This window comes from Petromyzon marinus, chromosome 70 (genome assembly GCF_048934315.1).
Source record: "Petromyzon marinus isolate PM22_M1 ecotype Great Lakes invasive population chromosome 70, UKy_Petmar_22M1.pri1.0, whole genome shotgun sequence".
NCBI classification, from domain to species: Eukaryota; Metazoa; Chordata; class Hyperoartia; order Petromyzontiformes; family Petromyzontidae; genus Petromyzon; species Petromyzon marinus.
In genome coordinates, this window is record NC_133736.1 from 2661898 (window position 1) to 2806076 (window position 144179).

The following is a 144179-nucleotide window of genomic DNA, read 5'->3' on the forward strand; positions in this document are numbered from 1 at the left end:
TAATGACAGGGGAGTCAGCTGTGAGTGCGAAGAGACTGGTGGCCACGAGAGGTAATGACAGGGGAGTCAGTTGTGTGAAGGGACTGGTGGCTACAGGAGGTAATGACAGGGGAGTCAGCTGTGAGTGTGAGGGGACTGGTGGCTACGGGAGGTAATGACAGGGGAGTCAGTTGTGAGTGCGAAGGGACTGGTGGCCACGGGAGGTAATGACAGGGGAGTCAGTTGTGAGTGTGAAGGAACTGGTGGCCACGTGAGGCAATGACAGGGGAGTCAGTTGTGAGTGTGAAGGGACTGGTGGCTACAGGAGGTAATGACAGGGGAGTCAGCTGTGGGTGCGAAGAGACTGGTGGCCACGGGAGGTAATGACAGGGGAGTCAGTTGTGTGAAGGGACTGGTGGCTACAGGAGGTAATGACAGAGGTATCAGTTGTGAGTGCGAAAGGACTGGTGGCTACGGGAGGTAATGACAGGGGTATCAGTTGTGAGTGTGAAGGGACTGGTGGCTACAGGAGATGACAGGGGTATCAGTTGTGAGTGTGAAGGGACTGGTGGCCATGGGAGGTAATGACAGGGGTATCAGTTGCGAGTGTGAAGGGACTGGTGGCTACGGGAGGTATTGACAGGGGAGTCAGTTGTGAGTGTGAAGGGACTGGTGGCCACGGGAGGTAATGACAGGGGTATCAGTTGCGAGTGCGAAGGGACTGGTGGCTACGAGAGGTAATGACAGGGGAGTCAGCTGTGAGTGTGAAGGAACTGCTGGCCACGTGAGGTAATGACAGGAGTATCAGTTGCGAGTGCGAAGGGACTGGTGGCTACGGGAGGTAATGACAGGGGTATCAGTTGTGAGTTTCGAAGGGACTGGTGGCTACGGGAGGTATTGACAGGGGTATTAGTTGCTAGTGCGAAGGGACTGGTGGCCATGGGAGGAAATAACAGGGGTATCAGTTGTGAGTGCGAAGGGACTGGTGGCTATGGGAGGTAATGGACAGGAGTATCACCCGAGTGCAACGGGACTGGTGGCTCTGGGAATGATCGAGAAGGGGGGGGGGGGCGTGGCATCGTGTTGGTATATAAAAGGGAGATGCGCGGGAAACTCGGGGCTGTTGCAGTGGGCTCCTACGCCTGATGTCAAGCGAAGGCGTCTTCAATAAAGTGCCATCTCAAAAGAGGTGTCAAGTCGTCATTACACATCGATCAACCGTGTTTCTACTCACATTACGTGTTTGTCGTCGGTATCCTTACGTATTAATATCCATTGTTTAAATGGAATGTTGCAAGGTACGATTGGGTGAAAAAGGGTCCCTTTCGATGCCATCCGAACGGATTCATCCTTCAACCGCGTACATTCCCTACACTCACTTGCCGACCAAAAATCACTGGACGACCGGTTTTCGTGGAACCAATTTTAACCGCCGTCGTCAAAGAGGGCTTCTCGTGGACTTCCCCGATGGGTCGTGCACTCCACCGCCGATCGGTCAGTCGGCGCTGCACAAGTGCCGGGTACCGGCTCTGCGCTCACGCCAAAGGAGACGCGGTACGTTCGTTTAACAAGCAAAATAAACAGGCGTGGGTGGGGGGGAAAGGACTTGCAGACGGTGACCAAGATGACGAAGACGACGAAGACGACAAAGAAGGCGACGCTATTATTATTTTTTTTTACGAATCCAAAAACAAAACCTGTTTTTTTTATTATTATTTTAGTTTCTACCACACTGGGGTGACATCTCCCCGGCCAAGGGGTGAGGGAGGGAGAGTTTGCAGACAGAGAGACATGAGAGCCAGAGAGACAGAGAAGACAGAGAGAGACAGAGAGAGACAGAGCCAGAGAGAGAGAGACCGACGTCCGCGCTCATCGCGAGAAATTAAACGGGTGGGGAAGTTCGCGAAGCCCCCACCCCCCCCCACCCCCCCCACCATGGCGCTGTGGGGCATTCGCACTCAAGACAGCCGCCCGCCCACCCACCCACCTAACCCCCCCCCTCCCCACCTCCCACCTCCCACCTCCCCGCGCCCCCTTGGGAGTTAGCCACATTTTACCCCACCACTACCGTCACAAACATCGTCGCCGCCGACACGTTTTGACCGGACGTTCGATTCGTCTCGGACACATTGCCTGCTGTAGGGTGGGGACAGGGGGGGTAGCTGGGGGAGTGAGGAGGAGGGGGGGGGGGGGAAGTGAGGGGGAGGGAGGGAGGGAGGGAGGGCGGATGGAGTGGGAAGGGGATGGAAGGAGAGAGAGGGGGTGGATGAGGAGTGAGGGGGGAAATGTTGTACATGGGGGTGGAGGTAGGGAGGTAGGGAGGGAGGGAGGGGGGATATTTTCTTAACAAATCTTGTCCGGCGTTGTGCACGCTTCGCACCGCAGCCAATTCACACGAAAATAAGACTCTGTACAATATAAAAAAAAACAAGTCAGCCCATGGATCGACATCATTATCGTGACGGCGGCTGTGCTAACAGCGGTGGTGGCGCTGGTGGTGTTTCGTGGTGACGATGGTGACGGTGATGGCGGTGGTGGCGGCGACGGCGACGTTGACAGCAGTGGTGGCCGTGGTGATGGTGGCGGTGATCGGCTGATCAGAGGCCACAGAGATGCAACACTGTGGACAGCCATGACCGATGGACCCATGACAACGACGATTGTGATCAGTGAAGCCGGGCGGAGCGGTGGGGGGAGACGGGGTGTAGTGTGTACGTGCACGTGTGTGTGTGTGTGCGTGTGTGTGTGTGTGCGTGTACGCAAGTATACCAAGCGCGTGTACTCACGCCCCGAGTACCAGGAGAAACCTGGTGTGGGAGGTGGTTTTCATTTCAACGGTGTTTGTGTGTTTTTTTTTAGTTTATATAAAAATAGCGTGAACCAGGGCCTGCGATGTACGGGGGTTCAACATCGGGAGCTGGCTTTTATAATCCTTGGCGGGGGGGGTGGGGGTGGGTGGGGGTGGTCCGGGATGAGATGCTCACGTGATTACCGTTCATGACAGAGTGGGTGGTTGTCAACACTGGCGCGGGTGTGTGGGTGTGCGCGTGTGTGCATGGGTGTGTGTGTGTGCGTGGGTGTGTGCGTGGGTGTGTGAGTGTGCGCGTGTGCATGGGTGTGTGCGTGGGTGTGTGCGTGGGTGTGTGCGTGGGTGTGTGAGTGTGCGCGTGTGCATAGGTGTGTGCGTGGGTGTGTGCATGGGTGTGTGTGTGTGCGTGGGTGTGTGCGTGGGTGTGTGAGTGTGCGCGTGTGCATGGGTGTGTGCGTGGGTGTGTGCGTGGGTGTGTGAGTGTGCGCGTGTGCATAGGTGTGTGCGTGGGTGTGTGCATGGGTGTGTGTGTGTGCGTGGGTGTGTGCGTGGGTGTGTGAGTGTGCGCGTGTGCATAGGTGTGTGCGTGGGTGTGTGCATGGGTGTGTGTGTGTGCGTGGGTGTGTGCGTGGGTGTGTGCGTGTGCGCGCGTTTGGGTGTGTTAAGGCACGTTAAGGGCTTAACGTGCACATAGCCGGGCGTGTGCTGTGCCGGCCTTCATAGGTGTTACGCGCTAACAGCACTTGCCCCAACAGTCTGAGTGTGTAGGTGAGTACGTGGTGTGTGAGTATGTAGTGAGTGTGTGTTGGTGGTGAGCGAGTGAGTGTGTGCGAGTGTGTTAGTGAGTACGTGGCGAGCGAGTGTGTGAGTACGTGGTGAGCGAGTGTGGTAGTGTGTGTGCGTGGTGAGCGAGCGTGTTAGTGTGTGCGAGTGGTGAGCGAGTGTGTTAGTGTGTGTGTGTGAGTGGTGAGCGAGTGTGTTAGTGTGTGTGTGGTGAGCGAGTGTGTTAGTGTGTGTGAGTGGTGAGTGAATGAGTGTGTGTGCGAGTTTGTTAGTGAGTACGTGGCGAGCGAGTGTGTTCGTGTGAGTGGTGAGCGAGTGTGGTAGTGTGTGTGAGTGGTGAGCGAGTGTGTTAGTGTGTGTGAGTGGTGAGCGAGTGTGGTAGTGTGTGTGAGTGGTGAGCGAGTGTGTTAGTGTGTGTGAGTGGTGAGCGAGTGTGATAGTGTGTGTGAGTGGTGAGCGAGTGTGTTAGTGTGTGTGTGAGTGGTGAGCGAGTGTGTGAGTGTGTTAGTGAGTACGTGGTGAGCGAGTGTGTTCGTGTGAGTGGTGAGCGAGTGTGGTAGTGTGTGTGTGTGAGTGGTGAGCAAGTGTGGTAGTGTGTGTGTGAGTGGTGAGCGAGTGTGTTAGTGTGTGTGAGTGGTGAGCGAGTGTGTTAGTGTGTGTGTGTGTTGAGTGAATGAGTGTGTGTGCGAGTTTGCTAGTGAGTACGTGGTGAGCGAGTGTGTTAGTGTGTGTGAGTGGTGAGCGAGTGTGTTAGTGTGTGTTTGAGTGGTGAGCGAGTGAGTGTGTTTGTTAGTGAGTACGTGGTGAGCGAGTGTGTTAGTGTGAGTGGTGAGCGAGTGTGTTAGTGTGTGTGTGTGAGTGGTGAGCGAGCGAGTGTGTGAGTGTGTTAGTGAGTACGTGGTGAGCGAGTGTGTTAGTGTGTGTGTGTGGTGAGCGAGTGTGTTAGTGTGTGTGTGTGAGTGGTGAGCGAGCGAGTGCGTGAGTGTGTTAGTGAGTACGTGGTGAGTACGTGACGAGCGTGTTAGTGTGTGTGAGTGGTGAGCGAGTGTGGTAGTGTGTGTTTGAGTGGTGAGCGAGTGAGTGTGTGAGTGTGTGAGTGTGTTAGTGAGTACGTGGTGAGTACGTGACGAGCGTGTTAGTGCGTGTGTGAGTGGTGAGCGAGTGTGTTAGTGTGTGTGAGTGGTGAGCGAGTGTGTTAGTGTGTGTGTGTGAGTGTGTTAGTGAGTACGTGGTGAGTACGTGACGAGCGTGTTAGTGCGTGTGTGAGTGGTGAGCGAGTGTGTTAGTGTGTGTTTGAGTGGTGAGCGAGTGAGTGTGTGAGTGTGTGAGTGTGTTAGTGAGTACGTGGTGAGTACGTGACGAGCGTGTTAGTGTGTGTGAGTGGTGAGCGAGTGTGTTAGTGTGTGTGTGAGTGGTGAGCGAGTGTGTGAGTGTGTGTGTGTGAGTGGTGAGCGAGTGAGTGTGTGAGTGTGTTAGTGAGTACGTGGTGAGGACGTGACGAGCGTGTTAGTGCGTGTGTGAGTGGTGAGCGAGTGTGTTAGTGTGTGTTTGAGTGGTGAGCGAGTGAGTGTGTTAGTGAGTACGTGGTGAGCGAGTGTGTTAGTGTGAGTGGTGAGCGAGTGTGTTAGTGTGTGTGTGAGTGGTGAGCGAGTGTAGTAGTGTGTGTGTGTGTGAGTGGTGAGCGAGCGAGTTAGTGTGTGTTTGAGTGGTGAGCGAGCGAGTGTGTGAGTGTGTTAGTGAGTACGTGGTGAGTACGTGACGAGCGTGTTAGTGCTTGCTCTTTTTCGACTTCTTGTGCGAGCGAGGTGGTGAACGCGCCGCTGGTGAGCGGCGCGACTTCCTCCCAGATGACGTCGGAGACCTAGAGCGTGAACGCGACCTGGCGACACGCAAGCACGACACGTTAACATAACACACACGACACGTTAACATAACACACACGTTAACATAACACACACGCTAACATAACACACACGGCACGCTAACATAACACACACGACACGCTAACATAACACACACGACATGCTAACACACACGACACGTTAACATAACACACACGACACGTTAACATAACATACACGACACGTTAACATAACATACACGACACGTTAACACACACGTTAACATAACACACACGACACATTAACACACACGTTAACATAACACACACGACACGTTAACATAACACACACGACACGTTAACACACACGTTAACATAACACACACGACACGTTAACACACACGTTAACATAACACACACGACACGTTAACATAACACACACGACACGTTAACACACACGACACGTTAACATAACACACACGACACGCTAACATAACACACACGACACGTTAACATAACACACACGGCACGCTAACATAACACACACGACACGTTAACATAACACACACGACACGCTAACATAACACACACGGCATGCTAACATAACACACACGGCATGCTAACATAACACACACAACACGTTAACATAACACACACGACACGTTAACATAACACACACGACATGCTAACATAACACACACGACACGTTAACATAACACACACGACACGCTAACATAACACACACGACACGCACACACGGTGAGTGGGTGGGTGATTGAGTGGGTGGATGGTTGGGTGTGCGGTTGAGTGGGTGGGTGGGCGAGCGGGCGGGCGAGTGGGTGGGCGGGTGAGTGGGTGTGTGTCTCTGTGTGTGTCTCTGTGTGCGTCTCTGTGTGCGTCTCTGCGTGCGTCTCTGCGTGTGTCTCTGCGTGTGTCTGTGCGTGTGTCTCTGTGTGTGTCTCTGTGTGTGTGTCTCTGTGTGTGTGTCTCTGTGTGTGTGTCTCTGTGTGTGTCTGTGTGTCTGTGTGTGTGTCTCTGTGTGTGTGTCTCTGTGTGTGTCTCTGCGTGTGTCTGTGTGTGTCTCTGTGTGTCTCTGTGTGTGTCTCTGTGTGTCTCTGTGTGTGTGTCTGTGTGTGTCTGTGTGTGTCTGTGTGTGTGCGTCTCTGCTCTCACCGCTTGGACCGCTTGACGCTGGGCGAGACTCTCCGCGTGGGTGAGCGAGTGCGCTAAGACTTGTGTGTCTCTGTGTGTCTCTGTGTGTGTGTGTTTCTGTGTGTCTGTGTGTGTCTGTGTGTGTGTGTCTCTGTGTGTGTGTCTCTGCTCTCACCGCTTGGACCGCTTGACGCTGGGCGAGTCTCTCCGCGTGGGTGAGCGAGTGCACTAAGACTTGTGTGTCTCTGTGTGTGTGTCTCTGTGTGTGTGTCTCTGTGTGTGTGTCTCTGTGTGTGTGTCTCTGTGTGTCTGTGTGTGTGTCTCTGTGTGTGTGTCTCTCTGTGTGTGTGTCTCTGTGTGTGTGTCTCTGTGTGTGTGTCTCTGTGTGTGTGTCTCTGTGTGTGTGTCTCTGTGTGTGTGTCTCTGTGTGTGTGTCTCTGTGTGTGTGTCTCTGTGTGTGTGTCTCTGTGTGTGTGTCTGTGGGCGAGGTTTAGGACTGTGACTCATGCAACTGCAATGGCTGCTTTGGGTACGCGGTCCAGACCTCCCCAGACACCCTGGCTGACAGAGGAGTTGTTCAGGATGGTTGAGAAAAAGCGACAGGCCCACTGTCATCGGCTACAGAATCCCACGTCAGAGAATGAGGAGGCTTACCGCAGCCTTCGCTCGGAGGTTCGGAGAGCCGTGAGGCGCTGCAAGGATGGGTGGTGGTCGCGGGTTGCTGAGGAGATGGAGTCTGCCTCAGTGGCCCGTGATCACAAATCTCTATTTAACTCCATCAAAAAAGTAACCTGCAGCGCCACACCTATTACCATCATTAGGGGAAAAAACGGTGATCCAATTTCCGACCCCCAGGAACAGGTTCGCAGATTTGCTGAGCATTTCTGTGAGGTCCTGGGGGAGGGAAAATCCCTCAGACAGGAAAACATCGTGGCACAAAGTGAGGATGACCCTGCTGAGGCTGCGGTGCCTCAAATATTGGATGAAGTCACCCCCTGTGAGTGGCTGGCTGAGGTGCCATCTGCTGAGGAAGTATTGAAGGCGATCCGGAGTCTGAGACCAGGAAAGGCAGCGGGCAGAGATGATCTCCCAAGCGAAATGCTGAGGGAGGGTGGCGTTTGTGCACAGACTGCCCTATATGACATCATAACAACAGTCTGGACCACTGGACGGGTTCCGCAGGATTGGAAGGATGCCCTGGTGGTCCCCCTTTTTAAGAAGGGGGACCGCACAGACTTTAACAACTACAGGGGCATCTCACTCCTCAGTGTGCCGGGAAAGGTCCTGGCAAGGATTATTCAGCATCGCCTTGCCAGGCACACTGAGGAGAGGCTTGCGGAGCCCCAATGCGGTTTCAGGAAAGGGCGGTCCTGCACAGATGCCATATTTTCTGTCCGTCTGCTACAGCAGAGGTGTAGGGAATTCCAACAAGACCTACATCTCTGCTTTATTGACCTGGTCAAGGCCTATGATACCATCAGTAGGCCTGGGCTCTGGGTCGTTCTTCGTGCTTTTGGAGTACCTGACCCTCTGCTCATGATCATTAAGGACCTTCATGATGGTGAGCGGGCCCGGGTAAAACTACGTGGGCGGGAGTCAGAGCCATTCCCTGTACACCTTGGGGTGCGACAGGGATGTCCTCTGGCTCCCACATTATTTAACATCTATTTTGACCACGTAGTTCGTGAAGCCTTCAATAGCTGTACCGGGGGAATCTCCATATGGTACAGATATAATGGGAGGCCAATCGATGCCCGGGTGCGGTCAAGGGATGGCTCCCTATTGCTCAACCACGTTATGTATGCTGATGATTTGGTAATAGCTGCTCAGTCAGAGGAGGAGTTGGAGACGCTGCTGCTGAGACTAGAGCGTGCCACTAAGAGGTGGGGCCTTACCATCAGCCCCACCAAAACTAAGCACCTGCCTGGGTATTTTGTACCATCGGACACTCCACCCCCACAACTCCCAATCGGTGATGGGGCAGTTGTGGAGAGAGTGGAGAGTTTCCCATACCTGGGCAGTGTGCTTATGACTGGCTCCAGTTTAACAGCAGAGGTCTCACTCCGAATCAGTCGAGCGGCAATATCTTTTCATCGGTTGCGTAACGCTGTGTGGAAGCTACCTGGTCTGTCGCTCCGCACTAAGCTTCAGGTCTTCTCGGCCACGGTCATTCCCTCCCTTCTCTACGCTTGCGAAACGTGGACCCCCCTAATGGAACATCTTCGCCGGTTAGAAACATTTAGGCTGGCCTGCCTACGATCCATCCTGGGTTTAACCAGACTGGATTGTGTGAGGAGCTCACAAATCCTTGAAAGATCTGGGCAGGGTCCCATCGGTGAGCTCCTCCGGCAGGCAAGGCTGCGATGGCTGGGTCATGTAGCCCGCATGCCCAGCCACCGCATGCCAAAACAGCTTTTGTTTGGCCGGATTGAGGGGGCTAAGCGGGCGCGGCACGGGCTAGAGAAGAGATGGAGTGATGTGGTACAGGAGGACGTGGAGGTGAGTGGACTTGCCGATGACTGGTACCAGCGGTGTCAAGATCGGCCTCTGTGGAGGAGGCTCGTGAAGGATGCTACTGGGCAGTTGGAGGCAGTCGCCCTCCAACAACAACGGAGGGCGGAGGAGCGACGCTCACAACAGCGAGCGGAGCGCCGGGTGGCTAAAGCACAGCAGGTTGGCACAGTAGGGGGCACAGGTGGTGCATCAGCCAGTCATCTCAGTCAGTCGACCCGTGGCACCTGGGTCTGCCCCGTGACCTCCTGCCAGCGGGCGTTCGACACTTCACGTGGCCTCAGGGTGCACATAGCCTGGCACAAGCGTCGTGGTGACGTCACCGCAACTTAGTGGCGAATGGCGGTTGTTGTTGTTGTCTCTGTGTGTGTGTGTTTCTGTGTGTCTGTGTGTGTCTGTGTGTGTGTGTATCTCTGTGTGTGTCTCTGCTCTCACCGCTTGGACCGCTTGACGCTGGGCGAGTCTCTCCGCGTGGGTGAGGGAGTGCGCTAAGACTTGTGTGTCTCTGTGTGTGTGTCTCTGTGTGTGTGTCTCTGTGTGTGTCTCTGTGTGTCTCTGTGTGTCTCTGTGTGTGTGCGTCTCTGCTCTCACCGCTTGGACCGCTTGACGCTGGGCGAGTCTCTCCGCGTGGGTGAGCGAGTGCGCTCAGACTTGTGTGTCTCTGTGTGTCTCTGTGTGTGTGTCTCTGCGTGTGTGTCTCTGCGTGTGTGTCTCTGTGTGTGTGTCTCTGTGTGTGTGTTTCTGTGTGTCTGTGTGTGTCTGTGTGTGTGTGTCTCTGTGTGTGTGTCTGTGTGTGTCTCTGTGTGTCTCTGTGTGTGTCTCTGCTCTCACCGCTTGGACCGCTTGACGCTGGGCGAGTCTCTCCGCGTGGGTGAGCGAGTGCGCTAAGACTTGTGTGTCTCTGTGTGTCTCTGTGTGTGTGTCTCTGTGTGTGTGTGTTTCTGTGTGTCTGTGTGTGTGTCTGTGTGTGTGTCTCTGTGTGTGTGTCTCTCTGTGTGTGTGTCTCTGTGTGTGTGTCTCTGTGTGTGTGTCTCTGTGTGTGTGTCTCTGTGTGTGTGTCTCTGTGTGTGTGTCTCTGTGTGTGTGTCTCTGTGTGTGTGTCTCTGTGTGTGTGTCTCTGTATGTGTGTCTCTGTGTGTGTGTGTTTCTGTGTGTCTGTGTGTGTGTGTCTCTGCGTGTGTATCTCTGTGTGTGTCTCTGCTCTCACCGCTTGGGCCGCTTGACGCTGGGCGAGTCTCTCCGCGTGGGTGAGCGAGTGCGCTAAGACTTGTGTGTCTCTGTGTGTGTGTCTCTGTGTGTGTGTCTCTGTGTGTGTGTCTCTGTGTGTGTGTCTCTGTGTGTGTCTCTGTGTGTGTGTGTCTCTGTGTGTGTGTGTGTCTGTGTGTGTCTCTGCTCTCACCGCTTGGACCGCTTGACGCTGGGCGAGTCTCTCCGCGTGGGTGAGCGAGTGCGCTCAGACTTGTGTGTCTCTGTGTGTCTCTGTGAGTGTCTCTGTGTGTGTGTGTCTCTGTGTGTGTGTCTCTGTGTGTGTGTGTGTCTGTGTGTGTCTCTGCTCTCACCGCTTGGACCGCTTGACGCTGGGCGAGTCTCTCCGCGTGGGTGAGCGAGTCCGCTCAGACTTGTGTGTCTCTGTGTGTCTCTGTGTGTCTGTGTGTGTGTGTGTGTTTCTGTGTGTCTGTGTGTGTCTGTGTGTGTGTGTCTCTGTGTGTGTGTGTGTCTGTGTGTGTCTCTGCTCTCACCGCTTGGACCGCTTGACGCTGGGCGAGTCTCTCCGCGTGGGTGAGCGAGTGCGCTAAGACTTGTGTGTCTCTGTGTGTGTGTCTCTGTGTGTGTGTCTCTGTGTGTGTGTCTGTGTGTGTGTCTGTGTGTGTGTCTCTGTGTGTGTGTCTCTGTGTGTGTGTCTCTGTGTGTGTCTCTGTGTGTGTCTCTGTGTGTGTGTCTCTGTGTGTGTGTGTCTCTGTGTGTGTGTGTCTCTGTGTGTGTCTCTGCTCTCACCGCTTGGACCGCTTGACGCTGGGCGAGTCTCTCCGCGTGGGTGAGCGAGTGCGCTCAGACTTGTGTGTCTCTGTGTGTGTGTCTCTGTGTGTGTGTCTGTGTGTGTGTGTCTGTGTGTGTCTCTGCGTGTGTGTCTCTGCGTGTGTCTCTGCTCTCACCGCTTGGACCGCTTGACGCTGGGCGAGTCTCTCCGCGTGGGTGAGCGAGTGCGCTCAGACTTGTGTGTCTCTGTGTGTGTGTCTCTGTGTGTGTGTCTCTGTGTGTGTGTCTCTGTGTGTGTGTCTCTGTGTGTGTCTCTCTGCGTGTGTCTCTGTGTGCGTCTCTGCTCTCACCGCTTGGACCGCTTGACGCTGGGCGAGTCTCTCCGCGTGGGTGAGCGAGTGCGCTCAGACTTGTGTGTCTCTGTGTGTCTCTGTGTGTGTGTCTCTGTGTGTGTGTGTTTCTGTGTGTCTCTGTGTGTGTGTCTCTGTGTGTGTCTCTGTGTGTGTGTCTCTGTGTGTGTGTGTTTCTGTGTGTCTGTGTGTGTCTGTGTGTGTGTGTGTCTCTGTGTGTCTCTGTGTGTGTGTGTCTCTGTGTGTGTTTCTGTGTGTCTGTGTGTCTCTGTGTGTGTGTCTCTGCGTGTGTGTCTCTGTGTGTGTTTCTGTGTGTGTGTCTCTGTGTGTGTCTCTGCTCTCACCGCTTGGACCGCTTGACGCTGGGCGAGTCTCTCCGCGTGGGTGAGCGAGTGCGCTCAGACTTGTGTGTCTCTGTGTGTCTCTGTGTGTGTGTCTCTGCGTGTGTGTATCTGTGTGTGTGTCTCTGTGTGTGTGTCTCTGTGTGTGTGTGTCTCTGTGTGTGTGTTTCTGTGTGTGTGTCTCTGCTCTCACCGCTTGGACCGCTTGACGCTGGGCGAGTCTCTCCGCGTGGGTGAGCGAGTGCGCTCAGACTTGTGTGTCTCTGTGTGTGTGTCTCTGTGTGTGTGTCTCTGTGTGTCTCTGTGTGTGTGTCTGTGTGTCTCTGTGTGTGTGTCTCTGTGTGTGTGTGTTTCTGTGTGTCTCTGTGTGTGTGTCTCTGTGTGTGTCTCTGTGTGTGTGTCTCTGTGTGTGTGTGTTTCTGTGTGTGTCTGTGTGTGTGTGTGTCTCTGTGTGTCTCTGTGTGTGTGTGTGTCTGTGTGTGTCTGTGTGTGTGCGTCTCTGCTCTCACCGCTTGGACCGCTTGACGCTGGGCGAGTCTCTCCGCGTGGGTGAGCGAGTGCGCTCAGACTTGTGTGTCTCTGTGTGTGTGTCTGTGTGTGTGTGTTTCTGTGTGTCTGTGTGTGTCTCTGTGTGTCTCTGTGTGTGTGTGTCTCTGTGTGTGTGTCTGTGTGTGTGTGTGTCTCTGTGTGTGTCTCTGTGTGTGTCTCTGTGTGTCTCTGTGTGTGTGTGTCTCTGCTCTCACCGCTTGGACCGCTTGACGCTGGGCGAGTCTCTCCGCGTGGGTGAGCGAGTGCGCTCAGACTTGTCGGACCGGTGGGAGCGCTCCGAGCGTGGGGACGGGGACCTGGGGAGGGGGGGGGGGAGAAGGGGGGGGGGGCAGTGGCCACGTTCGCGTCTCAGCAGGAAGTTCATAACCCACCTCTGCTCCTCTACCACTACCCCCTACCCATACCACTACCACTACCCATAGCACTACCACTACCCCCTACCACTACCCATACCACTACCACTACCCACACCACTACCACTACCCACACCACTACCACTACCCATACCACTACCACTACCCCCTACCACTACCCCTACCATAACCACCATCCCTACCACTACCCCCATCACCACCACCACAACCACTACCCCGATCACCAGCCCTATCGCTCACCACTGCCCCTATAGCCACCACCGCCACACCCCTACCAATACACGCCATTCGCCGCTAAGTGACGGTGCGCTTTGAGGCTCTCACGTGAAGTGTCGAAAGCTCGCTGACAGGAGGTCTTGTGACAGACCCAGCAGGTGCCATGGGTTGACTGACTGAGATGACCGGTAGATGCACCATCAGCTGTACCCCCCTCCCTACTGTGCCAACTTGCTGCGTTTTAGTCGTCTGGCGCTCCGCTCGTTGTTGTGAGCATCGCTCCCTCCGCCCTTCGTTGTTGCTGGAGGGTGACTGCCTCCAACTGCCCAGTAGCAGCGTCCTTCACGAGCCTCCTCCATATCACTACCCCTACCACTACCCCTATCACCACCACCACTACCCCTATCAGCACCCCTAACCCTACCACTACCTCTATCACCACCACTACCTCTATCAGCACCCCTAACCCTACCACTACCCCTATCAGCACCACCACCCCTAACCCTACCACTATCACCACCACCACTACCCCTATCAGCACCCCTAACCCTACCACTACCCCTATCAGCACTACCACCCTTAAACCTACCACTACCCCTATCAGCACCACCACTACCCCTATCAGCACCACCACCCCTAACCCTACCACTACCCCTATCACCACCACCACTACCCCTATCTGCACCACCACCCCTAACCTTACCACTACCCCTATCACCACCACCACCACCCCTATCAGCACCATCACTACCCCTATCAGCACCACCACCCCTAACCCTACCACTACCTCTAGCACCACTACCACTACCCCTATCAGCACCGCTAACCCTACCACTACCCCTATCACCACCACCACTACCCCTATCAGCACCACCCCCCCTAACCCTACCACTACCCCTATCACCAGCACCACAACCCCTATCAGCACCACCACCCTTAACCCTACCACTACCCCTATCACCACCACCACTACCCCTATCAGCACCACCACTACCCCTATCAGCACCACCACCCCTAACCCTACCACTACCTCTATCACCACCACCACTACCCCTATCAGCACCACCACCCCTAACCCTACCCCTATCACCACCACCACTACCCCTATCAGCACCACCACCCCTAACCCTACCACTACCCCTATCACCACCACCACTACCCCTATCAGCACCACCACTACCCCTATCAGCACCACCACCCCTAACCCTACCACTACCTCTATCACCACCACCACTACCCCTATCAGCACCACCACCCCTAACCCTACCCCTATCACCACCACCACTACCCCTATCAGCACCACCACCCCTAACCCTACCACTACCCCTATCACCACCACCACTACCCCTATCAGCACCATCACTACCCCTATCAGCACCACCACCCCTAACCCTACCACTACCTCTATCACCACCATCACTACCCCTATCAGCACCCCTAACCCTACCACTACCCCTATCAGCACTACCACCCTTAACCCTACCACTACCCCTATCAGCACCACCACTACCCCTATCAGCACCACCACCCCTAACCCTACCCCTATCAGCACCACCACTACCCCTATCAGCACCACCACCCCTAACCCTACCATTACCCCTATCACCACCACCACTACCCCTATCAGCACCACCACCCCTAACCCTACCACTACCCCTATCACCACCACCACTACCCCTATCAGCACCACCACCCTTAACCCTACAACTACCCCTATCACCACCACCACTACCCCTATCAGCACCACTACTACCCCTATCAGCACCACCACCCCTAACCCTACCACTACCTCTATCACCACCACCACTACCCCTATCAGCACCACCACCCCTAACCCTACCACTACCCCTATCACCACCACCACTACCCCTATCAGCACCACAACCCCTAACCCTACCACTACCCCTATCACCACCACCACTACCCCTATCAGCACCACCACCCCTAACCCTACCACTACCCCTATCACCACCACCACTACCCCTATCAGCACCACCACCCTTAACCCTACAACTACCCCTATCACCACCACCACTACCCCTATCAGCACCACTACTACCCCTATCAGCACCACCACCCCTAACCCTACCACTACCTCTATCACCACCACCACAACCCCTATCAGCACCACCACCCTTAACCCTACCATTACCCCTATCACCACCACCACTATCCCTATCAGCACCACCACCCTTAACCCTACCACTACCCCTATCACCACCACCACTACCCCTATCAGCACCATCACTACCCCTATCAGCACCACCACCCCTAACCCTACCACTACCTCTATCACCACCATCACTACCCCTATCAGCACCACCACCCCTAACCCTACCACTACCTCTATCACCACCACCACTACCCCTATCAGCACCACCACCCCTAACCCTACCACTACCTCTATCACCACCATCACTACCCCTATCAGCACCACCACCCCTAACCCTACCACTACCCCTATCACCACCACCACTACCCCTATCACCACCACCACTACCCCTATCAGCACCACCACCCTTAACCCTACAACTACCCCTATCACCACCACCACTACCCCTATCAGCACCACCACTACCCCTATCAGCACCACCACCCCTAACCCTACCACTACCCCTATCACCACCACCACTACCCCTATCAGCACCACCACCCCTAACCCTACCCCTATCACCACCACCACTACCCCTATCAGCACCACCACCCCTAACCCTACCACTACCCCTATCACCACCACCACTACTCCTATCAGCACCACCACCGCTAACCCTACCACTACCCCTATCACCACCACCACTACCCCTATCAGCACCATCACTACCCCTATCAGCACCACCACCCCTAACCCTACCACTACCTCTATCACCACCATCACTACCCCTATCAGCACCCCTAACCCTACCACTACCCCTATCAGCACTACCACCCTTAACCCTACCACTACCCCTATCAGCACCACCACTACCCCTATCAGCACCACCACCCCTAACCCTACCCCTATCAGCACCACCACTACCCCTATCAGCACCACCACCCCTAACCCTACCACTACCCCTATCACCACCACCACTACCCCTATCAGCACCACCACCCCTAACCCTACCACTACCCCTATCACCACCACCACTACCCCTATCAGCACCACCACCCTTAACCCTACAACTACCCCTATCACCACCACCACCACTACCCCTATCAGCACCACTACTACCCCTATCAGCACCACCACCCCTAACCCTACCACTACCTCTATCACCACCACCACTACCCCTATCAGCACCACCACCCCTAACCCTACCCCTATCACCACCACCACTACCCCTATCAGCACCACCACCCCTAACCCTACCACTACCCCTATCACCACCACCACTACCCCTATCAGCACCACCACCCCTAACCCTACCACTACCCCTATCACCACCACCACTACCCCTATCAGCACCACCACCCTTAACCCTACAACTACCCCTATCACCACCACCACTACCCCTATCAGCACCACTACTACCCCTATCAGCACCACCACCCCTAACCCTACCACTACCTCTATCACCACCACCACTACCCCTATCAGCACCACCACCCTTAACCCTACCACTACCCCTATCACCACCACCACTACCCCTATCAGCACCACCACCCTTAACCCTACCACTACCCCTATCACCACCACCACTACCCCTATCAGCACCACCACCGCTAACCCTACCACTACCCCTATCACCACCACCACTACCCCTATCAGCACCACCACCCTTAACCCTACAACTACCCCTATCACCACCACCACTACCCCTATCAGCACCACTACTACCCCTATCAGCACCACCACCCCTAACCCTACCACTACCTCTATCACCACCACCACTACCCCTATCAGCACCACCACCCCTAACCCTACCCCTATCACCACCAACACTACCCCTATCAGCACCACCACCCCTAACCCTACCACTACCCCTATCACCACCACCACTACCCCTATCAGCACCACCACCCCTAACCCTACCCCTATCACCACCACCACTACCCCTATCAGCACCACCACCCCTAACCCTACCACTACCCCTATCACCACCACCACTACCCCTATCAGCACCACCACCCCTAACCCTACCACTACCCCTATCACCACCACCACTACCCCTATCAGCACCACCACCCTTAACCCTACAACTACCCCTATCACCACCACCACTACCCCTATCAGCACCACTACTACCCCTATCAGCACCACCACCCCTAACCCTACCACTACCTCTATCACCACCACCACTACCCCTATCAGCACCACCACCCTTAACCCTACCACTACCCCTATCACCACCACCACTACCCCTATCAGCACCACCACCCTTAACCCTACCACTACCCCTATCACCACCACCACTACCCCTATCAGCACCATCGCTACCCCTATCAGCACCACCACCCCTAACCCTACCACTACCTCTATCACCACCATCACTACCCCTATCAGCACCACCACCCCTAACCCTACCACTACCTCTATCACCACCACCACTACCCCTATCAGCACCACCACCCCTAACCCTACCACTACCTCTATCACCACCATCACTACCCCTATCAGCACCACCACCCCTAACCCTACCACTACCCCTATCACCACCACCACTACCCCTATCACCACCACCACTACCCCTATCAGCACCACCACCCTTAACCCTACAACTACCCCTATCACCACCACCACTACCCCTATCAGCACCACCACTACCCCTATCAGCACCACCACCCCTAACCCTACCACTACCCCTATCACCACCACCACTACCCCTATCAGCACCACCACCCCTAACCCTACCCCTATCACCACCACCACTACCCCTATCAGCACCACCACCCCTAACCCTACCACTACCCCTATCACCACCACCACTACCCCTATCAGCACCACCACCCCTAACCCTACCCCTATCACCACCACCACTACCCCTATCAGCACCACCACCCCTAACCCTACCACTACCCCTATCACCACCACCACTACCCCTATCAGCACCACCACCGCTAACCCTACCACTACCCCTATCACCACCACCACTACCCCTATCAGCACCACCACCACCCTTAACCGTACAACTACCCCTATCACCACCACCACTACCCCTATCAGCACCACTACTACCCCTATCAGCACCACCACCCCTAACCCTACCACTACCTCTATCACCACCACCACTACCCCTATCAGCACCACCACCCCTAACCCTACCCCTATCACCACCAACACGACCCCTATCAGCACCACCACCCCTAACCCTACCACTACCCCTATCACCACCACCACTACCCCTATCAGCACCACCACTCCTAACCCTACCACTACCCCTATCACCACCACCACTACCCCTATCAGCACCACCACCCTTAACCCTACCACTACCCCTATCACCACCACCACTACCCCTATCACCACCACCACCCTTAACCCTACCACTACCCCCATCACCACTACCCCTATCAGCACCACCACCCTAACCCTACCACTACCCCTATCACCACCACCACTACCCCTATCAGCACCACCACCCCTAACCCTACCACTACCCCTATCACCACCACCACTACCCCTATCAGCACCACCACTCCTAACCCTACCACTACCCCTATCACCACCACCACTACCCCTATCAGTACCACCACCCTTAACCCTACCACTACCCCTATCACCACCACCACTACCCCTATCACCACCACCACCCTTAACCCTACCACTACCCCTATCACCACTACCCCTATCAGCACCACCACCCCTAACCCTACCACTACCCCTATCACCACCACCACCACTACCCCTATCAGCACCACCACCCCTAACCCTACCCCTATCACCACCACCACTACGCCTATCAGCAACACCACCCCTAACCCTACCACTACCCCTATCACCACCACCACTACCCCTATCAGCACCACCACCCTTAACCCTACAACTACCCCTATCACCACCACCACTACCCCTATCACCACCACCACTACCCCTATCAGCACCACCACCCCTAACCCTACCACTACCCCTATCACCACCACCACTACCCCTATCAGCACCACCACCCCTAACGCTACCACTACCTCTATCACCACCACCACTACCCCTATCAGCACCACCACCCCTAACCCTATCACTACCCTATCACCACCACCACTACCCCTATCAGCACCACCACCCTTAACCCTACCACTACCCCTATCAGCACCACCACCCTTTACCCTACCACTACCCCTATCACCACCACCACTACCCCTATCAGCACCACCACCCTTAACCCTACCACTACCCCTATCACCACCACCACTACCCCTATCAGCACCACCACCCCTAACCCTACCACTACCCCTATCACCACCACCACTACCCCTATCAGCACCACCACTACCCCTATCAGCACCACCACCCTTAAGCCTACCACTACCCTATCACCACCACCACCACCACTACCCCTATCAGCACCACCACCCCTAACCCTACCACTACCCCTATCAGCACCACCACCACAACCTCCACCACCTCCACCACCACCACCTCCACCACCACCACCACCACCTCCACCACCACGACCCCCTACCACTAACTCCCACAATGCACCGCTCACCTGCGCGTGGCCTTCTTGCGTGACGACGACGACGACGACGACGAGACTCCGGCGGCGTCCCGCGACGACGACGCCGACGACGAGACTCCGGCGGGGGCGGGGGGGGCGGGGGGGGAGCGGGACGACGAGGTGGCGGCGGCGTCGTCGTCGCCACGTCGCGACCGCTGCGAGCGTGCCGGGGACGAGCGGTGCCTCGACGACGACACCGCCGCCACCGCCGCCACCGTCGCCGCGGACGACGACGACGACGACGAGGTGGCGGACGGAGCGGGAGGGGGGTGAGGAGGTGGGGTGGTGGACGAGGAGGGGGGGGAGTCGCGCTGCGGCCGCGGCTGGCGCCGCTGCTGCTGCTGCTGCTGCTGCTGGCGCGAGGGGCAGGGGCTGGGGCTGGGGCTGGGGCTGGGGTAGCGCTCCTCAGAGCCCGAGCGGCTGCTGCTGCTGCGCTTCCTGTGGCGTGTGGGGGGTGGGAGGTGGGTGAGTGGGTGGGTGGGTGGGTGAGTGAGTGGATGAGTGGGTGAGTTGGTGGGTGAGTGAGCGGGTGAGTGGGTGGGTGAGTGAGTGGGTGAGTGAGTGGGTGAGTGAGTGGGTGAGTGAGTGGGTGAGTGGGTGGGTGGGTGAGTGAGTGAGTGAATGGGTGAGTGGGTGGGTGGGTGAGTGGGTGGGTGAGTGAGTGGGTGAGTGAGTGAGTGAGTGAATGGGTGATTGGGTAGGTAAGTGAGTGGGTGAATTGGTGGGTGAGTGGGTGAGTGAGTGGGTGAGTGAGTGAGTGAATGGGTGAGTGGGTGGGTAAGTGAGTGGGTGAATTGGTGGGTGAGTGAGTGGGTGAGTGAGTGAGTGGGTGAGTGAGTGAGTAGGTGAGTGGGTGAGTGAGTGGGTGAGTGAGTGAGTTGGTGGGTGAGTTGGTGGGTGAGTGAGTGAGTGAATGGGTGAGTGGGTGGGTAAGTGAGTGGGTGAATTGGTGGGTGAGTGAGTGAGTGGGTGAGTGAGTGGGTGAGTGAGTGGGTGAGTGAGTGAGTGGGTGAGTGAGTGAGTGGGTGAGTGAGTGGGTGGGTGAGTGAGTGGGTGAGTGAGTGGGTGAGTGAGTGGGTGATTGAGTGAGTGGATGGTTGAGTTGGTGGGTGAGTGAGTGGGTGGGTGCGTGAGTGGTTGAGTGGGTGGGTGGTTGGGTGAGTGGGTGGGTGAGCGAGCGTCGGGAGGTTGGTAGTGAGTGGTGTGGTGAGTGGTGTGGTGAGTGGTATGGTGAGTGGTATGGTGAGTGGTGTGGTGAGTGGTGTGGTGAGTGGTGTAGTGAGTGGTGTGGTGAGTGGTGTGGTGAGTGGTGTGGTGAGTGGTGTAGCGAGTGGTGTGGTGAGTGGTGTGGTGAGTGGTGTAGTGAGTGGTGTGGTGAGTGGTGTGGTGAGTGGTGTGGTGAGTGGTGTGGTGAGTGGTGTGGTGAGTGGTGTGGTGAGTGGTGTAGTGAGTGGTGTAGAGAGTGTTGTAGCGAGTGGTGTAGCTAGTGGTGTAGCGAGTGTTGCGGTGAGTGTTGTAGCGAGTGGTGTGGTGAGTGGTGTGGTGAGTGGTGTGGTGAGTGGTGTAGTGAGTAGTGTAGCGAGTGGCGTGGCGAGTGGTGTGGTGAGTGGTGTAGCGAGTGGTGTGGTGAGTGGTGTGGTGAGTGGTGTGGTGAGTGGTGTAGCGAGTGGTGTGGTGAGTGGTGTGGTGAGTGGTGTGGTGAGTGGTGTAGCGAGTGGTGTGGTGAGTGGTGTGGTGAGTGGTGTGGTGAGTGGTGTAGTGAGTAGTGTAGCGAGTGGTGTGGCGAGTGGTGTAGCGAGTGGTGTAGCGAGTGGTGTAGTGAGTGTTGCGGTGAGTGTTGCGGCGAGCGGTGTAGCGAGTGTTGCGGCGAGTGTTGTGGTGACTGTTGTGGCGAGTGTTGTGGCGAGGGGTGTGGCGAGCGTTGTGGTGACTGTTGTGGCGAGTGTTGTGGCGAGAGTTGTGGCGAGCGTTGTGGCGAGCGGTGTAGTTGAGTGTTGTGGCGAGTGTTGTGGCGGGTGGTGTAGCGAGTGTTCTGGCGAGTGTTGCGGCGAGCGTTGTGGCGAGCGGTGTAGTTGAGTGTTGTGGCGAGTGTTGTGGCGGGTGGTGTAGCGAGTGTTGTGGCGAGTGTTGTGGCGAGCGTTGTAGCGAGCGTTGTGGCGAGCGTTCTGGCGAGTGTTGTAGTGAGTGGTGTAACGAGTGTTGTGGCAAGTATTGTGGCGAGTGTTGCGGCGAGTGTTGTGGCGAGTGTTGTGGCGAGCGTTCTGGCGAGTGTCGCGGCGAGTGTTGTGGCGAGCGTTGTGGTGAGTGTTGTAGTGAGTGGTGTAGCGAGTGTTGTGGCGAGACTTGTAGCGAGTGTTGTGGCGAGTGTTGTGGCGAGTGGTGTAGCGAGTGTTGTGGCGAGTGTTGTAGTAAGTGGTGTAGCGAGTGTTGTGGCGAGTGTTGTGGCGAGTGGTGTAGCGAGTGTTGTGGCGAGTGTTGTAGTAAGTGGTGTAGCGAGTGTTGTGGTGAGTGTTGTAGTGAGTGGTGTAGCGAGTGTTGTGGCGAGTGTTGTAGTAAGTGGTGTAGCGAGTGTTGTGGCGAGTGTTGTAGTAAGTGGTGTAGCGAGTGTTGTGGTGAGTGTTGTAGTAAGTGGTGTAGCGAGTGTTGTGGCGAGTGTTGTAGTGAGTGGTGTAGCGAGTGTTGTGGTGAGTGTGTAGTGAGTGGTGTAGCGAGTGTTGTGGTGAGTGTTGTAGTGAGTGGTGTAGCGAGTGTTGTGGCGAGTGTTGTAGTGAGTGTTGTAGTGAGTGGTGTAGCGAGTGTTCTGGCGAGCGTCGCGACGAGTGTTGTGGCGAGCGTTGTGGCGAGCGTTGTGGCGAGTGTGTGGCGAGACTTGTAGCGAGCGTTCTGGCGAGTGGTGTAGCGAGTGTTGTAGTAAGTGGTGTAGCGAGTGTTGTGGCGAGTGTTGTGGCGAGTGGTGTAGCGAGTGTTGTGGCGAGTGTTGTAGTGAGTGGTGTAGCGAGTGTTGTGGCGAGTGTTGTAGTAAGTGGTGTAGCGAGTGTTGTGGCGAGTGTTGTAGTAAGTGGTGTAGCGAGTGTTGTGGTGAGTGTTGTAGTAAGTGGTGTAGCGAGCGTTCTGGCGAGTGGTGTAGCGAGTGTCGCGACGAGTGGATGGGCCACCGGGAGCCAGCGCCGTGGCCAAGCCCTCCGGCCTCACCGCTCGCGACGTGACGCCGACGACGACGACGACGCCGACGGCGTTGCAGGCGCCGAGGTGGCGCCTGCTGCTGCTGCTGCTGCTGCTGCTGCGCCGCCTGGCTGCTGCTGCTGCTGCTGCGGCGTGGGCGACGAGGAGCCACGACCACCCTCCCGGCGCCCCTTCCGCTTCTCCTCCTTGTCGCGATCCTTCTTGTCACGCTCCTTCTTCTCCTTCTCCTTCTCCTGGGGGGGGGGGGGGTGAGGGGGGGGGGGGGGGTGGGTGAGGGGCGGGTGAGAGGGGGGTGAGGGGGGTGAGGGTGGGGTGAGAGGGAGGTGAGGGTGGGGTGAGAGGGGGGTGAGGGTGGGGTGAGGGGGGTGAGGGTGGGGTGAGAACCGCGCTCACAGTTCGTCCGTTGGGAGCGCCACCGCCGCCACCCCTGCCGCTAATGCTACCCCCCCCTTCCCCTATCGCTGTCGCTACCCCTACCACTACCCCTACCACTACCCCTACCACTACCCCTACCGCTACCCCTACCGCTACCCCTACCACCACCCCTTCCCCTACCACTGTCGCTACCGCTACCCCTACCACTACCCCTTCCCCTACCACTGTCGCTACCCCTACCACTACCCCTACCACCCCCCCTTCCCCTATCGCTGTCGCTACCCCTACCGCTGTCGCTACCCCTACCACTACCGCTACCCCTATCTCCACCCCTACCACTACCCCTACTGCTACCACTACCGCCACCGCTACCCAGACCACTATCGCTACCCCTTCCCCTACCACTGTCGCTACCCCTACCACGACCACTACCCTTACCGCCATCGCTTCCCCTAGCACTTATCTCTACCCCTACGAAAAGAAGTTCAACACACACACACACACAGCACGGTTGGCTACGTACGGTGCGAAAGAAGTTCAACATATGACACCATCCCATGGCCGTACCCTTGCGAGCAGCTTGCTCCGATAGTGCTCCACCTGCTCGCGGATGCTCTGGCCGGCCTTCTTGTGGCGCTTGCCGCACTCCAGCTCATCCTGAAACTTCATCACCTTCAGCTGCGCACACACACACACACACAAAGATAAAGATCCCTCCCGAGTGTAGCCTCAACAGACTGTTGGGCAAGTGCTGTTAGCGAGCACCTATGAAGGCCGGCATGGCGGGGGGTGGGTGGCCAGCACCACCCAGCAACCCAGAAACTCAGCAACCAAACAACTCAACAACCCAGCAACTCAGCAACCCAACAACTCAACAACTCAGCAACCTAACAATTCCAACAACCCAGCAACTCAGCAACCAAACAACCCAGCAACCCAACAACTCAGCAACCCAACAACTCAACAACTCAGCAACCCAACAATTCAACAACCCAGCAACTCAGCAACCAAACAACCCAGCAACCCAACAACTCAGCAACCCAACAACTCGACAACTCAGCAACCCAACAATTCAACAACCCAGCAACTCAGCAACCAAACAACCCAGCAACCAACAACTCAGCAACCCAACAACTCAACAACTCAGCAACCCAACAACTCAACAACTCAGCAACCAAACAACCCAGCAACCCAACAACTCAGCAACCCAACAACTCAACAACTCAGCAACCCAACCAACTCAACAACCCAGCAACTCAGCAACCCAACAACTCAACAACCCAGCAACTCAGCAATCCAACAACTCAACAACTCAGCAACCCAACAACTCAACAACTCAACAACCCAACAACTAAACAACACAACAACAACCCAGCAACTCAGCAACTCAGCACCCCAACAATTCAACAACCCAGCAACCAAACAACCCAGCAACCCAACAACTCAACAACTCAACAACCCAGCAACTCAGCGACCCAACAACCCTACAACTCAACAACCCAGCAACTCAGCACCCTAACAATTCAACAACCCAGCAACCAAACCACCCAGCAACCCATAAACTCAGCAACCCAACAACTCAACAACCCAGCAACTCAGCAGCCCAACAACCCAGCAACCCAACAATTCAACAACCCAGCAACCAAACAACCCAGCAACCCAACAATCTAACAACCCAGCAACTCAGCAGCCCAGCAACCCAACAACTCAACAACTCAGCGACCCAACAACCCAGCAAACTCAACAACCCAGCAACTTAACAAACAACAACAACCACCACCACCAATCATCGACGGGCTCGCACCTCAATCTCCCTCAGCTTGGCCCTCTTCTCCTCCGACACCTCCAGGGACTTGAGCAGGGACTTTTGAGCGGCCTCATCGCTCACCGACGAACCGGAGCCGACTGCGCCGCCCTGCCCCGGCTTGCCCGCGTCACCGCCGGCGCCAGAGGCACCCGCGGGACCTCCGCTGGGACTGCCGGCGGAGGAGGAGGAGGAGGCGACGGCCGTGGCGGTGAAGCCCAGCGGCAACTTGCCCGCAGCGCCAACCGTGCCGCCGCTGGCATCGTCCGAGTCGTCGTCCCTCTTGCCCGACGGAGGGGGGGAGCGGCCTGTCGGGGGGGGGGGGGGGGGGGGGGCAGGGGGGGGAGGGGCAGCAGGGGAGGGGGGGGGGGAGGAGCGGTGGCGCAGCGGTTAGCGCAGTGCTGTGCTAACCAAACCCGGTGGAGGTGGACGTGGTGGTGGTGGTGGACGTGGTGTTGGTGGACGTGGTGGTGGACGTGGTGGTGGTGGACGTGGTGGTGGACGTGGAGGTGGTGTTGGTGGACGTGGAGGTGGTGGTGATGGACGTGGTGGTGGAGTGGTGATGGACGTGGTGGACGTGGTGGTGGTGGACGTGGAGGTGGTGGTGGTGAACGTGGTGATGGACGTGGTGGTGGAGTGGTGATGGACGTGGTGGACGTGGTGGTGGACGTGGTGGACATGGTGGTGGTGGACGTGGTGGTGGTGGACGTGGTGGTGGTGGACGTGGTGGTGGACGTGGTGATGGACGTGGTGGTGGTGATGGAGTGGTGATGGACGTGGTGGACGTGGTGGTGGACGTGGTGGTGGTGGAAGGTGGTGGACGTGGTGGTGGTGGTGGATGTGGTGGTGGTGGTGGACGTGGTGGTCGTGGACGTGGTGATGGACGTGGTGGTGGTGATGGAGTGGTGATGGACGTGGTGGACGTGGTGGACGTGGTGGACATGGAAGGTGGTGGACGTGGAAGGTGGTGGACGTGGTGGTGGTGGAAGGTGGTGGACGTGGTGGTGGTGGACGTGGTGATGGACGTGGTGGTGGTGATGGAGTGGTGATGGACGTGGTGGTGGTGGACGTGGTGGACGTGGAAGGTGGTGGACGTGGTTGTGGTGGACGTGGTTGTGGTGGTGGTGATGGAGTGGTGATGGACGTGGTGGACGTGGTGGACGTGGTGGTGGTGGACGTGGTGGTGGAAGGTGGTGGACGTGGTGGTGGACGTGGTGGTGGACGTGGTGATGGACATGGTGGTGGTGATGGAGTGGTGATGGACGTGGTGGACGTGGTGGTGGTGGACGTGGTTGTGGTGGACGTGGTTGTGGTGGACGTGGTGGTGGTGATGGAGTGGTGATGGACGTGGTGGACGTGGTGGACGTGGTGGTGGACGTGGAAGGTGGTGGACGTGGTGGTGGTGGATGTGGTGGTGGACGTGGTGATGGACGTGGTGGTGGTGATGGAGTGGTGATGGACGTGGTGGACGTGGTGGACGTGGTGGACATGGTGGTGGTGGACGTGGTGGACGTGGAAGGTGGTGGACGTAGAAGGTGGTGGACGTGGAGGATCTTACGGGTGTTGTCCGTGTCCAGGTCGTCCACGCGCTCCCACTTGGACGACGCGATGGGCAGCATCGCCTTCTTGGGGAGAGCATCGTCCACTACAGCAACGACGACAACAATAACAACGACAACAACGACAACGACAATCAGCAGCAGCGCTCACCTGGTGAGCGGAGGGTGAGCGAGTGGGCAATCGAGCGAGTGGGTGCGTTAGCGTGTGGGCGAGTGAGTGGGTGAGTAGGTGGGTGCGCTAATGATTGTGTGGGTGAGTGTGTGGGTGAGTGAGCGGGTGCGTGAGTGGGCGAGCGGGCGAGTGCGTAAATGCGTGGATGGGCGAGTGGGTGTCTGAGTACGCGAGTGAGTGAGTGAGTGGGTGAGTGAGTGGGTGCGTTAATGAGTGTGTGGGCGAGTGAGTGGGTGCGTTAATGAGTGTGTGGGCGAGTGAGCGGGTGCGTTAATGAGTGTGTGGGCGAGTGAGTGGGTGAGTGAGTAGGTGGGTGCGTTAATGATTGTGTGGGTGAGTGTGTGGGTGAGTGAGCGGGTGAGTGAGTGAGTGAATGAGTGGGTGAGCATGTGGGTGAGTGGGCATGTGGATGAGTGGGCGCGCGAGTGAGTGTTGTTGCAGTGAGTGTTGTAGCAGTGAGCTAGTTAGTATAGTAGTATTAGTGAGTGAGTGCCGTACGGGGCAGCCTATCAATGTCCTAGTGACTGTAGTAGTGAACTAGTTAGTGTAGTAGTGCGCTAGTTAGTATAGTAGTTAGTGTAGTAGTGAGTGTAGGAGTGTAGTAGTGAGTGTAGTAGTGAGTGAGCGAGCATCGTACGGGGCAGCACGTCCATGTTGTAGCGAGTGTGGAAGTGAGCTAGTTAGTGTAGTAGTAGCTAGTTAGTGAAGTAGTGAGCTAATTAGTGTAATAGTTAGTGTAGTAGTAGCTAGTGTAGGAGTTAGTGTAGTAGTAGCTAGTGTAGTAGTGAGCTAGTTAGTGTAGTAGTAGCTAGTGTAGTAGTTAGTGTAGTAGTAGCTAGTGTAGTAGTGTGCTAGTTAGTGTAGTAGTCAGTGTAGTAGTAGCTAGTGTAGTTAGTGTAGAAGTAGCTAGTGTAGTAGTTAGTGTAGAAGTAGCTAGTGTAGTAGTTAGTGTAGTAGTAGCTAGTTAGTGAAGTAGTGAGCTAATTAGTGTAATAGTTAGTGTAGTAGTAGCTAGTGTAGTAGCTAGTGTAGTAGTTAGTGTAGTAGTGAGCTAGTTAGTGTAGTAGTAGCTAGTTAGTGAAGTAGTGAGCTAATTAGTGTAATAGTTAGTGTAGTAGTAGCTAGTGTAGGAGTTAGTGTAGTAGTAGCTATTGTAGTAGTGAGCTAGTTAGTGTAGTAGTACCTAGTGTAAGTAGTTAGTGTAGTAGTAGCTAGTGTAGTAGTGAGTTAGTTAGTGTAGTAGTAGCTAGTGTAGTAGTTAGTGCAGTAGTAGCTAGTTAGTGAAGTAGTGAGCTAATTAGTGTAATATTTAGTGTAGTAGTAGCTAGTGCAGTAGTGAGCTAGTTAGTGAAGTAGTGAGCTAATTAGTGTAAAAGTTAGTGTAGTAGTAGCTAGTGTAGGAGTTAGTGTAGTAGTAGCTAGTGTAGTAGTTAGTGTAGTAGTAGCTAGTGCAGTAGTGAGCTAGTTAGTGAAGTAGTGAGCTAATTAGTGTAAAAGTTAGTGTAGTAGTAGCTAGTGTAGGAGTTAGTGTAGTAGTAGCTAGTGTATTAGTTAGTGTAGAAGTAGCTAGTGCAGTAGTTAGTGTAGTAGTAGCTAGTGTAGTAGTAGCTAGTTAGTGAAGTAGTGAGCTAATTAGTGTAATAGTTAGTGTAGTAGTAGCTAGTGTAGGAGTTAGTGTAGTAGTAGCTAGTGTAGCAGTTAGTGTAGTAGTAGCTAGTGTAGTAGTGAGCTAGTTAGTGTAGTAGTAGCTAGTGTAGTAGTTAGTGTAGAAGTAGTTAGTGTAGAAGTAGCTAGTGCAGTAGTAGCTAGTGTAGTAGTTAGTGTAGTAGTAGCTGGTGTAGTAGTAGCTAGTGTAGTAGTTAGTGTAGTAGTAGCTAGTGCAGTAGTAGCTAGTGTAGTAGTAGGTAGTTAGTGAAGTAGTGAGCTAATTAGTGTAAAATTTAGTGTAGTAGTAGCTAGTGTAGGAGTTAGTGTAGTAGTAGCTAGTGTAGTAGTTAGTATAGTAGTAGCTAGTGTAGTAGTGAGCTAGTTAATGTAGTATTAGCTAGTGTAGTAGTTAGTGTAGAAGTAGCTAGTGTAGTAGTTAATGTAGTAGTAGCTAGTGTAGTAGTAGCTAGTTAGTGAAGTAGTGAGCTAATTAGTGTAATAGTGTAGTAGTAGCTAGTGTAGGAGTTAGTGTAGTAGTAGCTAGTGCAGTAGTAGCTAGTGTAGTAGTGAGCTAGTTAGTGTAGTAGTAGCTAGTGCAGTAGTGAGCTAGTTAGTGAAGTAGTGAGCTAATAAGTGTAAAAGTTAGTGTAGTAGTAGTGTAGGAGTTAGTGTAGTAGTAGCTAGTGTAGTAGTGTAGTAGTAGCTAGTGTAGTAGTGAGCTAGTTAGTGTAGTAGTAGCTAGTGTAGTAGTTAGTGTATAAGTAGCTAGTGTAGTATTAGCTAGTGCAGTAATGAGCTAGTTCGTGTAGTTAGTGTAGTAGTGAGTGGGTAGTGAGCTATTTAGTGTAGTAGTTAGTGTAGTAGTGAGCTATTTCGTGAGTGTAGTAGTGAGTGGGTAGTGAGCTATTTAGTGTAGTAGTGTGGTAGTGAGTGTGGTAGTTAGTGTGGTAGTGAGTGTGGTAGTGAGCGTGGTAGTGAGTGTGGTAGTTAGTGTGGTAGTGAGTGTGGTTGTGAGCGTGGTAGCTAGTGTGGTAGTGAGTGTGGTATTTAGTGTGGTAGTGAGCGTGGTAGTGAGTGTGGTAGTTAGTGTTGTAGTTAGTGTGGTAGTGAGTGTGGTACTGAGCGTGGTAGTGAGCGTGGTAGTGAGCGTGGTAGTGAGTGTGGTAGTGAGTGTGATAGTGAGCGTGGCAGTGAGCGTGGTAGTGAGTGTGGTAGTGAGTGTGGTAGTGAGCGTGGTAGTTAGTGTGGTAGTTAGTGTGGTAGTGAGTGTGGTAGTGAGCGTGGTAGTGAGCGTGGTAGTGAGCGTGGTAGTGAGCTAGCTAGTGTGGTAGTGAGTGTGGTAGTGAGCGTGGTAGTGAGCGTGTTAGTTAGTGTGGTAGTGAGTGTGGTAGTGAGCGTGGTAGTGAGCGTGGTAGAGAGCTAGCTAGTGTGGTAGTGAGTGTGGTAGTGAGCGTGTTAGTTAGTGTGGTAGTTAGTGTGGTAGTTAGTGTGGTAGTGAGCGTGGTAGTGAGTGTGGTAGTTAGTGTGGTAGTTAGTGTGGTAGTGAGCGTGTTAGTTAGTGTGTTAGTTAGTGTGGTAGTTAGCGTGGTAGTTAGCGTGGTAGTGAGCGTGTTAGTTAGTGTGTTAGTTAGCGTGGTAGTTAGTGTGGTAGTGAGCTAGCTAGTGTGGTAGTGAGTGTGGTAGTGAGCGTGTTAGTTAGTGTGTTAGTTAGTGTGTTAGTTAGTGTGGTAGTTAGCGTGGTAGTGAGTGTGGTAGTGAGCGTGGTAGTTAGCGTGTTAGTTAGTGTGTTAGTTAGTGTGGTAGTTAGTGTGGTAGTGAGTGTGGTAGTTAGTGTAGTAGTTAGCGTGGTAGTTAGTGTGGTAGTGAGTGTGGTAGTTAGCGTGGTAGTTAGCGTGGTAGTTAGCGTGGTAGTTAGTGTGGTAGTGAGTGTAGTAGTTAGCGTGGTAGTTAGTGTGGTAGTGAGTGTGGTAGTTAGTGTGGTAGTTAGCGTGGTAGTTAGTGTGGTAGTGAGTGTAGTAGTTAGTGTGGTAGTGAGCGTGGTAGTGAGCTAGCTAGTGTGGTAGTGAGTGTGGTAGTTAGTGTGGTAGTTAGCGTGGTAGTTAGCGTGGTAGTTAGTGTGGTAGTTAGTGTGGTAGTTAGCGTGGTAGTTAGTGTGGTAGTTAGTGTGGTAGTTAGTGTGGTAGTTAGCGTGGTAGTTAGCGTGGTAGTTAGTGTGTTAGTTAGCGTGGTAGTTAGCGTGGTAGTTAGTGTGTTAGTTAGTGTGTTAGTTAGTGTGGTAGTGAGCGTGTTAGTTAGCGTGGTAGTGAGTGTGGTAGTGAGTGTGGTAGTTAGTGTGTTAGTTAGCGTGGTAGTTAGCGTGGTAGTGAGAGTAGTAGTTAGTGTGTTAGTTAGTGTGTTAGTTAGCGTGGTAGTTAGCGTGTTAGTTAGTGTGGTAGTGAGCGTGGTAGTTAGCGTGGTAGCGAGCGTGGTAGTTAGCGTGGTAGTTAGTGTGGTAGTTAGCGTGGTAGTTAGCGTGGTAGTTAGCGTGGTAGTGAGCGTGGTAGCGAGCGTGTTAGTTAGCGTGGTAGTGAGCGTGGTAGTTAGTGTGGTAGTTAGTGTGTTAGTTAGTGTGTTAGTTAGTGTAGTAGTTAGCGTGGTAGTTAGTGTGGTAGTTAGCGTGGTAGTGAGAGTAGTAGTTAGTGTGGTAGTTAGTGTGGTAGTTAGTGTAGTAGTGAGCGTGTTAGTTAGTGTAGTAGTTAGTGTGTTAGTTAGTGTGGTAGTTAGCGTGGTAGTGAGCGTGGTAGTGAGTGTAGTAGTTAGTGTTGTAGTTAGTGTAGTAGTTAGTGTGTTAGTTAGTGTGTTAGTTAGTGTGTTAGTGAGCGTGTTAGTTAGTGTGTTAGTTAGTGTAGTAGTGAGCATGTTAGTTAGTGTAGTAGTTAGTGTGTTAGTTAGTGTGGTAGTTAGCGTGGTAGTGAGCGTGGTAGTGAGTGTAGTAGTTAGTGTTGTAGTTAGTGTAGTAGTTAGTGTGTTAGTTAGCGTGGTAGCGAGCGTGGTAGCGAGTGTGTTAGTTAGTGTGTTAGTTAGTGTAGTAGTTAGTGTGTTAGTTAGTGTGTTAGTGAGCGTGGTAGTTAGCGTGGTAGTTAGCGTGTTAGTTAGCGTGGTAGTTAGCGTGGTAGTTAGCGTGGTAGTTAGTGTGTTAGTTAGTGTGTTAGTTAGTGTAGTAGTTAGTGTGTTAGTTAGTGTGTTAGTTAGTGTGTTAGTGTGTTAGTTAGTGTGTTAGTTAGCGTGGTAGTGAGCGTGGTAGTTAGCGTGTTAGTTAGTGTGTTAGTTAGTGTGTTAGTTAGTGTGTTAGTTAGTGTGTTAGTTAGCGTGTTAGTTAGCGTGGTAGTTAGCGTGGTAGTTAGCGTGGTAGTTAGTGTGTTAGTTAGTGTGTTAGTTAGTGTAGTAGTTAGTGTGTTAGTGAGTGTGGTAGTGAGCGTGGTAGCGAGCGTGTTAGTTAGTGTGTTAGTTAGTGTGTTAGTTAGTGTGGTAGTTAGTGTGTTAGTTAGCGTGGTAGTGAGCGTGGTAGCGAGCGAGCGCCGTACAGGGCAGCCCATCGATGTCATCCCCGGCCTGCATGGGCAGCCCGTCGAGGTCGTCCAGGGGGGCCCCGTCCAGCGGCCCGGCGCCCCCCGCCCGGGGGGGCGGCCCCTCCCCTCCTCCTCCACCCCCCTCCCCCTCCTCCCCCTCCTCCTCCTCCTCCAGGGGCGCCCCGTCCACGTCGTCGTCGTCCAGGGGCGCCCCGTCCACCTCCTCCGCCCCCGCCCCCGCCCCCGCCGCCATCGTCGTCATCGTCGTCATCGTCACCCCCAGGCTCATCAGCAGTGAGGCGGCCACCGTGGCGGCGGCGGCGGCGGCGCCGCCACCGGCGCCGCCCAGCAGGGGCAGCGCGCCCAGGGGGATGGCCCCGGCGGCGGCGGCGGCGGGGGGCGGGTCGCCATCGTCCTCCATGGCCTGGGGGGGGGGGGAGGGGGAGTGGGGGGGGAGAGGTGGGCGGGGGGAGTGGGCGAGGGGAAGGGGGGGGAGGGAGAGGTGGACAGGGGGAGTGGGCGAGGGGAAGGGGGGTAGAGGAGAGGGGAGTGGAGTGGGGGGGGGAGGGGGGGGAGAGAAAGGAGTGGAAAGGGGGGGGAGGGGGAGAGGAGTGGAGGGAGGGGAGGAGTGGGGAGAGTAGTGGGGAGTTGGGGGATAGGGGGAGGGGAGGAGTGGGGAGAGTAGTGGGGAGTTGGGGGATAGGGGGAGGGGAGGAGTGGGGAGAGTAGTGGGGAGTTGGGGGATAGGGGGAGGGGAGGAGTGGGGAGAGTAGTGGGGAGTTGGGGGATAGGGGGAGGGGAGGAGTGGGGAGAGTAGTGGGGAGTTGGGGGATAGGGGGAGGGGAGGAGTGGGGAGAGTAGTGGGGAGTTGGGGGATAGGGGGAGGGGAGGAGTGGGGAGAGTAGTGGGGAGTTGGGGGATAGGGGGAGGGGAGGAGTGGGGAGAGTAGTGGGGAGTTGGGGGATAGGGGGAGGGGAGGAGTGGGGAGAGCAGTGGGGAGTTGGGGGATAGGGGGAGGGGAGGAGTGGGGAGAGTAGTGGGGAGTTGGGGGATAGGGGGAGGGGAGGAGTGGGGAGGGGAGTTGGGAGGAGGTGAGGAGGGGGGGGGGTGGTGTCTGTGAGTCTGCACGGCTCAATAAGAGGTTTGCGTCCGACCCCACGGGGGGACTTATTTTGGTCATGAATGAATGAATGAATGCAGGAATGAACTGACGAACGACTGACCTAATAAGGGCGTGCGCGTGGAACGTGCGTGTGTGCGTGGAACGTGCGTGTGTGCGTGGAACGTGCGTGTGTGCGTGGAACGTGCGTGTGTGCGTGGAACGTGCGTGTGTGCAATGCGTGTGTGCGTGCGTGTGTGCGTGGAACGTGCGTGTGTGTGTGGAACGTGCGTGTGTGCGTGGAACGTGCGTGTGTGCGTGGAACGTGCGTGTGTGCAATGCGTGTGTGCGTGCGTGTGTGCGTGGAACGTGCGTGTGTGTGTGGAACGTGCGTGTGTGCGTGTGTGCGTGGAACGTGCGTGTGTGCGTGGAACGTGGGTGTGTGTGTGGAACGTGCGTGTGTGCGTGTGTGCGTGGAACGTGCGTGGAACGTGCGTGTGTGCGTGGAACGTGCGTGGAACGTGCGTGTGTGCGTGGAACGTGCGTGTGTGCGTGGAACGTGCGTGTGTGCGTGGAACGTGCGTGTGTGCGTGGAACGTGCGTGTGTGCGTGGAACGTGCGTGTGTGCGTGGAACGTGCGTGTGTGCGTGGAACGTGCGTGTGTGCGTGGAACGTGCGTGTGTGCGTGGAACGTGCGTGTGTGCGTGGAACGTGCGTGTGTGTGTGCAATGTGCGCGTGCGTGCGTGTGTGCGTGGAACGTGCGTGTGTGTGTGGAACGTGCGTGTGTGCGTGTGTGCGTGGAACGTGCGTGTGTGCGTGGAACGTGGGTGTGTGTGTGGAACGTGCGTGTGTGCGTGTGTGCGTGGAACGTGCGTGGAACGTGCGTGTGTGCGTGGAACGTGCGTGGAACGTGCGTGGAACGTGCGTGTGTGCGTGGAACGTGGGTGTGTGTGTGGTACGTGCGTGTGTGCGTGTGTGCGTGGAACGTGCGTGGAACGTGCGTGGAACGTGCGTGGAACGTGCGTGTGTGCGTGGAACGTGCGTGTGTGCGTGGAACGTGCGTGTGTGCGTGGAACGTGCGTGTGTGCGTGGAACGTGCGTGGAACGTGCGTGTGTGCGTGGAACGTGCGTGGAACGTGCGTGTGTGCGTGGAACGTGCGTGTGTGCGTGGAACGTGCGTGGAACGTGCGTGGAACGTGCGTGGAACGTGCGTGTGTGCGTGGAACGTGCGTGTGTGCGTGGAACGTGCGTGCGAGCGTAGTACCACGGAGACTTCCTTGCCGTCGTCGTTGATCCGCACGAGTCCCAGGAAGACGTTCTGGAGCTTGATGAGGAACGAGTCCGGGTACACGGCCCAGTCCTCCCACGCGCGGAAACACGACATCACCTTTTGCTGCACGCACGGCACGCAAACACACCACGACACGCACACCACACACAAAGAGGCAGCAGCAGGAGCAGTAGTAGTAGCGCAGTAACAGAAGTAGCAGCAGGAGTAGTAGTAGAAGCAGCAGTAGTATCAGCAGCAGTAGTATCAGCAGCAGTAGTAGCAGCAGAAGTAGTAGCAGCAGAAGTAGCAGTAGTGGTATTAGTAGCGGCAGTAGTAGAAGTATCAGCAGCAGTAGTAGTAGTATCAGCAGCAGTAGTAGCAGCAGTAGTAGTAGTATCAGCAGCAGTAGTAGTAGTATCAGCAGCAGTAGTATCAGCAGCAGTAGTAGTATCAGCACCAGTAGTAGTATCATCAGCAGTAGTAGTAGCAGCAGTAGTATCAGCAGTAGTAGTAGTATCAGCAGCAGTAGTAGTAGTATCAGCAGAAGTAGTAGTAGTATCAGCAGCAGTAGTAGTAGTATCAGCAGCAGTAGTAGTATCAGCAGCAGTAGTAGTAGTATCAGCAGCAGTAGTAGCAGCAGTAGTAGTAGTATCAGCAGCAGTAGTAGTAGTATCAGCAGCAGTAGTAGTAGTATCAGCAGTATCAGCAGTAGCAGCAGTGAACGTGGGAAGCGTTGAGGGAGGCAGGGACAATAGGGTGGGAGAGAGATGTCGTAGAGTTTTAGTTTTCCCCCTCGTTCCGTGTTCATCGCCACTGGGGGAGACAAAGGCGGCCGGGCACGGTGCTGGCCACCCACAACCCACCCCCACCCCCCCTCCCCGTGTACCACCGTGCCGGCCTTCACAGGCGCTGCGACTCACAGCGCTTGCACCTGACAAGTCTGTTGAGGCTACGTAGCCACACACAGACACACACAGACGCACACACGCGCACACACGCGAACACACACACACACACACACCGCCACACCCCAGGCAGGACGACAGGTCAGCGAGAGACTCCGCACCTTGAATTGCTCGGCCTGCAGGCGCCCTTGGATGGACTTGTAGACCTCGTGGATGTCGGCGAAGATCTGCGGCAGCTTGGCCTCGAAGCTGGCGGAGGGGACAAGTGCCGAGAGCGTGCGATGGTGAACGGCGGTGGCGATGGTGGTGGTGTGACGGTGGCGGTGATGGTTGTGGTGGTGGCGGTGGTGGTGGTGGTGGCGGCGACGGCAGTGGTGGTGGCGGTGATGGTTGTGGTGATGGCGGTGGTGAAGGCGGTGGTGATGGCGGTGATGGTGGTCGTGGTCATCGCGGTGATGACGGTGGTGGCAGTGGCGATGGAGCCAGTGGTGGCGGTGGCGACGTGAGCTAAGCTGACATACGCAACGTACGTACGTATGTACGTGAACTTACCCAATTTTTATTTTACCAGGTAAGGCCTCCACTGAGCTAAAGACCCGTCGAGAACCATACTCAGAGACCCATAGACCCACAGAGACCCATACGCAAAGAGACCCACAGACCCGGAAACTCGTATAGGACCAGAGACCCACAGGGTCCCAACAAACTTTCAACGGTTTCGACTTTATACTTCATACTCTTCGGTTTTATTCGGTAAAGTCACGTGACTATACCGAATAAAACCAGAGAGTATGAATCCTTGCAGTCACGAAAGCTTCAAATCCAGGTTTCGACTTTACCAGGTAAGGCATCAACCGAAGCTGCTGTGTTAGTCGTTCACTTTCCAGAAGCGATTCTGGCCGTCACAAATGACAGCTGCTCAACAAATTGGCAGCTCATCATCGTCATCATCATCACAAGGCCGTAGCCATGGAGTCAACAGTGGGAGGGACCAAATCTTCCAGGGGGTCTGGGGTTCCTCCCCCCCCCACCCCTCCCCAGAAAAAAAAATGTAAATTTAAAAACGAATGTCCTGCCTATAACATAAAAAAAAAATTTCACTAACACATAGGATGGACTTTTGATTAATTTTTTTTACAATAACGTCTAATAGTGTTATTGTATTACATCGCTCTGTTTTTTTTTTATTTTTCTTGTTTCATTGTATGCAATGGCAGATGATGAGGGATTCATAGAGTAGAACCATAACCACAATCATATAAACAGAAATCTATTTTATAGCAATATATTGGGGGGGGACATTTTGAGCATATTTGAATATTGGGGGGGGGGGTTGTGTCCACCCCCCCAATATATATTTTATAATTACGGCCTTGCCTCATCGTCATCATCACGTGGAAAGTTATAGCAGCGGCCAACTAATCTGCATCACGTGACGTCTATTCTAAATGCGGAGGGGGTAAAAAACAGACTGGAGGACCCCCGGAGAAAAGTCCACGTGATCACGGCGAGAGGTAAGGAGAGAGAGAGACGCAGCTTTCAAATATACAGCAGGATCGTGATCGATCCTAAGACCTCCTGTGTACCAGAAGAGGTCATTAACATATCCTAGCCACCGTGTGTGCTGAACTTCTTTCACACCGTACGTAGCCAACCGTGCTGTGTGTATGTGTTGAACTTCTATCACACCGTACGTAGCCAGCCGTGCTGTGTGTTGAACTTCTATCACATCGTACGTAGCCAACCGTGGTGTGTGTTGAACTTCTTTTGCACCGTACGTAGCCAACCGTGGTGTGTGTTGAACTTCTTTCACACCGTACGTAGCCAACCATGCTATGTGTGTATGTTGAACTTCTTTTGCACCGTACGTAGCCAACCGTGATGTGTGTTGAACTTCTTTCACACCGTACGTAGCCAACCATGCTGTGTGTGTGTTGAACTTCTTTTTCACCGTACGTAGCCAACCGTGCTGTGTGTGTGTTGAACTTATTTCACACCATAAGTAGACAACCGTGATATGTGTGTGTGTGTTGAACTTATTTCACACCATACGTAGACAACCGTGATATGTGTGTGTGTGTTGAACTTATTTCACACCATACGTAGACAACCGTGCTATGTGTGTGTGTTGAACTTCTATCGCACCGTACGTAGCCAATCGTGCTATGTGTGTGTGTGTGTTGAACTTATTTCACACCATAAGTAGACAACCGTGATATGTGTGTGTGTGTTGAACTTATTTCACACCATACGTAGACAACCGTGATATGTGTGTGTGTGTTGAACTTATTTCACACCATACGTAGACAACCGTGCTATGTGTGTGTGTTGAACTTCTATCGCACCGTACGTAGCCAATCGTGCTATGTGTGTGTGTGTGTGTTGAACTTATTTCACACCATAAGTAGACAACCGTGATATGTGTGTGTGTGTTGAACTTATTTCACACCGTACGTAGACAACCGTGATATGTGTGTGTGTGTTGAACTTATTTCACACCATACGTAGACAACCGTGCTATGTGTGTGTGTTGAACTTCTATCGCACCGTACGTAGCCAATCGTGCTATGTGTGTGTGTGTGTTGAACTTCTATCCCACCGTGCGTAGCCAACCGTGCTGTGTGTGTGTGTGTTAAACTTCTTTCACACCGTACGTAGCCAACCGTGCTGTGTGTGTGTTGAACTTCTTTCCCACCGTGCGTAGCCAACCGTGCTATGTGTGTGTGTGTGTTGAACTTCTATCACACCGTACGTAGCCAACCGTGCTGTGTGTGTGTTGAACTTCTTTCCCACCGTGCGTAGCCAACCGTGCTATGTGTGTGTGTGTTAAACTTCTTTCCCACCGTGCGTAGCCAACCGTGCTGTGTGTGTGTGTTGAACTTCTTTCCCACCGTGCGTAGCCAACCGTGCTATGTGTGTGTGTGTTAAACTTCTTTCCCACCGTGCGTAGCCAACCGTGCTGTGTGTTGAACTTCTATCACACCGTACGTAGCCAACCGTGCTGTGTGTGTGTGTTGAACTTCTTTCACACCGTACATAGCCAACCGTGCTGTGTGTGTGTGTTAAACTTCTTTCCCACCGTGCGTAGCCAACCGTGCTGTGTGTGTGTGTGTTGAACTTCTTTCCCACCGTACGTAGCCAACCGTGCTGTGTGTGTGTACTCACTATTTCCTGTAGTAGGAGGCGTTGGCGACCTTCGCGCACGAGTTGTGCAGGATGTCCGACACGACATAGAGACGGGCGATCTGGGGGAATGACAAGATCGCCAGTCTTGTTTTCGTAACAGCAGCAGGAAAGAGGAGAAATACGATGGGAGCCGTGAGGCTCCTTCGTCACAAATGTCCGGCCGGGGGGCACGGGGTAAGAACGTCACAACGGCAAAAAAAAAGATAAAGATAAAGATCCCCCTCGTAGCCTTTAGCAGACTGTAGGGGCAAGTGCTGTTATAGCTAGCACCTACTAAGGCCGCAACGGGACACGAGAGGGGGGTGTGGGGTGGCCAGCACCACGCCCGACCGCCTTTGTCTCCCCAGTGGCGATGTTTACTACACAGCGCACCAGGGTACTCATGTGAGGCCGAGTCGACCCAGGGGAGGCCCGGGACCGGTTGGGATAATCGTCACCGGTGTTGGGCCGTGAGCGAGAACCGAACCCGGGTCGCCGGGTTCGTAGCGCTAACCGCTGCCCCACCGTTCGCAACAGCAAACACGATAGGCGTGCAAAGTACAATAAGGTAAAAGACTCTTTGGTTGTCTCGGTAAAGTCACGTAGAAATAAAATAAATAAATAAATAGATGCGAAGTTTCGATTGCAACACAAGCAGCCGTCGTCAGGAAAGAACTAAAAACACAGACACGGAGACACGCAGACAGACACACAAGCAGAGAGAGACAACACTCTGTGTGGCTATGTTGTGTGGCTGTGTTGTGTCTCTGTGTTGTTTTTAGGTAGGGAGGCAGGGAGGGAGGGAGGGCAGGGAGGGGTGGGAGGGAGGGGTGGGTAGGAGGGAGAGAGGCAGGGAGGGAGGCAGGGGGGGGGTGGGAGGGAGGGAGGGAGGGAGGCAGGGAGGGGTGGGAGGGAGGCAGGGAGGGGTGGGCAGGAGGGAGGGAGGCAGGGAGGGGTGGGTAGGAGGGAGGGAGTGGAGGCAGGGAGGGGTGGGCAGGGAGGGGTGGGAGGAAGGCAGGGAGGGGTGGGTAGGATGGAGGGAGTGGAGGTAGGGAGGGAGGCAGGGAGGGGTGGGGGAGGGAGGCAGGGAGGGGTGGGGGAGGGAGGGAGTTAGTGCAGGCAGGGAGGGGTGGGAGGGAGGCAGGGAGGGGTGGGCAGGAGGGAGGGAGTGGAGGCAGGGAGGTGTGGGCAGGGAGGGGTAGGAGGGAGGGAGTGGAGGCAGGGAGGGAGTGGAGGTAGGGAGGGGTGGGCAGGGAGGGGTGGCAGGGAGGGGTAGGAGGGAGGGAGTGGAGGTAGGGAGGGAGTGGAGGCAGGGAGGGGTGGGCAGGGAGTGGAGGCAGGCAGGCGTGGGCAGGAGGGAGGGAGTGGGCGACACGCCGGCACCTTCTTCGGCAGCGGCGTCTGCAGGATGGAGAGCGACTCGGCGATGCACTCCACCACCTCCTCGGCCGCCTCAGCGTGCTGCAGGCAGAAGGCCATGGCGTCGCCGATCTCCGACTTGCGCGGCGTCAGCCCCCTCAGCACGTTCTCCAGCTTGTCCCGCTCGCTGCGCGGGGGAAAACAAAGACAAAGGTCCCCCGCGTAGCCTGCCAACACCCTGCTGCTGCTGCTGCTGCTGGGGGGGGCCAAGTGCTGTTGGCGGGGCAGCGCCTATGGAGGCTACCGGCACGCGGTGGCGCGCGACGGGGGGTGGGGTGGCCCAGCAACCACGCCCGGCCGCCTTTGTCTCTCCCCCAGCGGCGATGTTTTACCACACCCGGACCCCGCCAACTCGTTTGAGGCCGAGTCGACCTGGGGGAGGCCCCGGGAGCCGGTTTCAATCGTCACTGCCGGCGGTGGCAGTGGAGCAGTAGACACTCGGGCCGCCGGGGTTCGTAGTGCGGCGCACGCTAACCGCTACACTTGAGGCACTTGGCGCGGTGACGTCACCACGGCGCTTGTGCCAGGCTAGGTGCACACTTTAAGGCCACGTGAAGTATCCGAACGCCCGCCGCAGTGCAGCAGTGTAGTGTGGGTGGAGTGGGGCGTGGCCACGGTGCAGTGCAGTAGTGGTGTTGTGAAGCATGGTGCAGTGCAGTGGTCTTGTGCAGCAGTGTATTGCAGTAGTGCAGTGCAGTAGTGCAGTGCGGTGTAGCATGGTTCAGTGTGGTGTGGTAGTGTAGTGTGGTAGTGTAGTGTGGTAGTGCAGTGTGGTAGTGTAGTGTGGTGCCGTGTAGTGTGGTAGTGTAGTGTGATAGTGTAGTGTGGTAGTGTGGTAGTGTAGTGTGATAGTGTAGTGTGGTGCAGTGGTGTGGTGCCGTGTAGTGTGGTAGTGTAGTGTGATAGTGTAGTGTGGTGCAGCGTGGTGCAGTGTAGTGTGGTAGTGAAGTGTAGTGTGGTAGTGTAGTGTGGTAGTGTAGTGTGGTGTAGTGTGGTGTGATAGTGTAGTGTGGTAGTGTAGTGTGGTGTAGTGTGGTGTGATAGTGTAGTGTGGTAGTGTAGTGTGGTGTAGTGTAGTGTGGTGTAGTGTGGTGTGATAGTGTAGTGTGGTAGTGTAGTGTGGTGTAGTGTGGTGTGATAGTGTAGTGTGGTAGTGTAGTGTGGTGTAGTGTAGTGCAGTGTAGCGTGGTGCAGTGTAGTGTGATAGTGTAGTGTGGTAGTGTAATGTGGTAGTGTAGTGTTGTGCAGTGGTGTGGTGCCGTGTAGTGTGGTAGTGTAGTGTGGTGTAGTGTAGTGTGGTAGTGTAGTGTGGTAGTGTAGTGTGGTGTAGTGTGGTGTGATAGTGTAGTGTGGTAGTGTAGTGTGGTGTAGTGTAGTGTGGTAGTGTAGTGTGGTAGTGTAGTGTGGTAGTGTAGTGTGGTAGTGTAGTGTGGTGTAGTGTAGTGTGGTGCAGTGTAGTGTGGTGTAGTGTGATAGTCTAGTGTGGTGTAGTGTGGTGGTGAAGTGTAGCGTGGTGCAGTGTAGTGTGGTAGTGTAGTGTGGTGTAGTGTGGTAGTGTAGTGTGGTAGTGTAGTGTGGTAGTGTAGTGTGGTGCCGTGTAGTGTGGTGTAGTGTAGTGTGGTGGTGTAGTGTAGTGTGGTGTGGTAGTGTAGTGTGGTAGTGCAGTGTGGTGCCGTGTAGTGTGGTGCCGTGTAGTGTGGTGCCGTGTAGTGTGGTAGTGTAGTGTGGTAGTGTAGTGTGGTAGTGTAGTGTGGTGCCGTGTAGTGTGGTGTAGTGTGGTGTGGTAGTGTAGTGTAGTGTGGTAGTGTAGTGTAGTGTGGTGCCGTGTAGTGTGGTGCCGTGTAGTGTGGTAGTGTAGTGTAGTGTGGTAGTGTAGTGTGGTGCCGTGTAGTGTCGTGTAGCATGGTGCAGTGTAGTGCAGTGTAGTGTGGTAGTGTAGTGTGGCAGTGTAGTGTGGCAGTGCAGTGTGATAGTGTAGTGTGGTGTGATAGTGTAGTGTGATAGTGTAGTGTGGCAGTGTAGTGTGGTAGTGCAGTGTGATAGTGTAGTGTGGGGTAGTGTGGTGTGATAGTGTAGTGTGGCAGTGTAGTGTGGTGTAGTGTGGTGTGATAGTGTAGTGTGGCAGTGTAGTATGGTAGTGCAGTGTGATAGTGTAGTGTGGTAGTGCAGTGTGGCAGTGTAGTGTGGTAGTGCAGTGTGATAGTGTAGTGTGGTGTGTGGCAGTGCGGTGTGTTGCAGCCTATCGTGGCAGTGCATCGCAAGTATGGTGCAGCATTGAGCGGTGCGTGCGCGCGAGTGGTGCTGCCCCTCACTCCTCCTTGAGCTGCCCCTTCTTGAGCGGCTGCTCGCTCTCGCTGCCCTCCGCCAGGCCCTGCAGCAGCAGCGGCTCCAGCTCCTCGGGCATCCCCTGCAGGTACGGGTTGAGGGGCGGCGGGCGCCACACCGAGCCGCCCTCGAACATCCGGAACTCGGCCGTGCGCCAGCGCGTCGCCGAGTCGCCCTGCGGGTCGTGGGGGGGAAGGGTCACGGAATGGCGGGTAGCAGGGCCAATCATGCGGGTCTCTGTGCAAGTCTACGGGTCTCTGTGTGTGCATACCGGTCTGTGTGAGGGTCTACGGGTCTCTGTGTGAGTCTATGGGTGTCTCTGTGTGAGTCTACGGGTCTGTGTGAGAGTCTACGGGTCTCTGTGTGAGTCTACGGATCTCTGGGTGAGTCTATGGGTGTCTCTGTGTGAGTCTACGGGTCTCTGTGTGCGAGTCTACTGGTCTCTGTGTGAGTCTACGGGTCTGTGTGTGAGTCTATGGGTGTCTCTGTGTGTGTATACCGGTCTGTGTGAGAGTCTACGGGTCTCTGTGTGAGTCTTTGGGTCTCTGTGCGAGTCTACGGGTTTCTGTGTGAGTCTACGGGTCTCTGTGCGAGTCTACGGGTCTTTGTGTGAGTCTATGGGTGTCTCTGTGTGAGTCTATGGGTGTCTCTGTGTGTGCATACCGGTCTGTGTGAGAGTCTACGGGTCTCTGTGTGAGTCTACGGGTCTCTTTGTGTGAGTCTACGGGTCTCTGTGTGAGTCTACGGGTCTCTGTGTGAGTCTACAGGTCTCTGTGTGAGTCTATGGGTGTCTCTGTGTGTGTATACCGGTCTGTGTGCGAGTCTACGGGTCTCTGTGTGAGTCTACGGGTCTCTGTGTGCGAGTCTACTGGTCTCTGTGTGAGTCTATGGGTCTCTGTGTGAGTCTACAGGTCTCTGTGTGAGTCTATGGGTATCTGTGTGAGTCTACAGGTCTCTGTGTGAGTCTATGGGTGTCTCTGTGTGTGTATACCGGTCTGTGTGTGAGTCTACGGGTCTCTGTGTGAGTCTACGGGTCTCTGTGTGAGTCTATGGGTGTCTTTGTGTGTATACCGGTCTGTGTGTGAGTCTACGGGTCTCTGTGTGAGTCTACGGGTCTCTGTGTGAGTCTATGGGTGTCTTTGTGTGAGTCTACGGGTCTCTGTGTGAGTCTACGGGTCTCTGTGCGAGTCTATGGGTGTCTCTGTGTGTGTATACCGGTCTGTGTGCGAGTCTACGGGTCTCTGTGTGAGTCTTTGGGTCTCTGTGTGAGTCTACGGGTCTCTGTGTGAGTCTATGGGTGTCTTTGTGTGAGTCTACGGGTCTCTGTGTGAGTCTACGGGTCTCTGTGCGAGTCTATGGGTGTCTCTGTGTGTGTATACCGGTCTGTGTGAGAGTCTACGGGTCTCTGTGTGAGTCTTTGGGTCTCTGTGCGAGTCTACGGGTCTCTGTGTGAGTCTACGGGTCTCTGTGCGAGTCTACGGGTCTTTGTGTGAGTCTATGGGTGTCTCTGTGTGAGTCTATGGGTGTCTCTGTGTGTGCATACCGGTCTGTGTGAGAGTCTACGGGTCTCTGTGTGAGTCTACGGGTCTCTTTGTGTGAGTCTACGGGTCTCTGTGTGAGTCTACGGGTCTCTGTGTGAGTCTACAGGTCTCTGTGTGAGTCTATGGGTGTCTCTGTGTGTGTATACCGGTCTGTGTGCGAGTCTACGGGTCTCTGTGTGAGTCTACGGGTCTCTGTGTGCGAGTCTACTGGTCTCTGTGTGAGTCTATGGGTCTCTGTGTGAGTCTACAGGTCTCTGTGTGAGTCTATGGGTATCTGTCTGAGTCTACAGGTCTCTGTGTGAGTCTATGGGTGTCTCTGTGTGTGTATACCGGTCTGTGTGTGAGTCTACGGGTCTCTGTGTGAGTCTACGGGTCTCTGTGTGAGTCTATGGGTGTCTTTGTGTGTATACCGGTCTGTGTGTGAGTCTACGGGTCTCTGTGTGAGTCTACGGGTCTCTGTGTGAGTCTACGGGTCTCTGTGTGAGTCTATGGGTGTCTTTGTGTGAGTCTACGGGTCTCTGTGTGAGTCTACGGGTCTCTGTGCGAGTCTATGGGTGTCTCTGTGTGTGTATACCGGTCTGTGTGCGAGTCTACGGGTCTCTGTGTGAGTCTTTGGGTCTCTGTGTGAGTCTACGGGTCTCTGTGTGAGTCTATGGGTGTCTCTGTGTGTGTATACCGGTCTGTGTGTGAGTCTACGGGTCTCTGTGTGAGTCTACGGGTCTCTGTGTGAGTCTACGGGTCTCTGTGTGAGTCTACGGGTCTCTGTGTGAGCCTATGGGTGTTTCTGTGTGTGTATACCGGTCTGTGTGTGAGTCTACGGGTCTCTGTGCGAGTCTACGGGTCTCTGTGTGAGTCTACAGATCTCTGTGTGAGTCTATGGGTCTCTCTGTGTGAGTCTACGGGTCTCTGTGTGAGTTTATGGGTCTCTCTGTGTGAGTCTACGGGTCTATGTGTGAGTCTATGGGTGTCTCTGTGTGTGCATACCGGTCTGTGTATGAGTCTACGGGTCTCTGTGTGAGTCTACGGGTCTCTGTGTGAGTCTATGGGTCTCTCTGTGTGAGTCTACGGGTCTCTGTGTGAGTCTACAGGTCTTTGTGTGAGTCTACGGGTCTCTGTGTGAGTTTATGGGTGACTCTGTGTGAGTCTACAGGTCTCTGTGTGAGTCTACAGGTCTCTGTGTGAGTCTATGGGTGTCTCTGTGTGTGTATACCGGTCTGTGTGAGTCTACGGGTCTCTGTGCGAGTCTACGGGTCTCTGTGTGAGTCTACGGGTCTCTGTGTGAGTCTACGGGTCTCTGTGTGAGTCTACGGGTCTTTGTGTGAGTCTATGGGTGTCTCTGTGTGTGCATACCGGTCTGTGTATGACTCTACGGGTCTCTGTGTGAGTCTATGGGTCACTCTCTGTGTGAGTCTACGGGTCTCTGTGTGAGTCTATGGGTCTCTCTGTGTGAGTCTACGGGTCTCTGTGTGAGTCTACGGGTCTGTGTGTGAATCTACGGGTCTCTGTGTGAGTCTTTGGGTCTCTCTGTGTGAGTCTATGGGTTTCTCTGTGAGTCTATGGGTCTCTGTGTGAGTCTACAGGTCTCTGTGTGAGTCTATGGGTGTCTCTGTGTGTGTATACCGGTCTGTGTGTGAGTCTACGGGTCTCTGTGTGAGTCTTTGGGTCTCTGTGTGAGTCTACGGGTCTCTGTGTGAGTCTACGGGGTCTCTCTGTGCGAGTCCATGCGTCTCTCTGTGTGAGTCTACAGATCTCTGTGTGAGTCTATGGGTCTCTCTGTGTGAGTCTACGGGTCTCTGTGTGAGTCTATGGGTCTCTCTGTGTGAGTCTATGGGTCTCTCTGTGTGAGTCTACAGGTCTCTGTGTGAGTCTACGGGTCTCTGTGTGAGTCTACGGGTCTTTGTGTGAGTCTATGCGTGTCTCTGTGTGTGCATACCGGTCTGTGTATGACTCTACGGGTCTCTGTGTGAGTCTATGGGACTCTCTGTGTGAGTCTACGGGTCTCTGTGTGTGAGTCTATGGGTCTCTCTGTGTGAGTCTACGGGTCTCTGTAGACTCACACATGTACTAGGTGCCTCTGTGGATGTGTAATCTTTGACTTCAACATAGCTATTTCTGCGACCAGTCACAAGCTAATCCCTCAGCTATTTCAATGCTAAATTCTTCTGTTTGATATGTAAACTCCTTTGTCAAGGTGCCTCACTTCTCTCACCCAGCTTAAAAGACGCTACGAATCTTAGCAGCGTTCATTGAAGCTCTGCCGTCCCGACAGTTCTGTTCCTTCACCTGAAGAAGGCTACTTGTGTTGTGGCTGATACGTCGTGATTTTTGTTGTTTTATTTTTTACCTACGTGACTTTACTGAATAGAACCAAAGAGTATGGATCCTTGCAGTCACGAAAGCTTCAAACCTAGGATTGAGTCTGCGGGTCTCTCTGTGCGAGTCCATGGGTCTCTCTGTGTGAGTCTACAGATCTCTGTGTGAGTCTATGGGTCTCTCTGTGTGAGTCTATGGGTCTCTCTGTGTGAGTCTATGGGTCTCTCTGTGTGAGTCTATGGGTCTCTCTGTTTGAGTCTACGGGTCTCTCTGTGTGAGTCTACGGGTCTCTGTGTGAGTCTATGGGTCTCTGTGTGAGTCTTTGGATCTCTGTGAGTCTACGGATCTCTGTGTGAATCTATGGGTCTCTATGTGAGTCTATGGGTCTTGACGTGAGTCCATGGGTCCTGTGCGAGTCGTCGGATCTCAGAGTCTATGGGTCCCTGTGAGTCTATGGGTCTCTGTGAATCAATGGGTTTCTGTGTGAGTCTATGAGTCTCTATGAGTCTATAGGTCTGTGTAACTGTCTCTGAATGAGTCTATGGGTCTATGTGTGAATCTATAGGTATCTGTGCGAGTCTATGGATCTCTGTGCTAGTCTATGGATCTCTGTGCAAGTCTACGGGTCTCGGTGTGAGTCTATAGGTCTCTGTGAGTCTATAGGTCTGTGTGAGTCTATGGGTTTCTGTGTGAGTCTATGGATCTCTGTGCTAGTCTATGAGTCTCTGTGCTAGTCTACGGGTCTCGGTGTGAGCCTCAGCGTCTCGGTGTGAGCTTCAGGGTCTCGGTGTGAGTCTATGGGTCTCTGTGCATGAGTCTAAGGGTCTCTGTGCATGAGTCTATGGGTCTCTGTGCATGAGTCTATAGGTCTCTGTGAGTCTATGGGTCTCTGTGCGAGTCTATAGATCTCTGTGCGAGTCTACGGGTCTCGGTGTGAGCCTCAGGGTCTCGGTGTGAGTCTACGGGTCTGTGCATGAGTCTATGGGTCTCTGTGAGTCTATAGGTCTGTGTGAGTCTATGGGTCTCTGTGCGAGTCCATGGATCTCTGTGCGAGTGTATAGATCTCTGTGCGAGTCTACGGGTCTCGGTGTGAGCCTCAGGGTCTCGGTGTGAGTCTACGGGTCTCTGTGCATGAGTCTGCGGGTCTCTGTGCATGTTTACGGGTCTGTGCATGAGTCTATAGGTCTCTGTGAGTCTACAGGTCTCTGTGAGTCTATAGGTCTCTGTAAGTCTATGGGTCTCTGTGCGAGTCCACGGATCTCTGTGCTAGTCTACGGATCTCTGTGCGAGTCTACGGGTCTCGGTGTGAGCCTCAGGGTCTCGGTGTGAGTCTACGGGTCTGTGCATGAGTCTATGGGTCTCTGTGAGTCTATGGGTCTCTGTGAGTCTATAGGTCTGTGTGAGTCTATGGGTCTCTGTGCGAGTCTATGGATCTCTGTGCTAGTCAAAAATCTCTGTGCATGAGTCTACGGGTCTCTGTGCATGAGTCTACGGGTCTCTGTGCGAGTTCAGACCCAGACCTCAAATCGGACCCATCGCCTCCCAGGAGTTTACCTGCAGGATGGAAAACAGCCTCCAGCGGTAATAGACGTGGGCTGGACTTTGGTTGTCAAAGAGAAATCTACAACACACGCACACGGCATGCGAGCCAGCCACCGTCAACGCCACGCGCACGGCTTGCAGCCAAGAATCAGAATCTGTATGTATGTATGCAGGAGCAATCCGATGAGCTGTAAAGCTCTTTTGCACACAGATGTGTTGGTTGGGGGGGGGGGGGTGGTCACACGGGGTAAGAACGTTACAACAACAAATACACAGATTCCCCGTGTAACCTGTAATAGACTGTTGGGGCAAGTGCTGTTTGCGAGTACCTATGAAGGCTACCGTCACTGTGGCACACGAGGGGGTGGGTGGCAGCACCACGCCCAGGCCGCCTTTGTCTCCCCAGTGTCGATGTTTACTACACATCCCATCAGGTACTCATTTGAGGCTGAGTCGCCATAGGGGGAGGGCCCAGGACCGGTTCAGACCCAGCGGTCGAACCCAGTCTCTCCAGAATACTGGGAGTGTCTCCGACACGACCATTGTGAACGCAATAAGAGACACCCAGACACAGGGGTCGAACCCAGTCTCTCCGGAGTACTGGGAGTGTCTCCGACACGACCATTGTGAACCCAATAAGAGACACCCAGACCCAGGGGTCGAACCCAATCTCTCCAGAATACTGGGAGTGTCTCTGACACGACCATTGTGAACCCAATAAGAGACACGCAGACCCAGGGGTCGAACCCAATCTCTCCAGAATACTGGGAGTGTCTCCGACACGACCATTGTGAACCCAATAAGAGACACCCAGGCCTCGAACTCAGGCTCTCGGCAATGCTGGCTGTGTCTCCGCCATGGCCATTATCGACCCAATAAAAGAGACGCCCAAGCCCAGGGCTTTAACCCAGGCGCTTGGTCGTTACTGGTTCAGCGTCTCCGCCACGGCCATTGTGAGCCTGCCGAGAAACTCCCAGGGCCCAGGCCTCGAACCGAGGCACTCGAGAGTACTGGCAGTGTCTCCGCCACGGCCGCTGTGAACCTGCTGGTGCCGGGTGGGAAGAGTGCGGGCACCTCACCTGTACATGGGGTTGTTTATCTCCCGGCTCATGATGATGGCTTCGAAGAGCGGTCCCTCGCGCACCACAAACTCGATCATGCGGTGGATGAGGCACAGCAGGGGCCTGTGGCACAGCACCGAGGCATCACGCACGGCCCCCGCAGCCAGTTACCCAGCTACCCACTGAGCCAGCTACCTACCCACTCACCTACCGACTCACCTATCCAGTTACCTAACCACTCATGTACTGACTCACCTATCCAGCTACCTACCCACTCACCTACCGACTCACCTAGCTAGCTACCTAACCATCCACCTATCTAAATACCAAACCACTCACAGACCAACTCACCTATCCACCTACCTACCCACTCACCTATCAACCTACCCACTCACCTATCCACCGACCTACCCACTCACCTATCCACCGACCTACCCACTCACCTATCCAGCTACCCACCCACTCACCTATCCAACTACCCACACACTCACCTATCAACCTACCAACTCACCTATACAACTACCTACCCAGTCACGTATCCACTTACCAACCAACTCACCTATCCAGCTACCTACCCACTCATCTATCAACCTACCCACTCACCTATCAACCTACCAACTCGCCTATCCAACTACCTACCCACTCACCTATCCACCTACCTACCAACTCACCTATCCAGCTACCTACCCACTCATCTATCAACCTACCCGCTCACAAATCAATCTACCAACTCACCTATCCAACTACCTACCCACTCACCTATCCACCTACCTACCAACCCACCTATCCAGCTACCTACCCACTCATCTATCAACCTACCTGCTCACCTATCAACCTACCAACTCACCTATCCAACTACCTACCCACTCACCTATCCACCTACCTACCAACTCACCTATCCAGCTACCTACCCACCCATCTATCAACCTACCCACTCACCTATCAACCTACCAACTCACCTATCCAACTACCTACCCACTCACCTATCCACCTACATACCAACTCACCTATCCAGCTACCTACCCACTCATCTATCAACCTACCCGCTCACCTATCAACCTACCAACTCACCAATCCAACTACCTACCCACTCACCTATCCACCTACCTACCAACCCACCTATCCAGCTACCTACCCACTCATCTATCAACCTACCCGCTCACCTATCAACCTACCAACTCACCTATCCAACTACCTACCCACTCACCTATCCACCTACCTACCAACTAACTCACCTATCCAGCTACCTACCCACCCATCTATCAACCTACCCGCTCACCTATCAACCTACCAACTCACCTATCCAACTACCTACCCACTCACCTATCCACCTACCAACTCACCTATCCAGCTACCTACCCACTCATCTATCAACCTACCCGCTCACCTATCCATCTACCAACTCACCTATCCAACTACCTACCCACTCACCTATCCACCTACCTACCAACTCACCTATCCAGCTACCTACCCACTCATCTATCAACCTACCCGCTCACCTATCAACCTACCAACTCACCTATCCAACTACCTACCCACTCACCTATCCACCTACCTACCAACTAACTCACCTATCCAGCTACCTACCCACCCATCTATCAACCTACCCGCTCACCTATCAACCTACCAACTCACCTATCCAACTACCTACCCACTCACCTATCCACCTACCTACCAACTCACCTATCCAGCTACCTACCCACTCATCTATCTACCTACTCGCTCACCTATCTACCCACTCACCTACCCACTCACCTATCCATCTAGCTATTCATATGTTGAATTTCTTTCACACCGTACGTAGCCAACCGTGCTGTGTGTTGAACTTTTCGAAACTGTACATAGCCAACTGTGCTCTGTGTGTGTTGAACTTTTCGCACCATACATAGCCAACCGTGCTGTATGTGTGTTGAACTTCTTTCACACCGTACGTAGCCAACCGCGCTATGTGCGTGTGTGTGTTGAACTTCTAACGCACCGTACGTAGCCAACCGTGCTATGTGTGTGTGTGTGTGGAACTTCTAACGCACCGCACGTAGCCAACCGTGCTATGTGTTGAATTTCTATCGCACCGTTTGTAGCCAACCGTCCTATGTGTGTGTGTGCGTTGAACTTCTAACGCACCGCACGTAGCCAACAGCGCTATGTGTGTGTGTGTTGAACTTCTAACGCACCGCACGTAGCCAACCGTGCTATGTGTGTGTGTGTGTGTTGAATTTCTTTCGCACCGCACGTAGCCAACCGTGCTATGTGTGTGTGTTGAACTTCTAACGCACCGCACGTAGCCAACCGTGCTATGTGTGTGTGTGTGGAACTTCTAACGCACCGCACGTAGCCAACCGTGCTATGTGTGTGTGTGCGTTGAACTTCTAACGCACCGCACGTAGCCAACCGTGCTATGTGTGTGTGTGTGTGTTGAACTTCTAACGCACCGCACGTAGCCAACCGTGCTGTGTGTTGAATTTCTATCGCACCGCACGTAGCCAACCGTGCTATGTGTGTGTGTGCGTTGAACTTCTAACACACCGTACGTAGCCAACAACACTCATCGGAAGTGGACTCTCACGAGCCGGGACTTCGGCCAATGTCGAAACGCCCAGATTTTTTTTTTAACGGCCACTACCGACTCGTCCTCACGACGGCAAAACGTTCTCGACGTGAGGGTCTCCTCCTCCCCCCCCACAACCCGCTTTAAACCCAGGTGCCACTGTCGCTAGGTGTTAACTACCTCGCCCGGTATGCAGGAGGTCGTGGGTTCAACCCCGATCCTGACGCCTGCTGCTGTATATTTGGAGTCTGCGTGTCTCTCCTCTCTCTCTCTCTTTCATCCCACGGTCGGGTGGATTTTTTTCCCTCCGGGACCTCCAGTTTTTCCCCACCACATTTAGAATCTGAACATCACACGTTGACGAGGTACTTTTCTCTGGATCTCTGTGGGTCTCCATGGGTCTCTATGAGTATGGGTCCCCGTGGGTCTATAGAAACGTGCGTTTAGAGTATTTGGCTGCTGTAAGTTTACGTGGGTCTCTGTGGTTCTATGGGTCTCTATGCGTCTCTATGAATATGGGCCTCTATGCGTCTCTATGAATATGGGTCTCTATGGGTATCCATGAGTCTGTAGAAACGTGCGTTTAGAGAGTGTTTGGCCGGGGCTTAAAAAGCAGCCACTTCGTTGGGTTGCTATAATTTGTGATGGCTGGGTCACTTCTCAAAAATGAGGTCTGCTCGTTGTTGTGAGCGTCGCTCCTCCGCCCTCCGTTGTTGTTGGAGGGCGACTGCCTCCAACTGCCCAGTGGCGTCCTTCACGAGCCTCCTCCACAGAGGCCGATCTTGACACCGCTGGTACCAGTCATCAGAAAGTCCACTCAGCTCTACGTCCTGTTGTATCGCACCACTCCATCTCTTCTCTAGCAAGTTTAGCCTCCTCTATCCGGCCGAACAAAAGCTGTATCGTCATGCGGTGGCTGGGCAGGAGGGGCTACATGACCCAGCCAACGCAGCCTTGCCTGCTGGAGCTCAATGATGGGACTTTGTCCAGATCTTTCAAGGATTTGTGAGCTACTCACACAATCCAGCCCGGTTAAACCCAGGATGGATCGTACGCAGGCAAGCCTAAATGTTTCAAACCGGTGAAGATGTTCCATTAGGGGGGGTCCACGTTTCGCAAGCATAGAGAAGGGAGGGAATGACCGTGGCCAAGAAGACCTGAAGCTTCGTGCGGAGCGACAGACCAGGTAGCTTCCACACAGCGTTATGCAACCGATGACAAGATAATGCCGCTCGACTGATTCGGAGTGAGACCTCTGCTGTCCAACTGGAGCCACTCATAAGCATACTGTCCAGGTATGGTAAACTCTCCACTCTCTCCACAACTGCCCCATCACCAATTGGGAGTTCTGGGGGTGGAGTGTCCTATGGTGCAAAATACCCTGGTAGGTGCTTAGTTTTGGTGCGGCTGATGGTAAGGCCCCACCTCTTCGTGGCACGATCCAGGTTCAGCAGCAGCGCCTCCAACTCCTCCTCTGAGTGAGCGGCAATTACCAGATCGGCATAGATAAAGTGGTTGACCAATAGAGAGCCATCCCGTGACCGCACCCGGGCATCGATCAGCCTCCCATTGTATCTGCACCAGATGGAAATTCCTCCAGTACAGCAATCGAAGGCTTCACGAACTACGTGGTCAAAATAGATGTTAAATAATGTGGGAGCCAGAGGACATCCCTGTCGCACCCCAAGGTGAACAGGGAATGGCTCCGACTCCCGGCCACGTAGTTTTACCCGGGCCCACTCACCATCATGAAGTTCCTTAAAGATCGTGAGCAGAGTCAGGTACTAAGAAAGCACGAAGAACCCAGAGCCTAGGCCTACTGATGGTATCACAGGCCTTGGCCAGGTCAATAAAGCAGAGATGTAGGTCGTGTTGGAATTCCCTACACCTCTGCTGTAGCAGACGGACAGAAAATATGGCATCTGTGTAGGACCACCCTTTCCTGAACCGCATGGGGGCACCGCAAGCCTCTCCTCAGCGTGCCTGGCAAGGCGATGCTGAATAATCCTTGCCAGAACCTTTCCCGGCACACTGAGGAGTGAGATGCCCCTGTAGTTGTTACAGTCAGTGCGGTCCCCCTTCTTAAAGAGGGGGACCACCAGGGCATCCTTAAAAATCCTGCAGAACCCGTCCAGTGATCCATGTAGGGCAGTCTGTGCACAGATGCCACCCTCCCTCAGCATTTCGCTTGGGAACATCTCTGCCCAGTGCCTTTCCTGGTCTCAGACTCTGGATCGCCTTCAGTACTTCCTCAACAGATGGCACCTCAGCCAGCCACTCACAGGGGGTGACTTCTTCCAATATTTGAGACACCGCAGCCTCAGCAGGGTTATCCCCACTTTGTACCACGATGTTTTCCAGGCTGAGAGATTTCCCCTCCCCCAGGACCTCACAGAAATGCCCAGCAAATCTGTAAACCTGTTCCTGGGGCTCAGAGATTGGATCACCGTTCTTTCCCCTAATGATGGTAATAGGTATGGAGCTCCCGACAGAGGAGTGGCACCCTCTCCTCCGCATTGAGCATTCGGACATTACAAGAGGCCACTCGCAGTGGCTCTGGATGGGTGCGAGGGGCTGGCAACCCCTCCACCTTCGACCTAAGTACCACTAAACTACGTGGAAGAAAATATAACTAAGCTTTTCTTACCATCACCACCCCAACAACCCACACACCCCCTGTCGTGTCGCAGTCAGTACTCTGTACCAGGGGCGTCCTATTAAAATGAAACGTTTTTTTAAGGTCAAAAACATTACCCCCATCCCTGCAATGCATGCGTGCTTGCAGGAGTGAGTGTGTGTACGTGTGGAAGTGCGTGTGTGGAACAGTAGGGGGCACAACTGGTGCATTGGCCAGTCATCTGTCAGTCAGTTGACCCATTGGCACCTGCTGGGTCTGTCCCGTGACCTCCTGCCAGTGGGCGTTCGACACTCCACGTGGCCTTAAAGTGCACCTAGCCCGGCACAAGCACCATGGTGACGTCACCGCCACTTAGTGGTGAATGGCGGCGTTTGCTGCTGTTGTGGGAGTGCGTGCATGTGTGGGAGTGTGTGCGTGAGTCGGAGTGTGTGCGTGTGTGAATGAGTGAGTGCGTGGGGGTGCGTATACGGTAGCGCATGCGTGTGCCGAGTGTGTATGTGTGCGTGAGTGTGAGTGCTTGTGTGGTAGTGCGTGCGAGCGCGAGGACTTGCGTGAGAGAGTGAGTGCATGGGAGTGCGTGCATGCGTAAGTGTGAGTGCGAGTGCGTGAGTTTGAGTGAAAGTGCGTGCGAGCGAGAGTGTGCGTGGGAGTGCGTGGGAGTGCGTGTGAGTGCGTGCGTAGGAGTGCGTGGGAGTGCGTGTGTGTGTGCGTGGGAGTGAGTGCATGTGAGTGCGTGGGAGTGCGTGCATGTGAGTGCGTGTGAGTGCGTGTGTGTGTGCGTGGGAGTGCGTGTGTGTGTGCGTGGGAGTGCGTGTGTGTGTGCGTGGGAGTGCGTGGGAGTGCGTGTGAGTGCGTGCGTAGGAGTGCGTGGGAGTGCGTGTGTGTGCGTGGGAGTGCGTGTGTGTGTGCGTGGGAGTGCGTGCGTGTGTGCGTGCGAGTGCGTGCGTGTGTACGAGTGTGTGTACGAGTGTGTACGAGTGTGTACGAGAGTGTGTACGAGTGTGTGTACGAGTGTGTACGAGTGTGTGTACGAGTGTGTGTACGAGTGTGTGTACGAGTGTGTACGAGTGTGTGTACGAGTGCGTGTACGAGTGCGTACGAGTGTGTGTACGAGTGCGTACGAGTGTGTGTACGAGTGCGTACGAGTGTGTACGAGTGTGTACGAGTGTGTGTACGAGTGTGTACGAGTGTGTACGAGTGTGTGTACGAGTGTGTGTACGAGTGTGTGTACGTGTGTGTACGAGTGTGTGTACGAGTGTGTACGAGTGTGTACGAGTGTGTACGAGTGTGTGTACGAGTGTGTGTACGAGTGTGTACGAGTGTGTGTACGAGTGTGTACGAGTGTGTACGAGTGTGTGTACGAGTGTGTGTACGAGTGTGTGTACGAGTGTGTACGAGTGTGTGTACGAGTGTGTGTACGAGTGTGTGTACGAGTGTGTGTACGAGTGTGTGTACGAGTGTGTGTACGAGTGTGTACGAGTGTGTGTACGAGTGTGTGTACGAGCGCGTACGAGTGTGTACGAGTGTGTGTACGAGTGTGTGTACGAGTGTGTGTACGAGTGTGTGTACGAGCGTGTGTACGAGTGTGTGTACGAGTGTGTGTACGTGCGTGTGTACGAGCGTGTGTACGAGCGTGTGTACGAGTGTGTGTACGAGTGTGTGTACGAGTGTGTGTACGAGCGTGTGTACGAGCGTGTGTACGAGCGTGTGTACGAGTGTGTGTACGAGTGTGTGTACGAGTGTGTGTACGAGTGTGTGTACGAGCGTGTGTACGAGCGTGTGTACGAGTGTGTGTACGAGTGTGTGTACGAGTGTGTGTACGAGTGTGTGTACGAGCGTGTGTACGAGTGTGTGTACGAGTGTGTGTACGAGCGTGTGTACGAGTGTGTGTACGAGCGTGTGTACGAGTGTGTGTACGAGTGTGTGTACGAGCGTGTGTACGAGTGTGTGTACGAGTGTGTGTACGAGCGTGTGTACGAGCGTGTGTACGAGCGTGTGTACGAGCGTGTGTACGAGCGTGTGTACGAGTGTGTGTACGAGTGTGTGTACGAGTGTGTGTACGAGCGTGTGTACGAGCGTGTGTACGAGCGTGTGTACGAGCGTGTGTACGAGCGTGTGTACGAGCGTGTGTACGAGTGTGTGTACGAGTGTGTGTACGAGCGTGTGTACGAGCGTGTGTACGAGTGTGTGTACGAGTGTGTGTACGAGCGCGTACGAGTCACCTGTTCGACCCTTCGCCAGCGGCGGCGTACCGCCACCGCACCAACACAACCCAAAGGCGCTACCCCTCCCCACCATCCCCCAACCCCCCCCACTGCGTATTGAAGTGGGCGCTTCGAGGTCCTCTCTCCTCTCTCCCCTCTCTCTCTTGCCCTCTCGGCCGCTCTCCCCTCTCGTCTCTCCCCTCGTCCGCCACCCCACCCGGCGCCACCCACGACACCGCCCCGCCCCCCCGCCGCCACCCCCGCGGGTAGGGGCAGACAGCGACGGGTGCGGCGACGTCCACGCGCAGGGGGACAGGCCGGCGACGATGACGAGGACGAGGAGGAGGATGAGGACGACTCTCCCGTGAAGAGGCAGGCGGCGGCTCCTTCCCCACCACCACCCACCACCACCCACCGCCAACCACCACCACCCCCACCCACCCACCCTCCTCCAGCGGCGTGTTGACGTCGTGCGAGCTAGCAAAGCAGAAACTAACAGACTCTGCCCTTGGGCCTTTTGGCGTGGGGTGGGGGTGGGGGTGGGGTGGGGGGAGGAGGAGGAGGGTGACCCTACCTGGTGCCTCCTCAACCTCTCGACGTTTGCGCGTCACCACGGATGCCGCAGCGGCGGAGCGTCCAAGCCGGGCCGCTCGCGCTTAACGCTCGCCGGCGGGGGAGATGAGGGGGATGGCCATGGCCATTATTGTTATTGTTGCCACTGCGGCGGCGGCGGTGGTGACGCAAACGTCAATTTTTTTAGTTATTCGTGGAGGGGAAAAATGGATTTGGGTTACGACGTTTCATTTCGGTTGCGGTTTGTATTTGTTATTTTTTTGTTCGAAGGTGGTGAGGGGGCGGCGGGTCAAGTTTGGGTTTCTTGTTTATTTTAATATTCGTCTTGACGCCGTTACGTCTTTGACTTAATTTTGGCGATGACGATAACAACGACCGCAACTTCGGCGACGAGACTCAAAGCCGAATCGTCCGATTCGACCTCGAATCGGACGACGGTTGCCTTGAAAAATACGGTTCATTATTAACTTTTTTTTTTAAGTTGCCCTAAACGTACGAATACTTTAATGCATGGAAGGTTTTTGTTTGTTTGTTTTGCTCACGATGATTAGAAGCCAAAACTAATTGGGAACCAATATTGATCTCGTTCGTATTATACAAATATATATTTAAAGATATATATATACACGTACAGCTACAGGCCCTCGATTTACGAACCAGTCAGGTTTGCCGTGTGGGTAGTTTGGTTTGGCTTGGCTTTACCCAGGGAGGATTATCGGTAGTGCAGGTTTGGTGGGTAGGTAGGTGGGTAAGGTGGGTAAGGTAGGCATAGGTAGGTAAGAGGAGGCGTAACTGTACCTTTCGGTGGGTATAACCACTTTTACTACGGCTTGGGACAGAGTCTGTTCAATCATTCACATCGAATAATAGAAAACATGAGGCGGATGAGAGCAAGGAACAATTCCAAATAACGCAAAAAAACACAGCACAGCGCCACACACGTCACAGACAGCTACACACGTCACAGACAGCCACACACGTCACACGTGGATACACAGACAGCTACACGTCACACGGAACTACACACACGGCTACACGTACAATAACGTCGTCACACAGTTATACACACAGTAACATCACACACAGCTACACAGTAACATCACACACAGCTGCACACACGTCATAGAACTACACACACGGCTACACGTACAATAACGTCGTCACACAGTTATACACACAGTAACATCACACACAGCTACACAGTAACATCACACACAGCTGCACACACGTCATATAAAGCTACACACAGCTATACGCGTCACACACAGCTATACGCGTCACACAGAACTACACACACGGCTACACATACAATAACATCGTCACACAGACACACAGTAACATCACACACAGCTACACACGTCACACAGAACTACACACGCAATGTCGTCACACACAGGTACACACACAGCAACAACACACACAGCTGCACACGTCACACAGAACTACACACGCAATAATGTCGTCACACACAGTAACAACACACAGGTACACACAAACAGCTACACACAGCTACACACGTCACACACAGCTACACACACATTAATGTTACACACAGTAACATCACAAACAGCTGCACACAGTAACGTCACACACAGCATCACACACAGCTACACACACAGTAACGTCACACACAGCAACACACACCTACCCATAGAAAACCTATAACTGTACACAGCAATATAAACATCTACCCACAGCAACACAATTACACACAACACACAAATCAACCCAAAGCACACAATTACACAGCACACACATACACCAACCCACAGCAACACACACACCAACCCACACCAACACACACACACCTATCCACAGCAACACACACACCAACCCATAGCAACGCACACAAAGACACACGTTCTCATAGCAAAACAAAACAGTACATGGAAATACACACACAACTACACACAGCAACACACACCTACCTACAGCAATACACACACAAACTGTACTTACCCAGAGCAACACACAACTAAACACAGCATCATACACACATACTGTACCTATCCACAGCCACACACAACGACACACATAGCCACACACACTACAATCAACACACACACAGCCACACACACAGCCACACACACAGCCACACACACAGCCACAAACACACACAGCAACACACACTACAATAAACACACAGCGACACTACAACGCGAGTGGCAGGTACTTCCACCCGATGTCCCGCCCGTACCTTCTCCAGCTCCACACAGCCACACACACACACAGCCACACACACACACAGCGACACACACACACAGCGACACACACACACAGCGACACGCACACACACAGCGACACACACAGCCACACACACACACAGCGACACACACACACACTACAATCAACACAAAGCGACGCTACTACAACGCGAGTGGCGGGTACTTCCACCCGATGTCCCGCCCGTACCTTCTACAGCTACACACAGCCACACACACACACAGCGACACACACACACAGCAACACGCACACACACAGCCACACACACACACACACAGCCACACACACACACAGCTACACACACACAGCCACACACACACACACAGCCACACACACACATACACAGCCACACACACACACAGCCACACACACAGCCACACACACACACAGCCACACACACAAAGCCACACACACTACAATCAACACACAGCGACGCTACAACAACGCGAGTGGCGGGTGCTTCCACCCGACGCCGCGCCGCCCGTACCTTCTCCAGCTCCACACAGCCACACACACACACACAGCCACACACACACACAGCCACACACACACAGACACACACATCCACACACACACACAGCTACACACACACACACACAGCTACACACACACACAGCCACACACACAGCCACACACACACACAGCGACACACACACACACAGCCACACACACACACAGCTACACACACACATACTACAATCAACACACAGCGACGCTACAACAACGCGAGTGGCGGGTGCTTCCACCCGACGCCGCGCCGCCCGTACCTTCTCCAGCTCCACACAGCCACACACACACACAGCGACACACACAGACACACACACACAGCCACACACACACACACAGCGACACACACAGACACACACACACAGCCACACACACACAGCCACACACACACAGCCACACACACACAGCCACACACACACACACACAGCCACACACACAGCCACACACACAGCCACACACACACACAGCCACACACACAGCCACACACACACACACTACAATCAAGACACAGCCACACACACACACGCACTGCAATCAACACACAGCGACGCTACAACAACGCGAGTGGCGGGTACTTCCACCCGACGCCGCGCCGCCCGTACCTTCTCCAGCTCCACACAGCCACACACACACACAGCCACACACACACACACAGCCACACACACACACACAGCCACACACACACACAGCGACACACACACAGCCACACACACAGCCACACACACAGCCACACACACACACAGCCATACACACACAGCCACACACATACACACAGCCACACACACACACACAGCCACACACACACAGCCACACACACACACAGCCACACACATACACACAGCCACACACACACACAGCCACACACACACACACAGCCACACACACACACACAGCCACACACACACAAAGCCACATACACACACAGCCACACACACACAGCCACACACACACAGCCACACACACACACACAGCCACACACACAGCCACACACACACACACAGCGACACACACACAGCGACACGCACACACACAGCCACACACACACACAGCCACACACACAGCCACACACACACACACAGCCACACACACAGCCACACACACACACAGCTACACACACACACAGCCACACACACACACAGCGACACACACAGCCACACACACACAGCCACAGCCACACACACACAGCCACACACACACACAGCCACACACAGCCACACACACAGCTACACACACACACACTACAATCAACACACAGCGACGCTACAACAACGCGAGTGGCGGGTGCTTCCACCCGACGCCGCGCCGCCCGTACCTTCTCCAGCTCCACACAGCCACACACACACACAGCCACACACACACACACAGACACACACACACACACAGGCACACACACACACAGCTACACACACACACAGGCACACACACAGCCACACACACTACAATCAACACACAGCGACGCTACAACAACGCGAGTGGCGGGTGCTTCCACCCGACGCCGCGCCGCCCGTACCTTCTCCAGCTCCACACAGCCACACACACACACAGCCACACACACACACAGCCACACACACAGCCACACACACACAGCCACACACACAGCCACACACACACACAGCCACACACACACAGCCACACACACAGCCACACACACACACAGCTACACACACACGCACTACAATCAACACACAGCGACGCTACAACAACGCGAGTGGCGGGTGCTTCCACCCGACGCCGCGCCGCCCGTACCTTCTCCAGCTCCACACAGCCACACACACACACACAGCCACACACACACACACAGCCACACACACACACAGCCACATACACACACAGCCACACACACACAGCCACACACACACAGCCACACACACACACACAGCCACACACACAGCCACACACACACACACAGCGACACACACACAGCGACACGCACACACACAGCCACACACACAGCCACACACACAGCCACACACACACACACAGCCACACACACAGCCACACACACACACAGCTACACACACACACAGCCACACACACACACAGCGACACACACACACAGCCACACACACACAGCCACAGCCACACACACACAGCCACACACACACACAGCCACACACAGCCACACACACAGCTACACACACATACACACTACAATCAACACACAGCGACGCTACAACAACGCGAGTGGCGGGTGCTTCCACCCGACGCCGCGCCGCCCGTACCTTCTCCAGCTCCACACAGCCACACACACACACAGCCACACACACACACACAGCCACACACACACAGCTACACCCACACTACAATCAACACACAGCGACGCTACAACAACGCGAGTGGCGGGTGCTTCCACCCGACGCCGCGCCGCCCGTACCTTCTCCAGCTCCACACAGCCACACACACACACACAGCCACATACACAGCCACACACACACACGCACTACAATCAACACACAGCGACGCTACAACAACGCGAGTGGCGGGTGCTTCCACCCGACGCCGCGCCGCCCGTACCTTCTCCAGCTCCTCGTTGTTGGCGGGCGGCGGCGGCAGCGGCGCGTGGGGGTTGCGGAGCCTCTCCCGCGGCTGCGCGTTGAAGGGCAGCCCCGAGGGCGGTGGCGGCATGGTGAGCTCCAGCATGGCCGGCGGGATGTAGAGTGGGTATGGCGGCAGGGGGATCGCCTTGCCCCAGCCCAGCCTCATCTCGTAGCCCATGATCTCCTTGCCTGGGCGAGGGAGGGAGAGGGCAGGGGGGGGGGGAGGGAGAGGGTGGGGAGGGAGAGGGTGGGATGGAAGAAGGGAGAGGGAGGAGAGGGAGGAGAGGGAGGAGAGGGAGGGAGGAGAGGGAGGGATGGAAGAAGGGAGAGGGAGGAGAGGGAGGAGAGGGAGGAGGGGGAGGAGGGGGAGGAGAGTGAGGAGAGGGAGGGAGGGAGGGAAGAAGGGAGGGAGGAGAGGCAGGAAAGGGAGGGAGGAGAGGGAAGGGAGGAGAGGGAGGAGAGGGAGGTGGGAGGAGAGGGAGGGGGGGGAGAGGGAGGGAGGGAAGAAGGGAGGGAGGGAGGGAGGAGAGGGAGGGAGGAGAGGGAGGAGAGGGAGGCAGGAAAGGGAAGGAGAGGAAGGGAGGAGAGGGTGGGAGGAGAGGGAGAGATGGAAGAAGGCAGGAAAGGGAGGAGAGGGAGGAGAGGGAGGGGGGAGGAGAGGGAGTGGGGGAGGAGAGGGAGGTGGGAGGAGAGGGAGGGGGGGGAGAGGGAGGGAGGGAAGAAGGGAGGGAGGGGGGGAGGAGAGGGAGGGAGGAGAGGGAGGAGAGGGAGGCAGGAAAGGGAAGGAGGAGAGGGAGGGAGGAGAGGGTGGGAGAGGGAGAGATGGAAGAAGGGAGGAAAGGGAGGAGAGGGAGGAGAGGGAGGGGGGAGGAGAGGGAGTGGGGGAGGAGAGGGAGGAGAGGGAGGGAGGGAAGAAGAGAGGGAGGAGAGGCAGGAAAGGGAGGGAGGAGAGGGAGGGATGGATGGGAGGAGAGGGAGGAGAGGAGGGGGGAGGAGGGAGGAGGGGGGAGGGGGAGGGAGGGTGGGTGGGAGGGAGGAGGAGGGAGGGAGGGAGAGAGGGAGGGAGAGGGGGGGGAGAGGGGAGGGGAGGGAGGAGGAGGAGGGAGAGGGGAGGGATGGAGGGGGGGAGGGAGGGGAGGGAGGGATTATTGCTATGATTATTGCCGTTGTTATTGTTGTTTTTATCACTGCTGATATTGTGATTGGTATTGGCATTGTGATTGTTGTCATTGCTGTTAAAATTTTGTCATTCCTATACGTTATTATTGTTGTCATTAATATTGTTGTTATTGGTGTTGTTACTGTTGTTATTGTTAGTAATATTGTTATTGTTATTAATATTGTTATTATTGTTGTTATTGTTATTAATATTGTTATTGCTCGTATTGTTGTTATTGTTGTTCTTATTGTTGTTCTTGTTAACAGTGTTATTATTTTTCATTGTTTTTGTTCTTATTGATAGTTATTCTTGTTATTAATATTGTCATTCTTTATGTGATTAATATTGTTGTTATACTTATTATTGCTCATGTTGTTGTTATTACTATTGTTATTCTTTTCATCATCGTTGTTTGTTATTAATATTGTTTTTATCAGCAGTTGTTATTCTTGTTATTAATAATATTATTGTTGTAATGAATATTGTATTTATTGTTGTTATTAACAGTTGTTATTCTTGTTATTATTGTTATTAATATTGATGTTATTTGTGTTGTAATGAATATTGTATTTATTGTTATTAACAGTTGTTATTCTTGTTATTATTAATATTGATGTTATTATTGTTGTTATTAATATTGTTTTTGTTGTTATTAATAGTTATTCTTGGTATGATTCTTGTTATTGTTATTATTATTGGTGGTATTAAATTGGTATTAGTCTTGTTATACTGCTGTTATTGGTGACAATATTATTGCTATTAAGTTGTTATTCTTGTTATTATTGGTGGCATTAATATCGTCGTTGTCGTTGTTGTCACTGCTGTTACTGTCGTGGTAGTAGTTCTTATCGTCGTCATTTACTGTTGAGCAGTTTGAGGGCACGCTCTGCATCTTTTCGGTTCATGTAGGCCACGAAGCCGCAGTGCCGGTCCCGGGCACGCTCCTCATCCTTGCGAGGCCACATGATCTTGACGCTGGCCAGCGGCCCGAACCGGCCAAACTCCTGGCACAGCATCTCCTCGTTCATCTGCATGCGGGAGGGCGGACGTGGGGGGGGAGAAAAAAATCTCGCCATCATCGTCACCTCGCAAACTCCGGCGACGGCCTCCTGTATACCCCCCACCCCGGGCGAGGTAGCCGACGTCTCGCTACGGGGAGGGAGAGAGAGACACCACAAACTCCAAATATACAGCAGAAGGCATCGTCACGCTCGGGATGGAACCCACGAACCTCCCCGTATACCAGGTGAGGTAGTCAACATCTCGCTACGGGGAGGGAGAGAGAGAGAGAGACACCACAAACTCCAAATATACAGCAGCAGGCATCGTCACGCTCAGGATGGAACCCACGAACCTCCCCGTATACCAGGTGAGGTAGCCAACATCTCGCTACAGGGAGGGAGAGAGAGAAGGAGAGACACCGCAAACTCCAAATATACAGCAGCAGGCATCGTCACGCTCGGGATGGAACCCACAAACCTCCCCGTATACCAGGTGAGGTAGTCAACATCTCGCTATGGGGAGGGAGAGAGAGAGGGAGAGACACCGCGAACTCCAAATATACAGCAGCAGGCATCGTCACGGTTGGGATGGAACCCACGAACCTCCCCGTATACCAGGTGAGGTAGTCAACATCTCGCTATGGGGAGGGAGAGAGGGAGAGACACCGCACACTCCAAATATACAGCAGCAGGCATCGTCATGCTCGGGATGGAACCCACGAACCTCCCCGTATACCAGGTGAGGTAGTCAACATCTCGCGACGGGGAGGGAGAGAGAGAGAGGGGGAGACACCACAAACTCCAAATATACAGCAGCAGGCATCGTCACGCTCGGGATGGAACCCACGAACCTCCCCGTATACCAGGTGAGGTAGTCAACATCTCGCTACGGGGAGGGAGAGAGAGAGGGAGAGACACCACCAACTCCAAATATACAGCAGCAGGCATTGTCACGCTCGGGATTGATGGACGGATGAACACATGGATGAATGAATTGGTTAACAAATGACTGTACGGCTTAACGGATGAATGAATGGATGAACGACTCGATGAACGAATGGATGAATGAGGGTTCCCCTGCCCCCCTCCCCGCCCACCTTGGGGTTGATGTTGCCGAGGTAAAGGTTGGTGGTGCTGGGATCCCCCGTGTCGTACGACCCGCTGGTGTACTCATCTAGCACTGCTGAATACGGGAACACGGACATGCGCACGCGTGTACACACACAAACGTCTAGCGACAAACGCGTGAACACACACACAAAGATGAAGATCCCCTGTAGTAATAGGTTTTACCCTTTTAACTGGCACAAAAACTGACACCTTTATTCAAGGCATCATGTTTGCAATAACCACAACACAAGCAGTCAAAATGCAAACAAAAGAGACAACTCTGATAATAATATGCACTGTCCTTGAATTTGATTGGTCCACACCCGAGACGGCTTTTCTTAGAGCCCTTAGTCTCCACTGGTGTTGGACCAGAAGACGCCAAAAGGCGTACAACTCAAAAACAGCGCACTATCAGAGTATTGAGGGCTCGGGGTGAGCATTTACATTATGAGACCTCCTTTGCCAGTAACAAAATATAGTAATAGGTTTTACCCTTTTAACTGGCACAAAAACTGACACCTTTATTCAAGGCATCATGTTTGCAATAACCAAAACTGCTTGTGTTGTGGTTATTGCAAACATTGATGCCTTGAATAAAGGTATCAGTTTTTGTGCCAGTTAAAAGGGTAAAACCTATTACTATATTTTGTTACTGGCAAAGGTCTCATAACGATCCCCTGTGTCGTACGACCCGCTGGTGTACTCATCTAGCACTGTTGAGTATGGGAACACGCACGTGCACACGCGTGTACACACACACGCGCGCACGTACACACACACGCGTGCACGTACACACACACGCGTACACACAAACGCGCGTGCACACATACACAAAGATAAAGATTCTGCTACTACTACTAGCAATGCAGCTACTACTCCAACTGTTGCTACTACTGCTACTACTGCCACTGCTACTACTGCAGCTGCTACTACTGCAGCTGCTACTACTCCTACTGTTGCTATTACTACTGCAGCTGCTACTACTGCTGCTGCTACTACTGCAGCTGCTACTACTGCTGCTGCTACTACTGCTGCTGCTGCAACTGTTTCTACTACTGCTGCTATTATTACTAATGGCTACTAATACAGCTACTACTGCTGCTATTACCACTACTGGCTACTAATACAGCTACTACTGCTGCTATTACCACTACTGACTACCACAGCTACTACTGCAGCTACTACTGTTTCTACTACTGCTGCTATTATTACTGCCGCTACTGCTGCTATTACCACTACTGGTTACTACTACCACTACTGGAGACTACTACAGCTACTGCTGCAGCTGCTACTGTTTCTACTACTGCTGCTATTATCACTGCCGCTACTGCTGCTATTACCACTACTGGTTACTACTACCACTACTGGTGACTACTACAGCTACTGCTGCAGCTGCTACCGTTTCTACTACTGCTGCTATTATTACCACTGCTACTACTGGCTACAACTGCTGCTATTACCACTACTGGTGACTACTACAGCTACTGCTGCAGCTGCTACTGTTTCTACTACTGCTGCTATTATTACCACTGCTACTACTGGCTACAACTGCTATTACCACTACTGGTGACTACTACAGCTACTGCTGCAGCTGCTACCGTTTCTACTACTGCTGCTATTATTACCACTGCTACTACTGGCTACAACTGCTGCTATTACCACTACTGGTGACTACTACAGCTACTGCTGCAGCTGCTACCGTTTCTACTACTGCTGCTATTATTACCACTGCTACTACTGGCTACAACTGCTATTACCACTACTGGTGACTACTACAGCTACTGCTGCAGCTGCTACCGTTTCTACTACTGCTGCTATTATTACCACTGCTACTACTGGCTACAACTGCTGCTATTACCACTACTGGTGACTACTACAGCTACTGCTGCAGCTGCTACCGTTTCTACTACTGCTGCTATTATTACCACTGCTACTACTGGCTACAACTGCTGCTATTACCACTACTGGTGACTACTACAGCTACTGCTGCAGCTGCTACCGTTTCTACTACTGCTGCTATTATTACCACTGCTACTACTGGCTACAACTGCTGCTATTACCACTACTGGTGACTACTACCGCTACTGCTGCAGCTGCTACCGTTTCTACCACTGCTACTACTGGCTACAACTGCTGCTATTACCACTACTGGTGACTACTACAGCTACTGCTGCAGCTGCTACCGTTTCTCCTACTGCTGCTGCTATTATTACCACTGCTACTACTGGCTACAACTGCTGCTATTACCACTACTGGTGACTACTACAGCTACTGCTGCAGCTGCTACCGTTTCTCCTACTGCTGCTGCTATTATTACCACTGCTACTACTGGCTACAACTGCTGCTATTACCACTACTGGTGACTACTACAGCTACTGCTGCAGCTGCTACCGTTTCTACTACTGCTGCTATTATTACCACTGCTACTACTGGCTACAACTGCTGCTATTACCACTACTGGTGACTACTACCGCTACTGCTGCAGCTGCTACCGTTTCTACTACTGCTGCTGCTATTATTACCACTGCTACTACTGGCTACAACTGCTGCTATTACCACTACTGGTGACTACTACAGCTACTGCTGCAGCTGCTACCGTTTCTACTACTGCTGCTGCTATTATTACCACTGCTACTACTGGCTACAACTGCTGCTATTACCACTACTGGTGACTACTACAGCTACTGCTGCAGCTGCTACCGTTTCTACTACTGCTGCTATTATTACCACTGCTACTACTGGCTACAACTGCTGCTATTACCACTACTGGTGACTACTACAGCTACTGCTGCAGCTGCTACCGTTTCTACTACTGCTGCTATTATTACCACTGCTACTACTGGCTACAACTGCTGCTATTACCACTACTGGTGACTACTACAGCTACTGCTGCAGCTGCTACCGTTTCTCCTACTGCTGCTGCTATTATTACCACTGCTACTACTGGCTACAACTGCTGCTATTACCACTACTGGCGACTACTACAGCTACTGCTGCAGCTGCTACCGTTTCTACTACTGCTGCTGCTATTATTACCACTGCTACTACTGGCTACAACTGCTGCTATTACCACTACTGGTGACTACTACAGCTACTGCTGCAGCTGCTACCGTTTCTACTACTGCTGCTGCTATTATTACCACTGCTACCACTGGCTACAACTGCTGCTATTACCACTACTGGTGACTACTACAGCTACTGCTGCAGCTGCTACCGTTTCTACTACTGCTGCTATTATTACCACTGCTACTACTGGCTACAACTGCTGCTATTACCACTACTGGTGACTACTACAGCTACTGCTGCAGCTGCTACTGTTTCTACTACTGCTGCTGCTATTATTACCACTGCTACTACTGGCTACAACTGCTGCTATTACCACTACTGGTGACTACTACAGCTACTGCTGCAGCTGCTACCGTTTCTACCACTGCTACTACTGGCTACAACTGCTGCTATTACCACTACTGGTGACTACTACAGCTACTGCTGCAGCTGCTACCGTTTCTACTACTGCTGCTGCTATTATTACCACTGCTACTACTGGCTACAACTGCTGCTATTACCACTACTGGTGACTACTACAGCTACTGCTGCAGCTGCTACCGTTTCTACTACTGCTGCTATTATTACCACTGCTACTACTGGCTACAACTGCTGCTATTACCACTACTGGTGACTACTACCGCTACTGCTGCAGCTGCTACCGTTTCTACCACTGCTACTACTGGCTACAACTGCTGCTATTACCACTACTGGTGACTACTACAGCTACTGCTGCAGCTGCTACCGTTTCTCCTACTGCTATTATTACCACTGCTACTACTGGCTACAACTGCTGCTATTACCACTACTGGTGACTACTACAGCTACTGCTGCAGCTGCTACTGTTTCTACTACTGCTGCTATTATTACCACTGCTACTACTGGCTACAACTGCTGCTATTACCACTACTGGTGACTACTACCGCTACTGCTGCAGCTGCTACCGTTTCTACTACTGCTGCTGCTATTATTACCACTGCTACTACTGGCTACAACTGCTGCTATTACCACTACTGGCGACTACTACAGCTACTGCTGCAGCTGCTACCGTTTCTCCTACTGCTGCTATTATTACCACTGCTACTACTGGCTACAACTGCTGCTATTACCACTACTGGTGACTACTACAGCTACTGCTGCAGCTGCTACCGTTTCTACTACTGCTGCTATTATTACCACTGCTACTACTGGCTACAACTGCTGCTATTACCACTACTGGTGACTACTACAGCTACTGCTGCAGCTATTGCTGCCCATCGCCTTACAGGAGCGCTTGGCGAGCTGTTGCTCGAGCTCGGAGGAGAGCGGCTCGAAGCGGCTGGGCCGGTAGGAGCCGTCCTGCATCACCTTCTTCAGCTTGTGGCGGCCCTCCCGTTCCTCCTGTATCCTGCACACACGCACGCGCGCACGTACACACGCGCACGTACACACGCACGACAAACATTCATACATGTCCATCCATCAATCCATTCATTCATCCATTCGTTCATAAATTCATTCATCAATTAATCCATGCATCCATTAATCCACGCATTTATTAATCCATTCATCCATCAATTCAATTATCCATCCATTGATTCATTAATCAATTCATCCATGCATCAATTAATCTGTTCGTACATTCATCCATTAATTAATCCATCCATCCATCCATCAATTCATCCATCCATTCTTTCTGACCTCCTCCTGCACCTAGCCCGGCACAGCAGTCAACCCATAGCTACCACCTGGGTCCGTCGTCATTTTGCTTTTGTGCAGAACTCACATCTTGAGCTCCTCTTTAAAGAGCTCCAGGTTACTTTTCTTTTTCTCCTTCTCTCCTTTCTTGACAAGCTGTGCGAGGGGAGGAAGGGAGTTGAAGGAGGGAGGAAGGGAGATTGCAAGGCGTTAATGAGCCTTAAACTAAACAATTTGTTAACATTTTTACCAGGCAAGTCCACACAGCTGAGCTACGTAGCTCGCTTATCAGCAGCGACCTCACCACAAACGATGACTCGATCATCGCGTGACGACGATAACCGAACGCAGAGAGGGTGTAGTGGGGGGAGGGGGGGGGGAAACCCCAAATACACAACAACAACAACAGCCGGCGTCAGGGTCCGAGATCGAACCCACGCCTCGCGCGGACACACCGGGGGGGGGGGGGGGCGAGGTAGGGAACACCTCCAGGCCCCCACACGGTGCATCAGCCACGCGCAACATCACGCCCCCGTTGGTAAACCGTGCGGGGCAAATGTTTGCCCTGATAATGCGCGCGCGCCCTGGCCCACGCCAGAGGCGGCCCTCCCTCAACGGGGCACCTGTCTCAGCGGCGTTAGGGCCAAGAGAACGCGCCAACAAAAGGGGGGCGGAGCAGTAACAAGGACAATGCAAACACGAAGGCATTAACGAGCGCGGGTCAAGCGGTTACATCTTGGCAGCAGGTGTCCATTCGGTTGGTGTGAATGAAACAAAAAAAAAATAAGAGCAGGTGATTAACCGTACCCTTTGGTTCTGTTCGGTAAAGTCACGTAGGTAAAAAAAAAAAAACAAACAAAAATCACGACGTTTCGGCCCACAACACGAGCGGCCTTCAGCAGGTGAAGGAACCAGGCTGTCTAGAGGACAGCGCTGGAGTGAAACACAGCCAAGCTCAGACCGCGACCTTTAAGCTGTGTGAGGGGAAACAGAGCGCCTTGACAAAGGAATTAGCATAAAAAATTAGCATTTAATTGGCGGACTTAGCATGATGAGGGGAGGGGGGAGTTTACATATTGATGGTGTGAAAAGGGAATTTAAGCAGCTGCGAAAATTTGGGATACCACTACTTGAAAAAATATACTGTACCATTAAAAATTAGTTTAATGTTTGGTTTGATTACCTACGTGACTTTGCCGAATAGAACCAAAGAGTATGGATCCTTGCAGTCACGAAAGCTTGAAATCTAGAGGCGATTAACCTCCTTCCTCTGACAATAAAACAGGAGGCGTTAAGATGTTCCAACACCAAATACAGGATAATTATTTTTTTTTTAAAGATTGACCCAATTTCAAAGCAGTTCATTTCACGATGGCAACATTTTACGATTACACAAAAAGTTACAAACGGTTTAATGAGTTATCAAGCTTTACTAACCATTTTCTAAACGCTCTATGTGCCCTCCGCCTGCTGTACGGACAACGTCGAGACGATAGTTGAGTTCGTCCCAAACCCCTCTCTTCTCTTCTCACGTATTCCTCTGAGGTGCGTGGTCGCCCTGTGCTCTCCCCCTTGCATCAACAGCAGCCCGTTTCCTCAAATTGTCGGTACCAACGACGAAATGCCCTTTGACAGTGGCGGACCAATGCCAAAACGCCGTTGAAACGCACGCCTCGCCGCAATTACGGATTCAGTCTTGCTGAAACGCCCCTTGTGTTGCAGCGGGGTCACCGTCTCGCGAACGACTGAGGCTAGGGGCTGTTTGTGCGCTGGGGTCACCATCTAGAGAGTGACTGAGGCTAGGGGCTGTTTGTGCGCTGGGAGAGGCATCTAGCGGTAATCATTTGAAACTCTATGCCCCGCCCTCTCTATGCCCCGCCCTCTACATGCCCCGCCCTCTACATGCCCCGCCCTCTACATGCCCCGCCCTCTACATGCCCCGCCCTCTACATGCCCCGCCCTCTACATGCCCCGCCCTCTACATGCCCCGCCCTCTACATGCCCCGCCCTCTACATGCCCCGCCCTCTACATGCCCCGCCCTTTCAAGTGGCAAGAGTTTCATTCATGGGCGGTTCGTGGTTGCAGAGATATAGCGATTTCAAATCGGGTCCATCTTTTTGAAACACGTTGTAGATAGCTTTTGCATTGTCTTTGAAATGTATGCATTGTCTTTCAACGACAACGCCATGCATTATCAGAGCCACGTGTGTTTGCATGTTCACCACAAGAACTGGGTGGTTAATGCAGATATAATTCCTTCAAACATTTTGATTTAAAGCTTTCGTGACTGCAGTAATTCCTTCAAACATGCTCTGATAATGTATGCATTGTCTTTGAAACACAATGCACAACATTTCAAAGACTATGTATATCTTATAACCAAACGAGGACAAAGATCCCCCCCAAGTGGCATTAGCGAGTGGCAGCACTGCATACGAAAAGTCGGCATGGCACACGAAGGGGGTGGGTGGGTGGGCCAGCACCACGCCCGGCCGCCTTTGTCTCCCCAGTGGCGATGTTCACTCAGCGCTACCGCACCGGGTACTAGTCCGAGTCGGCCGAGTCGACCTAGGGGAGGCCCAGGACGGGTTCAAATATTCGCCACTGGTATTGGTGGTGTGTGGGAATCACAATACACACGTAGACAAAGATCCCCCGTATAGCCTTAACAGACTGTGGGGGCAAGTGCTGTTAGCAAGCACCTATGAAGGCCAGAACGGCACACGAGGGGGTGGGTGGCCAGCAAACACGCCCGGTCGCCTTTGTAAGACACACACACACGCAAAGACGTACGTGCACATAGTGTAAAACGTACACACACAGCAAACGTACAAAAATAAAGATCTCCCGTATAGCCTTAACAAACTGTAACAGCAACTGTTAGCGAGCACCTGTGAAGACCGGAACGGTACACAAGGGGGTGGATGGCCAGCACCACGCCTGACCGCCTTTGTCTCCCCAGTTGCGATGTTTACTACACACCGCACCAGGTGCTCATTTGAGGCTGAGTCTACCTAGGGGAGGCCCAGGACCGGTTCATATAATCGTCACTGGTGTTGGCCGTGAGCGGGAATCGAACCCGGCTCACCGGGTTCATAGCGTAGCGTAGCGCTAACCGCCACACGACCGCTACACGACCGCTACACGCACAGTACTACGTACACACACACACACACACAGTAAGACGTACGGGCTTGCGTGCGTCGAAGGCCGGAGGCGGCGCCGCTGGCGACTCGGCCTGGCTGGGTTTGGTGTCCATGAGCCGGGACGTGGGGCGGTAGAGTCGCCCTTTCTTGTGCTCCTCGCCCTCATCTGGACGGGACGAGACGACCAATTCGTTAGCCTCCACGGTGGCGAGGCGATGTCAACTCCCTCGCCCGGTGTGCAGGAGGTTACGTGGGTTCGATCCCGACCCCGACGATGCCTGAATTTGTCAAGATGTCAACTCCCTCGCCCGGTGTGCAGGAGGTTATGTGGGTTCTGTGGGTCTGAGTGGGTCTCCGTGGTTTTATATGAAGTCTTTGGAACTATGTGGGTCTATGGGTCTCTAGGGGTATTGGTTTGTTAGTACACGTGTGTTAGCTAGCCATGGTTTGCTAGAACGCGTTTGATAGCGCACGTTTGTCAGCGTGTGTGCGTGTGTGCGCGAGATCGTGAGCGACGCGCGAGGGCCTACCCTTGGCGTTGACGATGCCGCCCCGCACGAACGTCTTGATGCCGCCGGACGAGCTCCCCTCGAAGGAGGCGAGGAACTCCTCGTACACCTCGGCGGCCTTCACCTCCTCCTCCTGCACCCACGCAGACGTTACACACAAGGTCATAGGCAACAGTGCACACGCAATTATCCACAGCGCTACACACACAGACGCGCGCGCAATTCTACGCGTGACACACACACAGACTTATACACGTTACACACAAGTTCATACGCAACAGTGCGCACGCAATCATCCTCCTTCGAGGGGAGCTCGTCCGGCAGCAACTGCGCACGCCCGGCCGCCTTTGTCTCCCCCGGTGGCGATGATTACTACACGACACCGCTACAACGGGTACTCCTTTGAGGCTGAGTCGACCTAGGGGAGGCCCCAGAACGGGTTCAGATAATCGCCACCGGTGTTGGCCGTGAGCAGGAATCGAACTCGGGTAGCCGCGGTGACTAGGAAAATGAGCGAGTGGGTCAGTGAGCCATTGAGTGAGCGAGTGGATAAGGCAATGAGTGGGTGGGCGTCTAGGTCAAAGAGTGAGTGGGTGAGTAAGTCATTGAGTAAGTCAATGAGTGAGCGAGTGAGCGAGTGAGCGAGCAGACGAACGAGCGAGTGGTCGAACTGGTGAGAGAGTGAATGAGATAGAAAGTGGTCAAACAGGTGAGTGGTGGAATGGGTGAGTGGTGGAACGTGTGAGTGAGTCAGTAAGCGAGCAAGTGGGTGAGCGAGTGGTCGAACGGGTGAGTGGTCGAACGGGTGAGTGAGTGAGCGAGCGAACGGGTGAGTGAGCAAGTGGGCGAGCGAGCTGTCGAACGGGTGAGTGGTCGAAAGGGTGACTGAGTGGGCAAGCGAGCGGGTGAGTGAGCGAGTGGTCAAACAGGTGAGTGGTTGACCAGGTTGAGTGAGCGAGTGGTCAAACGGGTGAGTGGTCGAACGGGCGAGTGAGCAACCAAACGGGTAAGTGAGCGAGTGGTCAAACGGGTGAATGGCCGACCGGGTGAGTGAGCGAGTGAGCAAGCGAACGGGTGAGTGAGCGGGCGAACGGGTGAGTGAGCGAGTGGGTGAGAGAGCCATCGAACGGGTGAGTGGTCGAAAGGGTGACTGAGTGGGCAAGCGAGCGGGTGAGTGAGCGAGTGGTCAAACAGGTGAGTGGTTGAACAGGTGAGTGAGCGAGTGGTCAAACGGGTGAGTGGTCGAACGGGCGAGTGAGCAACCAAACGGGTAAGTGAGCGAGTGGTCAAACGGGTGAATGGTCGACCGGGTGAGTGAGCGAGTGAGCAAGCGAACGGGTGAGTGAGCGGGCGAACGGGTGAGTGAGCGAGTGGGTGAGAGAGCCATCAAACGGGTGAGTGGTCGAACGGGTGAGTGAGCGAGCGAACGAACGGATGAGTTAGTGAGCGAGCGAGAGGTCGAACGGGTGAGCTGTCGAACGGGTGAGTGAGTGGGTGAGCGAGTGAGTGGGTGAGCAAGTGGGTGAGCGAGTGGTCGAACGGGTGAGCGAGTGGTCGAACGGGTGAGTGAGTGGGTGAGCGAGTGGGTGAGCGAGTGAGTGGGTGAGCAAGTGGTCGAACGGGTGAGTGGTCGAACGGTCGAGTGAGTGAGTGGGTGAGCGAGCGGTCCAACGGGTGAGTGGTCAAACAGGTGATGGAGTGGGTGAGCGAGCGGTCGACCGGGTGAGTGAGCGAGCAGTCGAACGGATGAGCGAGCACCAAAGCGAGCAAACAAAAAGGTGAGCGGGCGGTTGAAATGCCAACGGAAGAATAATAATTTGATGGAAGCACGGAGGAATGAATGCATGAAGGAATGAATCATGAATGAATGAAAGCGAGCGAACGAGCGAGTCACCTTCTGCCTCACGGCCTTCTTGGCAGGGTTCATTTTCCCACCCCCGCCAGCACCGGCGCTACTTCCCTTGTCGGACGCGTTCTGTGGACAAGCGACGACACAACATCACACACACACACAATTATATACACGCATGTATACACAACGTTACACTCAACATCGTACACACAAGTACACACATCACACACACAATTACACAGGCCGGTATACACAATGTTATACACAACATAACAAACACTTATACGCGGGATACATATCACACACACAAATACACACGATGGTATACACAATGGTACATACATTTTCACATAATTACACACAATGTTATACACAGGTCTACACACACACACACAACTACAGGTTATACGCATTACACACACACGTCTATGTAAAGTTACACACATCACACACAGTTACACCTGTTACACACGCAATTATACACATATACGCACAATTATACACACCACGTTGGACACATCACACACAATTACACATGTAACTATACACGCAATTATACGTTATATACGACATTATACACAGGATTCCACACGCAATTATACACATTATACACAACATTCCACACGCACAATTATACACATACACACAATTACAAATTCAATTGTTATACACAAGTACAATTATACAACATTACACACGCACAATTATACGTATACACTAGACAAAAACAATATACACAGCATTATACACACACATGCAACTACACACAGCATTTACATACACTAGACCCACAATTACACACATACATCTATGCACGCGCAATTACATACACGACAATAAACAACACAATTATAAAAAGACGGTGGTCACTGCATCGCGCGCTTTCAGATGCGCTGCTGCTTCTGTGGCCGTCTGGAACACTCTCTTCCTTCCAACATTCATAAGCCACTGGGAGATATGATGCCACTTTTAAATCGTCATCATCTAGATTGACAAACTCCTTTATTTAGAACTGCTGGTTGTTGTTGTTATGATGAGTTTGTTGTCCTTCACCCGCGATTCCGTACGGTGCGAGAGAAGTTCAACACACACACGTAGCACGGTTGGCTACATACGGTGTGAAAGAAGTTCAATATACAGAGATACTGTACAGAGACTCATAGAGACCCAGATATACTTTACAGACCCATAGAGATGTATATTGACCCATAGGCAGTCATAGATATACTGTACATAGAGACCCATTGAGATCCATACAGATACTGTACAAAGAGACCCATAGAGATACTGTAATGACCCAGATTCATGTAGATACTGCACATAGACCCAGAGATGCATAGATACTGTATAAAAACCCATAGACAATGTACATAGACTCAAGATATCAATATATACTGTATATAGCGACCCATAGATACTGTACAGACTCAGAGATCAATATACTGTACACAGAGACCCATACAGATACTGTACAGAGACCCACTGAGATACTGTACATAAAGACCCAGAGATTCATGTAGATACTGCACATAGACCCAGAGATCCATAGATACTGTATACAGAAACCCATAGATACCGTACATACTCAGAGATCCAGATACTGTACATAGACACCCAGATACCGTACATAGAAACCCATAGATACTCTACATAAAGACCCAGAGGTCCATAGATACTGTACAGGGAGACCCATACAGATACTGTACATAGAAACCCATATACTGTACAGAGACCCATTGAGATACTGTACATAGTGACCCAGAGATCCATGGATACCGTACATAGATTTATGGAGATACTGTGCATAGAGACATATAGAGCTCCATTGAGATACTGTACATAGACCCATGGAGATATTGTACATAGAGACCCATTGAGATGCTGTACATAGCGAACTAGATATACCGTACATACCCATAGAGATAATACAGTAGTATAATCTCTATGGGTATGCACTCTTTGCACAAACTTTCCACCGGGACCCCCGCAATGACTGGCGTGGGGAAGTATGGTCAAACCACCCTCGCGTGAGTGGTGGTGAGTTGGGTGTGTGTGGATGATGTGTGTGTGTGGATGTATGTGTGGATTTGTGAGTTGGGTGTGTGTGGATGGGTATGTGTGTGTGGATGTGTGTGGATAGCCTGGCATAAGCGTCGTGACGTTACCGCCACTTAGTGGCGAATGGCGGTTATTGTTGTTGTGTGGATGTCGAGGTTTCGTGGTAATTTTTTGAGGGGTGGACAGTCATCTACTCGGGGCAGCAGACTGCCAAACAACAGGGTGTGGCTCTTCTTTTGAACAAAAGATTGAAGGGTGCGTGGGAGCGTGGCGGTGAGGTGTGGGAGGCTGTAAGCCCAGGCTACTTTGGGCTCGCCTTCCCATCAACCGGAGGCGAGGATTGGTGGTCGTGGTTACTTATGCCCCCACCGAAGACGAACATGCATGGAGGGATGCAGGCAAAGCCGATGAGTCAGATGCCTTCTATGACCTCCTGTCACAGGTGCTGGCTAAAGTGGCCCCTCGGGATAGAGTCATCTTGTTGGGTGGCTTCAATGCCTGAGTTGGTCATGATGCTGGCACCTGGTCTGGAGTGATTGGAGGGCATGGGCCAGATCAGCTCAATAACGGTAGGAGGCTGCTAGATTTCTGTGCAACCCATGGGCTTGAATATTACCAGCACGCTGTTCCGGCATCGGCGCATCCACACATCATGGATACATGCCGGGTCCAAGCAAGAACATCTGCTGGACTACATAGTGACGGACCAGCGGATGCGAGCCCATGTCCTTGACACCAGGACCTACCGTGGAGCTGATCTGACCTCTGACCATCGACTAGTCATCTGTAAGATGCGCCTGCCATTCTTCCACTCCGGTGGTGGGTGTACACCCAGGACCCCATTCCAATCTAAAGTGGTCTGGTCTCAGTTAGCTAATGAAAGTTGTAAGCGAGAATTTCATCATCGCTTGCGGCTGGGGTTGGCATCGTCCCCCACTCCTCCTGATGTCGAGGATAAATAGTCGAAGTTTAGGACTGTGACTCATGCAGCTGCAATGGCTGCTTTGGGTACGTGGTCCAGACCTCCCCAGAGACCCTGGCTGACAGAGGAGGTGTTCAGGATAGTTGAGAAAAAGCGACAGGCCCACTGTCATCGGCTACAGAATACCACGTCAAAGAATGAGGCTTACCGCAGCCATCGTTCGGAGGTTTGGAGAGCCGTGAGGCGCTGCAAGGATGGGTGGTGGTCGCGGTTTGCTGAAGAGATGGAGTCTGCCTCAGTGGCCCACGATCACAAATCTATATTTAACTCCAAAAAAGTAACCTGCAGCGCCACACCTATTACCATCATTACGGAAAAAAACGGTGTTCCAATCTCCGACCCCCAGGAACAGGTTTGCAGATTTGCTGAGCATTTCTGAGGTCCTGGGGGAGGGGAAACCCCTCAGCCAGTTTAACAGCAGAGGTCTCACTCCGAATCAGTCGAGCGGCAATATTTTCATCGGTTGCGTAACGCTGTGTGGAAGCTACCTGGTCTGTTGCTCCGTACTAAGCTTCAGGTCTTCTCGGCCACGGTCATTCCCTCCCTTCTCTACGCTTGCGAAACGTGGACCCCCTTATTGGACCATCTTCGCCGGTTAGAAACATTTAGGCTGGCCTGCCTACGATCCATCCTGGGTTTAACTAGGCTAGATTGTGTGAGCTCACAAATCCTTGAAAGATTTGGGCAAGGTCCCATCGGTGAGCTCCTCCGGCAGGCAAGGTTGCGTTGGCTGGGTCATGTAGCCCGCATGCCCAGCCACCGCATGCCGAAACAGCTATTGTTCGGCCGGATCGAGGAGGCTAAACGGGTGCGGCACGGGCTAGAGAAGAGATGGAGTGATGTGGTACAGGAGGACGTGGAGCTGAGTGGACTTGCCGATGACCGGTACAAGCGGTGTCAGGATAGGCCTCTGTGGAGGAGGCTCGTGAAGGACGTTACTGGGCAGTTGGAGGCAGTCACCCTCCAACAACAACGGAGGGCGGAGGAGCGACGCTCACAACAACGAGCGGAGCGCTGGGTGGCTAAAGCACAGCAGGTTGGCACAGTAGGGGGCACAGGTGGTGCATCAGCCAGCCATCTCAGTCAGTCGACCCGTGGCACCGGGGTCTGCCCCGTGACCTCCTGCCAGCGGGCGTTCGACACTTCACGTGCACATGGCCTGGCACAAGCGTCGTGGTGACGTCACCGCCACTTAGTGGCGAATGGCGGTTGTTGTGTGTGGATGTGTATGGATGTGTATGGATATGGATGTGTGTGTGATGTGTATGTGTGTATGTGGAAGATGTGTGTGGCTGTGTGTGTGGATGTGTGTGTGGATGTGTGTGATGGGGAGCGGTAGTGTAGCCGTTAGCGCACTGCACTATGAACCCGGAGACCCGGGTTCGATTCCCGCTCACGGCCAACACCGATGACGATTATCTGAACTGGTCCTGTGCCTCCCATAGGTCGACTCAGCCTCAAACGAGTTCCTGGTGCGGTGTGTAGTAAACATCGCCACTGGGGAGACAAAGGCGGCCGGGCGTGGTGTTGTCCACCCACTCCCTCGTGTACCGTTACCGGCCTTCATAGGTGCTCGCTAACAGCACTTGCCCCTACAGTCTGTCAAGGCTATACGGGGATCTTTTGTGTGTGGGTGTGTATGGGTGCGCACAACAATCCACAAAAAACAGACCCAATAATCACCGCCTGTGCTGTCTGTCGCGTTTTGTGTGTGCGATGAGCGTGATGTGCTTGTGTGGCGTGGTGTGTGTCTGTGTGTTGCGTGGTGTATGTGCGTTGTGTATGCGGTGTGGTTGTGTTGTGTGGTTGCGTGCTGTGGTGCGTGTGCGTGCTGTGGTGTATGTGTGTTGTGTGTGATGTGTGTGATGTGTGGTTCGTGTCACGTGGTGTGTGTATGTCGCGTGGTGTGTGTTGCATGGTGTGTTGCGTGGTGTGTGTGTTGCATGGTGTGTGTTGCATGGGTGTGTTGCATGGTGTGTGTTGCGTGGTGTGTGTGTTGCGTGGTGTATGTCGCGTGGTGTATGTGTTGCGTGGTGTGTGTGTTGCATGGTGTGTGTGGTTGCGTGGTGTGTGTGGTTGCGTGGTGTGTTGCGTGGTGTGTGTTGCGTGGTGTGTGTTGCGTCGTGTGTGTGTTGCGTGGTGTGTGTTGCATGGTGTGTGTTGCATGGTGTGTGTTGCGTGGTGTGTGTTGCGTGGTGTGTGTTGTGTGGTGTGTGGTTGCGTGGTGTGTGTGTTGCATGGTGTGTGTTGCGTGGTGTGTGTTGCGTGGTGTGTGTTGCGTGGTGTGTGTTGCATGGTGTGTGTTGCATGGTGTGTGTTGCATGGTGTGTGTTGCATGGTGTGTGTTGTGTGGTGTGTGGTTGCGTGGTGTGTGTTGCATGGTGTGTGTTGCGTGGTGTGTGTGGTTGCATGGTGTGTGTGGTTGCATGGTGTGTGGTTGCGTGGTGTGTGTGGTTGCGTGGTGTGTGTTGCATGATGTGTTGCGTGGTGTGTGTGTTGCGTGGTGTGTGTTGCGTGGTGTGGTTGCGTGGTGTGTGTGTTGCATGGTGTGTGTTGCATGGTGTGTTGCGTGGTGTGTGTGGTTGCGTGGTGTATGTCGCGTGGTGTATGTCGCGTGGTGTATGTCGCGTGGTGTGTGTTGCGTGGTGTGGTTGCATGGTGTATGTCACGTGGTGTGTGTGTGTCGCGTGGTGTGTGTGGTTGCGTGGTGTGTGGTTGCGTGGTGTGTGTGTTGCATGGTGTGGTTGCGTGGTGTGTGTGTGGCGTGGTGTGTGGTTGCATGGTGTGGTTGCATGGTGTGTGTTGCGTGGTGTATGTCGCGTGGTGTGTGTTGCGTGGTGTGTGTGGTTGCATGGTGTGGTTGCATGGTGTGGTTGCATGGTGTGGTTGCATGGTGTGTGTTGCGTGGTGTGTGGTTGCATGGTGTGGTTGCATGGTGTGTGTTGCATGGTGTGTGTTGCGTGGTGTGTTGCATGGTGTGTGTTGCGTGGTGTGTTGCATGGTGTGTGTTGCATGGTGTGTGTTGCGTGGTGTGTTGCATGGTGTGTGTTGCGTGGTGTGTGTGGTTGCGTGTCGCGTGTCTGCTGCAGCCCGTGATGCGAAACCAAGCAAACGCTACCTCCCCCCACCACTCACCCCCCCACACTCACCCCCCCCCCACACTCATCCCCCACCACTCACCCCCCCACACTCACCCCCCCACTGCCTCACTCCCCCCACTTCCTCACCCCCTCACGGCCTCACCCCCTCACTGCCTCACCACCTCACTGCCTCACCACCTCACTGCCTCACCAACTTCACTCCCCTCACAGCCTCACCCCTCACCACCTTCACTCCCCTCACTGCCTCACTCCCCTCACTGCCTCACTCCCCTCACAGCCTCACCCCCTCACTCCCCTCACCCCCTCACCCCTCACCCCCTCACTCCCCTCACAGCCTCACCCCTCACCCCCCACTACCTCACCCCTCACCCCCACCACTGCCTCACCACCTTCACTCCCCTCACAGCCTCACCCCCACCACTGCCTCACCACCTTCACTCCCCTCACAGCCTCACCCCTCACCCCCCACTGCCTCACCACCTTCACTCCCCTCACAGCCTCACCCCTCACAGCCTCACCCCTCACTCCCCCCACTGCCTCACCCCCTCACTCCCCTCACTGCCTCATTACCTTCACTCCCCTCACAGCCTCACCCCCTCACTCCCCCCACTGCCTCACTCCGCTCACCCCCTCACGGCCTCTCTCCCCACACCGCCTCACCCCCTCACTCCCCTCGCCGCCTCACTCCCCTCACCCCCCTACCCCCCTCACTCCCCTACCCCCCTCACTCCCCTCACTCCCCTCACCCCCACTCCCTCACCGCCTCACTCCCCTCACCGCCTCACTCCCCTCACCCCCTCACCCCCCTCACTCCCCTCTCCCCGCCAAAAAGTCGCCTCAGACTGCGGACGCGGGAAACATGGCGACCGCCATCTTTACCTTCATGGTGCCTCGCGTCGCGAGTGACGACACGCGGTGGAGGATGACGTCATCCGGCGAGTGGCGACAGTGGATGAGAATGACGTCATCGCGCCCGGGTCGACATTCGCCTTGCGTTAACGTCAACGACAAGCGAAAGCGAAACCGGCGACGACGACGTTGCTCCTGTTTCCGACTGTCGCCACTCGGACTGTGACGTCACCGCCTGAGTGGTAGACAGGGACGTCATCGCCGCTGGATAGGCTTTCGTTTTGCGGTGACGTCAACGCCCCAGCAGTGGTTAATGACGTTGACCTCGCTGAATTGGATTCGCTTGGCGATGACGTCACAGCCCGAGTGGCGACAGTCGGAACAGGAGTGACGTCATCATCGACGGATTGGCTTCCGTTTATCGGTGACGTCACCGCCCGAGCGGCGACAGGAGCAGGAGTGACGTCATCATTGGGTCGTACTTTCCGCGGCGATGACGCTTACGCAGAAAGCCAATATTTCCATGACGTCACCAGCCGCCAAGTAACAGTGCGGGATCGGTGACGTCATCGGCAGACGTTACTGGTGGCGATGACGCGCACAACGCGGAGAGTGTTGACAGTGGTTGAGTGACGTCACTACTAACCGGGCGACGTTTCGCGTTACGCCCCTTCTTAAGCGGCGCATTATCACCACGGGGGCTTTGATAAACATTACATTTTGAAACATTTGTTTTATTTTGGAGTAACAGGTTTATTTTATTCGGCGTATGTACGGGGACTCCTCAACTTACGAACGAGTTAGGTTCCAGGAGGTCTGTTCGTAAGTCGATTCGTCCCAACTTTACTCCTATCGATTCCAAGCATAGAGTACGCAGTGCATTATGCGCTGCTACACTACATTATATACTACTATACACTACTACACTACTTTAAATACTACTAGACTAAATTATACACTACTATGCTACATTATACACTACTAAACTACTTTATATACTACTAGACTACATTATACACTACTATACTACATTATATACTACTATACACTACTACACTACTTTAAATACTACTAGACTATCTTCTTTGGTTCTTTCGGTAAAGTCACGTAGAATGAGAATAAAATAATAAATTGATAAAATAAAATAACACAATAATATTCTCACGACGTTTCGGCCACAACACAAGCGGCCTTCATCAGGTGAAGGGGACGAGACTGTCTGGAGGACAGCGCTGGAGTGAGAAAGCCACGCTCAGATCACGACCTTTAAGCTGTGTGAGAAGAAACAAAGCGCCTTGACAAAGGAATTAGCATAGAATTTAGCATTGAAATCGCTGAGTGATTAGCTTGTGACTGGTCACAGAAAAGGCTATGTTAAAGTTAAAGCATACACATCCGCAGAGGCACCCCTTGACAAAGGAATTAGCATAGAATTGAGCATTGAAATAGCTGAGTGATTAGCTTGTAACTGGTCACAGAAATAGCTATGTTAAAGTTAGAGCATATACCTTTACCGAGGCACCTAGTACAAATCAAACAGGAGAATTTAGCATTGAAATAACTAGGCGAATTCAGCATTTAAATAACTGAGTGATTAGCTTGTGACTGGTCACAGAAATGGCTATGTTGAAGTTAAGGCCTACACATCTGAGCTATTCACAGTAACTGGGTATACAATATAATATATAATGAATACTATATAGTGAACCAATAAAAAAATACTAAAATATAAATTACCTCAATGTTATCAATAAACTCTATATTCTCCAATCAGCTAAGCTACCAACAATAAGTCGTTATATATCACAATGCTATATGGTGAAAAATGGGTGGATTCTTACCCTCAACTTTAGCAACACGGATAGCTACGGGCCCCGTTCAGACGGACGAGTTCATCCATGGTCGGAACAGAGGAGGGGGAGAGAGACAACTGCGAGGCGCTGTTATACTCCATGTTGTAAACCATACCATTAACCGTGGTGTGAGAGGTATTAAGAGTCAATGCCAGCGAAAGAGCTGCGGTCTGAAGGTCATCGTAAAATACAATTAATTAAGAACGGAAATGGTTTAAAACATCTTTCCAATGGTTACTAAGCCAGAATCTACTACTAGACTACATTATACACTACTATACTATATTATACACTACTAAACTACTTTATATACTACTAGACTACATTATACACTACTATACTACATTATACACTACTATACTACATTATACACTGCTACACTACATTATATACTATTATACACTACTACACTACTTTATATACTACTAGACTACATTATACACTACTATACTACATTATATACTCCTATACACTACCACACTACTTTATATACTACTAGACTACATTATACACTACTATACTACATTATACACTACTACACTGCTTTATATACTACTAGACTACATTATACACTACTATAATACATTATATACGACTATACACTACTACACTACGTTATATACTACTAGACTACATTATACACTACTATACTACATTATACACTACTATACTACATTATACACTACTATACTACATTATACACTACTAAACTACATTATTCACTGCTACACTACATTATTCACTGGTACACTACATTATATACTACTATACACTACTACACTACTATACACCACTAGACTACTAAATGCTACTGCACTACATTATACACTACTATACTACATTGTACACTACTATACTACATTATTCCATTATACACTACACTACATTATACACTACTATGCTATATTATATACTACGTCACTACATTATACACTGCTACATGACATTATACACTACTATACTACGTTATACACTACTATACACTACTACACCACTTTATATACTACTAGACTACATTATACACTACTATACTACATTATACACTACTATATTATACACTACTACACTACATTATACACTAGTATACTACATTATACACTACTATACTACATTATACACTACTATACTACATTATACACTGCTATACTACATTATACACTACTATACTACATTATACACTACTATGCTGCATTATATACTACTATACACTACTTTATATACTACTAGACTACATTATACACTACTATACTACATTATACAATACTACACTACTTTATATAGTAGTGTAGTATCTACATCAACGTTCTGCTGATGTAGATGCCACTGGTTCTTCACGTTCTGTAGATGTAGATGCTACTGGTTCTTCATGTTCTGTAGATCCCACTGGTTCTTCACGTTCTGTGGATGTAGATGCCACTGGTTTTTCATGTTCTGCAGATGTAGATGCCACTGGTTCTTCACGTTCTGCAGATGTAGATGCCACTGGTTCTTCACGTTCTGCAGATGTAGATGCCACTGGTTCTTCACGTTCTGTTGATGTAGATGCCACTGGTTCTTCACGTTCAGCTGATGTAGATGCCACTGGTTATTCACGTTCTGCAGATGTAGATGCCACTGGTTTTTCACGTTCTGCAGATGTAGATGCCACTGGTTCTTCACGTTCTGCAGATGTAGATGTCACTGGTTCTTCACGTTCTGTTGATGTAGATGCCACTGGTTCTTCACGTTCAGCTGATGTAGATGCCACTGGTTCTTCACGTTCTGCAGATGTAGATGCCACTGGTTTTTCACGTTCTGCAGATGTAGATGCCACTGGTTCTTCACGTTCTGCAGATGTAGATGCCACTGGTTCTTCACGTTCTGCAGATGTAGATGCGACTGGTTCTTCACGTTCTGCTGATGTAGATACCACTGGTTCTTCACGTTCTGTAGATGCTACTGGTTCTTCATGTTCTGTAGATGCCACTGGTTCTTCACGTTCTGCTGATGTAGATGCCACGGGTTCTTCACGTTCTGCTGATGTAGATGCCACTGGATCTTCACGTTCTGCAGATGTAGATGCCACTGATTTTTCATCTTCTGCAGATGTAGATGCCACTGGTTTTTCATCTTCTGCAGATGTAGATGCCACTGGTTCTTCACGTTCTGCAGATGCAGATGCCACTGGTTTTTCACGTTCTGCAGATGTAGATGCCACTGGTTCTTCACGTTCTGCAGATGTAGATGCCACTGGTTCTTCACGTTCTGCAGATGTAGATGCGACTGGTTCTTCACGTTCTGCAGATATAGATGCCACTGGTTCTTCACGTTCTGCAGATGTAGATGCCACTGGTTCTTCATATTGTGTAGATGCCACTGGTTCTTCACGTTCTGCAGATGTAGATGCCACTGGTTCTTCACGTTATAAAGATGTAGATGCCACTGGTTCTCCACGTTCTGCAGATGTAGATGCCACTGGTTCTTCACGTTCTGCAGATGTAGATGCCACTGGTTCTTCACGTTCTACAGATGTAGATGTCACTGGTTCTTCACGTTCTGCAGATGTAGATGCCACTGGTTGTTCACGTTCTGCAGATGTAGATGCCACTGGTTCTTCATATATTTAGCATTCACACGTAAACATAACATTCTCTTTGTGCCTCATTCTGCAAGCTAAACCTTTGACAAGAGATTTAAATTTTGTTTTAAGAGAAAATCCTTGACACTCTGCGATTGCGGCTATAGGTGGCGATATACACAAGCCCTGAATCTGGGTGTCTTTCTGTGTGTTCACAATGGCCAAGTCAGAGATACTGAGACAGTAATACTGAATACCTGGGTTCGAGTCCTGGGTCTGGGTGTCTCTCTGTGGGTTCACAATGGCCATGTCAGAGACATTGAGACAGTGATACTGAATACCTGGGTTCGAGCCCCGGGTCTGGGTGTATCTCTCTGGGGTGTTCACAATGGCCATGTCAGAGACACTGAGACAGTGATACTGAACACCTAGGTTCGAGTCCTGGGTTTGGGTGTATCTCTGTGGGGGGTTCACAATGGCCATGTCAGAGACACTGAGACAGTGATACTGAATACCTGGGTTCGAGCCCCGGGTCCGGGTGTATCTCTGTGGGTTCACAATGGCCATGTCAGCGACATTGAGACAGTGATACTGAACACCTGGGTTCGAGTCCTGGGTCTGGGTGTCTCTCTCTGGGATGTTCATAATGGCCATGTCAGAGACACTGAGACAGTGATACTGAATACCTGGGTTCGAGTCCTGGGTCTGGGTGTATTTCTGTGGGTTCATAATGGCCATTTCAGAGACACTGAGACAGTGATACTGAATACCTGGGTTCGAGTCCTGGGCATGGGTGTCTCTCTGTGGGTACACAATGGCCATGTCAGAGACATTGAGACAGTAATACTGAATACCTGGGTTCGAGTCCTGGGTCTGGGTGTCTCTCTGTGGGTGCACAATGGCCATGTCAGAGACACTGAGACAGTGATACTGAATACCTGGGTTCGAGCCCCGGGTCCGGGTGTATCTCTGTGGGTTCACAATGGCCATGTCAGCGACATTGAGACAGTGATACTGAACACCTGGGTTCGAGTCCTGGGTCTGGGTGTCTCTCTCTGGGATGTTCATAATGGCCATGTCAGAGACACTGAGACAGTGATACTGAATACCTGGGTTCGAGTCCTGGGTCTGGGTGTATTTCTGTGGGTTCATAATGGCCATTTCAGAGACACTGAGACAGTGATACTGAATACCTGGGTTCGAGTCCTGGGCATGGGTGTCTCTCTGTGGGTACACAATGGCCATGTCAGAGACATTGAGACAGTAATACTGAATACCTGGGTTCGAGTCCTGGGTCTGGGTGTCTCTCTGTGGGTGCACAATGGCCATGTCAGAGACACTGAGACAGTCATACTGAATACCTGGGTTGGAGCCCCGGGTCTGGGTGTATCTCTCTGGGGTGTTCACAATGGCCATGTCAGAGACACTGAGACAGTAATACTGAATACCTGGGTTCGAGTCCTGCGTCTGGGTGTATCTCTGTGGGTTCATAATGGCCATGTCAGAGAGACTGAGACAGTGATACTGAATACCTGGGTTCGAGCCCCGGGTCTGGGTGTATCTCTCTGGGGTGTTCACAATGGCCATGCCAGAGACACTGAGACAGTGATACTGAATACCTGGGTTCGAGCCCCGGGTCCGGGTGTATCTCTGTGGGTTCACAATGGCCATGTCAGAGACATTGAGACAGTAATACTGAATACCTGGGTTCGAGTCCTGGGTCTGGGTGTCTCTCTGTGGGTTCACAATGGCCATGTCAGAGACACTGAGACAGTAATACTGAATACCTGGGTTCGAGTCCTGCGTCTGGGTGTATCTCTGTGGGTTCATAATGGCCATGTCAGAGAGACTGAGACAGTGATACCTGGGTTCGAGCCCCGGGTCTGGGTGTATCTCTCTGGGGTTTTCACAATGGCCATGTAAGAGACACTGAGACAGTGATACTGAACACCTGGGTTCGAGCCCCGGGTCTATGTGTATCTCCCTGGGGTGTTCACAATGGCCATGTCAGAGACACTGAGCCAGTGATACTGAACACCTAAGTTCGAGTCCTGGGTTTGGGTGTATCTCTGTGGGGGGTTCACAATGGCCATGTCAGAGACATTGAGACAGTAATACTGAATACCTGGGTTCGAGTCCTGGGTCTGGGTGTATCTCTGTGGGTTCATAATGGCCATGTCAGAGAGACTGAGACAGTGATACTGAATACCTGGGTTCGAGCCCCGGGTCTGGGTGTATCTCTCTGGGGTGTTCACAATGGCCATGCCAGAGACACTGAGACAGTGATACTTAACACCTGGGTTCGAGTCCTGGGTCTAGGTGTCTCTCTGTGGGTTCACAATGGCCATGTCAGAGACACAAAGACAGTGATAGTGAATACCTGGGTTCGAGCCCCGGGTCTGGGTGTATCTCTGTGGGGGGTTCACAATGGCCATGTCAGAGACAATGAGACAGTAATACTGAACTCCTGGGTTCGAGCCCCGTGTCTGGGTGTATCTCTCTGGGGTGTTCACAATGGCCATGTAAGAGACACTGAGACAGTGATGCTGAATACCTGGGTTCGAGTCCCGGGTCTGGGTGTATCTCTCTGGGATGTTCACAATGGCCATGTCAGAGACACTGAGACAGTGATACTGAATACCTGGGTTCGAGCCCCGGGTCTGGGTGTATCTCTCTGGGGGGTTCACAATGGCCATGTCAGAGACACTGAGACAGTGATACTGAACACCTAGGTTCGAGTCCTGGGTTTGGGTGTATCTCTGTGGGGGGTTCACAATGGCCATGTCAGAGACACTGAGACAGTGATACTGAACACCTGGGTTCGAGTCCCGGGTCTGGGTGTATCTCTGTGGGTTCATAATGGCCATGTAAGAGACACTGAGACAGTGATACTGAACACCTGGGTTCGAGTCCTGGGTCTGGGTGTATCTCTCTGGGATGTTCACAATGGCCATGTCAGAGACACTGAGACAGTCAGACTGAATTCATGGGTTCGAGCCCCGGGTCCGGGTGTATCTCTGTGGGTTCACAATGGCCATGTCAGAGACATTGAGACAGTGATACTGAATACCTGGGTTCGAGCCCCGGGTCCGGGTGTATCTCTGTGGGTTCACAATGGCCATGTCAGAGACATTGAGACAGTGATACTGAACACCTGGGTTCGAGTCCTGGGTCTGGGTGTCTCTCTCTGGGATGTTCATAATGGCCATGTCAGAGACACTGAGACAGTGATACTGAATACCTGGGTTCGAGTCCTGGGTCTGGGTGTATCTCTGTGGGTTCATAATGGCCATTTCAGAGACACTGAGACAGTGATACTGAATACCTGGGTTCGAGTCCTGGGTCTGGGTGTCTCTCTGTGGGTGCACAATGGCCATGTCAGAGACACTGAGACAGTAATACTGAATACCTGGGTTCGAGCCCCTGGTCTGGGTGTATCTCTCTGGGGTGTTCACAATGGCCATGTCAGAGACACTGAGACAGTGATACTGAATACCTGGGTTCGAGCCCCGGGTCCGGGTGTATCTCTGTGGGTTCACAATGGCCATGTCAGAGACATTGAGACAGTGATACTGAACACCTGGGTTCGAGTCCTGGGTCTGGGTGTCTCTCTCTGGGATGTTCATAATGGCCATGTCAGAGACACTGAGACAGTGATACTGAATACCTGGGTTCGAGTCCTGGGTCTGGGTGTATCTCTGTGGGTTCATAATGGCCATTTCAGAGACACTGAGACAGTGATACTGAATACCTGGGTTCGAGTCCTGGGTCTGGGTGTCTCTCTGTGGGTGCACAATGGCCATGTCAGAGACACTGAGACAGTAATACTGAATACCTGGGTTGGAGCCCCGGGTCTGGGTGTATCTCTCTGGGGTGTTCACAATGGCCATGTCAGGGACACTGAGACAGTAATACTGAATACCTGGGTTTGAGTCCTGCGTCTGGGTGTATCTCTGTGGGTTCATAATGGCCATGTCAGAGAGACTGAGACAGTGATACTGAATACCTGGGTTCGAGCCCCGGGTCTGGGTGTATCTCTCTGGGGTGTTCACAATGGCCATGCCAGAGACACTGAGACAGTGATACTTAACACCTGGGTTCGAGTCCTGGGTCTAGGTGTCTCTCTGTGGGTTCACAATGGCCATGTCAGAGACACAAAGACAGTGATAGTGAATACCTGGGTTCGAGCCCCGGGTCTGGGTGTATCTCTGTGGGGGGTTCACAATGGCCATGTAAGAGACACTGAGACAGTAATACTGAACTCCTGGGTTCGAGCCCCGTGTCTGGGTGTATCTCTCTGGGGTGTTCACAATGGCCATGTAAGAGACACTGAGACAGTAATACTGAATACCTGGGTTCGAGTCCTGGGTCTGGGTGTATCTCTCTGGGGTGTTCACAATGGCCATGTCAGAGACACTGAGCCAGTGATACTGAACACCTGGGTTCGAGTCCTGGGTCTGGGTGTCTCTCTGTTGGTTCACAATGGCCATGTCAGAGACACTGAGCCAGTGATACTGAATACCTGGGTTCGAGTCCTGGGTCTGGGTCTCTCTCTCTCTCTGTGACTTGTTTGTGGCGTCTTCTCGTGACCTCCTTTCGGCTCTCCGAACGTTATCGTTATCAATGTAATTGGATCACCGTCATCATCACCATCATTATCATCACCATCATATTCATTGTCACCATCATTGTCACCATCATCATCATCACCATCATCAGCACCATCATCATCGTTATCACCATCATCATCACCATCATGAACATCATCACAATCATCGTCATCAACATCACCATCATCACCATCAACATCACCATCTTCATCAACATCACCATCACCGCCATCATCATCATCATCACCATCATCACCACCATCATCACCACCAATATCATCATCATCACCATCATCACCATCATCATCGCGCGGCGCTATCAGATGCCGCTGCTTCTGCGTCCGTCTGGAACGCTCTCTTCCTTCCTACATTAGGAAGCCTCTGGGAGCTGTGGTGCCACTTTTAAATCATCATCTAGGTTGACAAACTCGTTTATTTAGAACTGCTCCTTCTGGTTGTTGTTGTTGTGTTTAGTTTGTTGTCCTTCCCTCGCAACTCCGTACGGTGTGAAATAAGTTCAACACACACAGCACGGTTGGCTACGTACGGTGCGGAAGAAGTTGAACACACACACATAGCACGGTTGGCTATGTACGGTGTGAAAGAAGTTCAACACACACACACACTGCACGGTCGGCAGTCGGGGTGAGTTTCACGCGGCGTGGGTCAAGAATAATGACAATAATAACCATTATTATTTGTACTGCAGCAGGAGGAATCCGATGAGCTATGAAGCTCTTATTTTCACTGATGTCCAGTAGGGGCCCGTGGTAAGAACGTTCAGAGTCTGTCGCAGGCTACACGGGGGGCAGCTTTGTGTGCCACAGTGCCAGGTGCCCGCAAACAGCACTTGCCCCGACAGCCTCTTACAGGCTACACGGGGGACCTTTGCCTTCGCCTTGGCGCGCGAGTCTCAAGTTCGCCAGCAACCTTCTGTTGAACCCCCCTGACCCCCCCTGCCCCCCTGCCCCCCCTGCCCCCCCTGCCCCCCCCCCGTGGCCCCCCAGCAGTGAAGGGAGGCGGCGAGTTACCGCTGCCCTGCCGGATGACCGCTCTCAAGCCGAGTTGGTAACTCGAGAGCCGTGGACGCGATGGTGGTGGTGGTGACGGCACAGTTCGATGCACGCATTCACACCACCCCCACCACCTCCACCCCCACCTCCTCCTCCCCCACCTCCCCCTCCTCCTCCCCCTCCTTTCTTTCTTTCTCTGGCCAAGTTAGGAGGGATCGGAATGTTCCCGTAACCCGCTGAACGAATCAACTCGCCACTCACCACCATGCACCACCACCACCATCCACCATCCACCCCACCCGACCATTCATGAATCGAGTCCGAATAATCATCATCATCATTTTGGTGGCTCAGCTGTCGTCTTTGTGGCTGTGTGGGGGGGTGAATTCCGACGCTTTAATCCGGATCCAGCCAGCGTGCCAGCCGGCCCATGGAAAGGTTGTGGTCACTGCGCCCGTTGCGCGATGATTTACCTGCGAAGAGAATCACCCGTGAATAAATAGTGGAGTCTATTTTTTTTTTTTAAAAAATTTGGATGTGCGTTAGATGGCGTGAATTTAAATGGTTGTGGTCGTTAAACCCGCCACCGCCCGACACAGCCAATCAGTAATGTGGTTGTGTCACGTAAACAGAACGTGGCCAATTCGTTACTAGTACAGCACTAAGTTGTGTGCTGGAGAGTTAAACCCACTACAACATTTACAATTCGTTACTTAGTACAGCACTAACCGGTTGCTGTGTGCTGGAGAGTTAAACCCACTACAACATTCACAATTCGTTACTAGTACAGCACTAGCCGGTTGCTGTGTGTTGGAGAGTTAAACCCACTACTACATTCACAATTCGTTACTAGTACAGCACTAACCGGTTGCTGTGTGTTGGAGAGTTAAACCCACTACTACATTTACAATTCGTTACTAGTACAGCACTAACCGGTTGCTGTGTGTTGGAGAGGTAAACCCACTACAATATTTACAATTCGTTACTAGTACAGCACTAACCGGTTGCTGTGTGCTGGAGAGTTAAACCCACTACAACATTTACAATTCGTTACTAGTACAGCACTAACCGGTTACTGTGTGTTGGAGAGTTAAACCCACTACTACATTCACAATTCGTTACTAGTACAGCACTAACCGGTTTCTGTGTGTTGGAGAGTTAAACCCACTGCAACATTCACAATTCGTTACTAGTACAGCACTAACCGGTTGCTGTGTGTTGGAGAGTTAAACCCACTACAACATTCACAATTCGTTACTAGTACACCACTAACCGGTTGCTGTGTGTTGGAGAGTTAAACCCACTACTATATTTACAATTCGTTACTAGTACAGCACTAACCGGTTGCTGTGTGTTGGAGAGTTAAACCCACTACTACATTCACAATTCGTGACTAGTACAGCACTAACCGGTTGCTGTGTGTTGGAGAGTTAAACCCACTACGACATTTACGATTCGTTACTAATACAGCACTAACCGGTTGCTGTGTGTTGGAGAGTTAAACCCACGACAACATTTACAATTCGTTACTAGTACAGCACTAACCGGTTGCTGTGTGTTGGAGAGTTAAACCCACTACAACATTCACAATTCGTTACTAGTACAGCACTAACCGGTTGCTGTGTGTTGGAGAGTTAAACCCACTACGACATTAACAATTCGTGACTAGTACAGCACTAACCGGTTGCTGTGTGCTGGAGAGTTAAACCCACTACAACATTTACAATTCGTTACTAGTACAGCACTAACCGGTTGCTGTGTGTTGGAGAGTTAAACCCACTACAACATTTACAATTCGTTACTAGTACAGCACTAACCGGTCGCTGTGTGTTGGAGAGTTAATCCCACTACAACATTTACAATTCGTTACTAGTACAGCACTAACCGGTTGCTGTGTGTTGGAGAGTTAAACCCACTACAACATTCACAATTCGTTACTAGTACAGCACTAACCGGTGGCTGTGTGTTGGAGAGTTAAACCCACTACAACATTCACAATTCGTTACTAGTACTGCACTAACCGGTTGCTGTGTGTTGGAGAGTTAAACCCACTACAACATTTACAATTCGTTACTAGTACAGCACTAACCGGTTGCTGTGTGTTGGAGATTTAAACCCACTACTACATTTACACTTCGTTACTAGTACAGCACTAACCGGTTGCTGTGTGTTGGAGAGTTAAACCCACTACTACATTCACAATTCGTTACTAGTACAGCACTAACCGGTTGCTGTGTGTTGGAGAGTTAAACCCACTACTACATTTACAATTCGTTACTAGTACAGCACTAACCGGTTGCTGTGTGTTGGAAAGTTAAACCCACTACTACATTTACAATTCGTTACTAATACAGCACTAACCGGTTGCTGTGTGTTGGAGAGTTAAACCCACGACAACATTTACAATTCGTTACTAGTACAGCACTAACCGGTTGCTGTGTGTTGGAGAGTTAAATCCACTACAACATTCACAATTCGTTACTAGTACTGCACTAACCGGTTGCTGTGTGTTGGAGAGTTAAACCCACTACTACATTTACAATTCGTTACTAGTACAGCACTAACCGGTTGCTGTGTGTTGGAGAGTTAAACCCACTACTACATTTACAATTCGTTACTAGTACAGCACTAACCGGTTGCTGTGTGTTGGAGAGTTAAACCCACTACAACATTCACAATTCGTTACTAGTACAGCACTAACCGGTTGCTGTGTGTTGGAGAGTTAAACCCACAACAACATTTACAATTCGTTACTAGTACAGCACTAACCGGTTGCTGTGTGTTGGAGAGTTAAATCCACTACAACATTCACAATTCGTTACTAGTACTGCACTAACCGGTTGCTGTGTGTTGGAGAGTTAAACCCACTACTACATTTACAATTCGTTACTAGTACAGCACTAACCGGTTGCTGTGTGTTGGAGAGTTAAACCCACTGCAACATTCACAATTCGTTACTTGTACAGCACTAACCGGTTGCTGTATGTTGGAGAGTTAAACCCACGACAACATTTACAATTCGTGACTAGTACAGCACTAACCGGTTGCTGTGTGCTGGAGAGTTAAACCCACTACTACATTTACAATTCGTTACTAGTACAGCACTAACCGGTTGCTGTGTGTTGGAGAGTTAAACCCACTACAACATTCACAATTCATTACTAGTACAGCACTAACCGGTTACTGTGTGTTGGAGAGTTAAACCCACTACTACATTCACAATTCGTTACTAGTACAGCACTAACCGGTTACTGTGTGTTGGAGAGTTAAACCCACTACTACATTCACAATTCGTTACTAGTACAGCACTAACCGGTTACTGTGTGTTGGAGAGTTAAACCCACTACTACATTTACAATTCGTTACTAGTGCAGCACTAACCGGTTGCAGGTGATTTTCAAATTTTCTAATTTTCTTGTTGTGGTTTTCACACCTGATGATCATCAGCTGTGGTTTTCACGCCTGATCATGATTGCTTGTGTTGCAGTCGAAACGTCGTGAGGATTTAATTGTTTTATATTTTTATTATTTTATTGTTTCTCTTCGCGGTGACTTTACCGAAAGAACCAATAATATGAGGGTGGGTGGTTTGAGAAATGTGACGTCACATCAAAACGCGCAACTTTAAATAAATATAGACAACACGTTCTACTTAATTGAATAGACTTTTTTTTTAATAAATGTTTTCTCCTACAACATCAGAGTGCAGCGCCACATTAAATACGCAACTACAATGACGATAGTTTAAAGCGATTTGAACCATACGTTTTTATTTAAAGCTTTCGTGACTGCAGGGATTCATATTCTTGGTTCTTTCGGTGAAGTCACCACCACGTAGAAGGGAAACAATAAAATTATAAAAATATGAAACAATAAAATTCTCACGACGTTTCGACTGCAACACAAGAAGCAATCATCATCAGGTGTGAAAAGCACGGCAAGAAAATTTTTCAAAATTTTCAAATTTTTCTTGCTGTGGTTTTGAAAAATCATCATCAGGTGTGAAAACCACAGCAAGACAATTTGAAAAATCATCATCAGGTGTGAAAACCACAGCAAGACAATTTGAAAAATCATCATCAGGTGTGAAAACTACAGCAAGAAAATGTTTTAAATTTTGCTTGCTGTGGTTTTCACAGCAAGAAAATTTTTCAAATCTTTCAAATTTTTCTTGCTGTTGTTTTCACGCCTGATGATGATGATGATTTTTCAAATTTGCTTGCTGTGGTTTTCACACCTGATGATGATTGCTTGTGTGTTGCAGTCGAAACGTAGTGAGAATTTTATTGTTTTTATAATTTGTATTATTTTATTGTTTCCCTTCTACGTGGTGGTGACTTTACCGAAAGAACCAAGATTATATTTTGAAGCATGTTTTATAAAAAAAAAAATTGGGGGGGGGGAGGGGAGTCAGAGCTTCGTGACGTCATATTTGAGGGTTGGGGGGGGGTCTGACTTTTTGTGACGTAGTGTGACGGGGTGGGGGAAAAAAACACGTGGCTCTGATGATACATTGCAATCGTCTTTGATATATTGCAAGCGTCTTTGAAACTGATTGGTTCACACACCAGAGACCAGCGCAGAGACAACAGTAATGTGTCACAGTGTGTCATTGTATTTACATTGCTCTGTTTTTTACTTTTTAGTTTTGCCATTTCTTGTTTCATTGCATGCAATGGTTAGAGAGGTGAGGGATTATTAAAGTAACAACCATAGCCACAATCATATGAACAGAAATCTACGCATATTCTTGGTTCTTTCGGTAAAGTCACCACGTTGAATTGAAACAATAAAATAATAAAGTAATTATATAAAACAATAAAATTCTCACGACGTGACTTTACCGATAGAGCTAAGAATATGAATATAATAGTCGAAACGTCGTGAGAATTTTATTGTTTTATATATATTTTATTTTATTGTTTCGCTTCAACGTGGTGACTTTACCGAAAGAACCAAGAATATGAATCACTGCAGTCACGGAAGCTTTAAATCAGAAATCTACTGCTGTTTATTTATACGAAGACAGGTTCCAGATATTGTGGCCAGGGTAGAGCAAAAGTGTTGGGTTTTTTCCCATTTACATAGCGTAGCAATTTTATGTTTTACATACTAAAATTACGGCCTTGCCGTCCACTACCATGTGAATCACCCAGCCGAGGTATAATGTAACAATAGGTTTGACCATTTGTGGTGTTGAGATGTTAAAACACCAAACAGAAACCCTTGGTCTGGGGCATCCTGACTGCTTTAACCACACGCGGTGCCTGTCGTGAATGCGCCAACAAAACAAGACGCTCTGAGAGTGTGTGATCACCATGATGATGCTCATGCATTCGAAACTGATTGCTCCACAGCCAGATGACAGTTAATTCTAGATTTGAAGCTTTCGCGAATTGCAAGGATTCATACTATTTGTGGGGTTTTTTTACGTATAAAGTTACGTAGTTAAAATAAAAAAAACAACTAAATTAAATCACGACGTTTCGGAGGCAACACAAGCTTCCGTCTTCAGGTGGAACAGACACAACAACGTTCGCTGCATCAAGTTAACAGCTCTGGGACACACGAGCTTATATACAGGTTAAGGGTGGGGAGGGGGGGAGAGACAGCTTTCTTTAGGACCTAGCCTCACGAACGGTGTTAGACCAGAGGATTACCAAAAGGCGAACAGCACAAAGGCAATGCCACTATTAGAGTTGAGCAGCTACAACATGGGACACCTTTCTTGTCAACATCAAAATGTAACAATGGGTTTTACCCGTCTCGTATTTCTGACAAATATTCTAATCGCGTGACGTTGATTCTAATTGTGGAGGGAGGGGAAAAAACCCAGAGAATAAAAATCCACGCGACCACAGGGAGAGAGAGAGACGAGCAGACTCCAAATATACAGCAGCAGCAGCAGGAATCGTCAGGGTCGGGATCGAACCCACGACCTCCTGCATACCAGGCGAGGTAGTTAACATCTCCTAGCCACCGTGATGATGATGAGAGAGATAGACACGCAGACTCCAAATATACAGCAGCAGCAGCAGCAGGCATCGTCAGGGTCGGGATCGAACCCACGACCTCCTGCATACCTGGCGAGGTAGTCAACATCTCCTAGCCACCGTGATGATGATGAGAGAGAGAGAGAGAGACACGCAAACTCCAAATATACAGCAGCAGCAGCAGCAGGCATCGTCAGGGTCGGGATCGAACCCACGACCTCCTGCGTACCAGGCGAGGTAGTCAACATCTACTAGCTACCGTGATGATGAGAGAGAGAGACACGCAAACTCCAAATATACAGCAGCAGCAGGCATCGTCAGGGTCAGGATCGAACCCACGACCTCCTGCATACCAGGCGAGGTAGTTAACATCTCCTAGCCACCGTGATGATGATGAGAGAGAGAGAGACACGCAGACTCCAAATATACAGCAGCAGCAGCAGGCATCGTCAGGGTCGGGATCGAACCCACGTAACACTACAGGACCCTACACTACACACTGCGTTACTCTATACACTATACACTACATTGCACACTACGTAGTGTATAGCGCAGTGTATAATAGTGTAGTGTATAGTGTAGTGTATAGTGCAGTATACAGTAGTGTAGTGTATAGTGTAGTGTATAGTGTAGTGTATAGTGTAGTGTAGAGTGTATAATAGTGTTGTGTACAGTGTAGTATACAGTAGTGGTGTGTATAGTGTAGCGTATAGTGTATTATAGTGTATAGTGTAGTGTATAGTGTAGTGTATAGTGTATAATAGTGTTGTGTACAGTGTAGTGTATAGTAGTGGTGTGTATAGTGTAGTGTATAGTAGTGTATAGTGTAGTGTATAGTGAAGTGTATAGCAGTGTTGTGTATAGTGTAGTGTATAGTAGTGGTGTGTATAGTGTAGAGTATAGTGTAGTGTATAGTGTAGAGTATAGTGTAGTGTATAGTGTAGTGTATAGTAGTGTATAGTGCAGTGTATAGTGTATGGTAGTGTATAGTGTATTGTATAGTAGTGTTGTGTTGTGTATAGTGTAGAGCATAGTGTAGTGTCTCGTGTAGTGTATAGTGTAGTGTATAGTAATGTAGTGTTATGTATAGTGTAGAGTACAGTATAATGTATAGTGTAGTGTATAGTAGTGTTGTGTATAGTGTAGTGCATAGTAGTGGTGTGTATAGTGTAGAGTAAAGTGTAGTGTATGTATAGTGTAGAGCATAGTGTAGTGTATAGTGCAGTGTATAGTGTATGGTAGTGTATAGTGTAGTGTATCGTAGTGTTGTGTATAGTCTAGAGTACAGTGTAGTGTATAGTGTAGTGTATAGTGTAGTGTAGAGTAGTACTGTGTATAATGTAGTGTACAGTGTAGTGTATAGTGTAGTGTCTAGTGTAGTGTCTAGTAGTGTATAGTGTAGTGTATAGTAGTGTCTAGTAGTGTATAGTGCCGAGTACAGTGTAGTGTATAGTGTAGTATATAGTAGTGTTGTGTATAGTGTAGAGTAGAGTGTAGTGTATAGTGTAGTGTATAGTAGTGTTGTGTATAGTGTAGAGTACAGCGTAGTGTATAGTGTAGCGTATAGTGTATATTAGTGTATAGTGTAGTGTATAGTGGTATTGTGTATAGTGTAGATTACTGTGTAGTGTATAGCGTAGTCTACAGTAGTGTCTAGTAGTGTATAGTGTAGAGTACTGTGTAGTGTATAGTGTAGTGTATAGTGGTGTTGTATATAGTGTAGAGTACAGTGTAGTGTATAGTGTAGTGTATAGTAGTGCATAGTAGTGTATAGTGTAGAGTACAGTGTAGTGTATAGTGTAGTGTATAGTAGTGTATAGTAGTGTTGTGTATAGTGTAGAGTACAGTGTAGTGTATAGTGTAGTGTATAGTAGTGTTGTATATAGTGTATTGTGGTGTATAGTGGTGTGTGTAGTGTAGTGAATAGTGTAGAGTACAGTATAGTGTAGTGTATAGTGTAGTGTATGGTAGTGCTGTGTATAGTGTAGAGTACAGTGTAGTGTATAGTGTAGTGTATAGTGTAGTGTATAGTAGTGTAGTGCATAGTAGTGTATAGTGTAGTGTAGTGTATAGTGTAGTGTATAGTGTATTGTAGTGTATTGTAGTGTATAGTGTAGTGTGTAGTGTATAGCGTAGTGTATAGTAGTGTATAGTGTAGAATACAGTATAGTGTAGTGTATAGTGTAGTGTATAGTGTATAGTAGTGTAGTGTATAGTAGTGTATAGTAGTGTATAGTGTAGTGTATAGTAGTGTATAATGTAGTGTATAGTGTAGTGTACAGTAGTGTAGTGTATAGTAGTGTATAATGTAGTGTGTAGTGTAGTGTATAGTGTAGTGTATAGTGTAGAGTATAGTGTAGTGTATAGTGTAGTGTATAGTAGTGTATAGTGTAGTGTGTAGTGTATAGTCTAGTGTAGTGTATAGTGTAGAGTACAGTGTAGTGTATAGTGTAGTGTATAGTGTAGTAAATAGTAGTGTATAGTGCACTGTTTAGTGTATGTAGTGTTTAGTGTAGTGTACAGTAGTGTTGTGTTGTGTACAGTGTAGTGTATAGTGTAGTGTATAGTAGTGTTGTGTTGTGTATAGTGTAGAGTACAGTGTAGTGTATAGTGTAGTGTATAGTAGTGTATAGTGTAGAGAACAGTGTAATGTATAGTGTAGTGTATAGTAATGTTGTGTATAGTGTAGAGTACAGTGTAGTGTATAGTGTAGCGTATAGTAGTGTTGTGTATAGTGTAGTGTATAGTGTAGTGTATAGTGTATAGTAGTGTACCGTGTAATGTGTAGTGTAGTGTATAGTGTAGTGTATAGTGTAGTGTATAGTAGTGTATAGCGTAATGTATAGTGCAGTGTATAGTGTAGTGTATAGTAGTGTAAAGTGTAGTGTATAGTGTAGTGTATAGTGCAGTGTATAGTGTAGTGTATAGTAGTGTATAGTGCAGTGTATAGTGTAGTGTATAGTGTAGTGTATAGTGTAGTGTATAGTAGTGTATAGTGCAGTATATAGTGTAGTGTATAGTAGTGTATAGTGTAGTGTATAGTGTAGTGTATAGTGTAGTGTATAGTGTAGTGTATAGTGTAGTGTATAGTGTAGTGTATAGTGTAGTGTACAGTGAATAGTGTATAGTGTATAGTGTAGTATATAGTGTATAGTAGTGTAGTGACATCGATGTCACTGTGCAGTGCCGGCCCGAGAGGCTCACGGCGTGTGGTGTAACGACAACGCGGACACCGCAGTGGTGTGGCTGTAGTACCGGCCCTCGTGGCGCCCGCTGACCGCTGATTGATAGCGCTAGGTGACAACCACACTTCGCGTGGTGCCTAGTCCTCGGCAAGGCAAGGTAATTTACCCTTTTTACCGGGTAAAAGGGTGAAGGTAATGGTGTCGACATCCCAAGGGGTAAGGTAAAGGGTAGGGTAAAGGTAGCGCAGGAGAATTACCCAGTAGGGTAAAGGTAGCGCGAAGTATTACCCGGTAAACACCTTGTTTACCGTAAACACCTTGTTTACCGTAAACACCTTGTTTACCGTAAACACCTTGATTACCGTGAACACCTTGTTTACCGTAAACACCTTGATTACCGTAAACACCTTGATTACTGTAAACACCTTGTTTACCGTAAACACCTTGTTTACCGTAAACACCTTGATTACCGTAAATACCTTCATTACCGTAAACACCTTGATTACCGTAAACACCTTGTTTACCGTAAACACCTTGATTAGCGTAAACACCTTGATTACCGTAAACACCTTGTTTACCGTAAACACCTTGATTACCGTAAACACCTTGATTACTGTAAACACCTTGTTTACCTTTATGAGACCTCCTTTGCCAGAAACAAGATATAGGAATAGGTTTTACCCTTTTAACTGTTGTACGCCTTTTGGCGTCTTCTGGTCCAACACCAATGGAGACTAGGCTCTAAGAAAAGCTGTCTCGGGTGTGGACCAATCAAATTCAAGGACAGTGCATATTATTATCAGAGTTGTCTCTTTTGTTTGCATTTTGACTGCTTGTGTTGTGGTCATTGCAAACGTGATGCCTTGAATAAAGGTGTCAGTTTTTGTGCCAGTTAAAAGGGTAAAACCTATTCCTATATCTTGTTTCTGGCAAAGGAGGTCTCATAATGTAAATGCTCACCCCGAGCCCTCAATACTCTCATAATGCGCTGTTTTTGAGTTGTACGCCTTTTGGCGTCTTCTGGTCCAACACCAATGGAGACTAGGCTCTAAGAAAAGCCGTCTCGGGTGTGGACCAATCAAATTCAAGGACAGTGCCAATATAATTATCAGAGTTGTCTTTTTTGTTTGCATTTTGACTGCTTGTGTTGTGGTCATTGCAAACATGATGCCTTGAATAAAGGTGTTAGTTTTTGTGCCAGTTAAAAGGGTAAAACCTATTCCTATACCTTGTTTACCGCTCGCTAAAAGCCTCGTGGCTCAGTCCATGGCCGCCATTTACAATTGGTAATAATCGAGAGTCTTCTGTACTAATGGCGAGCTCTACCTAGCATTTACCTGTTATGAACCTTGCTCATGTGTCGTAGTGCCCCAGTAATTACCCTGTTATCCGGTAATTTGTATGGGGTAAGGGTAAAAGGTAGGGTAAAGGTAGGCTCGTTGTTTTTACCTTTTACCTTACCTTGTTAAAGGGTGAAAGGTAAGGGTAGAGTGATTGTAGTGGTAAGGGTAAAAGGTATGGTAAATGTAGGCTCGTTGATTTTGACCTTTAACCTTTTACCTTACCTTGTTAAAGGGTGAAAGGTCAGGGTAGAGTGATTGTATTGTGGTAACGGTTAAAGGTAGGGTAAAGGTAGGCTCGTTGTTTTGACCTTTAACCTTTTACCTTACCTTGTTAAAGGGTAAAAGTTAAGGGTAGAGTGATTGTATTGTGGTAAGGGTTTAAGGTATGGTAAAGGCAGGCTCGTTGATTTTGACCTTTATCCTTTTACCTTACCTTGTTAAAGGGTGAAAGGTAAGGGTAGAGTGATTGTATTGTGGTAACGGTTAAAGGTAGGGTAAAGGTAGGCTCGTTGTTTTGACCTTTAACCTTTTACCTTACCTTGTTAAAGGGTAAAAGTTAAGGGTAGAGTGATTGTATTGTGGTAAGGGTGAAAGGTATGGTAAATGTAGGCTCGTTGATTTTGACCTTTAACCTTTTACCTTACCTTGTTAAAGGGTAAAAGGTAAGGGTAGAGTGATTGTATTGTGGTAAGGGTAAAAGGTATGGTAAATGTAGGCTCGTTGATTATGACCTTTAACCTTTTACCTTACCTTGTTAAAGGGTGAAAGTTAAGGGTAGAGTGATTGTATTGTGGTAAGGGTAAAAGGTAGGGTAAATGTAGGCTCGTTGATTTTGACCTTTAACCTTTTACCTTACCTTGTTAAAGGGTGAAAGGTAAGGGTAGAGTGATTGTATTGTGGTAAGGGTAAAAGGTAGGGTAAAGATAGGCTCGTTGATTTTGACCTTTAACCTTTTACCTTACCTTGTTAAAGGGTGAAAGGTCAGGGTAGAGTGATTGTATTGTGGTAAGGGTAAAAGGTAGGGTAAAGGTAGGCTCGTTGCTTTTGACCTTTAACCTTTTACCTTACCTTGTTAAAGGGTAAAAGTTAAGGGTAGAGTGATTGTATTGTGGTAAGGGTAAAAGTTTGGGTAAATGTAGGCTCGTTGATTTTGACCTTTAACCTTTTACCTTACCTTGTTAAAGGGTGAAAGGTAAGGGTAGAGTGATTGTATTGTGGTAAGGGTAAAAGGTAGGGTAAATGTAGGCTCGTTGATTTGACCTTTAACCTTTTACCTTACCTTGTTAAAGGGTAAAAGTTAAGGGTAGAATTATTGTATTGTGGTAAGGGTAAAAGGTAGGGTAAAGGTAGGCTCGTTGATTTTTACCTTTAACCTTTTACCTTACATTGTTAAAGGGTGAAAGGTAAGGGTAGAGTGATTGTATTGTGGTAACGGTTAAAGGTAGGGTAAAGGTACGCTCGTTGTTTTGACCTTTAACCTTTTACCTTACCTTGTTAAAGGGTAAAAGTTAAGGGTAGAGTGATTGTATTGTGGTAAGGGTTTAAGGTATGGTAAAGGTAGGCTCGTTGATTTTGACCTTTATCCTTTTACCTTACCTTGTTAAAGGGTGAAAGGTAAGGGTAGAGTGATTGTATTGTGGTAAAGGTAAAAGGTAGGGTGAAGGTAGGCTCTTTGCTTTTGACCTTTAACCTTTTACCTTACCTTGTTAAAGGGTGAAAGGTAAGAGTAGAGTGATTGTATTGTGGTAAGGGTAAAAGGTAGGGTAAAGGTAGGCTCGTTGTTTTGACCTTTAACCTTTTACCTTACCTTGTTAAAGGGTAAAAGTTAAGGGTAGAGTGATTGTATTGTGGTAAGGGTAAAAGGTAGGGTAAATGTAGGCTCGTTGATTTTGACCTTTAACCTTTTACCTTACCTTGTTAAAGGGTGAAAGTTAAGGGTAGAGTGATTGTATTGTGGTAAGGGTAAAAGGTAGGGTAAATGTAGGCTCGTTGATTTTGACCTTTAACCTTTTACCTTACCTTGTTAAAGGGTAAAAGGTAAGGGTAGAGTGATTGTATTGTGGTAAGGGTAAAAGTTTGGGTAAATGTAGGCTCGTTGATTTTGACCTTTAACCTTTTACCTTACCTTGTTAAAGGGTGGAAGGTAAGGGTAGAGTGATTGTATTGTGGTAAGGGTAAAAGGTATGGTAAATGTAGGCTCGTTGATTTTGACCTTTAACCTTTTACCTTACCTTGTTAAAGGGTGAAAGGTCAGGGTAGAGTGATTGTATTGTGGTAAGGGTAAAAGGTAGGGTAAATGTAGGCACGTTGTTTTGACCTTTAACCTTTTACCTTACCTTGTTAAAGGGTAAAAGTTAAGGGTAGAGTGATTGTGTTGTGGTAATGGTAAAAGGTAGGGTAAAGGTAGGCTCTTTGCTTTTGACCTTTAACCTTTTACCTTACCTTGTTAAAGGGTGAAAGGTAAGGGTAGAGTGATTGTATTGTGGTAAGGATAAAAGGTAGGGTAAAGGTAGGCTCGTTGTTTTTACGTTTTACCTTGCCGAGGCCTAGTGGTGCCATCTAGCCAGTGAACTGGAGCACGTACACCAAGCGCTCAAGATGAATGGATATTCAGACTGCACAATACGTAAAGCTGTCACCCCAACCGTTGGGAAAGAACCATCTGAGGACCCAATCAAAACCATCATCTTTGCCATACATAGCAGGGGTCACGAAAAAAATACTTCCAAAATCGTGAGCAAACACAAGATCCAGGTTCGATTTCACACTACACAAACGTCATGGGACCTCATTTTCCAGTACCAAAATATGAGAATAGGTTTTCCCCTCTATTCTGGCAACAAAACAGCTGCGTTAAGTTGTTAAAACACCAAACTGAAACCTTTCGCGAGGAATCATGTCTGCATTAACTACAATACTTGTGGTCAGAATGCAAACAAAAACACGTACTCTGATAATATATGTGGCATTGTCTCTGAAACTGATTGGTCCACACCAGAGACGGCTTTCTTTTGAGCCTCGTCTCAAAGCGGTGTTAGACCAGAGGACGCCTTTTGGCCTTTTGGCTACTGACATCTGGGCTATGCCCATTTCAAACCTTCATAAACATTTTGCCTTTGGGGAGCTAACCCCCTTTTCCTGATGACGACCGCTTGCGTTGCGATCGAAACGTCGTACATTTTTGTTATTTTCTTCGAACCTATCCACGTGACTTTACCGCAAGACCCAAAGAATATGGATGCATACTCTTTGGTTCTATTGGGTAAAGTCACGTAGGTGAAAATAAAATAACAAAAAAAATATTTTCACCTACGTGACTTTACCCAATAGAACCAAAGAGTATGGATCCTAGCAGTCATGAAAGCTTATAAAAAGAAAAACGTCTATATGCAACAAATTCCAGCTTCGTAAAAAAAGGACATTTTCAGAATTCCCAAAAGTCGTCTCTACCCCACCCCACCCCACCCTGCCCATCGGCCACCCACCCCTGCCTCGTCACTGCCATAGGAATTTGATGTGGAAAGTCCAATCGGTGGGGTGTGCGGAATGCTTGGTGCACGCTCGCCCTAGCGTGGAGTGTCAACAGACAGGGCTGTTCTTCACACGTTTTGCGTAGCACGCAGGGTCCACTCGGTCCTCAAATGAGTACCTTGATGCGTGCGTGCGTGTGTGTGTCTGTCTGTCTGTGTGCGTGTGTGTGTGTGTGTCCGTGTGCGTGAGCCGTATCGGTCATCTCAGTCAGTCGACCCGTGGCACCTGCTGGGTCTGCACGGTGACCTCCTGCCAGCGGGCGTTCGACACTTCACGTGGTAGCCTCAAGGTGCACATGGCCTGGCACAAGCGTCGTGGTGATGTCACCGCCACTTAGTGGCGAATGGCGGTTGTTGTTGTTGTGTGCGTGTGTGTGTCTGTCTGTGTCTGGGGGTGTTTCTGTGTGCGTCTGTGTGTGTGGCTGTGTGTGTGTGCCTCAAGGTGCACATAGCCTGGCACAAGCGTCGTGGTGACGTCACCGCCACTTAGTGGCGAATGGCGGTTGTTGTTGTGTTTGTGTGCGTGTGTGTGTCTGTGTGTGACTGTGTGTCTGGGGGTGTTTCTGTGTGCGTCTGTGTGTGTGGCTGTGTGTGTGTGCCTCAAGGTGCACATAGCCTGGCACAAGCGTCGTGGTGACGTCACCGCCACTTAGTGGTGAATGGCGGTTGTTATTGTTGTTGTGTCCGGCAAAAACAAGCCCTTACCTCCTAGTTGGTACCAGATGTCTGCTACAGCAGAGGTGTAGGGAATTCCAACAAAAACCTACATCTCTGCTTTATTGACCTGGTCAAGGCCTATGATACCATCAGTAGTCCTGGGCTCTGGGTTGTTCTTCGTGCTTTCGGAGTCCCTGATTCTATGCTCACGATCATTAAGGGCCTTCATGATGGTGAGCGGGCCCGGGTAAAACTACGTGGCCGGGAGCCGGAGCCATTCCCTGTACACCTTGGGGTGCGACAGGGATGTCCTCTGGCTCCCACATTATTTAGCATCTATTTCGACCACGTAGTTCGTGAAGCCTTTGATGGCTCTACCGGAGGGATTTCCATCTGGTACAGATACAATGGGAGGCTGATCGATGCCTGGGTGCGGTCAATGGATGGCTCCTTTTGGTCAACATTGTTACGTAAGCCGATGATTTGGTAATAGCTGCTCACTCAGAGGAGGAGTTGGAGACGCTGCTGCTGAACCTGGAGCGTGCCACTAAGAAGTGGGGCCTTACCATCAGCCCCACCAAAACTAAGCACCTGCCTGGGTATTTTGTACCATCGGACACTCCACCCCCACAACTCCCATTTGGTGATGGGAAAGTTGAGGAGAGAATTGAGAGTTTCCTATACCTGGGCAGTGTGCTCATTATCGGCTCTGGTTTGACAGCAGAGGTCTCACTCCGAATCAGTCGAGCGGCAATATCTTTTCATCGGTTGTGTAACGCTGTGTGGAAGCTACCTGGTCTGTCGCTCCGCACGAAGCTTCAGGTCTTTTCGGCCACGGTCATGCCCTCCATTCTTTACACTTGCGAAACGTGGACCCCCCATCGGTGAGCTCCTCCGGCAGGCAAGGCTGCGTTGGCTGGGTCATGTAGCCCGCATGCCCAGCCACCGCATACCTAAACAGATTTTGTTCGGCTGGATAGAGGGGGCTAAATGGGCGCGGCACGGGCTAGAGAAGAGACGGAGTGATGTAGTACAGGAGGAAGTGGAGCTGATGAAGGCCGCTTGTGTTGTGGCCGAAACGTCGTGATTTTTGTTATTTTATTTTTTACCTACGTGACTTTACCCATTAGAACCAAAGAGTACTGAGTGGACTTGCCGATGACCGGTACCAGCGGTGTCAAGATCGGCCTCTGTGGAGGAGGCTCGTGAAGGATGCTACTGGGCAGTTGGAGGCAGTCGCCCTCCAACAACAACGGAGGGCGGAGGAGCGAGGCTCACAACAACGAGCGGAGCGCCGGGTGGCTAAAGCACAGCAGGTTGGCACAGTAGGGGGCATAGGTGGTGCATCAGCCAGTCATCTTAGTCAGTCGACCCGTGGCACCTGGGTCTGCCCCGTGACCTCCTGCCGGCGGGCGTTCGACACTTCACGTGGTAGCCTCAAAAGGTGCGCATGGCCTGGCACAAACGTCGTGGGGACGTCACCGCCACTTAGTGGCCAATGGCGGTTGTTGTTGTTGTTGTTGTGTGCGTGTATCTATGTGTGTGTGTGCGCGTGTTTGTGTGTTTGTGCATCTGGCTGTGCGTGTCTGTGTGTGCGGAGCGGCGGCGCAGCGGTTCGAACTACGAACCCACGGAGAACCGGGTTCGATTCCCGCTCGCGGCCAGCACCACGGACGATTCTCCGAACCGCTCCTGGACATTCTCCACCACGATGCAGGGCATGAACCAAAAGCAACAATTAATTAACAATTTTTTTTTTCGTTAAATTTCACGACGTGTAAGGCCCCCGCTGAGCCGCTATAGAAGTATCTCGTTTGTTGCAGAAGTGAGGGGCCGTCCGTGAATGACGTCACGCACCAAGGGGGGGAGGCGTCAGACATGTGTGACGATGCGTGACGAGTTTGAGAAATGTGACGTCACGTCAAAATGGGCAACTTTAAATAAATACAGACAACACGTTCTACTTTAATTAATTAGACTTTTTTTTTAAATAAAAGTTTTCTCCTACGACATCGGAGTGCAGCGCCACATTAAATACGCAACTGCAAATGACGATAGTTTAAAGCGATTTGAAGAATGTTTTATATTTTTTTTGGGGGGGGGGGGGGGCAGAGCTTTGTGACGTCATATTTGAGGGGCGTGGTCTGACTTTTTGTGACGCCGTGTGACTAGGGGGGGGGAGAGGGGGAGGGTTAAAAAATCGTTCCAAAATCGCGTGACGTCATTTATGGACGGCCCCCGACCACTTCCCAGCACAAATTATTGCTAAACCCAAGTGGCGCTCTTATCACGCGGGAGCTTTTAGCAGCAACCCAGATGCCCCAAACGTGCGGTGTTCATTGTGAACGTGGAGGGGAAAAATCCACACGACCTCGGGGAGAGAAACAGAGAGAGAGGCACCGGCGTCGTCAGGCGTCGGGGTCGAATTCACGACCTCCTGCACACCGGGCGAGGTAGTTAACACCTTGCCATATACAGCAGGCATCAGGTTTGGGATCGAACCCACGACCTCCTGCATACCAGGCGAGGTAGTTAACATTTCCTAGCCACTGTGGTGATGGTGATGATGATGAGAGAGAGAAACACAGACTCCAGATATACAGCAGGCGTCGTCAGGGTTGGGATCGAATCCACGACCTCCTGTAGGCCAGGCGAGGTAGTCAACATCTCCTAGCCACCGTGGTGATGATGAGAGAGAGAGACACTCACACAAACTCCAAATATACAGCAGCAGGCATCGTTAGGGTCGGGATCTAATCCACGATCTCCTGTATACCAGGCGAGGTAGTCAACATCTCCTAGCCACCGTGATGATGCTGAGAGAGAGAGAGAGACGCAGACTCCACATATACAGCAGCAGGTATCGTCAGGGTCGGGATCGAACCCACGACCTCCTGCAGTCCAGGCGAGGTAGTCAACATCTCCTAGCCACCGTGATGATGATGATGATGAGAGAGAGAAACCAAGACTCCAAATATACAGCGGCAGCCATCGTCAGGGTCGGGATTGAACCCACGACCTCCTGTACACCAGGCGAGGTAGTCAACATCTCCTAGCCACTGTGGTGATGATGATGATGATGAGAGAGAGAGAGAGAAACACAGACTCCAGATATACAGCAGGCGTCGTCAGGGTTGGGATTGAACCCACGACCTCCTGTATACCAGGCGAGGTAGTCAACATCTCCTAGCCACCGTGGTGATGATGAGAGAGAGAGACACACACACAAACTCCAAATATACAGCAGCAGGCATCGTTAGGGTTGGGATCGAATCCACGACCTCCTGTAGACCAGGCGAGGTAGTCAACATCTCCTAGCCACCGTGATGATGCTGAGAGAGAGACGCAGACTCCAAATATACAGCGGCAGCCATCGTCAGGGTCGGGATTGAACCCACGACCTCCTGTACACCAGGCGAGGTAGTTAACATCGCCTGGCCACGGCAAGTTCTATATATATTTTTGTCATGTCAATGGGAAGTCGAAAGCGGTTTGACCGGTCCGGGCTCTTGTCGAGAAATTCAGCCCCTCTCAACACCAACTCTGGACCACTCTGGATATTTCTAGTTCCAGAGAGAGAGAGACAGACAGACAGATAGAGAGAGAGATAGAGAGACATTGCTGAGCTCACCATGATACGTGTTACACAAGTGTGGACGCTGCACTTCTATCACACCGTACCTAGCCAACCGTGCTGTGTGTGTGTGTGTTGAACTTCTTTCACACCGTACGTAGCCAACCGTGCTGTGTGTGTGTGTGTTGAACTTCTTCGGACCGTACGTAGCCAACTGTGCTGTGTGTCTGTGTTCAACTTCTTTCACACCGTACGTAGCCAACCGTGCTGTGTGTGTTGAACTTCTTTCACACCGTACTTAGCCAACCGTGCTGTGTGTGTGTTGAACTTCTTCGCACCGTACATAGCCAACCGTGGCTAATCGGAGTTGCGAGGGAATGACAACAAACTGAACACAACAACAACCAGAAGGAGTAGTTCTAAATAAACGAGTTTGTCAACCTAGATGATGATGATTTAAAAGTGGCACCACAGCTCCCAGAGGCTTCCTAATGTAGGAAGGAAGAGAGCGTTCCAGACGGACGCAGAAGCAGCGGCATCTGATAGCGCCGCGCGATGATGATGGTGATGATGGTGATGATGATATTGGTGGTGGTGATGATGGTGGTGATGATGGTGGTGGTGATGATGATGGTGATGATGGTGGTGGTGATGATGAGGGTGGTGATTATGGTGATGATGATGGTGGTGGTGATGATGAGGGTGGTGATGATGATGGTGGTGGTGATGGTGGTGATGATGATGATGGTGATGATGATGATGGTGGTGATGGTGGTGATGATGGTGATGATGATGATGCAGTGACCGTCTCGCTATCAGCATCTGCCCCATCAGTCTCACAAAGACAAAGGTCCCCTGTGTAGCCTCTAACGGACTGTCGGGGCAAGTGCTGTTAGTGAACAGCGCCTATGAAGGCTACCGGCACTGTGGCACACGAGCGGGTGGGTGGCCATCAACCACGCCCGACCGCCTTTGTCTCTCCCCCAGTGGCGATGTTTGCTACACACTGCACTAGGTGCTCATTTGAGGCTAAGTCGACCTAGGGGAGGCCCAAGACCGGTTCAGATAATCTGGACCGCTTCAGATATTCGTCACTGGTGTTCAAGGGTCTGGACTGGTTCAGATAATTGTCACTGGTGTTAGCCGTGAGCGGGAATCGAACTCAGCTCTCTGTCGGGGTTTGTCACGCGGCAAAGGGCTAACCACTGCACCACCGCTTCCCACAGACACACACACAGACACACACACAGACACACACACAGTAACACAAACATAGACATACACACAGACACACAGACATACACACAGACACACACACAGACATACACAGACATACACACACAGTAACACACACAGTAACACACACAGTAACACACACAGTAACACACACACACACAATAACACAGACACACACAGTAACACACACAGACACACACACACACAATAACACAGACACACAATAACACAGACACACACACAGACACACACACAGACACACAATAACACAGACACACACACAGACACACACACAGACACACACACAGACACACACACAGACACACACACAGACACACACACAGACACACACACAGACACACACACAGACACACACACAGACACACACACAGACACACACACAGACACACACACAGACACACACACAGACACACACACAGACACACACACAGACACACACACAGACACACACACAGACACACACACATAGACATACACACACAGACACACACACATAGACATACACACACAGACACACACACAGACACACACACAGACACACACACAATAACACAGACACACACACACACAGAGACACAGACACATACAGTGACACACACACAGACACAAAGATCCCCCGTGTAGCCTTAAAAGACTGTAGGGGCAAGTGCTGTTAGCGAGCACCTATGAAGGCCGGAACGGTACACGAGGGGGTGGGTGGCCAACACCACGCCCGACCGCCTTTGTCTCCCTAGTGACGATGTTACACACCGCACCAGGTACTCATTTGAGGCTGAGTCGACCTAGGAGAGGCCCGGGACCGGTTCAGATAATCGTCACTGGTGTTGGCTGTGAGCGGGAATCGAACCCGGGTCGCCAGGTTCATAGCGCAGCGCGCTAACCGCTACACTATCGCTCCCCGAAACACACACAGACACACACACAGACACACACACAGACACACACACAGACACACACACAGACACAAAAACATAGACATACACACAGACACACAGACATACACACAGACACACACACAGACACACAGACATACACACACAGACACACACAGTAACACACACAGACACACACAGTAACACACACAGTAACACACACAGACACACACACACACAATAACACAGACACACACAGAGACACAGACACATACAGTGACACACACACAGACACACACACAGCAACACAAACATAGACAGACACACACACAGACACACAGACATACACACACAGTAACACACACAGTAACACACACAGACACACACAGAGACACAGACACATACAGTGACACACACACAGACACACACACACAGTAACACACACATACACACACAGAGAGTGACACACACAGTGACATGCACACACGGTGATACACATACACAGCCACACACACAGTAACACACATACACGCACAGTGACACACATAGCGACACACACACTCACGCGCATCCACTCATGCACAAACAAACACACACCTGAGATTTTTAGAATCAGCATTTTTTTTTCTTCACATCCATCATGAACCACGTGACAGTAAACACCCAGCCCCAGGGTTTGAACTTTGACGTACGGATCTCAACAGTGCTTACTCCGTTTGTCTGACATGGCCATTATGAACCCACAGGGAGAGAGGCACCCATACCCAGGGCTCGAACCTAAGATCTCAGCAGTGATCAGTGTATCTTACATGGCCGTTATGAACCCACAGAGATAGACCCAGACCCAGGACTCGCACCCAGGTATTCAGTATCACTGCCTCAGTGTCTCTGACATGGCCATTGTGAACCCACAGAGAGACACCCAGACCCAGGACTCGAACCCAGGTATTCAGTATCACTTTCTCAGTGTCTCTGACATGGCCATTGTGAACCCACAGAGAGACACCCAGACCCAGGACTCGAACCCAGGTATTCAGTATCACTGCCTCAATGTCTCTCACATGGCCATTGTGAACCCACAGAGAGACACCCAGACCCAGGACTCGAACCCAGGTGTTCAGTATCACTGTCTCAGTGTCTCTGACATGGCCATTGTGAACACCCCAGAGAGATACACCCAAACCCAGGACTCGAAGCCAGGTATTCAGTATCACTGTCTCAGTGTCTCTGGCATGGCCATTGTGAACACCCAGAGATACACCCAGACTCAGGACTCGAACCCAGGTTTTCAGTATCACTGTCTCAGTGTCTCTGACATGGCCATTGTGAACCCACTGAGATACACCCAGACCGAGGACTCGAACCCAGGTATTCAGTATGACTGTCTCAGTGTCTCTGACATGGCCATTGTGAACCCACAGAGAGATACACCCAGACCCAGGACTCGAACCCAGGTGTTCAGTATGACTGTCTCAATGTCTCTGACATGGCCATTGTGAACCCACAGAGAGACACCCAGACCCAGGACTCGAACCCAGGTGTTCAGTATGACTGTCTCAGTATCTCTGATATGGCCATTGTGAACCCGGAGAGATACACCCAGACACAGGACTCGAACCCAGGTACTCAGTATGACTGTCTCAGTGTCTCTGATATAGCCATTGTGAACCCACAGAGATACACCCAGACCCAGGACTCGAACCCAGGTATTCAGTATCACTGTCTCAGTGTCTCTGGGTGGGTTGGGTGGGTTGGGTGGGTGGGTTGGGTGGGTTGGGTGGGTGGGTTGGGTGGGTGGGTTGGGTGGGTTGGGTGGGTCGGTGGGTTGGGTGGGTGGGTTGGGTGGGTTGGGTGGGTTGGGTGGGTGGGTTGGGTGGGTTGGGTTGGATTGGTGGGTGGGGTGGGTGGGTTGGTTGGGTGGGTGGGTGGGTTGGGTGGGTTGGGTTGGGTTGGGTGGGTGGGTTGGGTGGGTTGGGTTGGGTTGGGTGGGTTGGGTGGGTTGGTTGGGTTGGGTGGGTTGGGTTGGGTGGGTTGGGTTGGGTGGGTTGGGTGGATTGGGTCGGGTGGGTGGGTGGGTTGGGTGGGTGGGTTGGGTGGGGTGGGTGGGTTGGGTGGGTGGGTGGGTTGGGTGGGTTGGGTTGGGTTGGGTGGGTGGGTTGGTTGGGTGGGTTGGGTGGGTTGGGTGGGTTGGGTTGGGTGGGTTGGGTTGGGTGGGTTGGTGGGTTGGGTTGGGTTGGGTGGGTTTGGTGGTTGGGTTGGGATGGGTGGGTGGGTGGGTTGGGTGGGTTGGTGGGTTGGGTGGGTTGGGTGGGTTGGGTGGGTGGGTTGGGTTGGGTTGGGTGGGTTTGGTGGGTGGGTTGGGATGGGTGGGTGGGTGGGTTGGGTGGGTTGGATTGGGTGGGTTGGTGGGTTGGGTGGTTGGTGGTTGGTTGGGGGTGGGTTGGGTTGGGTGGGTGGGTGGGTTGGGTGGGTGGGTGGGTGGGTTGGGTTGGGTGGGTTGGGTGGGTTGGGTTGGGTGGTGGGTTGGGTTGGGTGGGTGGGTTGGGTGGGTTGGGTGGGTGGGTTGGGTGGGTGGGTTGGGTGGGTGGGTTGGGTGGGTTGGGTGGGTGGGTTGGGTTGGGTGGGTTGGGTGGGTGGGTTGGGTGGGTGGGTGGGTTGGGTGGGTTGGGTGGGTGGGTGGGTGGGTCGGTGGGTGGGTGGGTTGGGTTGGGTGGGTGGGTGGGTTGGGTTGGGTGGTGGGTGGGGTTGGTGGGTTGGGTGGGTTGGGTGGGTGGGTTGGGTGGGTTGGGTGGGTGGGTGGGTGGGTTGGGTGGGTGGGTTGGGTGGGTTGGGTGGGTGGGTTGGGTGGGTGGGTTGGGTGGGTGGGTTGGGTGGGTGGGTTGGGTGGGTTGGGTGGGTTGGGTGGGTTGGGTTGGGTGGGTGGGTGGGTTGGGTGGGTTGGGTGGGTGGGTTGGGTTGGGTGGGTTGGGTGGGTGGGTTGGGTGGGTGGGTGGGTTGGGTGGGTTGGGTGGGTTGGTTGGGTGGGTGGGTGGGTGGGTTGGGTTGGGTGGGTGGGTGGGTTGGGTTGGGTGGGTGGGTGGGTGGTGGGTGGGTTGGGTGGGTTGGGTGGGTTGGGTGGGTGGGTTGGGTGGGTTGGGTTGGGTGGGTGGGTTGGGTGGGTTGGGTGGGTTGGGTGGGTTGGGTTGGGTGGGTGGGTGGGTTGGGTGGGTGGGTGGGTTGGGTTGGGTGGGTGGGTGGGGTGGGTGGGTTGGGTGGGTTGGGTGGGTGGGTTGGGTTGGGTGGGTTGGGTGGGTGGGTTGGGTGGGTTGGGTGGGTGGGTTGGGTGGGTCGGTGGGTGGGTGGGTTGGGTTGGGTGGGTGGGTGGGTTGGGTTGGGTGGGTGGGTGGGGTGGGTGGGTTGGGTGGGTTGGGTGGGTGGGGTTGGGTGGGTTGGGTGGGTTGGGTGGGTGGGTTGGGTGGGTGGGTTGGGTGGGTTGGGTGGGTGGGTTGGGTGGGTGGGTTGGGTGGGTTGGGTTGGGTGGGTGGGTTGGGTGGGTTGGGTGGGTTGGGTGGGTTGGGTTGGGTGGGTGGGTGGGTTGGGTGGGTTGGGTGGGTTGGGTTGGGTGGGTCGGTTGGGTGGGTGGGTGGGTTGGGTGGGTTGGGTGGGTTGGGTTGGGTTGGGTGGGTTGGGTGGGTGGGTTGGGTGGGTTGGGTGGGTTGGTTGGGTGGGTGGGTGGGTGGGTTGGGTTGGGTGGGTGGGTGGGTTGGGTTGGGTGGGTGGGTGGGTGGGTGGGTGGGTTGGGTGGGTTGGGTGGGTTGGGTGGGTGGGTTGGGTGGGTTGGGTTGGGTGGGTGGGTTGGGTGGGTTGGGTGGTTTGGGTGGGTTGGGTTGGGTGGGTGGGTGGGTTGGGTGGGTGGGTGGGTTGGGTTGGGTGGGGTGGGTGGGTGGGGTGGGTGGGTTGGGTGGGTTGGGTGGGTGGGTTGGGTTGGGTGGGTTGGGTGGGTGGGTTGGGTGGGTTGGGTGGGTGGGTTGGGTGGGTCGGTGGGTGGGTGGGTTGGGTTGGGTGGGTGGGTGGGTTGGGTTGGGTGGGTGGGTGGGGTGGGTGGGTTGGGTGGGTTGGGTGGGTGGGTTGGGTGGGTTGGGTGGGTTGGGTGGGTGGGTTGGGTGGGTGGGTTGGGTGGGTTGGGTGGGTGGGTTGGGTGGGTGGGTTGGGTGGGTTGGGTTGGGTGGGTGGGTTGGGTGGGTTGGGTGGGTTGGGTGGGTTGGGTTGGGTGGGTGGGTGGGTTGGGTGGGTTGGGTGGGTTGGGTTGGGTGGGTCGGTTGGGTGGGTGGGTGGGTTGGGTGGGTTGGGTGGGTTGGGTTGGGTTGGGTGGGTTGGGTGGGTGGGTTGGGTGGGTTGGGTGGGTTGGGTGGGTGGGTTGGGTGGGTTGGGTGGGTTGGGTGGGTGGGTTGAGTGGGTTGGGTTGGGTGGGTGGGTTGGGTGGGTTGGGTGGGTTGGGTGGGTGGGTTGGGTGGGTTGGGTTGGGTGGGTTGGGTTGGGTGGGTGGGTTCGGTGGGTTGGGTGGGTTGGGTTGGGTGGGTTTGGTGGGTTGGGTTGGGTGGGTGGGTGGGTTGGGTGGGTTGGGTGGGTTGGGTTGGGTGGGTTTGGTGGGTTGGGTTGGGTGGGTGGGTGGGTTGGGTGGGTTGGGTGGGTTGGGTGGGTGGGTTGGGTGGGTTCGGTGGGTTGGGTGGGTTGGGTGGGTGGGTTGGGTGGGTTGGGTGGGTGGGTTGGGTGGGTTGGTTGGGTTGGGTGGGTTGGGTTGGGTGGGTGGGTTGGGTGGGTTGGGGTGGGTGGGTTGGGTGGGTGGGTGGGTTGGGTTGGGTTGGGTGGGTTGGGTGGGTTGGGTGGGTTGGGTGGGTTGGGTTGAGTGGATTGGGTTGGGTTGGGTGGGTGGGTGGGTTGGGTGGGTGGGGTGGGTGGGTGGGTGGGTTGGGTGGGTGGGTTGGGTTGGTTTGGGTTGGTGGGTGGGTTGTGTGGTTGGGTTGGGTTGGGTGGGTGGGTGGGTGGGTTGGGTGGGTTGGGTTGGGTTGGGTTGGGTGGGTGGGTTGGGTTGGTTGGGTGGGTTGGGTGGGTTGGGTGGGTGGGTTGGGTGGGTTAGGTGGGTTGGGTGGGTGGGTTGGGTGGGTGGGTGGGTTGGGTGGGTTGGGTGGGTGGGTTGGGTTGGGTGGGTGGGTGGGGTGGGTGGGTTGGGTGGGTTGGGTGGGTTGGGTTGGGTTGGGTGGTTGGGTGGGTTGGGTGGGTTGGGTGGGTGGGTGGGTTGGGTGGGTGGGTTGGGTGGGTTGGGTGGGTTGGGTTGGTTGGGTTGGGTGGATTGGGTTGCCTTCGTCAACCAACAACATTGCACGTTCTGGGTATGTGTGTGTGGTGCCTCAGACGCAATTGAAACCGAGGCGCCACCAATTAAACAAAAAATACTTTTCCGTCATTTCCGATTTTTTTTGCCTTTTTTAATTTCACTTTTCAAAAGTTACAGCCGATACAAACGCGGCCGCTCCTCGCTCATGGCCCACGCTGCCGCTCCGCGCGGACACGGGAGCCGTTCCAGTGTCCTGGCGTCAAACGTCCCAGACCGCTACGCGGAAAGTGACGATATTGTGTCGATGACGACGACGACGAAGATGACGATTGGGGCGAGAGGAATCCGCGATATCTCAAAACACTGTGTAACAACATTTTTTTATTATATTTTTTGTTCTTGGGTAGTAAGTGGTATTTTTTATAATTGCATAAGCCTGAAAAGTGCAGAAAGTGGCTATTATTCCCCACGAACTTTGCTTTTGTGACCAGGACAGCGATATTTTGTAACGTACCAATTTTCAATGAGAATAAATGCGAATTTGCGTCTTCCGTTCACATGAAGTCCTAGTCACGAAGAAAAGTTCGTGGGGTATAAAAGCCACTTTCTATACTTTTTCGGCATAAGCAATTAGAATATAACACTTACTACCCAGGAACAAAAAATAGTGTTACACGGTGTAATCAATCATATATATATCATTAATAAAAAAAAAATCTCAGATTTGTCAAATATTGTGGATTTGCTCTCCAACACGCAACCGGTTTGTTGCTGTACTCGAAACGAATTGGGCACGTTCTGTTCACGTGACAAACCTTACTAGTTGGCCGTGTCGGGTGGTGGCAGGTTTACCGACACATTTATATTCTTTGGGTCTTTCGGCAAAGTCGCGTAGATAGGTTCAAAGAAAAATAACAAAAAAACTACGACGTTTCGATCGCTTGTGTTGCTATCGAAACGTCGTAGTTTTTTTAATTTTCTTTGAACCTATCTACGCGACTTTGCCGAAAGACCCAAAGAATATGAATTCCTGCAGCCACGAAAGCTTTAAGTCAAGACACATTCATATTTACGCGATCTAACCCAGCGAAACCTCTTTAACGGATATTGGTCGCGTTAAACTCATCAAAAACCCGATATTCCACAACCAACCCCTCCACCATTGAGCTGATGTCGTCACTTACGCCACCGCTGTTGGACCTATCAAGTATCATACATTTACACTTCCCCTATGTTGTCTTTGTAGTGGCTAATATGGACTATGGTGATTATTGTTGTTATGTTTGTATATTTACACTATATCGTGGAGACCCGATGGCTCAGATGTGCACAGAAGCTGAGATCCCTTGGGTTCGAGTCCCGAGTGTCAGCCTCAAACCAAAGGGATTACAGCACCCATAGACTCACACAGAGACCCGTAGACTCACACAGAGACCCGTAGACTCACACAGAGACCCATAGACTCACACAGAGACCCATAGACTCACCCAGAGACCCATAGACTCACACGGAGACCTATAGACTCACACAAAGACCTATAGACTCACACAGAGACCCACAGACTCACACAGAGACCCACAAACACAAACACACAGAGTCACATAGACCTATAGAGTCATAAAGACCCATAGACTCATATCGAGACCCATATACTAACAAACAGACCCACATACTCACACATAGATCTATCAGAAAAACCCACACTCAGAACTCGAACCCAGGGTCTCGGTGGTGTTGGCTCAATTTCTACGACACGGCCATTATGAACCACCCAGATATATAGAGAGACATCCAGACTCAGGGCTCAAACCGCAGGCACTGAGAGTGGCCTGATTCTTGTTTTTGTGAAGTGAAGTCTGGCCCAAAGGCCACAGGAAATGCATTTTCGGGCCACGGGAAATTCAGTTGGGAGCCACATGAAATTAAGTTGGCGGCCACAAGAAAATGAAGTCACAGGCCACAAGAATTGACGTCGTGGGTCGTGAGAAATTAAGCCGCGGGCGATGGAAAATTTAGTCATAGGCCACAGGAAATGAAGTCATGGGCCATAAGAATTGAAGTCGTGGGCCATAAGAAATTAAGTTATGGGCCGCAGTAAATGAAGTCATTGGCCACAGGAAATGAAGTCATTGGCCACAGGAAATGAAGTCATTGGCCACAGGAAATGAAGTCATTGGCCACAGGAAATGAAGCCATTGGCCACAGGAAATGACGTCATGGGCCACAGGAAATGAAGTCATGGGTCACAGGAAATGAAGTCATTGGCCACAGGAAATGAAGTCATTGGCCACAGGAAATGAAGCCATTGGCCACAGGAAATGACGTCATGGGCCACAGGAAATGACGTCATGGGCCACAGGAAATGAAGTCATGGGTCACAAGAATTGAAGTCATGAATCATAACAACTGAAGTCATTGGCCACAGGAAATGAAGTCATTAGCTACAGGAAATTAAGTCATTGGCCACAGGAAATGAAGTCATGGGCCACAGGAAATGACGTCATGGGCCACAGGAAATGAAGTCATGGGTCACAAGAATTGAAGTCATGAATCATAACAATTGAAGTCATTGGCCACAGGAAATGAAGTCATGAGCCACAGGAAATGACGTCATGGGCCACAGGAAATGAAGTCATGGGCCACAGGAAATGACGTCATGGGTCACAAGAAATGAAGTCGCGGACCACGGGAAACGAAGCTAGGAGTCCCTAATGAACGAAGTCGCGTGTGTCCCGCGTGTCGTCATCGTCTCTGTCCCCCATCCCCCCCCAATCCCACCCTCCCACTAGTTGGAGACCTGGAGGTGGAACTCGACGCGGCCGATGAACTTGTCTCGGTTGTTTTCGTCCACGACTACGTTGGGCCCCGACAGGCGGCACACCACCTGCAGATCGGTGTTGCGGGGCGGGCTCAGGAACTGCACGGCCACCACGGGCTGACGGTAGGCACCCTGCGAGGGGCGGACGACGGAGAGAGGAGACGGGGAGGGAAGGGGATTTGGGATCGGGAGAGGGGAGATGGAGAGAGAGAGAGATGTAGACACGGAGAGTAGGGGCACCCCCAGTGGCAGCTGTACCTGTGCATGAGTCTGCTGCCAGTAGGGTTAGCGATGATTGCTGCTGCTTCTGCTGCTGTGTGGGTCTAGCCTAGGGGCACCCCCAGTGGCAGCTGTCACTTCGCATCAGTCTGCTGCCAGTAGGGTTAGCGATGATCGCTGCTGCTGCTGTGTGGGTCTAGCCTAGGGGCACCCCCAGTGGCAGCTGTCACTGTGCATCAGTCTGCTGCCTGTAGGGGTAGCGATGATTGCTGCTGTGTGGGTCTAGCCTAGGGGCACCCCCAGTGGCAGCTGTCACTGTGCATCAGTCTGCTGCCAGTAGGTGTAGCGATGATTGCTGCTGCTGCTGCTGTGTGGGTTTAACAGAGGGGCACCCCCAGTGGCAGCTCTCTCTGTGCACGAGTCTATCAGTAGGATGTGACAGCTGCTGCGCGTGTCATTCCAACTAGACACACTTCATGTTGAAATGCTGCTGATGCTGATGATGCTGCTGGTGATGATAATGCTGATGATGATGCTGATGATGCTGCTAATGATAATGCTGCTGATGATGCTGTTGATGATGATGCTGATGTTGGTGACTCTTCACACACTCACGTCTGTTTTCTTGCCATAGTAGGGGAAGTACATTGGATCGAATTTGTTTTCAGGGTAGAACTTCAGAGGTCCCAGGTCCGTGTCTTTCTGGAAATCATCAGCAGCAGGAGCAGCAGGGAGGCGACGACACGCACAGAAGCACACCCACGTCAGGCTGTCTCCTAAAGGTCGCTCTCTCTGAGTCGCCCTCTCTCTCTCTCTCTGAGTCGACCTCACTCTCTCTGAGTCTCTCTCTCTCTGAGAGGCTCTCTCTAAGTCGCCCTCTCTCTCTCTGAGTCGTCCTCACTCTCTCTGAGTCTCTCTCTCTCTGTGAGGCTCTCTCTAAGTCGCCCTCTCTCTCTCTGTGAGGCTCTCTCTAAGTCGCCCTCTATCTCGCTGAGTCGCCCTCTCTCTCTCTGAGTCTCTCTCTCTGTGAGGCTCTCTCTAAGTCGCCCTCTCTCCCTCTCTGAGTCTCTCCCTCTCTGAGTCTCTCGCTCTCTGAGTCTCTCTCTGTGTGAGGCTCTCTCTAAATCGCCCTTTCTCTCTCTCTCTCTCTGAGTCGCCCTCTTTCTCTCTGAGTCGTCCTCTCTCCCTCTCTGAATCTATCTCTCTGTGAGGCTCTCTCTAAGTCGCCCTCTCTCTCTCTCTCTCTGAGTCGTCCTCACTCTCTCTCTCTGAGTCTCTCTCTCTCTGTGAGGCTCTCTCTAAGTTGCCCTCTCTCTCTCTCTCTGAGTCGACCTCACTCTCTCTGAGTCTCTCTCTCTCTCTCTGTGAGGCTCTCTCTAAGTCGCCCTCTCTCTCTCTCTCTGAGTCGTCCTCACTCTCTCTGAGTCTCTCTTTCTCTCTGTGAGGCTCTCTCTAAGTCGCCCTTTCTCTCTCTCTGAGTCGTCCTTACTCTCTCTGAGTCTCTCTCTCTCTGTGAGGATCTCTCTAAGTCGCCCTCTCTCTCTCTGAGTCGTCCTCACTCTCTCTCTCTGAGTCTCTCTCTCTCTGAGTCGTCCTTACTCTCTCTGAGTCTCTCTCTCGCTGTGAGGCTCTCTCTAAGTCGCCCTCTCTCTCTCTGAGTCGTCCTCTCTCTCTTTGAGTCTCTCTCTCTCTCTGTGAGGCTCTCTCTGAGTCGCCCTCTCTCCCTCTCTGAGTCTCTCTCTCTGTGAGGCTCTCTCTCTCTGTGTGAGGCTCTCTCTAAGTCGCCCTCTCTCTCTCTCTGAGTCATCCTCTCTCTCTTTGAGTCTCTCTCTCTGTGAGGCTCTCTCTAAGTCGCCCTCTCTCCCTCTCTGAGTCTCTCTCTCTGTGAGGCTCTCTCTCTCTGAGTCGCCCTCTCTCTCTCTGAGTCGTCCTCTCTCTCTATAATTGTTGTGTATATTGTGTATTATGTAATTGTTGTGTATATTTTATAATATATAATTGTTGTGTATAATATGTAATAATATTGTTGCGTATATTATGTTATATATAATTGTTGTATATATTATGCAATATATAATTGTTGTGTATATTATGTAATATGTAATTGTGTATGTTATGTAATATATATATAATTGTGTATATTATGTGATATGTAATTGTGTATATTATATAATATACAATTGTGTATATTATATAATATATAATTGTTGTGTACATTATGTAATATATAATTGTTGTATATATTATGTAATATATAATTGTTGTGTATATTATGTAATATATAGTTGTTGTGTATATTGTGTAATATATAATTGTTGTGTATATTACGTAATATATAATTGTTGTGTATATTATGTGATATATTATTGTTGTGTATATTGTGCAATATATAATTGTTATGTATGTTATATATATAATTGTGTATATCAAGTAATATAATTATATATATATTATGTAATGTATAATTGTGCATATTATGTAATATATAATTGTTGTGTATATTATGTGATATATAATTGTTGTATATATTATGTAATATATAATTGTTGTGTATATTATGTCATATATAATTGTTGTGTATATTTAATAATATATAATTGTGTATATTGTGTAATATATAATTGTTGTGTATATTATATAATATATAATTGTGTATATTATGCAATATATAATTATTGCGTATATTATGTAATATATAACTGTTGTGTTTATTATATAATAAATAATTGTGTATATTATGTAATATATAATTGTTGTGTATATTATATAATATATAATTGTTGTGTATATTATGTAATATATAATTATTGCATATATTATGTAATATAGAATTGTTGTGTATATTATATAATATATAATTGTTGTGTATATTGTGTAATATATAATTGTGTATATTATATATATATATATATATATTTGTGTATATTGTGTAATATATAATTGTTGTGTATATTATATAATATATAGTTGTATCACTCCACTCCGTCGTACCGCTGTGCAGTTGACGCTCGCTGATATGTTCGTGTCCCCAGGCTTGTAGCCGATCACCTAAACAACAACAACACACACACACACAAACAATAAACAACAACAACAATACACAACAACACACAACAACAACAATAAACAACAACAATAAACAAGAACAATAAACAACAACATTAAACAACAACAATACACAACAACAATAAACAACAACAATAAACAACAAGAATAAACAACAAGAATAAACAACAACAATAAACAACAATAAACAACAACAATAAACAACAACAATAAACAACAACAATAAACAACAACACACACAACAACAATAAACAACAACACACAAACAATAAACAACAATACACAACAACAATACACAACAACAATAAACAACAACAATACACAACAACAATACACAACAATAAACAACAACAATATACAACAACAATAAACAACAACACACAACAACAATAAATAACAACAATACACAACAACAATAAACAACACACACAACAACAATAAACAACACACAACAACAACAACAACAACACACAACAACAATTAACAACAACACACACAAACAATAAACAACAACACACACAACAACAATAAACAACAACACACAACAACAATAAATAACAACAATACACAACAACAATAAACAACACACACAACAACAATAAACAACACACAACAACAACAACAACAACACACAACAACAATTAACAACAATACACACAAACAATAAACAACAACACACACAACAACAATAAACAACAACACACACAAACAATAAACAACAACAATACACAACAATAAACAACAACAATAAACAACAACAACACAACAACAATACACAACAACAATACACAGCAACACACACAAACAATACACACAAACAATAAACAACAACACACACAACAACAATAAACAACAACACACACAAACAATAAACAACAACAATAAACAACAACACACACAACAATAAACAACAACAATAAACAACAACAGAGAGAGAGACAGACAGACAGACACAGACAGAGAGAGACACAGACAGACAGAGAGAGCGACGAGAGAGAGAGAGACAGACAGAGAGAGAGACACAGAGAGAGAGAGAGACACAGACAAAGAGAGCGACGAGAGAGAGACAGACAGAGAGAGAGAGACACACACAGAGAGATACAAACAGAGAGAGAGAGAGACAGACAGATAGACACAGACAAACAGACAGAGAGAGAGAGAGACACACAGACAGATAGAGACACAGACAGAGAGAGATACACAGACAGAGAGAGACACAGACAGAGAGAGACAGACAGAGAGAGAGACAGACAGAGAGACACAGACAGAGAAAGACACACAGACAGAGAGATACAGACAAAGAGAAAGACACACAGACAGAGAGACACAGACAGGCACAGACAGACAGAGAGACAGACAGAGAGAGACAGAGACAGAGAGAGAGACACACAGACAGATAGAGACACAGACAGCGAGAGAGATAGAGACAGACAGAAAGAGACACAGACAGAGAGAGAGACAGAGAGACACAGACAGAGAGAGACAGACAGAGAGACACAGACAGACAGAGAGAGACACAGACAGAGAGAGAGACAGACAAAGAGACACAGACAGAGAGACACAGACAGACAGAGAGAGACACACAGACAGAGAGAGCGACAAGAGAGAGAAAGACAGAGAGAAAGAGACAGACAGACAGAAAGACAGAGAGAGAGAGACAGAGAGAGCGACAAGAGAGACATACAGAGAGAGACACTGAGAGAGAGACACTGACTGAAAGAGAAAGAGAGAGAGACACAGACAAACAGAAAGAGACAGCGAGACAGAGAGACACAGACAGACAGAAACAGAGAGACAGAGAGAGACACAGACAGGCACAGACAGAGACACAGAGAGAGAGACACTCAGAGAGACAGACAGAAACAGAGAGACAGCGAGAGACACAGACAGACACAGACAGACAGAGAGACAGAGAAAGAGACAGAGACAGAGAGACAGACAAAGAGAGACACAGACAGACAGAGACAGAGAGAGAGACACACAGACACAGAGAGAGAGGCAGACAGACAGAGAGAGAGACAGAGACAGACAGAGAGAGCGACAAGATAGACAGAGACAGAGAGACACCGAGAGAGAGAGACACAGAGAGAGAGAGAGATACACCGAGAGAGACACCGAGAGAGATACCGAGAGAGAGAGACACCGAGACAGAGACACCTAGACAGAGACATAGAGAGAGACAGACAGACAGAAACAGAGAGACAGAGATACACAGACAGACACAGACAGACAGAGAGAGTGACGAGAGAGATAAAGACAGAGAGACAGCGACAGAGAGACAGACATAGACAGACAGAGAGAGACACAGACAGAAAGAGACAGAGAGACACAGACAGAGAGAAAGAGACAGAGAGACACACAGACAGACAGAGACAACGAGACAGAAAGACAGAGTCACACAGACAGAGTGAAAGAGAAAGAGACAGAGAGAGAGACACAGACAGACAGACAGAGAGAGCGATGAGAGAGAAAGACAGAGACAGAGAGACAGACAGACAGAGACACACAGACAGAGAGAAAGAGACAGAGACAGAGAGAGACACAGGCAGACAGAGACAGAGAGACAGACAGAGAGACACAGACAGACACAGACAGAGAGACAGAGAGAGCGACAGAGAGAGAAAGACAGAGAGACAGAGAGACAGACATAGACAGACAGAGACAGACAGAGAGAGACAGACATAGACAGAGAGGCAGACAGGCAGAGACACACAGGCAGAGAGAAAGTGACAGAGACAGACAGAGAGACACAGACAGACACAGACAGACAGAGAGAGCGACGAGAGAGAGAGACAGAGACAGAGAGACAGACACAGACAAAGAGAGACACAGACAGACAGAGACAGAGAGACAGAAAGACAGAGACACACAGACAGAGAGACAGAGAGAGAGACAGAGACAGAGAGAGACACAGGCAGACAGAGAGACAGACAGAGAGACACAGACAGACAGAGAGACAGAGAGAGCGACGAGAGAGAGAAAGACAGAGAGACAGAGACAGAGAGACAGACATAGACAGACAGACAGAGAGACAGAAAGACAAAAACACACAGACAGAGAGAAAGAGACACAGAGACACAGACAGAGAGAGACACAGACAGACAGAGACAGAGAGACAGAAAGACAGAGACACACAGACAGAGAGACAGAGAGAGAGACACAGGCAGACAGAGACAGCGACAAGAGAGAGAGAGAGAGAGACAGAGACAGAGAGACAGACACAGACAGAGACACAGACAGAGAGAGACACAGACAGACAGAGACAGACAGAAACAGAGAGACACACAGACAGAGAGAGAGAGAGACACAGGCAGACAGAGACAGCGACAAGAGAGAGAGACACAGAGACGGACAGAGCAGCATCAATCATGAGCATCGACTCACGCGGTTGATCTTGACGAGCACGCATGGCTGACCGCTGGCGTAGCCGTAGCTGAGGTCGCTGAGCCCCGAGCAGTTTGCGAGCAGCGAGCGGTTGAAGTAGCAACGCGTGGGCACAGCGGTCAGGAGGTGGCCCACGGGGGATCCCTGCTCGTCGCGGAAGAATCCCGGAGTGCACCGAGGCCACTCCACCGACTGGTTGTCGTAGGCTGGGCGGCACACGGGGAGGGAGATGGGGAGAGAGATGGGGAGAGAGTTAGAGAGAGATGGGGAGGGAGATGGGGAGAGAGATGGGGGGAGAGTTAGAGAGAGATGGGGAGATGGGGGGAGAGTTAGAGAGAGATGGGGAGATGGGGGGAGAGAGATGGGGAGAGAGATGGGGAGAGAGTTAGAGAGAGATGGGGAGAGAGATGGGGAGGGAGATGGGGAGAGAGATGGGGAGAGATGGGGAGAGATGGGGAGAGAGATGGGGAGAGAGATGGGGGGAGAGATGGGGGGAGAGTTAGAGAGAGATGGGGGGAGAGATGGGGGGAGAGATGGGGGGAGGGTTAGAGAGAGATGGGGGGAGAGATGGGGGGAGAGATGGGGGGAGAGTTAGAGAGAGATGGGGGGAGAGATGGGGGGAGAGATGGGGGGAGGGTTAGAGAGAGATGGGGAGGGAGATGGGGGGAGAGATGGGGGGAGAGTTAGAGAGAGATGGGGGGAGAGATGGGGGGAGAGATGGGGGGAGGGTTAGAGAGAGATGGGGAGAGAGATGGGGAGAGAGATGGGGAGAGAGTTAGAGAGACATGGGGAGAGAGATGGGGAGAGAGTTAGAGAGAGATGGGGAGACAGATGGGGAGAGAGATGGGGAGAGAGATGGGGAGAGAGTTTGGGAGAGAGTTAGAGAGGGTTGGGGAGAGTTAGATGGGGAGGGAGATGGAGAGAGAGTTAGAGAGAGATGGGGAGAGAGATGGGGAGAGAGATGGGGAGATGGGGGGAGAGTTAGAGAGAGATGGGGAGATGGGGGGAGAGAGATGGGGAGAGAGTTAGAGAGAGATGGGGAGAGAGATGGGGCGAGATGGGGAGAGAGTTTGGGAGAGAATTAGAGAGAGATGGGGAGAGAGATGGGGCAAGATGGGGAGAGAGATGGGGAGAGAGTTGGGGAGAGAAATGGGGAGAGAGATGGGGAGAGAGTTAGAGAGAGATGGGGAGAGAGATGGGGCGAGATGGGGAGAGAGTTTGGGAGAGAATTAGAGAGAGATGGGGAGAGAGATGGGGAGAGATGGGGAGAGATATGGGGAGTTTGGGAGAGAGTTAGAGAGAGTTAGAGGGAGTTAGAGAGAGATGGGGAGAGAAATGGGGAGGGAGATGGAGAGAGAGTTGGGGAGAGAGTTAGAGAGAGATGGGGAGAGAGATGGGGAGATGGGGCGAGAGGTAGAGAGATGGGGAGAGAGATGGGGAGAGAGATGGGGAGAGAGTTAGAGAGAGATGGGGAGATGGGGAGAGAGATGGGGAGATGGGGTGAGAGGTAGAGAGATCGGGACATGGGGGGAGAGATGAGGAGGGAGTTAGAGAGATGGGGAGAGAGATGGGGAGAGAGTTAGAGAGAGATGGGGAGATGGGGAGAGAGATGGGGAGAGAGATGGGGAGATGGGGTGAGAGGTAGAGAGATCGGGACATGGGGGGAGAGATGAGGAGGGAGTTAGAGAGATGGGGAGAGAGATGGGGAGAGAGTTAGAGAGAGATGGGGAGAGAGATGGGGAGAGAAATGGGGAGATGGGGCGAGAGGTAGAGAGATGGGGACATGGGGGGAGAGACGAGGAGGGAGTTAGAGAGATGGAGAGAGAGATGGGGAGAGAGATGGAGAGAGAGATGGATGGGGAGAGTTAGAGAGAGATGGGGGGAGATGGAGAGAGACAGAGATTGTAGGCGACTTTGGTGGACTGGAGACTCACTCTTGAGGAAGGAGTCGATGGACTGCGTGAATTTGGAGTAGGAATCGCTTTGGGAGATGTTGAAGGTGACGTCCAGATTCTCCGTACGCGGCCGGATCATCACGCCTGCAGCACGCGCCAGAAGCATCATCATTATCAGCTTCATCATCAGCAGCATCATGAGCATGATCAGCAGCAGCATCATCAGCATCATCAGCAGCAGCATCATCATCAGCAGCATCATCATAATCATCAGGAGCAGCATCATCATCATCATCAGGAGCAGCATCATCATCATAATCAGGAGCAGCATCATCATCAGCAGCAGCATCATCATCAGCATCGTGAGCATCATCAGCAGCATCATCATCAGCAGCATCATCAGCAGCATCAGCAGCATTATCACGACGATCAGCGTGTAAGTAACCCAGGGTAGTTGTGAGTGTAACTAACCCATGGTAGTTGTGAGTGTAACTAACCCAGGGTAGTTGTGAGTGTAACTAACCCAGTGTAGTTGTGAGTGTAAAGTAACCCAGGGTAGTTGTGAGTGTAACTAACCCAGTGTAGTTGTGAGTGTAACTAACCCAGTGTAGTTGTGCGTGTAACTAACCCAGTGTAGTTGTGAGTGTAACTAACCCAGGGTAGTTGTGAGTGTAACTAACCCAGTGTAGTTGTGAGTGTAAAGTGACCCAGGGTAGTTGTGAGTGTAACTAACCCAGGGTAGTTGTGAGTGTAAAGTAACCCAGTGTAGTTGTGAGTGTAAAGTAACCCAGGGTAGTTGTGAGTGTACGTGCCAGGGTTCTGGACGCGGTCCTGGTACTTGGGCCTCTCGTCGCTGATCGTCTGCAGCATCACCCACATGGTGAAGGCGAACATCGCGGCCAGGACGAGGTAGAAGATGACATAGTAGCCGATGATGAGGGCTGTGTGGACGAGGTGGAGGAGGTGGAGTAGGAGGAGTAGGAGGAGGGGTACACGCAGGTATTGTTCACCGTTAATGCTGTACATACACCGTGGCAGTATTAACCAGGCTTGCCGCTGATTTCGAACCGTGACAGTGATAGGGTTTGGGGTAGAGATTGCGGCAGTGATAGTGGCAGCGATAGGGACGGTGATAGGAGCATCGATTGGGGTAGTTATAGGGGTAGCGATAGGGGTAGTGATAGGGGTAGTGATAGGGGTAGTGATAGGGGTAGCGATAGGGGTAGTGGTAGGGCTAGTGGTAGGGGTAGTGATAGGGTTGGTGATGGTGGTAGCGATAGGGGTAGCGATAGGGGGTAGTGATAGGGGTAGTGATAGGGGTAGCGATATGGGTAGCGATAGGGGTGGCAGTAGGGGTGGTGATAGGGGTAGCGATAGGGATATCGATGGGGGTAGTGGTAGGGGTAGTGGTAGGGGTGGTGATGGTGGTAGTGATAGTGGTAGCGATAGGGGTAGTGCTAGGGGTAGCGGTAGGGGTAGCGATAGGGGTAGTGGTAGGGGTAGTGATAGGGGTATCGATAGGGGTAGTGGTAGCGATAGGGGTAGCGATAGGGGCAGTGATAAGGGTATCTATAGGGGTATCGATGGGGGTAGTGATAGGGGTATCGATAGGGGTATCGATGGGGGTAGTGATAGGGGTATCAATAAGGGTATCGATGGGGGTATCCATGGGGGGTAGTGATAGGGGCAGTGATTGGGGTAACGATAGATGGAAGCTCCCAGCGGCAATATCCAGAAATCAGATTTTTTTTAATTGCTCCGTTGTAAAAATAAACATTAAAACGTCTACGACACCGTTCGTTCATCACGTGCCAACTTCATTGAGCGGCAGCGTCGTGTGGAGGATGGATTGGCGCCACTCAACTTTATCGTTGTTGTTAAATGACGCGATCATTATGACCCCCCCCCCAATCCCCTCCCCCCCCCCAAAGCGACTCCCGCAAAAAACAAAAGTCAATTACCAACTTGACCCGTGGATTGTCCACAAACTGGTTCTTCTGGAACTCTAATCAGTAAAACAATGCGCTGGAGAATGCCTCCTCCACAGAACACTGAGAAGCCCTGGAGAGAAGTCGCCTCCAGCAGACTGTAGGGGGGCAAGTGCTGAGAGTGGTAGCGAGTAGCAGCAGCGACTATACACAGAAAAAGATCCCCCGTGTAGCCTCTAACAGGCTGTAGGGGCAAGTGCTGTTAGTAGTAGCGAGTAGCAGCAGCACCTATACACAGACAAAGATCCCCCGTGTAGCCTCTAACAGGCTGTAGGGGCAAGTGCTGTTAGCGAGTAGCAGCAGCACCTATACACAGACAAGGATCCCGCCGTGTAGCCTCTAACAGGCTGTAGGGGCAAGTGCTGTTAGCGAGTAGCAGCAGCACCTATACACAGACACAGATCCCCCGTGTAGCCTCCAGCAGACTGCAGGGGCAAGTGATGTTAGTAGCGAGTAGCAGCAGCACCTATACACAGACAAAGATCCCCCGTGTAGCCTCCAACAGGCTGTAGGGGCAAGTGCTGTTAGTAGCGAGTAGCAGCAGCACCTATACACAGACATAGATCCCCCGTGTAGCCTCTAACAGGCTGTCGGGGCAAGTGCTGTTAGTTAGCGAGTAGCAGCGCCTATACACAGACAAAGATCCCCCGTGTAGCCTCTAACAGGCTGTCGGGGCAAGTGCTGTTAGCGAGTAGCAGCAGCGCCTATACACAGACAAAGATCCCCCGTGTAGCCTCTAACAGGCTGTAGGGGCAAGTGCTGTTAGCGAGCAGCGCCTATGAAGGCTACCGGCGCTGTGGCACACGAGGGGGTGGCTGACCAGCACCACGTCCGGCCGCCTTTGTCTCCCCAGTGGCGATGTTTACTACACACCGCACCAGGTTACTCATTTGAGGCTGAGTCGACCTAGGGGAGGCCCAGGACCGCTTCAGATACTCGCCACCGCTGTTGGTTGGGGTTCGGAGCGCAGCACTAACCGCTGCACCACCGCTCCCCATAACGGCGCCGTGGTGGCTAGGGGATGTTGACTACCTCGCCTGGTATACAGGAGGTCGTGGGTTCGATCCCGACCCTAACGATGCGTGCTGCTGTATATGTGGAGTTTGAGTGTCTCTCTCTCATCATCATCACCACGGTGGCTAGGGGATGTTGACTACCTCGCCTGGTCTACAGGAGGTCGTGGGTTCGATCCCGACCCTGACGATGCCTGCTGCTGTATATTTGGAGTTTTCGTCTCTCTCTCCCCGTGTTAGTGAGGATTTGTATCCGGGTTCCTCCGATTTTCCCCCTCCACATTTCGAATTAACATCGCGCGTTCAGAGTATTTGGCTGCTATAAGTTCCTGTGGGGCCTATGCGTCTCTACGAGTATCTATGGATCTATGAGTCTCTATCGGAACGAGTCTCTGTGGGTGTATGGGCCTCTGTTTGTCTATGGGACTCTATGCATCCCTATGAGTATGGATCCTTATGGGACCTCTGTGGGTCTATGGGTCTCTATGGGTTTCTATGAGTAAGGGTCCCTATGGGTCTCTGTGGGTCTATGGGTCTCTGTTTGTCTATGGGTCTGTATGGGTCTCTATAAGTATGGGTCTATGTTGGCCTCTGCGGGTCTATGGGTCTCTATGAGTATGTATTTATATGGGTCTCTGTGGGTCTCTGTGGGTCTCTATGGGTCTCTGTGGGTCTCTGTGGGCCTCTGTGGGCCTATATGTGTCTTTGTGGGTCTCTATGGGTCTGTATGGGTCTCTGTGGGTCTCTGCGGGATCTATAAGTTTCCACGAGTCTGTACGAACACGCCTTTCGACTACATTTGGATGCTACGAATTCCCACACAGCAGCAGCAGCAACAAAAATAACGACGGCTTTGATGTTGATGATGATGATCAGGATGGCAATCAGCCCACTCTCGCCATCCAGGGAGCACTTCACTCAACAGCAGCTCAGCTCAGTGTGGGAGGTGGGGGGGGGACCTTGCACCCTGGGGCTAAACGTCTCAAGGGTTTAAATATCTTGAGTTTAAATGTCCACACGCTCACAGGCGCTCACTCACACCACACCCCACGTGGACACATAGCCCTGCTCTCTGTCTTTCTCTCGTCTCTCTCTTCTCTTCGGTCACGGAGCGCAGCAAACGGGATAATAATAATAATACTCTTTTATTATTTTATTGTTTCCCTTCTACGTCGTGACTTTACCGAAAGAACCAAGAATATGAATCCCTGCAGTCACGAAAGCTTTAAGTCCAACAATAATTATACCGCTTATTTTTTTTCCACCTACGTGAAGTCACGTAGGTAGTGTTGAGTTTATTATTGTTTCTGCAGTTTCGAAAGCGGCAAATCAATAATAATAATAATTGTGTACATTTTGACTTAAAAACTGTTTTCTTTTCTCTCCGCCTGATGAAGACCGCTTGTGTTGCGATCGAAACGTCGTGAGTTTCTTGCTCTTATTATTTTCATTTTGTTTTTATTTTTTTATTTTTTCAATTGATTACTTTTTTTTAATTCAACGGGTTTTTTTTATTTTGTATTTTTTAGTTTTAGTTTTATATTTACGTGACTTTACCGAAAGAGCCAAGAATATAAGAATTGTGTAGCCCCCGGCGAGGGAGGCGTCGTGCGTGTGGCGGGGGAGATCTGATCAGCAGCGGTGATCCGGCTACAGCCGATCCGGACCGCCCGCCACAACAAAGCAGTCGTGGGAGGGGAGGGAGGGGAGAGAAGGAGGGAGGATTTGTGTGCAGTGTGGAGTCTGTGTGCAGTGTGGAGTCTGTGGGTAGTGTTGAGTCTGTGGGTAGTGTTGAGTCTATGGGCAGTGTTGAGTCTGTGGGGCAGTGCTGAGTCTATGGTGCAGTGCTGAGTCTATGGTGCAATTTGGAGTCTGTGGGCAGTGTTGAGTCTATGGTGCAGTGCTGAGTCTGTGTGCAGTGTGGAGTCTGTGGGCAGTGTTGAGTCTGTGGGTAGTGTTGAGTCTGTGGGTAGTGTTGAGTCTGTGGGCAGTGTTGAGTCTGTGGGTAGTGTTGAGTCTGTGGGCAGTGTTGAGTCTGTGGGTAGTGTTGAGTCTGTGGGGCAGTGCTGAGTCTATGGGCAGTGCTGAGTCTATGGGCAGTGTTGAGTCTATGGGGCAGTGCTGAGTCTATGGGGCAGTGTTGAGTCTGTGGGGCAGTGTTGAGTCTGTGGGTAGTGTTGATTCTATAGGCAGTGTTGCCCATAGACTCAGCACTACAGTGGGTAGTGCTGAGTCTGTGGGGCAGTGCTGAGTCTATGGGGCAGTCTTGAGTCTGTGGGCAGTGTTGAGTCTATGGGCAGTGTTGAGTCCGTGGGCAGTGCTGAGTCTATGGGGCAGTGTTGAGTCTATGGGCAGTGCTGAGTCTATGGGACAGTGTTGAGTCTATAGGCTGTCTTGCGTCAGTGGCTAGTGCTGAGTCTATGGGCAGTGCTGAGTCTATGGGCAGTGTTGAGTCTATGGTGCAGTGCTGAGTCTATGGGCAGTGTTGAGTCTGTGGGCAGTGCTGAGTCTTTGGTGCAGTGCTGAGTCTATGGGCAGTGCTGAGTCTATGGGGCAGTGTTGAGTCTATGGACAGTGCTGAGTCTATAGGGCAGTGCTGAGTCTATGGGGCAGTGTTGAGTCTATGGGGCAGTGTTGAGTCTATAGGCAGTGTTGCCCATAGACTCAGCACTACAGTGGGTAGTGCTGAGTCTATGGGAAGTCTTGAGTCTGTGGGCAGTGTTGAGTCTGTGGGCAGTGTTGAGTCTATGGGCAGTGCTGAGTCTATGGGGCAGTGCTGAGTTTATGGGCAGTGTTGAGTCTATGGGCAGTGCTGAGTCTATGGGGCAGTGCTGAGTTTATGGGCAGTGTTGAGTCTATGGGCAGTGCTGAGTCTATGGGGCAGTGCTGAGTCTATGGGCAGTGTTGAGTCTGTGGGCAGTGCTGAGTCTATGGTGCAGTGTTGAGTCTATGGGCAGTGTTGAGTCTATGGGCAGTGTTGAGTCTATGGTGCAGTGTTGAGTCTATGGGCAGTGTTGCGTCCGTGGGCAGTGTTGATTTTATGGGCAGTGCTGAGTCTATGGTGCAGTGTTGAGTCTGTGGTGCAGTATTGAGTCTATGTTGCAGTGTTGAATATATGAGCAGTGCTGAGTCTATGGTGCAGTGCTGAGTCTATGAGTAATGCAGCTGTTGGCAGTCGTGGTGTAAATAACAACAACAACATCGCGTGTGTTGTGTACGTGGCCTTAAAAGGATAGAAGCGAATATATACAGGGTGGCCCAAAAGTCAGGACACATAGGGTTATTAACATTACACGAGTTTGTGGAATTGCCTTAGAAGGTGCCCACACTGAGCTGCGACCTGGCTCTTTTTCAGAAGCGGCCCCTTGTTATTACATGACGAGAGCTCAACGAACTTGTGGCTTATCATCATCATCATCGCGTGGACATTGATAGCAGTAGCCAAATGCTCCAAACGCGTGATGATGTTGATTCTAAATGTGGGGGAGAAGAATCAACGTGGCCACCGGGCAGAGAAACACGCAGACTTCAAATACACAGCAGCAGCAGCAGGCGTTGTCAGGGTCGGGATCGAACCCACGACCTCCTGCGCACCAGGCGAGGTAGTAAACATCTCTGAGTCACCGTGATGATGATGCTGATGATGAGAGAGAGAGACACTCAAACTCCAAATACACAGCAGCAGCAGGCATCGTCAGGGTCGAGATCGAACCCACGACCTCCTGCGCACCAGGCGAGGTAGTCAACATCTCCTAGCTACCGTGATGATGATGATGAGAGAGAGAGAAACGCAGACTCCAAATATTCAGCAGCAGGCATTGTCAGGGTCGGGATCGAACCCACGACCTCCTGTACACCTGGCGAGGTAGTTAACATCTCCTCGCCACCAAATTCTGTATGTATGTAAAGTGCTGTGTGTGTTTGTGCGTAAAGTGCTGTGTGTATGTAAAGTGATGTGTGTGTAAAGTGATGTGTGTATGTAAAGTGATGTGTGCATGTAAAGTGATGTGTGTGTGTATGTAAAGTGCTGTGTGTGTTTGTGCGTAAAGTGCTGTGTGTATGTAAAGTGATGTGTGTATGTAAAGTGATGTGTGTATGTAAAGTGCTGTGTGTATGTAAAGTGATGTGTGTGTGTAAAGTGATGTGTGTGTGTAAAGTGCTGTGTGTATGTAAAGTGATGTGTGTATGTAAAGTGATGTGTGTGTGTGTAAAGTGCTGTGTGTATGTAAAGTGGTGTGTGAGTGTAAAGTGCTGTGTGTATGTAAAGTGATGTGTGTGTGTAAAGTGGTGTGTGTATGTAAAGTGATGTGTGTGTGTAAAGTGATGTGTGTGTGTAAAGTGATGTGTGTGTGTAAAGTGCTGTGTGTATGTAAAGTGCTGTGTGTATGTAAAGTGATGTGTGTATGTAAAGTGATGTGTGTATGTAAAGTGGTGTGTGTATGTAAAGTGATGTGTGTGTGTGCAAAGTGCTGTGTGTATGTAAAGTGATGTGTGTATGTAAAGTGCTGTGTGTATGTAAAGTGATGTGTGTGTAAAGTGCTGTGTGTATGTAAAGTGCTGTGTGTATGTAAAGTGCTGTGTGTATCTAAAGTGATGTGTGTGTGTAAAGTGGTGTGTGTGTGTAAAGTGCTGTGTGTATGTAAAGTGATGTGTGTGTGTAAAGTGGTGTGTAAAGTGATGTGTGTGTGTAAAGTGCTGTGTGTATGTAAAGTGATGTGTGTGTGCAAAGTGCTGTGTGTATGTAAAGTGATGTGTGTGTGTAAAGTGCTGTGTGTATGTAAAGTGCTGTGTGTATGTAAAGTGGTGTGTGTGTGTAAAGTGATGTATGTATATAAAGTGATGTGTGTATGTAAAGTGCTGTGTGTATGTAAAGTGGTGTGTGTGTGTAAAGTGCTGTGTGTATGTAAAGTGCTGTGTGTGTGTGTAAAGTGCTGTGTGTATGTAAAGTGGTGTGTGTGTGTAAAGTGCTGTGTGTGTGTGTAAAGTGCTGTGTGTATGAAAGTGCTGTGTGTATGTAAAGTGCTGTGTGTGTTTGTGTGTAAAGTGCTGTGTGTATGTAAAGTGATGTGTGTGTGTGCCATCTCACACTAGCTGGTCCTTTTTCGACCCAGGAACTCCTTGTGAGTGCTCTATGTAAAGTGATGTATGTGTGTATGTAAAGTTCTGCATGTATGTAAAGCTTAGTATGTATGTAAATTGATGTGTGTATGTAAAGTACTGTGTGTATGTAAAGTTACGTATGCATGTAAAGTGCTGTGTGTGTAAAGTGATGTGTGTATGTAAAGTTTCGTATGTATATAAAGTGCTGTTTGTATGTAAATTTACGTATGTATGTAAAGTGCTGTGTGTATGTAAATGTACGTATGTATGTAAAGTGCTGTGTGTATGTAAAGTTATGTATGTATGTAAAGTTTAGTATGTATGTAAAGTGTTGTGTGTATGTAAAGTGCTGTGTGTATGCAACGTTACATATATATGTAAAGTGCTGTGTGCGTGTGTGTGTAAAGTGCTGTGTGTATGTAAAGTCACATATTTATGTAAAGTGCTGTGTGAATGTAAAGTTACGTATGTATATAAATTGCTGTTTGTATGTAAATTTACGTATGTATGTAAAGTGCTGTGTGTATGTAAATGTACGTATGTATGTAAAGTGCTGTGTGTGTGTGTAAAGTGCTGTGTGTATGTAAAGTTATATTTATGTAAAGTGCTGTGTGAATCTAAAGTTACGTATGCATGTCAAGTGCTGTGTGTGTGTAAAGTGCTGTGTGTATGTAAAGTTACATATTTATGTAAAGTGCTGTGTGTATGTAAAGTTACATATTTATGTAAAGTGCTGTGTGTATATAATGTTATGTATGTATGTATGTAAAGTGCTGTGTGTATGTAAAGTTACATATTTATGTAAAGTGATGTGTGAATGTAAAGTTACGTATGCATGTAAAGTGCTGTGTGTGTAAAGTGCTGTGTGTATGTAAAGATACGTATGTATGTAAAGTGCTGTGTATGTGTGCGTGTGTGCCATCTCACCCCAGCTGGTCCCGGTTCGACCCAAGAACTCCCTTGTTCGCGGGTTCCACAGGAATGCTCTCCAGGAGGCGAGCGATTCGCGGGCGCGATCTCCGCGCGTTTTCCTGTCGTTCGCCATGGGTGAACTCCTACTCCGGACCACGTGGTTGAAGGAACAAGGGCAATTGTTTTAACACGTGATAGTGATACCGTGTCAATACAATACACTACACTATACACTACTATACACTATACCAATATACACTACACTATACACTACTATACACTATACCAATATACACTACACTATACACTACTATACACTATACGAATATACACTACACTATACACTAGATCACTATACACTACATTACTATATACTACACTATACACTATACCAATATACACTACACTATACACTACTATACCAATATACACTACACTATACACTAGATTACTATACACTAAACTATACACTAAACTATACACTACACTACTATACATTACACTACTATACACTACACTATACACTACACTATACAATATACTACAATACACTACAATACACTACTATACACTACACTATACACTACACTACTATATACTACACTATACACTACACTATACATTACACTACTGTACACAATACTACTATATACTATACACTACATTAATCTACACTACACTATACCACTACACTACTATACACTACACTATACACTACATTACTATATACTACACTGCTATATACTACACTGCTATACACTACACTATATACTATACTACACTACTATACACTACTATACACTATACCATACACTACACTACTATATACTACACTGCTATACACTCACTACTATACACTACACTATATACTGCACTGCTATATACTACACTGCTATACACTACACTATACACTACACTACTATACACTACACTACTATACACTACACTACTATAAACTATACCATACACTACACTCCTATATACTACACTGATATACACTACACTATACACTACTATACACTACACTATATACTACACTACTATACCATGCTTGTCAACCCATACGGTTTACCCCATATTCTTGTACAGGGAAATTGTTTGCAAGTCCATACAGCGTACAGCCGTTTCAATACGGGCAAAAAAACATTTATATAATTGTGTATCTTTCTGTTTGTGCTTCTCCCTTGTGATGGGACTTTGTAGGATGAACGTTGAGATTAATAAGGGGCACGGGGTAATCAATAAGGTGTGAATTCGTCTGTAATAAGCTACGGCACTGATAAGTGGTTGACCGATATCTAGTATTGTAGTGTATAGTCGTGTAATGTATAGTGTACTGTATAGTATTATATTGTGTATAGTAGTGTGGTGTATATCAGTGTATAGTAGTGTAGTGTATACTAGTGTAGTGTATAGTGTAGTGTATAGTAGTGTAGTGTATAGTATTTTGGTGTATAGTGTAGTGTATAGTATAGTTTATAGTAGTGTAGTGTATAGTGTAGTGTATAGTATAGTGTAGTGTATAGTAGTGTAGTGTATAGTAGTGTATAGTTTAATGTATAGTGTAGTGTATAGTAGTGTAGTGTATAGTAGTGTATAGTGTAGTGTATAGTGTAGTGTATAGCGTAGTGTATTATAGTGTAGTGTATAGTGTAGTGTATAGTGTAGTGTATAGTAGTGTAGTGTATAGGTTAATGTATAGTAGTGTAGTGTATAGTAGTGTAGTGTATAGTAGTGTAGTGTATAGTGTATGGTAGTCTGAATCGGTCTGTAATAAAGTAGGCATTGATAAGGGGTTGACAGGTTTGTGTAGTAGTGATCGTGGTAGGGCTCTCGGGACCCAATGCTATCCATGTATCGAGGTTTGCTTGGGTTCGATCTCGTTGAAATTTATAAATGTGTCGGTAACCGAATCACAACAAGGCAAAGATCCCCCGTGTAGCCTCTAACAGACTGCCGGGGCAAGTGCTGTTAGTTGCGAGTAGCAGCACCTATACACAGACAAAGGTCCCCCGTGTAGCCTCGAACAGACTGCAGGGGCAAGTGCTGTTAGTAGCGAGTAGCAGCGCCTATACACAGACAAAGATCCCCCGTGTAGCCTCTAACAGACTGTAGGGGCAAGTGCTGTTAGTAGCGAGTAGCAGCGCCTATACACAGACAAAGATCCCCCGTGTAGCCTCTAACAGACTGCAGGGGCAAGTGCTGTTAGCGAGTAGCAGCAGCACCTATACACAGACAAAGATCCCCCGTGTAGCCTCTAACAGGGCTGTAGGGGCAAGTGCTGTTAGCGAGTAGCAGCAGCACCTATACACAGACAAAGATCCCCCGTGTAGCCTCTAACAGACTGCAGGGGCAAGTTAGCGAGTAGCAGCATCGCTTATACACAAAGATCCCCCGTGTAGCCTCTAACAGACTGCAGGGGCAAGTGCTGCTAGTAGTAGCGAGTAGCAGCAGCACCTATACACAGACAAAGGTCCCCCATGTAGCCTCTAACAGACTGCAGGGGCAAGTGCTGTTAGTTAGCGAGTAGCAGCAGCGCTTATACCCAAAGATCCCCCGTGTAGCCTCTAACAGACTGCAGGGGCAAGTGCTGTTAATAGTAGCGAGTAGCAGCGCCTATACACAGACAAAGATCCCCCGTGTAGCCTCTAACAGACTGCTGGGGCAAGTGCTGTTAGTAGCGAGGAGCAGCGCTACTGTGGCACACGAGCGGTATGGTTGGGTCAGCACCACGCTCGACCGCCTTTGTCTCCCCAGTGGCGATGTTTGCTACACACCTCACCGGGTACTCATTTGAGGCTGAGTCGACCTACGGGAGCTCCCCCAGTACCGGGTTCAGAGAATCGTCACCGGTGTTTGATCCGCGAGCGGGAATCGAACCCGGGTCGCCACCCAGCGGAGCGTGGCGCTAACCGCTGCGCCACCGCTCCCCCAAACCCACCCACCAACACTCGATACGTTGATTTGTAAAAGTAGATTTTTTTGTTATTTTTTTAAAACTCTCAAACGCACGCAGCCGGTTCTAGTACAGAGATAGGTAAAGTCAAGGTCGTCATTATTATATTCAAATATGGTCAAAATGTCTCCCCCCCCCCCCAGTATATTGCTATAAAATCGATTTCTGTTTATATGATTGTGGTTATGGTTGTTACTTTATTAATCCCCAATCTCTGCCATTGTATACAACGAAACAGAAAAGGTATAAAAATACAATAGACTATCATAATTTTTTGTAAGAAATAAAGAAATAGTCCATCCTGTGTGTTAGTGGTTTATTTTTTTGGACAATTTTAGGCAGGAAATTCGTTTTCAAATTTAGATTTTTTTTCTGGGGGGGGGGGGGTGGTGAATATTAGGGGGACCCCCAGACCCCCTGGAAGATTTGGTCCCCCCAATATTCACTCCATAGCTACTGCCTTGAGTAAAGGCATCGGTCACGTCTTGTTAACGCGGCAATGAACCATCGACTTTGCCAATTGGCTGTGTGGTGGTGGTGGTGGAACGACTCAGAGCATTGCTACCAATGACGCGATCTAAACCCCCAACGCGGACAAACGAAAACAAAAAAATAAATCACGACAACTGAGGTTAGCTTTGTAAGCACCTTAGCGCATCTTCTTTGGTTCTTTCGGTAAAGTCACCACGTAGAATGAGAATAAAATAATAAATTGATAAAATAAAATAACACAATAAATATTCTCACGACGTTTCGGCCACAACACAAGCGGCCTTCATCAGGTGAAGGGACGAGACTGTCTGGTAGGACAGCGCTGGAGTGCTGGAGTGCTGTCCTACCAGACAGTCTCGTCCCTTCACCTGATGAAGGCCGCTTGTGTTGTGGCCGAAACGTCGTGAGAATATTATTGTGTTATTTTATTTTATCAATTTATTATTTTATTCTCATTCTACGTGGTGACTTTACCGAGCGAGCATTGCTGAACTCCGTTGCTTCCCAACGGTTGACTAAACAAATACATGGTGATGTTAATCATGTTAATAGTAATGTTAATCATGAGTAGAAAGAGGTTTTTTTTGCAGACCAAGTGAGCTGTAAGTTACGCTGGACTATCTCAACATATCTGACACGGCCACTAAGATCTCTCCCACACTATGAGAGACACCCAGAACCCAGGTGATTCAGCAGGACCATCTCATCATATCTGACACGGCCACTAAGATCTCTCCCACACTATAAGAGACACCCAGAACCCAGGTGATTCAGCAGGACCATCTCATCATATCTGACACGGCCACTAAGATCTCTCCCGCACTATAAGAGACACCCAGGACCCAGGTGATTCAGCAGGGCTGGCTCAGCATTTCCTACACGGCCACTAATATCTCTCCCGCACTATAAGAGACACCCAGAACCCAGGTGAATCAGCAGGACTACCTCATCATATCTGACACGGTCACTAAGATCTCTCCCACACTATAACAGACACCCAGGACCCAGGTGATTCAGCAGCACTATCTCATCATATCTGACACGGCCACTAAGATCTCTCCCACACTATAAGAGACACCCAGGACCCAGGTGATTCAGCAGCACTATCTCAACATATCTGACACGGCCACTAAGATCTCTCCCGCACTATAAGAGACACCCAGAACCCGGGTGAATCAGCAGGGCTGGCTCAGCGTTTCCGACACGGCCAATATGACCTCTCCCACCTGCCCCTTCACCGCTGATCATTACCTGTGGCGAGTAGTTCAGAAGCCTCGGATCTGTGGGACGCGCGCAGAATATGATGTCTAGATAGGTCGGCGTGCGAGAGTGTGTGCGTGTATATATACACCTGGCCAGGGTGTGAGAGTATGCTGGTGGTGGTGGTGGGGGTGGTATGTGTGGGTAGGGTACAAGAGGTACCCGCACCTCAGGAAGGGTGACTGACCTCTTACGCTGACTACCCCGATCTAGCTAGAACTGGAATGGGTGGCAACAATGGGGACAAAATGGAAATTGAGACTCGAGGCGATGTTAATACCAGCGCGGGGTGTCGGTGTGTGTGTGTCGGTGTGTCTGTGTGTGTCTGTGTGTGTGTCGGTGTGTGTGTGTCTGTGTGTATATATGTCGGTGTATGGGGAGCGATAGTGTAGCGGTTAGCGCGCTGAGCTATGAACCTGGCGACCCGGGTTTCGATTCCCGCTCACGGCCAATACCAGTGACGATTATCTGAACCGGTCCAGGGCCTCCCATAGGTCGACTCAGCCTCAAATGAGTACCTGGTGCGGTGTGTAAACATTGCCACTAGGGAGACAAAGGCGGTCGGGCGTGGTGCTGGCCACCCACCCCCTTGTGTACCGTTCCGGCCTTCATAGGTGCTCGCTAATAGCACTTGCCCCTACAGTCTGTTAAGGCTATATGGGGGATCTTTGTTTTTTTCTTTGTTATATGTCGGTGTGTACGTGTCAGTGTGTGCGTGTCAGTGTGTGTGTGTGTCGGTGTGTGTATGTGTTGGTGTGTGCGTCTGTGTGTGTGTCTATGTGTCCGTGTGTGTGTCGGTGTGTGTGTCTGTGTGTATATGTGTTGGTGTGTGCGTCTGTGTGTGTGTCGGTGTGTGTGTGTCGGTGTCGGTGTGTGTGTGTGTCGGTGTGTGTGTGTCAGTGTGTGTGTGTCGGTGTGTGTGTGTCAGTGTGTGTGTGTCAGTGTGTGTGTCTGTGTGTGTATGTGTCGGTGTGTGTGTGTGTCGGTGTCGGTGTGTGTCTCTGTGTGTGTGTCTGTGTGTCTGTGTGTGTGTCTGTGTGTGTGTCTCTGGGTGTCTGTGTCTCTTTGTGTCTATGTGTGTGTGTCTGTGTATCTGTGTGTGTGTCTGTGTCTCTGTGTTTATGTGTGTGTGTCTGTGTGTGTCGGTGTATGTGTC

At 50.9% G+C, this 144179-nt stretch overlaps 2 protein-coding genes across 3 annotated transcripts; both read right to left on the bottom strand.

Annotated features, from left to right (window-relative positions):
• Positions 1-1662: 1662 nt before the first annotated feature.
• Positions 1663-82364, bottom strand: U2SURP (U2 snRNP associated SURP domain containing). Of its 2 annotated transcripts, none has more exons than XM_076055187.1 (25): positions 82193-82364; positions 75215-75295; positions 73342-73453; positions 72856-72977; positions 69753-69820; positions 69253-69374; positions 64930-65015; positions 63694-63859; positions 61650-61861; positions 57204-57247; positions 48461-48565; positions 47394-47460; positions 41973-42160; positions 39625-39787; positions 38242-38321; positions 35238-35325; positions 34166-34294; positions 31817-32225; positions 26434-26520; positions 24876-25183; positions 23639-23749; positions 22706-22923; positions 19505-19951; positions 12486-12587; positions 1663-5450 (listed from the first exon to the last, which is right to left on the bottom strand). In XM_076055187.1, the coding sequence occupies exons 1-25, from the start codon at positions 82196-82198 to the stop codon at positions 5339-5341; spliced, it is 3633 nt and encodes a 1210-aa protein (XP_075911302.1). In that variant the 5' UTR covers positions 82199-82364; the 3' UTR covers positions 1663-5338. The 2 variants fall into 2 exon arrangements, with proteins under 2 accessions (XP_075911302.1, XP_075911301.1); XM_076055186.1 differs by having other exon boundaries at positions 22706-22929; positions 82193-82360.
• Positions 82365-120442: 38078 nt separating this feature from the next.
• Positions 120443-143150, bottom strand: LOC116957192 (sodium/potassium-transporting ATPase subunit beta-2-like). The gene is made up of 8 exons (XM_032979198.2): positions 143015-143150; positions 138331-138458; positions 130115-130243; positions 129342-129446; positions 127408-127613; positions 123949-124005; positions 121573-121659; positions 120443-120870 (listed from the first exon to the last, which is right to left on the bottom strand). The coding sequence occupies exons 2-8, from the start codon at positions 138446-138448 to the stop codon at positions 120706-120708; spliced, it is 867 nt and encodes a 288-aa protein (XP_032835089.1). The 5' UTR covers positions 138449-138458; positions 143015-143150; the 3' UTR covers positions 120443-120705.
• Between the last annotated feature and the right edge of the window lie 1029 nt (positions 143151-144179).

Bases quoted from the DNA above. Each gene is read 5' to 3' on its own strand.
- U2SURP (XM_076055186.1), bottom strand. The intron at 32,226-34,165 runs GTACTACGCTCG...CCCCCCCCCCAG, and splicing joins ACGGCAAGGAAGTCTCCGTG to GCCATGGAGGACGATGGCGA. The intron at 23,750-24,875 runs GTGCGAGCCCGT...GTGTGTGCGCAG, and splicing joins CCAAGCTGAGGGAGATTGAG to CTGAAGGTGATGAAGTTTCA.
- LOC116957192 (XM_032979198.2), bottom strand. From the start codon at position 138,448: ATGGCGAACGACAGGAAAACGCGCGGAGATCGCGCCCGCGAATCGCTC. The intron at 130,244-138,330 runs GTGAGATGGCAC...TCGTCCACACAG, and splicing joins TCGAACCGGGACCAGCTGGG to CCCTCATCATCGGCTACTAT. The intron at 120,871-121,572 runs GTGAGTGTGTGA...CGCCCCTCGCAG, and splicing joins ACTATGGCAAGAAAACAGAC to GGTGCCTACCGTCAGCCCGT.